Below are 144,179 nucleotides of genomic sequence, written 5' to 3' on the forward strand. Positions count from 1 at the left end.
TGACACAGCAGACGACAGTTGAGTTTCTCTCTTAAGATTTCCATGCGTACCTGTTGTCCCTGTGGAGGTAGGATGGTTGATCCATGTGTTTGTGCTAGAGATCTAAATGTCCTGTATCTTTTTGTGTGCTGTTACCACAGAGAGTGTTAGAGTCAGCATCAACCACATTGCTTATTTTTGGGCCCTTGTGAACAAATCATAATATACCTGCAATAATAATTGTCACTTAGATCACCTAATGAGTCAACAGGAAGGATGTCCTCACTTCATCACCAGCCACTAACCTGTATGACTAGCTTGCAGTAACTCATGCCCATGAGGACCTGATAATCTTCATGATGAGAATTCTACTTTCTATCGCTGTTGTTGAATAGTGCTCAAACTCTTGCACCCAAAGGGCCAAAAAGTGTTTTACAGCCCTGATCAAGTACATTCTTAATCAGTAAGTTGAAGTCAGCCAGGCACCTGTTTCTGGGTCTCAGGCCCCTACTGTGAATAGTCATGACACCAAATTGTAACAATACTCATAGCTACGCGATATTACCCATCTGTTGTGTTACGCACCATATTACCCAGATGTTGTATAATGCATGATAGTACCCAGTTGTATAACAATATTACCCAGCTTTTGTCGTCCTCCATATTACCTAGTATCTGTACTTCTGGATGAAACGACACAACAAATTCACAATATTATACAGATCAGGATAAATGGTTCTGATACGATGTATGCATATTGAATTCAAATCACATGGAAACTTCTTGAAAATGATAATTTCAGATCAGCTTCTGTAGAGAAGGGTACCAGAAAATATGTTCGTAGTGGTCAATTTTTGTAAATTAAACACCTATTACAGGCCATCTTTAGAGTCTCCATAAGTTCTTGCCTTTTAGGGCATGGTCAATCATTTGAAGGACCCGAAAGTCGACACAACCATTGTATGGTATGGATACACGCAAAAATTTATGTATGGTATTGTGGAATATATAAAATCATGTCGTTTCAAAAACCATTTCACTACTATCAACCTCAGTGCACTCCTGTGCTTGAGCTCCTGCTGACTTAGGCGTCAAGGCAGTGTTTCCGCACACACTTGTGTCTCTGATGCAGTTCTATTTCTTTATGAAAGTGTAGAAACTGCAACTCTATAGAATGTCGTACTTTGAAGTCATATCAGGTGATGTACAGAGACAGCTTGAAAGTTGCACTTTTCAGGTGACACCAATGATGTGTTTTCCTATTATAGTTTTGTGGTTTTGTTGTAAACGTCTAGAGTGGTTTTGGATTCAGCGACTGAGTCATGGTGACATTACACGCCCCAGCTGACATGACCTTGCATAACTAGGTCATAGTGACCTGACATGGGTGACCTTAAATGATCGAGTCATGATGACCTGTTGGCAGGAGTTTGAACTACTGGGTCATAGTGAGCTGACACGACTGTGTTTTGTTCCAGGAATGTGTGTCAGCAGCTAAACGTTGTGTTGATGTTGTCATTGATTCATTCCAACATGTAGGTAGGTGGACTCTAGCACAGTGATGTTGTCAACTTGCTGCTGTCATTGTAACAGTACATGATGATGTAGATGTTGTTGTTGGTGTGGCTACTGTGCCTTCTCTGTCTGGCCTTATTGTCATGTGTCTCTGAAGTCCATGCTTTGCTTGGTGCTGTATCAAAATTCAACCAATCAGAAGCCTCAGTTGCAGTGCCAACCAATCAGATAATACCAGCAGCTGATAAGCAGTGACATTTCAACGATCTTCATACCAACTGAATTATAAGCATGGGAATATTGGCTGTTAGGTATGTCATAATTCAATACAGAATGTCAAATACTGATTCATGGAAACAGTTTTTATGACAAGTTTCAGGATTATTTTTGATCACAGTGACCAAGACAATTGGGTTGTGAAAGTATTGAGGGTGACCTGACTTGACCTGATCTGAGTGGGTCTGACCTGACACAAGTGCATCGGTTCATTTGACTGGATTGATCAGAGTGACATAAAATGACTTAGTCATGGTGACCTGATACAGCAGGGTCAGGGAGACCTTGCATGACTGGGTTATCCTGACCCAAACAATCGGGTCGGGATGATCTGACTATACTGGGTTAGGTTAACCTGATACATCTAGGTCAAGGAGACCTAACAGGTTACATTGAATCCTAGAGTGAGATATATGGGTCAAATATTGTACAATGACCTTTCACAGTTAAAATACTAATTTATTGTTTTCAGAGACCTTTGTAGAATGATCAGCAACAATACTGATATTACGAATTTCATAGTAGACTTTGAAGTATAAACAGCCACAATATCAACTTTACTGTAATATTTTCATAGTAGCACTGTTCCATTTGCAGTTCTTAACTCTAAAGTATCGTCACTTTTCACCTATTTACTTCAATGACGAACACTTTGTTGCCATGGATACTTAAGTGTTACTTAGCAGCTATTTCTTGTTGACCTTATGTCAGCTTCTCTCTGTGATGTTGATGTAGCACAGTGTTATCTTGAAACTTTTTCAGTTGTTGGTACATTTTCAAATTTTATGATTGGTTGCGCATTGGTAGAGATCCTAGCCTCAGGTGTTGTTCCTGATCTCACACTGTCCATACCAAAAAGGTTGTTGGATTCTGGAGGTTATCAACTTACAGGGTGTGTCATGGCAGAGCATGTTCTTGACAGCCCACTTTATGCTTTCTTGATTTGATGATTTTTTTTTTACTTAATCTTTTTCTTTTCGATATTTTGTTTTAATTTTTTCATTTTTAGAATAGGCACCCAATTGGATGGGTTTATTCAGTATCATGTGCTAGCCGTCAGTGTGGATTTGTATTCCTTATGTTTAGAAACTAAGCATGCCATTTGTTAATTATTTTGGTTTGCGTTGTGTCAATAATGTCTTGAAATTGTTGTCTGGATCACTTAAGATGCAAACATTACAAAAGTAATGGATAAGATGGTCAAAAGTCACTTTCACAAAATTAATCTTTTATTGAAATCTAAAGAAATGAGGCAATGATTGTCTTTTTTCCCCATCTTTTGATTATGAATTTTGTGATTCATGTCTAATATCGATAGATCTGTTTATATCATATACCATAAGTCAGCACAAATTTGCTTTGAAAGTGGGGGTTTTTTTTCATATATTATTCGTCTAGAAGTCATTTGTGTGATCATAAGTCTTTAGGACTTTAAACCTTTGTACATTTCTGTGCTCATAGTATGAGTTAGAAAACCTTCATTTTTCATGCCATGAAAGATTCCACAGAAGTCATCTCTATGAGGAAATTGAATATCATCAGTTGCAACAGAATCAAATAATTCTACTCACTCTCAGCTGCTGATGCTGGGGAGTTGTACTTTCCACAATCAGAACATCAACTGTTATTTACAATTGTGTTTGAAAAATGACTTTGGGCTAAAAGCAGACTCTTACCCTGGTGTTTTAATGTGAACTGTGTCACATTTCATGTAAAAGCCGATGTAACAGCTTCTGGCAGGTGGCAGTGTTTGCAGCTGTTTTCTTCTAAATTTGAAATAATTCATATCAAACATACTCAGTGAGATTCTGTTTCCCCATTCTGATTTGAGCTACAAATCACAAATTTTGCAGTACCCACCGGGACCTGTCTAATTCCTTGTAGACAACGTGGTCAGGTCTTTCTTGATGCTCGTTTGATTGGTGTGCAGAGCTTGCAATATGTTATTTTGCCAGTTGGCCATCAGGGCTACTCAAGGATTTTAAAATTTACAGGCCCATTTTCTTAAAGTCAGACCAGTTAAAACAAATTAGACTACACTGAGCACAGTTTCACACTGTTTCTACATCAGTTAGCAAGGCCTATGGTCCAAAGAAAAGACTTTATTTGTTAAAAACTGGTGTTGACATTCCTTTGAAATTCTGCTGAAATACCAGGATGTAAAATTGTAGGTTATCGTAACATGATGAATCATGGATCTTTCCCAAAAATAAATAAAAAAAACTGGAATTATTCCTGCTGAAAAAACCCAGATAATTTACTGAAGGCCACATGGGCCTGCTGGTATTTGGAAGTGCTAGCTCGATACAGTAATGACCAGCACTGGACCTGCAGGCACTATTTGAGTGCCAGCACATGTAGGAATTGGTTAAAATGCAACATTTTTAATGTAGTTGACTGTGCATACCATTGTAAGGAAACTTCAAAAGATTTTAAGTTCATTTGGCACGGGCTTAGCAGATATTTTCTAGGCTTGTGATATTTGTAGAAAACTTGCCACAGCAGATAACTGAGATCCCTTCATGCAAATATTGATAACTGAATCCTTTGTACCAAACCACAGCCTCAGGAACAGGCAGCAAGTCACTCAGATGACGTCAGTAGCATGATGTGGGTTGTAACTGTAATTTAGAAATCTACGATATGGCTTGTTTACATTTAACCAACACAGCATGGCTTGCAGATACATTCAGGAGTCATATGATGGTACTTGTTTACTTGGTAACTTTTAACCACATTTGATAAAATCCCAGTTTCTTGTTTCTATAGATTTGTCCGATTTTACGACTGGCATATTACAAGGTGGTTTTAGCTCTGCAGCCTGTCTGTGAGTGGCGCAGTGATGTGGATGTGTTAGATTCTCCACCGGCTGTTTGATGCATGCCCAGCATGTGTTAGACATGTCTTGTGTTACCTGTTGTACGTGGGTCACACTCAACCTAGACCTGGGTGGCTGTGACCGAAAACAGCTTTGTCAGGGTAAACTCAAAGTGGCTATGTCAGGATGACATGACAGCTGGGTCAGGGTGACCTAACCACCTGTGGCACTGGGCCATGGTGACCTAATTACGTGATCATGGTGACATGACAGCAGGGTGAATAACCCAACACATTAGGTTGACCCATTTAATTAGGTTATGCTAATCTGTCAAAACTGGGTTACAATGACCTGCCAGGTTAATGACCATTTTGTGACCTTGACCTACAAAAAGAGACATTTGGGAAAATTAACAAAACTGTGTCAGGGTGGATCAACCAAAGAGCACTGGGTCACGATAATCACCTTGTTACAGGTGACCTTCACCTACCATGACTGTGTCACAGTGACCTTACAGAAGTTGATATCTTGTAATATGGTCTAGATTGAGTGAGACTACTTATTTTTATCTGTTACTGGCTTGCAGAGTTTTATCCTATACACACACACATATATATATATATATGACAGTGTTTATACATCTGTGTACAGCTTAGCATTGTTACTATACATTTATATTCACTAGTATCATCTGTGTGTAAATGATACAGTGTATATACCTCTTGTACAGCCTAGCTATGTGACTATATATCTATATGCACTGCTATCATCATGGGTGTATGATACAGTGTATATACATCTGTACAGCTTAGCTCAGTGACCTTTCTCTGTTTGCTTGTAATCATCCTTGTGTATATTCCCAGCTATTTTTCTACTCACTGTAAATATCCCAACATGTAATCTACATGAGAAAATCTACTGCAATAAATGCTTATAATAGACTGGTGTATTTAGTTTGTGTTGACTAGAGAGTGTGGGTGTGAGAGGAGGTATAAGCCTCAAGGAGCGATTCAGAAGGTGGTGCAGTGGAGTTGCTCCTTGGGAGTTTTTAATCCTAACCTTTGGACTTCATGATTTAAGTGCAGCTACCCACCCATTCCCCATCCTCTTCTCCAAAGAACTGGACCTGGATCTCTTCCTGAGCCAGTGTGATGTGTGGTGGACAGCTGCATGGATGTCTTCAGACTTAAAAACAGCATTTGCATGATGCAGCATCACCTTTCATAGAGATACAGTGGAAGCTGTCAAAACCAATATGTGTCTAATCCAGCAAGTTGTCAGCTCTGGCATATAATGTCAGGCCCATCCATGCTTGCCATGGCTTGTACATTTATCATCATTTAAAAGAAAGCTCTGCAATCTGGCAGCTGTCAGTTCCAGATGTCGACATAAAATGAGCTGCCCGAATGTGACTTTACAGAATATTACCTCTGTCTAATTTGGCATGACAAGGAGTCAGCAGATGTGTATTGTCTCCAATTAATGCTTTGTTGAAACTATATGGTTGCAAACAAGATAAGTTAGTCTTAGTTCAGTATTGGTATACTTGTACATCTCATCAGTCAGATGCAGTAACAAACCCACTTTGTTGTCGAATGCTTTGCCCCACTCTGCTTTGGACCACAAAATCAGGTGAATGAGTGATTGATTTTAGCTTCATGTCACTTTAAGCATTATTCCAGCAATATCAATGGGATTGACATACTGCACCCATTTGCGGGATCAAACCAGAATCTTTGCTATGATGAGCAAAGACCTTTACTACTATGCTACCCCATAAAAACAAGTATTTGAGACCATTCCATCTAAATTACATGCAATCAACCCAAACAACACTGGCCATCCATAAGCTGCTTAGGTCAAGACAGTCTTGTTAAGTTAACTATGTTCCAAGATTCTGTTCAGTCCATGCTATCAATAATATTTCAAGCTGTCATGTCCAGAAGAGTAGGTCTTCAAGATGTTGATTTGACAACAACAAACACAGATTTGCAAGCATTTACTTTCATCACAGCAGCTGTCCTTGTATTTGTACAACTGTCTCTATTTACAGTGTAGATCTACAGATAGATATATACAAACATACTTACACACAGCCATACAATACACACTTAGGCTGATACAGTCAAGATACTTCACTGACATTATTCTTCACAGTTTATCTTAGTCATAATCATTGTGCTTATCAATAAATTAAATTTGACATCAGTAATCATTTTTCAAAGACTTTGAATTTAAAAAAAACAAAAACAAATGACATCAGCTAAAATTGACGAACTATATGAAGGTTCTACATTAAAACACTAAGTACAAAATTGACTCGTAAGATTACTGAATGTGAAGTGTATGGACGGAGTTGTGGAAAAAGTTGGCGAGGCCACATCATGACAACGACTACGTTTATGTAATGACAAAACAATTGGGTCTGGTCCGCATCAGTTTCAACAGCAATAGTTCATAATGAATAATACTGGAAACTTGGAGCTTAAACCATCAGTCCAAGGTTAGGAAAATCTTCAAAACAAATAATAGCTTGGACAAACAGAAATCTGAAACGCCTGATAAATCAGCAGAAAAATAACTTCAGTTTAATTATGAAATTGTCTTCGAAATACTGTGTATTTCTGGGCCACGCACATGTTTACTGGGAAAATGAGACAAATAATTATTACCTTTATCTCGTGATTGAAAAAATACATGAACATTTGCAAAAGAGACGTGAAGAGTGCACACTAGATGACCTTGATGACACTCTGTCAGTTGTGTTCATATGGACAAATGGCATGTTTGGGTAACTATCGTGCACTCTGATCCCAGGCGGTCTCGTCGAAGGGGTCAATCTGCCTCTGTCTGTAAGCGTTGCGGAACTCAGGGCCAAGCATCTCTAGGTCCTGACTGTCACGAATTACACCCTGCAACACAAGCACCACTTGTACAGGGGCAAACTCAGCAGTAATATATACATTGGCATTTCTAGATCCCTTTAGCTGCTCTTTGCTACTGACCTTCGCTCCTTTAAGATCTGCTGATCTCTGGCAGGTTACCAAAATGCATGCTAGTGTGACCCCTTCTACTCCTGACCTTGAACTCTCGCTGACCTTTGTTATGTTGGGTAGATATCCCAGCTACCTTACTATGTTATCCTGTGATTTTGACCCTGACCCACAAGCTGCCCTTCTCTACCGACCTCAAACAAGTATCCCAGCAGCCTGCCTGTATGATCCCTTTGCTACTGACCTTGACCCCGGCTACTTAAGCAAACAGATATACCAGCAGCCTGCTTACGTGAACCTATGATTCTGACGTTGAACCAAAGCTGCCCTTTGCTACTGACCTCAGGCAGGTACAAATATAACTGCCTGTGTGACCTTTCCATTTTGACCTTGACATCCTTGCAGCCCTACTTCACCTTTATGGCTGCCTGTGTGACAACGACCTTGCTACTGACCTTAGGGAGGTATCCCAGCAGCCTGCCTGCATGCTCCTTCAGCAGCCTCTGCCTCTCCTCTTCGATGATCTGTCGCCGGAAGTTCTCCATCCTGACTTCCTCCTCCCGAGCCTCCACCTCCCGCTGTCTCTCCATGGCATACTGCGCCCGCCTTTCTTCCAGTAGTGTCTCCACCGCACGCTTGTGTTCCAACTGCTTCATACGCCGCCGCTGGGCGTTCATCTGCTCAATACGATCATCCTCCGCAAACTTCGCCAACATCTGCACACACAACAGTTGGGATTCAGATGTGAAGGAAGGACGTTGTATGATATCAATGAACATGGAGAACATTCTGGGTTACATCTCGATGTTCATCATAACACGTTCTAAAATGTCAATCAAGCATTTTGTTCATGTGAAATTGTTCACTCAAATCAGCAGCAATTTGACATATTTTATTTTTTTAACCTAAATGTGGATGTGTTATACCTGTTGTCTGAAGACCTCTTCCTCCTCCTTCTCAGCCTGGATTCGGAGAGCCTTGAAATGCATCTGCTTGGAGTGGGTTTCCTGCAGATCGATCCTCTGTCGCAACTTGCGCTCCATCTCAGCCTAAATACACAAGTTGGTACAGTTATGAATATACTACATATCCATTCTCAACTCCCTGAGGAGTGTATAATGACAGCAGCTTGCACTCCATCTCTGCCTAAATACACAAGTTGGTACAGTTATGAATATACTACATATCCATTCTCAACTCCCTGAGGAGTGTATAATGACAGCAGCTTGCACTCCATCTCTGCCTGAATATTCACATTGTTCTAGTTATTAATGTGCCACATATTCATTCTTAACTCCCTGAGGAGTAACCAATATCAGCAGCATGTTAATCCACAATCTCAGCCTAACAGGTACTTATCCATGGCTGGGTAAGAGAGGCATAATTCAAACAATCGTATGCCTAGGGTGGCACCACATTTGGCACGCACATTAACCAAATTCCTGAAACAAGGAGTTTGGCTGTAACGCATCAAACTTCTCCATATACAGGGCACGTGCCACCACGGTTCAAACCGTCAATACCTTCTCCAGCATATCAACTCTATATCTCAAATCCTCTCAGCTAAAACATCAGTCAACAAAAACAATTTACGAAAAAACTGACACGTTTCTGAGTTTGATCCCACAGATCCCTGCAGTGAAGATACTGACCCGCTCCTGCCTTCGAGCCTTCTCCTCTTGTTCCTCCAGATACAGCTCAGTCCGGACCCTTTCCATCTCCTCACGTTCTGCATCTTTCCTGGCTATCTGCTCCGACAACTACAACACCAAAAGACACCATCAGCCATCGTTTGCCTTTGTGGCAATAATTATAGCATCAGTTTCACATTGCATTCCCCTCATCATCAACCATGTTAATCTCACAATACATTTATACAGCCATGCTTATGACAAAGAAAACAGAATTGTTTACTACACATGCTCAGCGTGTGATTTAATTTCAAATTTGATTGCAAATTAAACTAATCAAATTTCATTATTCATAACAAATGGTGAGTGAGTTTAGTTTGACACTGCTATTAGCAGCAATATTGCATCTGCATATTAAACAGATAAACACAGAAAGACTTCAGTCAGTTAGTGGTACAGTTGTAGACAGATCTGTTTCCGTCTACAACTGTTTGTGATGTAAGCCTCACTTCTTTCTGCATTCGTTCCATAGCCTGTTCCTTCTCCATCTTCTGTTGGCGGAACTCATCCTCACGTTCTTTCTGGACGTTGGCGAACTGCATGATACGCATGTTCTCCTCCTCCATACGTCGTCGCTCCAACTCCTTCCACTCTTCCCGCGCCTTCTTGAACTCGGAGATGTATGCCTGTGTCGCCTTCCGCTTCTGGAGGTTTCTTTCTGCATCCCTGCAACACAATCACACACACATGTACACACACACATGTACACACACATGTGCAGACACATGTACACACATGTACAGACACATATGTACACACATATGCACACACATGTACACACACGTGCAGACACATGTACAGACACATATGTACACACATGTACACACATGTACACACACATGCAGACACATGTATACACACATGTACACACACATATGTACAGACACATATGTACACACATGTACACACACATGTACACACATGTACACACACATGTACAGACACATACGTACACACATGTACAGACACATATGTACACACACATGTACAGACACATATGTACACACACACATGTACAGACACATATGTACACACATGTACACACACACACATGTACAGACACATATGCACACTCATGTACACACACACACATGCACACACACACACATGTACACACACACAGATGGAACATTAAACAAATGACTCAGCTATCTTCTAGTGTTTCATCAGCAACATTACAGCTCTCCCAAGGCAGGGACACGAAACATGGGCTTCACACACTGTACCCATGTTGGGATTCTAACCTGGAATTGGTGTGAAGAGCAAATGCTTTCACCTTTCCGGGAACGTTAAGTATCCATTTCACTAACTTAAATATAATGGAAATGATTTCATAAAAATCACTCAACCTGTACTGACAGTACAACACTAGTCCTATACTATCAGTACAACTTACAGCAACCAATGTATTTTTCATCATGCAAGCGAATTTAATACATTTTTTCCATACGCATATGTTTCAAACCTTTTGCGTATCTAACATGCACAGTTGTTATGCAACAATTGCTTTACATTGTGTAATTGGATAAAATGCGTAATTGTGTATTTTAACGGGTACGCAGCTTATTTGGGCCTCTGCATCTGAAAATGAGGCTATGTAATAGTAACTGAAATGTTTTGTCACAGGCAGATAGTAGTCTGTACCTCTGGTCCTCCTCGTATATCTTGCGCACAATTTCATCTATCATGAGCTTCTCCTTCAGGAACTCCTCGTATGCCTGTTGGCGGCGGACTTCCTGTTCCTCCAGCTGTCTCTCCAGCTCCTGTTGGTACCGGACCTGCTCCTTGTAGCGCTCCATCTGACGCGCCTGTTCTGCCTCCGCAGCCCGGTCATGCTGTTCCTTCATCTCACGGGCAATCTGGCTGTCTCGCTTCTACAACACACATACCCAGTATGCCATGAATACATTGATATACGTGTGTCAGTTGTATGCCACTTTTAGCAATATCCCAGCAATATTCCAGCAATATCACAGTGGGGGACACCAAAAGTCGGCTTCACCCATTCAAACCATGTGGAGAATCAAATCTGGGTCTTTGGCGTGATGAGTCAATGCTTTAGTGAGTAAGCTTTAGTTTTATGCCACTATCAGCAATATTCCAGCTATATGGCACCGGCCTGTAAATAATTTAGTCTGGACCAGACAATCCAGTGACCCATAACATGTGCAATTGGGAACACATGACATGTGTCAACCACGTCAGCGAGCCTGACCACCTGATCCCGTTAGTCGCCTCTTACGACAAGCAGAGTCGCCTTTAATGGCAAGCATGGTTTTCTGAAGGCCTATTCTACCCGGACGTTCATAGATCAGTCAATGCTTTAACCACTAGGCTACAACACATGTGGAAAGAGGCAAATATGTGATTGTTGTTTGAATTTATAATCTTGATGGAAATGTGCCAGTTTCTTGGCAATATTCAATACTGTTTGAATGATATGTCTAAACAGTCAGTCCCTGTCAATCCCACCTGGCCATAAGGAGACACCACACATGTGACGTGTTAACTGTGGGCATCTTCACGTGTAAAATGATACATTAAATTTTTCAAATTTGTCAGCCACGCTCAATCCCCCTTCAACACAAAGTCTGTTTGGATATTTCTCATGTTTCTGTAGCAGCTATGTCATATACTTCATATTGGGAAAGTGAGTGAGCCAGTATGGTTTTTAATTACAACATTCAGGCAATATCACAGCAGGGGGCACCAGAAATGGGCTTCACACATTGTACCCATGTGGGGAATCGAACCCTGGTCTTTGGCATGACGAGCAAACACTTTAGCCACTATGCCCTGCACAGAGGGGAGTGCTACCCACCATCTGGTCAAACTTGAGAGCATCTTTCTCTGCAAGCTGTGCTGCTCTTTCCTTGTTCATGTAGGCGGCCTTCAACTTGGCCTCCAGTTCTCGGAGCTCCAGGCTGAGGAGGAACAAGACATACAGAGTAATGAACAAGCTGCCAAAGCTACAGACAATCTTATCAGAGGAACACATAATGTAAGAACTGTCCAACTGAAGGGTGCTCTCATTACATATTATTAGATATGGCTTAACTTTCCAGAATAACAAAATGTTAGGTTTTTGTTTGCTCTCAGGTCTTATTTTCTATGAGCAAGACTTCTTTCCAGGTTTTACTTTTTGAAAGCAGGACCTCTTCTCAGGTTTTGCTTCATCCTAACTCCACCGTAACGTCAACACTCAAATTCATAATATGTGTGTATTTTAAATCAATTGAAAAATATCATGAAAGATCAATTTCAATGTCCTAGTGTTTTCCCTAGAAGGACTGGAAATGCACATCAGGTTGTTAAGCCAATGCTCTACCTCTCGGGTAACAAAGATGCAGTTATCTATTAATAATTAATGTCATTAAAATTGATTTTACTAGCGTTTCAGCTATTGTTATGTAGCTTCATTACATGATCATCAAATTAGGAGATAAAGGCATTCTGTTTTCATTTTTGCGGTCCTTTATCTGTTGATTTAAGACCGGTAAATGTTTCATTTAAAGCCTCACGCGTTAAAGGGACCGCAAAAGTGAAAACAGAATCTCTTTATCTCCATTCTAGCACGACTGACACGCGTTTGAAATCCGGACACTTTTGCGCGCAATAGCACAGAGTTGTGATGGGGCGTTTTTCCAGGAATCGATATTCAATCGTCCAGCTCAAGAACAGGATGTGCAATGATTTAGACAAAACATTTGCAAAGTACAAGAACTTTATTTTGGATGCTCAAACAACTTGTTTGTGTCTCTTACATATGGATACAATGCTGTCAGTTACATAGTGTAGAACCCCTAAACAATTTTATATAATTATATGCAACCAAAAAATCACCTCACCCCTAGAGTACATTACTATAGACTCGCCCATGACCTACAAGTAGGACGTCTGTAAAGTGTTGACGCTTCAAACTTTCAAACTTACTCACGGAAGTAATTATTAATCACCACGCTGCTGTTGCCAATTTGGAATAGACCAGACATGCCAGTTTTAATACTGGACACGTTTATAGTAGATGTGGATGGTGCAACAACTGACGATGCAGCGGGGACCAAAGGCATCAGGTTAGGGATAGGCCGAGTGTTTTCATTGCAGCTGTGAAGGATTGCTGAGTAATGGCGTTTCTGTGCTGCCGATGAATCGGTGTTGTAGGATGATAAACTTTGATGTTTTTTGTGACCTGTTATTTTGACAATTTCTCTAGCCTCAACACCTGCATGTGATAAGAGTGTTACAGTGGTGGACCGAACACAATGGTTTGTGTACTGCTTACTAAGATCACATTTAACAGAGATTTGTTTATAATAATAAATTTCATTTTCATTTTAATTCATACTGTTTTGTGCTGTTTCCGTTTTGTGCAGTACAGTCTTGTACGACTGTTTTGTAGAGCGGTGTCGGGTATTACCGAACAAGCGGTCGTCACTGAACAAAATTCCATCCCCGCATATATATTGTGAGGTTCCTTTTGTGTATTTATTTGTGTTACAAGTGATGAAACACCGGGGGAATTACTAACTTAGGCGTGATGTGATGTTAGCAGTTATGTAATACCCAGCACCGCTCTGTGTGGAATCTAGCGTTAATTCAGTGACACTCAATGTGTGCCGAAATTCTGTTGTTGAAGAATTTCATTTGTACCGCTTGATTCCAGTAGGTCGTCATCGAACCATACCGGTTTTAGATGAAATTTCTCTTCTCCAAATATCTCGTAGAAGGTACAAAGGTGAAAATCACCTATGTCTAATTCAAACGACATGTTTGTTTACAAACAAAAAGGTCAGCGAGTGCTATGTATTCATACGCAGGTGAAGCGGTCGATGTGTAATTAGCGGTCCTTTGATTTAGGTTTAAGGAAGGTCACACGCAGCAGTCAACCAATCAGAATCGAGTATCTCAAAATGTCGTGCTAGAATTATTTATTATTGATGGTAATATGTATAATAAAGCACTCCCCGGTTTTGGTTGGCAAAGTCAGCCCTCAGCCACTGGGTGGAGAGAAGATAAACTGAGAAAGTGTAGCTCTGGTCTCAGGTCTTGCTTTCCAGACCAGAAACTAAGTCTTGCTTATACTACACATAATGTTTATCTGACATAGAATATGGACACAGAGAGTCTAGTATCTGAGTCTAAGTCATTAAAACTTGAAACATGAGAGCTGTTGGAGATTGAGGACACAGAGAGTCTTATATCTGAGTCTATCTGAGTCTAAGTCAAAGTCAAGTCAGTCGTGAAACATGAGAGGTGTTGGAGATTTGAGGACACAGAGAGTCTTGTATCTGAGTCTATCTGAGTCTAAGTCAAAGTCAAGTCAGTCGTGAAACATGAGAGGTGTTGGAGATTTGAGGACACAGAGAGTCTAGTATCTGAGTCTATCTGAGTCTAAGTCAAAGTCAAGTCAGTCGTGAAACATGAGAGGTGTTGGAGATTTGAGGACACAGAGAGTCTTGTATCTGAGTCTATCTGAGTCTAAGTCAAAGTCAAGTCGGTCGTGAAACATGAGACGTGTTGGAGATTTGAGGACACAGAGAGTCTAGTATCTGAGTCTATCTGAGTCTAAGTCAAAGTCAAGTCAGTCGTGAAACATGAGAGGTGTTGGAGATTTGAGGACACAGAGAGTCTTGTATCTGAGTCTATCTGAGTCTAAGTCAAAGTCAAGTCAGTCGTGAAACATGAGAGGTGTTGGAGATTTGAGGACACAGAGAGTCTTGTATCTGAGTCTATCTGAGTCTAAGTCAAAGTCAAGTCAGTCGTGAAACATGAGAGGTGTTGGAGATTTGACCCAGGAAACCTATAACAATAAAAATAATCAGAGTTTTACTGTAAAAACTAGAAGGGCTTGACATGCAAGAACCTGCCATCAAGGTATATATTGTCTCTAATGAGTCTGAACGGTATATGAAAGGAAAGGGGTAACAAAGTGAACGTACAAAGTTTGTTCCACGACAAATTCAGTTACCTTCTCTGTAAATAAACCTCATCCTCCATAATCCACAGGGAATATGTTCTGATAAATCTCCACTATACCCTGGATGCATCTATGACACAATAACTGTATTACCTCCCTTTGCTGGATTTTTATCCAATCCCGTGTCCACACGAGATTTCTATCATACTAAGATTTCTATCATGCCTTTCTTCCGGTTCTACAGGAGACAGTAATGGTGGCGGAAACAGTTAAACCAGGCATTCCAAGTTTTGTGTGCACTGAAAGATGTAGCATGGGTCCTTGCATTTATTTTTTAAGGTTTGAGAACTGAAATCTGCATCACACTGTGTACTAGTGTAGCAGCCATAAAATTACTGAGTCCTCTGCTGGGATTCGAAGCAGAGACCTTCTGAAGTGAAGTTGGATGCTTTATCCATGTGACAAAAGAGATTAACCCCGTTCACAAGCTGACAATGTAAGGATGTCATCTGTGAGCTGACTCCATGATACTGACAGTCTTGATACTGGCAAACTGGGTTGAAATGGCTATCTGCTTGGCTACCATGAGTAGTCAGAGCCAGCAAAGGGAGATAATACAATCATCATGCTGAGCAGTAGATGCACGTGGGGTATAGCGGAGATTTAGCAGAACCTGTATCCTGGGGATAATCAAAGATGAGGTTTATTTACAGAGGATAACTGAATTTGTCGCAGACCAAACTTTGTGTGTTCATTTTGTTACACCCCCTTTCCTTTCATAGAGTGTTAAGACCCATAAATAAAATTAAACACCTCAAGCAAACAGATATAGACATAAAATGAAACACAGATTACAAAAATCAAAGCCATTCTTTTGGAGCTAGAGCCCTTGAAAGCTTGTGAGGCCAAATCCCAGCTCAGACGCTATACCGCCAATGTGTCATACTTCTTTCTTACTGCATCTTGTACACAAATTAGCGGTCCTTTGATTTAGGTTTAAGGACGGTCACATGCAGCAGTCAACCAATCAGAATCGAGTATCTCAAAATGTCGTGCTAGAATTATTTATTATTGATGGTAATATGTATAATAAAGCACTCCCCGGTTTTGGTTGGCAAAGTCAGCCCTCAGCCATTGGGTGGAGAGAAGATAAACTGAGAAAGTGTAGCTCTGGTCTCAGGTCTTGCTTTCCAGACCAGAAACTAAGTCTTGCTTATACTACACATAATGTTTATCTGACATAGAATATGGACACAGAGAGTCTAGTATCTGAGTCTAAGTCATTAAAACTTGAAACATGAGAGCTGTTGGAGATTGAGGACACAGAGAGTCTTATATCTGAGTCTATCTGAGTCTAAGTCAAAGTCAAGTCAGTCGTGAAACATGAGAGGTGTTGGAGATTTGAGGACACAGAGAGTCTTGTATCTGAGTCTATCTGAGTCTAAGTCAAAGTCAAGTCAGTCGTGAAACATGAGAGGTGTTGGAGATTTGAGGACACAGAGAGTCTAGTATCTGAGTCTATCTGAGTCTAAGTCAAAGTCAAGTCAGTCGTGAAACATGAGAGGTGTTGGAGATTTGAGGACACAGAGAGTCTTGTATCTGAGTCTATCTGAGTCTAAGTCAAAGTCAAGTCGGTCGTGAAACATGAGACGTGTTGGAGATTTGAGGACACAGAGAGTCTAGTATCTGAGTCTATCTGAGTCTAAGTCAAAGTCAAGTCAGTCGTGAAACATGAGAGGTGTTGGAGATTTGAGGACACAGAGAGTCTTGTATCTGAGTCTATCTGAGTCTAAGTCAAAGTCAAGTCAGTCGTGAAACATGAGAGGTGTTGGAGATTTGACCCAGGAAACCTATAACAATAAAAATAATCAGAGTTTTACTGTAAAAACTAGAAGGGCTTGACATGCAAGAACCTGCCATCAAGGTATATATTGTCTCTAATGAGTCTGAACGGTATATGAAAGGAAAGGGGTAACAAAGTGAACGTACAAAGTTTGTTCCACGACAAATTCAGTTACCTTCTCTGTAAATAAACCTCATCCTCCATAATCCACAGGGAATATGTTCTGATAAATCTCCACTATACCCTGGATGCATCTATGACACAATAACTGTATTACCTCCCTTTGCTGGATTTTTATCCAATCCCATGTCCACACGAGATTTCTATCATACTAAGATTTCTATCATGCCTTTCTTCCGGTTCTACAGGAGACAGTAATGGTGGCGGAAACAGTTAAACCAGGCATTCCAAGTTTTGTGTGCACTGAAAGATGTAGCATGGGTCCTTGCATTTATTTTTTAAGGTTTGAGAACTGAAATCTGCATCACACTGTGTACTAGTGTAGCAGCCATAAAATTACTGAGTCCTCTGCTGGGATTCGAAGCAGAGACCTTCTGAAGTGAAGTTGGATGCTTTATCCATGTGACAAAAGAGATTAACCCCGTTCACAAGCTGACAATGTAAGGATGTCATCTGTGAGCTGACTCCATGATACTGACAGTCTTGATACTGGCAAACTGGGTTGAAATGGCTATCTGCTTGGCTACCATGAGTAGTCAGAGCCAGCAAAGGGAGATAATACAATCATCATGCTGAGCAGTAGATGCACGTGGGGTATAGCGGAGATTTAGCAGAACCTGTATCCTGGGGATAATCAAAGATGAGGTTTATTTACAGAGGATAACTGAATTTGTCGCAGACCAAACTTTGTGTGTTCATTTTGTTACACCCCCTTTCCTTTCATAGAGTGTTAAGACCCATAAATAAAATTAAACACCTCAAGCAAACAGATATAGACATAAAATGAAACACAGATTACAAAAATCAAAGCCATTCTTTTGGAGCTAGAGCCCTTGAAAGCTTGTAAGGCCAAATCCCAGCTCAGACGCTATACCGCCAATGTGTCATACTTCTTTCTTACTGCATCTTGTACACAAATATGCACCAAAACATGCTAAATCAATGCCACCTAACTTTCATTGTTTCCAAGACTCATGACTGTGGAAATGAGTTAAGGTACATTTATTCATTGCAAACGAACCTGTGTCATGCAAGTTTGCCATTAACAACCTTGGCCTCAGTCTACCCATCTGAAAAGAGCCTCAGATCTGAAAGGACATACTTTATTTTTAGCCAATCAGATCCAGAAACCTCTGGATAACTGCCATAATCTGATTCAACTCGATAACAACATACTTTGTCTGCAAGAAACAGGCCAGGAGTGTTTATCTTCCACCTTGATCTATGTGCGGTTATAACAAAAGTGTGTAAGAGTTACCTAGTTTCTCGGATCTGTTGCCTCATCTTCTCATCTTTTATCTTCTCCTTGCTCATCTTCTCCAGCTGTTGAGCAAGCTGTTCCTCCTGCTCACGCTGTTGCTCCTTCAACAGCCTGTCCCGCTCTGACTACAACAGCAACATCGTACATCAACCGCCTGTTCCGCTCTGACTACAACAGCAACATCGTACATCAACAGCCTGTCCCGCTCTGACTACAACAGCAACATCGTACATCAACAGCCTCTCCCGCTCTGACTACAACAGCAACATCGTACATCAACAGCCTGTCCCGCTCTGACTACAACAGCAACATCGTACATCAACAGCCTGTCCCGCTCTGACTACAACAGCAACATCTGACATCAACAGCCTGTCCCGCTCTGACTATGACAGCAACATCGTACATCAACAGCCTGTCCCGATCTGACTACAACAGCAACATCGTACATCAACAGCCTGTCCCGATCTGACTACAACAGCAACATCGTACATCAACAGCATGTTAAAACAACATATCTCCACTGTACTGACAAACTGTATGACATCTCATCTTACTGACAAATTGTATGACATCTCACCCAACTGACAGTGTGTGACATTTCACCCCATTGATATTGGATGACACCTCATATAACTGACAGGGTATAACATCTCACCCAACTGACAGTATATTGTAAACCAAAAGTTACTGTGTTATGTAATCTGATTGGTTGAAAAACATGATCAAATGGTATTAGATTCCTGGAAAGTGCAAGACTATTCACTGCATATTGACACATAAACAATTGTTTTGTTGTGTCATCAACAGTGGTGACGTCATTCAGATCATATTGTGACGTAAAATTAGAATGACGTCACAAATGAGCAACTGCAGATGCTACCATGGGAACCAGCTGAAACGGTCTGCTGATGACAATTCACTGCTGTACCCATACTCGATGTAAACGAGTGCAGACAGTAAAACCCCCTTGGCTTACTTTTTTGTTTACAATGTCGATAAACATGTGTTGGCCAATTTCCGGGTGTTAATGAGTATTTGAAGCGCAGGAATACATTTGGAACCGCCAGCATCAGCCGGAGGTACACTGTGTGTCATCTCGCCCTACTGGCACACTGAATGACATCTCACCCTAATAACACTATGTATGACATCTCACCCTATTGACAATATGTGACATGTCACCCTTCCAACATACTGTATGATATCTCACCTAAGTGACACTGACATCTCACTCTACTGACAGTGTGTGACATCTTACCATGCTGACATTGTATGGCATCTCACCCTACTAACAGTGCATGACATTTCACCCTCCTGAGACAGTGTAGATATCTCTCCCTACCAACAATGTATGACATCTCACCCAACTGACTCACCCTTAGTATTGACTCTTCCATTTCCCGCTCCTTATTCTCTAACTGTTGACGACGCAAGAAGCGTCTGTCCTCGATCCTCTCCCCGCTGCGCATGTTGGCGTCCAGCATCCTCTCTGTCGCGAGTCGTTTCAGTGTATCTTCCCTCATCTCCTCCTGTCTGCGAGTCTGCTCCAGCATGTGGCCGCGCATGTTGCTGCGGATATTTGTCTGCAGTACAAACATCATCACTTGCAGTTTACACCAAAAGAGTACTTCAAAGATTGTTCTTTTGTCATGTTTCACTTGTCTGTTTCTCGGGGATGTGGTTATCCAGGCTTAAAACATACTTAAACAAGGGAACAACTTGCTTGATAACATTAGTGGTGTGACAGTTCATTGCTGCATCAATCCAGTGAGTCGATACAATGAATCAGTACAAAGTTTTACATTGTCGTGAATGCTGATGATACTTCTAATGTTTATTTTTGAATATTGTCGAATAGCAAAGAAAAAAGACAAACTTTCGTTTGAGGATTAAAACATATGTTCCCTTCATAAATAAATGTTTTCTAGGAAATTATGCGTCAAGAAAGGTTTAAAATATAGTGCTTGTATACTGTTAATGTCTGTGTATAAACTTAATTATCTCCTTTCCGAATGAACATTGGAAACACAAACAGAATTTGATATAATACTTTAAAATTTGTTTTGTTTAGATCTTCACATCTTTAATACTTGGCGTTAGAATTAAAGATTTTAGTATCATGATATGCATCATATCGCCATCCTTATATCAGGATTCATACCACATCACAGCTCCAGTGCACAATACTTTGTCAACATATATATTTGTGGCTAAAAGTTTAGTATCATGATGTATCATATCACAGGTTATATGGCTATAACAGCAGTAATAACATTAACAGAACAGTATTAGAAGATACACGTTAGTTCATTAATATATCAGGGTTTTATTTCAGCTGACAACATATGGTCCTAGGGATCCCTAATTATTAATTTTAACACATCTGGTAGGCATTACGAGGGTGCTGAAAAGTAACAGTGTAGAGAACACTATGTCTGGTCATTTTTTCAGAGCCTGGAATGAATCATTGATCGAGTGGACTGATGGGTGAAATGATTCACTGTTCTCCAAGAAACAACCAAACATGTAGCAAAGTCACAGATGTGTTGTAGGTTCAATGAATAATATCGTAAGACCCTATGGATGCAGTGATATTTTTTCTGCATTTTTAGTGTACATTTGTGTGTACTGGACACACTTATGCACACCACATAAAATTCTGACATGCTATTATCCTTCCAGAAGTATTACCTGAAATTAAAATTTGTATAACCTGGGCACAACATGACAATACTACCAGGAATTAGGTCTCTGTTGAAAAAATGAAGCATCAAAGACTGAGTGAGTTTAGTTTTACGCCCCACTCAGCAATATTCCACCTATATGGCTCCAGTCATATTATACACTCATCAGTCATATTGTTTAGTGTCACTGCAGCCTAATGTAACAATAGTCTTTTTGTGACTTTACATCTCAAAAACCCAAGACTCCTCAAACCAGGTTCACATCTGGGATTGGTAATAGGGATCGGATACAGGGAAAGTATAAACATGTCAAAGTAAACTACAACATAACATTTCCATTATATTTTCACGTTCAGCTATACTGAATCATAAACAGACCAGAGGGGTGACTTTCCTGACTCTTTTGAGCCTCGTTCCTTGCCGATTAAGACAAGCAATCCGAATTGAAACGATCACTAAACAATGTCAATATAAAATGTTTGGTGCTGTCCCGAAATTAGGGGACACAGTGTCTTCAGCGATATATCAACGTCGATAACACATTCATCATGCTATACTATGCCATTTAATTGTGGTGTGTACTATAAACAGGCTACACAATGATATAGAACACTGAATGCTTACCATCATCTTGCTATTTTTGCAAGTTCCAATCGATTAGTAACAGATTTATCTTCCCTCCTTTTTTCAGTGTTACTCTGATTATGGCTGTTTCGGTGTTATTGTATCGGGGAGAGTCCACGAGCGTTGCTAGGGGAAACAGGAAACAAGTTGCATCCTGGAAGGAGCTGTGCTCGGGTATTTTTCCAATATTGTTAACCAAATTTTGTACAAACATATTTTCATTTACAGATACATTGAAAAGAACCCTGATGTGTCAAATACTAGACATCTTTTCTACAGAATTAGGGTCATTATACTTGTCAACCCCTTTCCAGGAATAATAGACTCGACCATACAGTAGATACGGGCAAAACTACATAGTTTATTTGCCATTGCGAGTAAATAAACATTTTAACCCATTTGAGAAAATTATTCCCTTAAAGTAGTGTGCCGTGTACTGTTTTGATTTAAGGGATATCTGCTAGTTTTACTGGAATAAAATTATATTATTACCATTTATCCTGAATCGTTTAAATTCACTGCGGTGGGTTTTCGTCGTTGCCATTTTTAACGCGTCAGCAGAAGAAGGGATAATATCAAGTGAAACAAAATCAGAGACATCAGAATTCAGTGTTTATTGCAGAAGGTGTGTAAGTTTGTGTATTTGCGTTTGGATACGTTACACCGATGATTTCCTACCTCGATTATGAATTACATTCTTAAAATCGAAAATAGGTCAGCCGGTTTGTGGAATCCTAAAAATTTCTTGGGTGTCGTACCATCAAATCGGCCAGCAAAAGCTTTACATTGAAATAATTATAAATAGGTGTGATTGAGGTTCTCCCATTAATATCGTATCCACAGCGAGTAACAGTTAAAGGACTGGAAGTAGCAGATCAAAGGAAAGTACACATATTGATAGGGACAGTCATAAAAGAAAATAAACACAGTAACGATCTTGTTTTTTTTGTGATTGTGGAAGCCCGAATCATAGCATTCTCTGTCGTTATGGTGCGATACAGGGCTTGGAATATTGGTTAGTAAGACAAAATGGTACTTTAATCATCGACGACTACAGTGAGTGTGAATGATAACCTTGACAATGGGCCATTTTACGGATTGTTACTAATGTTACTATTTTCTGAATTCAGAATAGGCCAATGCTTTTCTATTAATAGTAAACTTCAAAATTGTAATGCACAGTTTTTCCATGTCCAAAATGGCCTATGGCCTCTGCCGTTCCCAGTCCCTGCAACTAAGAGTTTTAACGAACTGAAGTAGGGATTCTTGCAATCGTGCACCATCATTAACGTCTTTGATAATGTTAATGATATGTAAGATTAGAGAATTACTCTGATTACATTAGGTTATATTTCCTGAAAAGAAAATGGTACAATGTATTTATTGTGTATATAAGTCAGTACTGAAGTCATATTTTGGAGCTTTTGCGTTATATGAAACCCTGATATACTTACATCAGAATAAACATGATAAGGTATGATTCTCATGCACCGATCTTGAAATCATTGTGTCTACACCATAAGCGTTAAGCCTTAACCCCCTGGATGCCGAGTTTTTTTTCAAGCGCACATTTTCGTAAGGTTTGAAAAGTGAACGTTGTGCGAGATTTGCGCTCGCGTGGTACTGGATCTGCGTACGGCTATAAAATTGCACAGAAATGTAGAATATTTAATTTCCCATCAGTTGGTATAAATATATATGCGGCTACCTCAGGGGTCTGAGAAATAGACACTGCTAAAAGTTGTCCAAAACTTTTCTGTGTGTTGAAAAACAGTAAATTTCTCCGTTTTTTATCGTGCACCAATAAAAGCACTCTGCTACGGTTTTTTTAATTTGGCATCTTAGCGGAAAGTGTGAGCGAAGAAAATACAGCTTGATATCTGAACGACATAAGTGTATATGAAATGGATGTATGTACTAATGCATAACGTCATAATCACAAAATTAAAAATGACCTGCAATAAATGTCAAAAATCGATTTTTTACCATGACGTCAAACGTCGACACAGTATTCATGCACGTATAAAGATAAGGGGGCATAACTCAGCTATGGTTTACATTAGGTCAATGTAACTCCGATCACATGGAGAGAATTTGCTGTGGATACCGACAGTATATTTTCGTGATGTTTTGTTCACAGTGAACCAAACTATTCCAACACAAATTTCCCCAATGTGAGAGGATACCGTTTGGTAGTTTCACAATTTGTAAGAAAAGATGCAAGTGTACTACATCAAAAATCAGGCAATAGCGATTTGGATGTCCCTATCCGATACATATTTTAGTTCTTAGATTCCCATATTCTCCTGTTTGTGTATATGTATTTTTATTAATTTTCCATCATTATTAATGGAGTAACAGCAACATTTTCAAACGTAATGAAATAACTGAAAATAATGCGACATTTTAGTTGACGTCACAGCATGTTTTGTGCATTTTGTGACGTCGGAAAAAGACTACTCTGGTTGCTGATTAGTATATATCTAACCTAATTTCCACTCAATGTGTAAAAGATTTCGGCTTCTGTGTCAGAATTCAACACTTTTCAGCCAAAATATAAAATGAATGGTATTATCACTGAAATAGTGTCCTGAATATATCAACAATTACACGGTTTTACTACATATCTTATTGTGAGCAACACGCGCACCTGCCTAGCATCAATTTAGCATAAATAAAAATTTCACAACACCTGAATATTCATTGAGTATTCATTTAGGAAAAAGACTTTTCTTCTCATGATTATGAAATTAATTCCCTTCATAAGTATGCAATGAAAGGTACAAAGAGATCGATGTTTCAGTAAAGAAGTATTAGAAAATGGACGTAATCCTTGTCCAAATTAAGACTTGACCTGATGTATATATTTTTAACAATTTCCGTATAAATATTGTTTGAGTTAGACATTCTGCCATCAGATATATTTTAATAGCATTTGAATTGACTTTATTATCGAAAAACAATGATAATGAATCATGAAACGTTTTGACAAACTCGCACCTGGTCAATTAATATTGATAATAGTTTTGTCTATAAAAACGACACGAACCAATACAATGAACAAGACAATTCCTTTAAATAGTAGTATGTGTGCCCCTACATTTGATAAAATGTACAAATCATTTTCATTAATATTATCCGTTTTACTTATAAGTTGGAATGAAATCGTTGTTTATTAACCTGTTCATATGAAACTGCAATATTTGTCCCAACGTACTGAATATTGCACATCACGGGAACTAAAGCACATGTTGCAGTAATGGCTACGTGTGATCTTCCAACACTTGTGTAGAGGCTTAAAATGTGGTATAATACACTTACTTAGACAGTTTCCCATGTAAATATTATTCAAACAATCAAAAGCTTTCAAAGAATAAAAACGGATACCTTATATCGACACATGACACATGTGTTGAACATGGATATACGTAGATACTGAAATCAGTTTCATGAAAAAATATCTGAACGATGCGCAAAATATACATCACAATACTAAAAGTGCAATCGGAATGGTATGGGCATTGTGTTTACTCTTGTTCAACCGACCTTCACCTCAAAGAAATTGCCTAATATGTGCAACAATGTTGACGTATGACATCACTACCGATGACCGATTTCTTTCAAAATGGCGGCTTCGCTGAGAAGGGTACACAGGATTTTGCGACGACATTTTTCTTGATTCAGGGATCTTTTGTATACAAATGTGAGATGTAAGAATTTAGAATTATTCTGACTATCTGTGTATTGTGATATGTTCTTATCGTTTACATTGTAAATGACGGAAGAAGCCAGAAATGCCGATAAGTACCGTTGTCGTTCTGCGTGATTTTGCGTCAGTCATGGCGTCACGCTGCACTAAAAGTTTGACAGTTTCTTATGAATTACCAAATTATTTCATTGTATCTATTTTCAATTTGCTATTTTTTGCCACGATACTCTTCCCCTGAATATACTAAGCGTTTTGAGCTATTGTAAGCAATGATTAGAGGGCTGGATGTTAGGAAATTTCCGAAAATGCTACGCAGTGTAAAATTGGATTTTTTCTTTGTTTACATTTCAGTCAAGCGCTGTCTTTCGAGCACAGCGTTCGTTTTCATACAAAGTATATTTCGTTTCGTTTTGTCTAGACAGTTGGTATTGGTGACAAAGACCATTTGTAATTTGATTCTAAGATATATGGGGAATTCAATGATGCATTTGTCACAGCTAACTATGAAGTATACATGATGTAATAGGCTTCTCAATACCGGCCTTCTCGAAACGTGATTTAGTAAACACTATCCAATATGGCGGAAAGCGCACTTCGGCGTTCGTGTAAGTGTATTTTCGAAAACATCCCAACCGATTCTGGGTACATCGGTGACGTTTCAGAATTATCATTCCGGGTTACATGAAAACTTGATATCAGTGATCATTAATATGCTATTTTTGAAATGCATTACTCCCAGTAATTATCCGATTTTCACATTTCAAAACATACTGCAAATAACGCTGTGAATCTCGATTTTGTACAGTTTGAAAAATGGCGACATTTACGAAGAAGCCTATTTTGAAAGGCGATTTTAAGCACTTTCGCTTGGTCTGAGATAATAGTGGATGGTATCAAGAAACTGGGAATTTTCCGCAGAATTCAAAACTGTGAAGTATTTATATATGCGTGGTATATTTAGAATTTTATTCGACTTCAAAGTGAGGGGTGAAGAGGAGGGACATATATGTCCCTGTGGCATCCAGGGGGTTAAAGGGCCACTGATGCAGAGCAATTTCTGTGGACTGGTTGAACTTTTATTTTTTTCTTCTGTGAGTACCCTGATGATATCCCAGAATTTGTGACTGGTTCGTGACCTCTAATGCGCAGTCGATATGCGCAGTTGAGAGATTAATTATAGACAGATGAAATAAGGTGAAGTCATTTTTACTTCATTACAAATGTATTATGAAAACAAATAAAACACTTTGGAGGATAATCATCTGCCAGTGGTAGAAATGGTAAAAAACTATGAGGACGGAAAAATAACGAAGCCAATGTACGTCTCTATGTTTTGTCTCGTAACCTAATTAGTTTACTGTCATATTTGCATGATTTTGAAAATTAATAAAAGAACAAACGGTCTCCTTATATTCATACTAGTCATAGTACATTTCTAACATGACAGTAACATTTAAACATGGTATAGACTGCCAATGTGGATCCTTTATCACACACATACTCGATTTGTTGTGTGTTTTCTGGCATATAGATTCTGCTGAATGCTAATAAGTAAATTAACAAAATGCAAATAACAAATGTTAAACATACTAATTTTATAGCAACAATATCGGGCGACTACCTTGTTAAGGAATGTATCCATCAATATCCACCTAAATGAATGATATTCCATTTATCTGAATCTAGTAAACAATCTTCTATGTTGTGTTTCTTACAGTGGTCTAATTTGCGAAAAGGTAAAACATGGTTTCACGTCTTTCAAATTGGTGAAAACCTGATAAACTTCTCATTGGCCACCCAAGGTAACACACCTGGCAACTAATTGTATGATGTCCGCCATTGTAAGTAAATTAGTTGGGATATTTTGTTACAATCAGACAAGGAATACCATGGATATTTTTAGATAATGGCATATGATCATCATGATGGGCCTCCGGCCTCCTGACGGTTTAGGTGAAGAAAATCTGCTAATGAGGACCGGACCCCAGTCCCTTTGTCTGCATGGTCGAGTTAGCAGGCACTGACCAATTTGCAGTTTGGTTTCGTAATTAAACTGTTTGCGACAAACATTATTGGCTCCGCATCAGTACCCTTTAAGTATCAAGAGACCACTTTATTTCTTAGCTTCTATTGTTCTTATGGCAAAAGACTTGCTTTTCTTAGCCTTGCTATATTTATGATTTGATGGTGCATGTAATAAGGTTCTGGGTTTTTTTATTGCAGTAGTAGACAAGATGACGTCACAAGTCCCAGCAAAGATTGTTCTGAAAAGCACCACAAAGATGTCTCTAAATGATCGGTGAGAAAACCCCAAGTGTTGCCACGACTTCAGTCCATGGCTTCTGTTGTGACCAGCACGGAAATGCTTGTGTCCAGCGTGTGTTCTCAGAGACAAAGTGGGAAGTGTTCTGAACTGCAAAAGGCTAATATCTCGTGGATATTTCCTAGATAGGACTCGAAACCCCTTGTGCTGTCACTTCGGCAAAGATTAAGCATGTTTACACCAAAAGTGGCCAAATCCCATGCCAGAAGGAAATATGAAATCCTAATGGCACAACCTTTATCAAGCCCAGCTTCATTTAAATCCTCACCTTTCTGTAAAATTATTTGGACGAGGAAGAACAAATTTGATGCAAAAAAAATCAAATGAGGATGGAAGTTCGAAACAGGTCACTGCTGCCATGCCAGTCAGAGAGTCACAAGTGCACTCAATGACTGTTATGTTTATTAACCCATGCTAGCTAATCCCCAAGGGTGAAAATGGTGTGAGATTTCCTGAATTCAGGAACCGTAAGTAAACAACACCAAGGTAAAACCCACAACAAACCAACTATCCCTCAACACATGTTACTAATATTGGTTTAAATTTGAACTTCATGCTTTTTATGTTTAAATGTATGATGAAGATGTTCACAGCATGTCCAAATTTGCTAAAGCTGCAGTTTGAGCTGAGGTGTTTGGCTGTAATTTGATGTGATGGAGGGATAGGTGTGGTCCTGGAGAGCTTCTGTACAGTCACACAGTGACTCACAGCATGCCATCAAATAACGCTCTGCTCAGGCTGGCGTAAACTATGCACCATGGTCAGAAAATATACTTGCTCTTGTGGGTCAAGACTCATGAAGTTTCACATTTCACAAATAAGTGTTTCACATTTCGGAACCATAAAACATACTTTGGTCATTCATCTTAGCTTCGTTTTCAATAGAGTTAAGCATTATATCATGTACATGGATGTATAGGTTGGCCTCTCAGGACAAATAGCCTTAAGCTTGACCGAGGCTTCAGTTACATACTTGAGTTTATTGTCACATTGCATATTGAGATGATCTGGTTGAACATGGACGAATAGCTTTTAGCTTGACACAGGCTTCAGATATGTACCAGTGGTTATTGTCACATAGCATATTGAGATGATCTGGTTGAACATGGACGAATAGCTTTTAGCTTGACACAGGCTTCAGATATGTACTGGTGGTTATTGTCACATTGCATATTGAGATGATCTGGTTGAACATGGACGAATAGCTTTTAGCTTGACACAGGCTTCAGATATGTACCAGTGGTTATTGTCACATAGCATATTGAGATGATCTGGTTGAACATGGACGAATAGCTTTTAGCTTGACACAGGCTTCAGATATGTACCGGTGGTTATTGTCACATTGCATATTGAGATGATCTGGTTGAACATGGACGAATAGCTTTTAGCTTGACACAGGCTTCAGATATGTACCAGTGGTTATTGTCACATAGCATATTGAGATGATCTGGTTGAACATGGACGAATAGCTTTTAGCTTGACACAGGCTTCAGATATGTACCAGTGGTTATTGTCTTATAGCATATTGAGATGATCTGGTTGAACATGGACGAATAGCTTTTAGCTTGACACAGGCTTCAGATATGTACCAGTGGTTATTGTCACATAGCATATTGAGATGATCTGGTTGAACATGGACGAATAGCTTTTAGCTTGACACAGGCTTCAGATATGTACCGGTGGTTATTGTCACATTGCATATTGAGATGATCTGGTTGAACATGGACGAATAGCTTTTAGCTTGACACAGGCTTCAGATATGTACCAGTGGTTATTGTCACATAGCATATTGAGATGATCTGGTTGAACATGGACGAATAGCTTTTAGCTTGACACAGGCTTCAGATATGTACCAGTGGTTATTGTCTTATAGCATATTGAGATGATCTGGTTGAACATGGACGAATAGCTTTTAGCTTGACACAGGCTTCAGATATGTACCAGTGGTTATTGTCACATTGCATATTGAGATGATCTGGTTGAACATGGACGAATAGCTTTTAGCTTGACACAGGCTTCAGATATGTACCGGTGGTTATTGTCACATTGCATATTGAGATGATCTGGTTGAAAATTGTGGATTGTTGTCTGTTTCACTGGGTTAGATGTTGAAGTACATTATGCTTGGAATCACTGGAACTGTAAAGGGAAATGTACAATATAATTACAAATTGGAAATGAACCCACCATTTTTCACATGTTCATGAATCATGTATGGGAGGCATTTGTTTACAGTAATCTCTCCAGAGATAAGAAGTTAATTCTAGACTTGCTATGAGCATTTCTTCATGTGGTAATTGGTATCTGAAAAATTGGTATGTCATGTTTTCCAACATTCATAAGTGGATGTTTCGTTGCAATGAAGGTGGTGGTAATCTTTGAATGACTTGTTGAAACTCAATGATGATGTAGAGGACCGCCATGAAATACATCACATTAGCCTGTCATTTGTTTGATATTGTTCTGTAGTTTACACCATTTCTGTCCCTGAATTCTGAATGTTCGAAAGGAGATGTTGGTAAATTGAAGTGGAAACTTTGTTGCCATGGTTATTATCTAATATGTTCGTTTTAGATCTGTGGTAAAAGCATTCAGGGATATGTTGATTATATATGTCTAAGTCGTGGTTATTGACCCTTGTGCAATCATCTCTAGTTCCTGAAAATGTCTTTTCTGCCGTGATCTTGAAGTATTTAAAGTTTGTGGTAGATTTAACCCCCACAAAACCATGTGCATTAGTTACAAAGTACAAAGCTCAGAGAAGGGACCACACAGCTAAATAAGCATGGTAGAGGCATGGGGCAGGGGCTGATGTGGTGCAGGATGATGCTGCTGTCGCCGCCGTCACTGCACCTGTGTAAGTATGTTGTACTGCCCACTATAACACCAGTGTTCTCTGCCTGTCCGTGAAGCTTCACCAACATACAGAAGACGCGCCCCCAGACTGTCGTGCCCAACATCCGTGCTAACATGGTGGCCCAACAACAGGCATCGGCCAAGAACAGGAGATTGGCCCAGCAGTTGGCCAACCGGCCAGGAGTTGGACCAATGATCAACCAACCACAAATCAGCATGCCAGGAAGTGGTGTTGCCGTGGCGATGAGGCTCAAGAAGGTAATGTGACAGGTGGTCACCTGAAGCCCACTATTTTTATTGGGGAAGTTAGCATTAATTAAGCAGTGGATCGATCATGTTGTGGAATATATACGTAACTCCGGGAATTGTCTGTTGGAAGAAATAGCCCATTAGATATGTCAGGATCATTGTTCACAAGGTGTTATCCATACTCAGTTATTAGCAGGTATTTATCAAATGTCAAGTAATACTGAATGAAGAGTGGTGTTCTGATGTTCGAAAATGATGAAAAATTGAAAGGTTTAAAAACGATTCTTGATCATAAACACATTTTCGATTAATTCTGTTGTTTTAGTACAACATGCTTGAGCGAAGTAATTTAACTATTAAATTTGATGAATATTGATGAACAAGCACTCTCAACAATTTTAAGCTGTGCACATTGTAAAATTGCTAACGACTTTTATTGTTTTATTACAATTCCATTGTATTTCGTGCATTTCATTACATGACAGTATCAGTTATGAAAAAAACCCATCAGACAAAAACTGAGGCAAAACCCTTAACTTTGATGATTACATTAAAAATAAAATGTTTAATTTTTCCTTGTCCTGACTCGTGCGTTATTTCGTAACTTATGTTCATTCCAAACGGTTGGTGGAAACTTGAATTCCTTCAAATTCCCTAGAAGCGAACGTACAATCTCTCTCCTCGAGCCAGCTCTCTTTTCACGCCCAAAGCACCCACGTGACCACGCACTTGCCAAACCTCACTCACTCTCTCCTTAATCACCTGAGCAGAAGGCTGGGCGGTGTTTCTTGGCTCAGTTTGAGGCTTATCTTCATTTATAATCGGATATTGACCCCAATCTCTGCCCTGAAGTCTTTGTAGATGTGATGGCAGTAGAAAAGAAACTCAATATCCCCACAGGCAGCGTTGCCGATAGAGAGTTTTCTCGCAGTAGTCTGCAGGGTATTGATATTAGTCTTGTACTGCATTATCAACAACCAACGTTGAAGATATGCATCTGGTGTCATCGTTTGTAGAAGACCACGATGTTAAAGATGACACATATATGTACGCTGATGCTGAAGTCTGATCATGGGTCGCTGACGGCTCCCAATATCATCCATGACGAAGACATCAGATCTGGCCGAGACAAGCTGCATGAAGGGAGACTCCCACATCCAATCGTTCCTGTAGAACCATCAGTTGTGGGCGGACATCTGGCTCAGTACTGGATAGGGATGTTACAATACATTTACATATTCGGTGAATCAAATTCAAACCATAGCCTTCATGAATACAATTTGTTAATTGTGAGCACCAGAACCAAATATGAATGAATATTTATCAGAACTAGAACTATCTGTGTGCAACACACTAGGGCTGTCACGATTCACTGGCATCTTCAGTGAATCAAGGCGTAGCCCTACATGAACAGTGAATTTTTATGAATTTTTTGTTTTATTTTATTTTTTATTTTTATTTATTTTATTTTTTTTATTTATTTTATTTTATTTTATTTTTTTATTTTTTTAGTATTTATGGAGTGTGTTTTGCTTGAACCCTTATGTCCTTTTCCAACGTGAGATACGCAAGAATACCCCTGCAGTAGCACAAGCGTTGGGGCAACTTAACATTGTTATAATGGATGTTCCATGTTGTACATTAATCTCTTAACTATCATGTTGTATATGTGAATAATTATTCGAATTCATTAACCAGAATTCATGATGCATATCATATTTGCCACGCAGTGTATTCATTGCAGGTCTACTAACAACCTAATTTGAGTGTCATGTTAGATCGCTAGATCACAATGACAAATTAAGTCAACAGCATCAATCACTTCAGCACAATATTACATTCATGAATAATTATTTGTATTTGTTGCCCAATATTCCATCACCCACAGATTGCATGCTTCATGTAGAAACTTTCCAGTGGATAACAGGAACAGTCTGCCATCCTCTCGTCAATCTGTGCGCAGCCCGATTCAACAATCAGGTGACAATGTTCATCTCGCCAGTGCCTGTTCCACTAGCATGGGCTGTTGACGCCCAAGCGGTATCCTGGGAGGGCTTGAATGCTTATCCATTTCCTCCTCTGATCTTGTTGCCAGAAGTACTATGCAACATCAAACAGACGATGTGCCTGCAATTGATTTTGGTCACACATTACTGGTCGGCAAGATCCTGGTTTCCAGACGTAGAGAAACACGGTGAATCCATGTTGCCTCCCAGATTGGCCAAAACTCCTCATCCTTCCTCACAGCAGGCAAAAGCACGAATAACCAGGAGTGTTCCGTTTTCACGTATGGAACATACTACATCGTGTTTTTACAGAGAAGATCTACACACAACCAGTATGACAACAAGTGGAGAAACTTCAAACAATAGGACACTCGTAAGGGGTTGACAACCAGAAGAGTGACTTGCCCACATGTAGCTGACTACTTTTGTCAATTGAGGTCTTCCAGATGCTTGAAAGGATTTACACTGTCAACTCACTTAGCAGCTATCAGCTCAGTGATTACTATAAAGACAGAAGTGAAGTTGATGAAGGTTCCAGAATTAGTGGCCTTATTGAGATCCTTTACGTTAGAGGATCAACAGCATATGAATGTAGTATTGCGGCATCTCATCAGTGAAGATTATGAGCCTCTGATGCAGATCTCTTTTGAGTTGCTCACTCAGAAAACAATATTTCTGATCGCCTTAGCAACTGCAGCCAGAATGTCCGAAATCCACACCCTATATATTTCAGCCATACAAGAGTCGGAACAGGCAAACCACGCTGCTGTCACCCAGCACTTTGCTGGGACTTGACCGTAAAAAATCAGTTGCGAGGACATCCAGATTGTCAGTTTTATGTTCCGGCTCAATCGAATATCCTGGGTTCAGATGGTGCACAAGACTTGTGTCCATGTGTCCAGTAAGAGTCCTGAAGATCTACTTAGAAAGAAGTGCTGAGAGAAGAAGGCAGTCCAAGCGTCTGTTCATCGCTTTGTCTCTTCTAGAAGTCTCACAGATGACAATCTCCTTTTGGATCAGACCAGTGATCCAAAGAGCATCTAAAGCAACTGGGTTGGACCTCCTAAGAGCTTTCAACCCTCAAGAAGTAACACATGGGACCTGATCAATCTCATCAGTTATGGAAGGCTGTTTTTGGAGATCAGATACAGTCTTGGCGATGCACTATCTATGAGATACAACTACGCAAGATGTATACGGTATACATCAGTTTTGGCCTCTAGTGGTAGCGCAGCAACTAAAAATGGCAAATAGGCGTTAAAGAAAATCTCACCTTGTCATGCAGATGCGTGGACGCCAGGGAGCTGATCCATTGCCACTGTCAGAGAGTCCATGTTCCCCTGTCTAACAAGATACTCAGTTTGGGTAATAGTCCTTACCTTAACATATGTATGGGATGTTCCAGATATCTGGACAACGACGCGTCTAGCATGTCTAAATCCGCATATCTATAAAGATTACTCCTCATACCAGGTATAAGAAAGTGGTCCCCTGTCAGATGTCACTCGGCAATCCAGTTTGCAGCCCCGAGAAGAACTACTATAAGCAAACACAAGGGAATACGATCTAACTCGGAATCCTGAAGGTGGCTGACGTGCCACCTTTTATGTCGGATTCAGCAATAAAACGTGAGCCAGGATAAGGAAAAATATGCAATTTTTATGTTAAAATTGGCGTTTTATTCTTATCCTGACTCACGAGATGAAGCCCTCCCAACCATCCCCTCACACCACTCGGGGTTTCCTGTAGAACTGTGTGGAGGCATATGTATCAGAGAGAGAGGCTTGGCTTGTGTGTGGGCGGAAAAAAGGAACTGGCTCAGGGTGAGTGATTGTACGTTCGCTTCTTGGGAATTTGAAGGGCTTCAAGTTTCCCTTAACCATTTGGAAGGAGCTGCAGATAAGCAATACAGCATGAGTCAGGATAATTATAAAATATCAATTTTATCACAAAACTTGCGTTATTTTGAATATAATCAATAATTGTTCCCCTCAAGTACTCCGATAATCAAGAGTGGATTTGGCTTCCTGTTCCCGACACTATGAATGAGGCTTTTGGCAAGAAACAGACGAAACATTTAGGAAGATGATGACTCGAGTTATTAAAATTGTGTTGGTATTGGTATGTTCACCTATTATTAGTAAGTTCTCACAAGGACTGATAGTTTACAACTTGAAAAGCATGTAAGATTCTCTATACCGACTTCATGTGTGGGATGTCATGGCCTCATGTTTATCACAGATGGACTTTTTTTAGAAAACATTTAGATCTTTGCTGACAAATCTTTCACATAGAAGTGATATATTTCTCAAAACTGTTAAATATTTTCCTACAGCGTAGTCTTCAGCAACGTTTAGGTCGGAGCAATGTGAAGGCCAGACTGAACCTGTCTGCGGTTGGGAGGGGTCAACCACGTGGAGGCCAGAGAGGTAATCGCCGTGGTGCCCGCGGGATGAGGCGTGGTCGAGGAGGTCCAATTGCTGGCCAGATGAGCAGACAGCAGTCACAGGCATCCCTTACTGGAGACGGCAGTGGTGGCTTCAACCAAGGCTTCAGTCCACGTGAGTTTATTCACGCTGTGGAAGCAATTCTGGAGCATTGGTGACCTCAATTGCAAAGAAAAACTTTCGTATTTTATTTAATGTCCACAACCCCTGCTTGTTTTAAGGCCAGACACTGCACCTCACATATGACAAAATGCTTATGAAGTATTTCTTAGGGTTAATTAGTTTCAACTTAGAGGTATACATTTTAACAATTGAAAAAGAGTCTTTTCCAGGTGATGATGCCACTGGTTGCCATGGAAACATCCAAGATGGCCGCCGAAAGCCTGAAAAATGATGCAATTTAGTGAAAGTTTTTCTCTAAAACTAGTAAAGATATCTAAATAATTTCAACTTTACATCGTAGCTTGGGGTGTGTAGGGTGCAATGACAGAGAGAAAATATTTAAAAAAGACTGTTATGTTATTTAAAATTTTGTTTTAAAAACATCACTTTTTGGAGTTGATTTTTCACTCATATTTTATTTTTTAAAAAGAAATCGGGGGAAAAAATTTTAAAAGTCTCTCTGTTATTGCATAAAGTAATCAACTGCCTATATGTAAACAAAATTTCATTCAAATTGGGTGATTAACAACCGAGAACTATGTGCACTAAGATCGCTAATGACGTATATGGAGAAAATGAGGAAATAAGTTTGGTCATGTGTTTTTTCTACTTTGACACTAGACAAACACATTCTGAATCTCACTTTACTAAAGGGATGTATTCCAAATACATGAAACAATTCATATACAAAAAAGATAATTAAAAAAAAATTAAAATCCAGTTCACATTACAACAATTACTTAGTTGCCTCAACACAAACTCAGTCCCTACGCACCCATTGGTATGATCAATCAGTTTGGCATACATTGTCACAGAAATGAGATTGAAGGTTTTCAAAAGATTTAAATTTTGAAAGTTTTATGCGTGAATATCCACTCTTACCTTCAAAGGCTCCAGTGGGAATGTTTTCCTCAAAGGCGTGGTCCCTAACATGTTTCCGTCGCATCGAAAATGTCAAAGCTGTCAGAATCTAACACAAGCTTGATCGCGCTGTCAACACTTGTCGCACCACTGACACTGTATTTGAAGCATGTCTGCCGCAAATGTGCCTCGTATTCTTCACGTAGCCGTGCTTTGACTTTGTTAATCTCATTTTACAGAATACAACAACCGTTAGTCAAGAATATCTCAAATACAACGTTTCTCGGTCAATATTTTCGCTAAGCAGACACCATTTTGAATGCTACTGGGAAAGGGCGATGTTGTGTTGATTTGCCGAATGGTGCATTGTGGGATACGTTTTGCCATATAAGGAAGTAACGAAGATTGCCGAATGGTGCATTGTGGGACATTTCGCCTTGCCGAATGATGCACTGTGGGATACTTCGCCTCATAAGGATGTTTTCGTACAGAATACCTATCGCGGGAAAGTGAAGATATCCGCACATGGAATATCTATTTTTAGAATGTTTTTGACCAGCAACATGGCGGAAACGATCAGCTTTCTAGCGAAGTATAACATGAATGGGTTCGTTTACGCTAGAGGGGCGTGGTTACGGGTGAAAGATCAGTGTTTTGAGAGTTTGATTACACACATATTTAACTATTTCCACAGATATGATGACGTTTTTAGGGGTTTATATCAAATTTAAAGACATTATATCGAAATTAGCATGTTGTATCGCGAAGTACGTGTGTTAAATAAATGAAAAAAATCAAAATCCCGATTTTGATAGATTGAAGCAAAAATGTCAATTTAAGGTGCCGTGTCTGGCCTTAAGACAAATGGGATCAGGTGGTCAGGCTCACTGACATGGATTTTTATTAATGTGTGCTAATTTCATATATTCATGCTCATGATGTCAACCACTGGATGGGTTTTCCATTGAGGATGGTGTTTGCAGACTGTCAGCTAGGTTGAATATTACTCAGTGAAGTATTAATCGAAAAGCAAACTAGACACCAAAAGGGAACAAGAAGCTAACCCAACGTTTGGTATTTACTAACTGAGTAAGATACGTTGATATCCATGAGGGACATCCATGAGCTTGTAGTTCCCCTTGTTTAGTGTCCTTTTTCTGCTAGGGAGTGGGTCAGGTGCATTGTAGTTGCTCACATTGTCAATCTCTGGCTGACATGATGTTTCCACAGGCAGAAATAAAGAATACTCATTGCAGACAGTGTTGCAGTGTTAGTAATACTACTGGGATAGTGTGTTTTGTAATGATACACTGTATCTGTCTATCAGGTCGAGGTGGGCGTGGCATGAGGAGGGGTGGCTTCCAGGCTAGAGGTGGGCGTGGCAGTCCCAGTGGTTTCAGGTAAGTTAGCATGAACACTGATGACAGGTGTTTGGTGATCTGTGGAACCCATAGAGACCCTTCCAGTTAATGTCTTGTTACAGCGATAGCATAATGATCATAATATTGGCAAAATAATTCTGAAAGGTATTATGTAATTATGCTTGAATTATACAGAAAGCAATTTAGTTGTGCATATGTTGACGAGGGACTTTACAGGGTGTCTGTGACATGCTTACAGTACAGTGTGGAGATATTAACAACTCTGTGGCACAAGGTCTTTGAAAGGACTTATTGAAACACAACAAGACTAGTTTTGAAACACTACAGACAGATTATTATGATCACACGCTGAATTTTAGAATGACCACATTTGACTAAATTGAAACCTAGTAAAAATGTCAAGGTGTGCACCTGCACATGAGATACTCTCGAGAGGTTGATACACAGTCTGAAGCCCATTCTGGTGTAAAACCCGACGTTGCTGGAATATTGCTAAAAGCGGCATAGAACAAAACTCTTGCTGGTTCTGTGGATATAGCAATTCTTGACAAGTTAACCTGTCTGTCTTTACACTAGTGGGCAGTGGGCTTGAAGCCTACTAGTTAAAGCTTTCACTCCTCACACTGAAGACACTGGTTTGATTTCCCACATGGGTACAATGTGTGAAGCCCATTTCTGGTGTCCCCTGCCTGGATATTTTACTGTATTATAAACACTCATTCTTATAGTGGACTGAGATTATTCCAAAGCTTTGCATCTGAGAAATTACATTATTTATATAGACTGGGCGTTTATATCACCACTCATCTCCACATTTTATTCACATATTGTTGTGAAGCCAAAGGTCTTTGGCCCTTATGGCTTAACCTACCTCAAGATGAGAGGCAAACTATCACAGTTACGAAGCATCGAATGTCAGTGAACAGTGAGTGTGTGCTCATGTCCTACAGTACATGAAGTGCTTCTTGGCTCATGTGCTCATGACTGCCCAGAATGTGTCACATGTCCACGAGAGTTTATTGTGAATATACAGGTTCTTGTTAGCTGAACTTTATGAAAATAATTTTAACAAAATCCAGGTACAAGGGGAGGTAAAAAGTTTGTATGACTCACCACCTCAAGTTGTAAAACATCCATGCCTATAGTATTTTTGCATACTTTGATCATTCATGTGGTACCTGTGGAAGTTTTAACACCATGCAACAAACAGTATTACTATTGTGATACCCTAGTGACGTGAGAAGTTAAAACAATTTGACCTCCCTTCATAGCATAGAGTTCTTACAGGCAAATTGCTTTCACACAAGGAACAGAGCTCCAGATAAAGCGCTTATTCGCATATTTTACGCAATAGAAATCACATTTACTCCATTAATTACAAATCAGGGAGTACAAAAACGCGTAAGAATCACTTAAAACCTAAATGGTCTATAAAACTTTGCATACTTTACTCATATGACGCAACTGGCATGCGTATGATTTGTTGTGGCACACAAACTCTAAAACAGCATTAGCTGATGGTAAGCGATGCTTATATAAGCATATACTATTATACTGTATTATAGACACTCATTCTTGTAGTGGACAAATAGATGATCAGGGCGCCGCAAAGGCAAACTTTTTTTTTTTTAAATGTCAATAACAAATTTTTACATACACAAATAAAAGTGACGCACAGCTGCCCGAGAAATGTTCACATGTTTTTATTTAGCCTAATACTGTTTGTTGTTAGTTGTTGAAACATTGAAGCATTGCTATTTTGCAACTTTAGGTAATGAGTTCTACGACATTCCCTTTTATCAGATTTGTGGCAGGTATCTCTTTTTTTCTTTTTTCTTTTAAAAGTTAAAGTGTCTGTTCAAAAGCTGTAGCTTGTATATCCAGAACTATCCCCTAGACATGCATGTGACAAATATGCGTGTGGTTGTACTGAATGAGACTAGTGTAACACTGGACATCTACGTGTTGATTGTTAGCCATGTTGTGTCCCAAAAGGCCCAATGTGTACACTGTCAGCCGTGTTCTGTTTGGTGTATAGGGGGCGTGGTGGTGATGATGGGCGGCCATATTACCGAGGTGGGAGCCGTCGTGGCCGGGGTTTCCAGTCACGTGGCTACGAGTTCGCCCAGTAAGCTGTTGCTAGGTGTTGGCATGCTGGCTTCTCACCTCTCTTTCTATCTGCCAGCCCTCCTTCAGCTTACCAAGTGCATACATATCCATTCTTAAGTAGGACAGGCAGTTAATTGTTTTGTTTTGTGCAATGTTGCAGCCATCACTGTTCTGTGAATTATAATGGGAGATCATTATCCTGGTATTAAAAGCTTCATTTCTACAACAAATATGCGAAAAGATTCACAAATTAGAAAGAATAATTCAAGATGTATTGGTATTTTTCCTTGCCAAGCTATATTTCACTTTTCGTTGAAGAGAAAATGGCTTTCCATATTGTTTCTTCTGTCTTTTGTTACATTTTCTGTTAAGTATTTAATGTCATTAAGTCTGAGGAAACAGCTTATCTAAATCTCTGTTTCTTCTTTTGTGACCAGTTTGACTGGTTTATTATTGTCACATTTTCTGTATAGGCCCTGCTGGCTGTAACATTGTATCATAAAGACGTGTGAAGTCATCAGGCATTGCCTACCTCTGTTTGTGTATTGACTTTAATGTCATCATTCAAATCCTGTGGTTACCCGTTGTTTGTTGGTGTGGGATGCTTGTTTGTATTTTTTTTTTCCCTTCCCACCACTCCCATCGAGGATGAGACAGATAACATGATCCGTTTCCACCATTTGTACACCATAAAGTTCGAATATTAGTCCCATCATCGACAATCTCCAGGGTATATGTTACGATAAATCTCCACCATACTTTGGATGCATCTGTGGCTCAGTCTGAATTTCATTACCTCCCTTGTTTGACTTCTCTTCAATCAGGTATCTACACTGGGAATTTGAACAATACAACTCACTTTCATTTCTTCACTTATCTAACCAATTAAATTTGGCAACAAATGATGCAGAGGTACTCTGAAAGAGTAAGGAGTTCTTGCATATATCTATATATTTTGCTGTAGATGCATCCAGGGTGCTAGTGGATTTGTACCGTAACATACTCCCTGGAGATTATCGAGGATGACATTAGTCAAACATACATGACTTCTGTGGTATGTAAGCTTGTCAACTGGTAGAAAATGTATGCACTTGTGAGGCTTGCTCCCCACTACTCTCACTAGTGACTGACTGGGTGTGGTGTTGTTCTCTTACAGGTCAGGTGGGGGTCAGGGGTAGAGTTCCACAGTTCTTAGTGTAGGTGGGTGAGGTCGCTAGGGGGTATCCAGTGTTCACGAATAGCGTCTGACCCTCTGACAAATCCAGCAGGTTCACCAATGGCCTGATAAATCCCTAACCCACCGACCCCAGTGTCTAACTGAATATTTCCCAGTGACTTACTTGTGGCATTAGACACTTTTTTGCTGCTTGTAAATCTTATGTTTGTTATACAATGTTAAGAATTTCAGTGACAGCTATAAGATATGATAAATCTGAAATATGGGTCTAATTTTATTCTTTGGGTCCTGTGGATTTCAGTGGGTTAGACAGAAATCTGAAACTTACAGGTCCCAATGTCCTGTTACTTTGAAACACCATTCATGAACACTGGGTGTCTATCATGGTAATGTTGGGGTATGGTCATGTATGTATCACAGGGTAGGGTGTAGTCATACAAGTGTTGAAATAACTTTAAAATTGTTAATGTCATATGACAGTGTTGGGTAGAGGTGGTGGGGCAGCCTAGTGTTTAAATTGATGAGTGCAGCATAAAACTCCACTCACTCACTTACCTAGTGGTTAAAATGTCTATTCATCACTCCGAAGACCCAGGTTTGATTCTTCACATGGTAACAATGTGTGAAGCCCATTTCTGGTGTCCCCAGCTGTGATAATGCGTGAATATTGCTGAAAGTGGCGTAAAACCATACTCACTCCAAGCTAGATGTGCAGGGGGAATTTCCTGGCGTAAAACTGTTTAGTCAGTCAGCGATGAGGTTTCTGATTCAAGATGATCACTCACTTGTTAGAGTTGTCTGTCTGCCTTGTTGGTTGGTGGCTTTTCCAGGGGTGTTAATGTCTGTTACGTAGAGAGAACTAATGCAGACTTTGTTTCCTAACAGCATTTAGTATATCATTGTGTACACTGTACATTGTGGTAACACTAAGGACTTGTGTCACTCCATGTTGCTTGCCATTTTGATGTGACTGTTGATGCTCTTCCTTTTTAAGGTTTCGGAGAGATTTACAGAGAAAGATTTAGTTAGAGATAGTCCCTTACTCATCGATGATGTTAACTTGATCCTCTGTTGAAGACCATCGCATCAAAAGTTGTCATGGTGTGAAGTTAGTACTGGTGTATTGTCGCTGATCTCCAGTTAATGCTTAGCCTTGCTAAAGATAATTCAGCTTTGAGTATTTACAAGTGCAGAAAAAGTTTTAAATGAAATCCATACTGTATGAAATAATTCATCTAAATAACAAGACAATAACCTTTCAGGTATTACCTTCATTTCTTTGTAGTATTGTATGATGCACCATTATGTGGTATCTGGTGCCATGCATGGAGGAATATCCTATCCAGTGCCATGCATGGTGGAATATCCTATCTGGTGCCATGCATGGTGGAACATCATATCCGGTGCCATGCATGGAGGAATATCCTATCCAGTGCCATGCATGGTGGAATATCCTATCCGGTGCCATGCATGGAGGATTATCCTATCCGGTGCCATGCATGGAGGAATATCCTATCCGGTGCCATGCATGGAGGAATATCCTATCCGGTGCCATGCATGGAGGATTATCCTATCCGGTGCCATGCATGGAGGAATATCCTATCCGGTGCCATGCATGGAGGAATATCCTATCCGGTGCCATGCATGGAGGAATATCCTATCTGGTGCCATGCATGGAGGAATATCATATCCGGTGCCATGCATGGAGGACTATCATATCCGGTGCCATGCATGGAGGAATATGTCAGCATTTCCAATATCTGAACTGAAATAAAACTTGATCATGAATCAGTTCGTGCCCCCATGTAATAATATGACTATTTTTATGGCACATCTATGCCCTGGATGTGGTCTTTTGTACATTTTAGATAGTTGCAGGATTTATAGAAAATACATCATTCAAATCTTGATGACATCTGGTCAGTGTCTGCAGGACTCTGTCTCTAGTGTCATAAAAGTAAAAGCTTGGGTTCTATAAACTGGTAGGTGAAGTCAGTGAGGTTATAGAGGTTACAGAGGTTACAGTGATGCGTGTTGTGTTCTTTGTAGTCCAGGAAGCTTTGTTCCAAGCATGTTTATGTTCTCTAGAATGTGATTTGTAGATCACTGCTCTTTGCTGCTTGTTCTCTGGAGGTGTTTTGTAACTAATTTCACCCTTGAAGTTTTGAGAAGACATGTATCTCAAGCTAAAATGTTAGTGTTAAAAAACAACTATTGCCAGCAGGTGTTTAAACAACAACCATTGTTAACTGGTGGGGTTTAAACAACAGATATTACCTACTGGCAGTAGAACCCTGAACATTTGTCAGCTGGGTTAAAGAACAGACGTTGCAGGGATTGGGAAAGACAGGGGCCATGGGTCATTTTGCACATTCAAATAAAAATGGCGTATTAAAATTTTGAAGTTTACTATTGATTCAAGGGCAGTGGTCCATTCTTAATTCAGAAAATATCTAACAATACTGAAAAAGGCCCATTGTCAAAGTTCTCTTTCCCAATCCCTGTGTTGCCATCTGGGGTTAAACCGGATATTGCCATTTGGGGTTTAAACAAAAGGGATTGCCAGCTGGTCTGATGACAATTATTGACAACTGGTAAAACGACATATTACAAGTTGGTGCTTGAACTTCAAGTTCCCCCTCACCTTTATGAGGCTATTTCAATATTGTACCTGAAACAAGGTTCACTCTTTCTACTGTCAAACTATTTTGTCAGTCAGATTTTGTTGGGTTTTTGGTGTTTTTTGTTTGTTTTTTATCAGTAGACATTTTGTTCTTTTACTTATCATGTCAAGAACCCTGGAAGCATTAAAGTTTTTAGTTGCACCTAGGTGTGACAGGAAATGACTATTGAATTTAAAAGCTATTTATAATGGCCCTGCCCTGCCTGAATTCGGTGGCCAAAAGATTGAGGTTGTCCATCTGTTTTGATGAGCAGTGGTTGTAGTTACCTCAGAGAGTGTTGGTGTTGTGTTAACATTGTCGCACTGTCAGCACAGTAGTACTAATTGTGTGACAGCCAAGTGAGAACCTGGATGCAACTCCCTCAGTTGGCTTCTCAAATGTTGCTTCAACATCCTCCGCAATTTGCAGGTTTGCTTCCTCAAGTTTGGTTTGCTTTTTTGTGATGATAGAAATAAATAATTGACATTTGTTTTACTTCATTTACTGTTGCTGATTTTGTAATAATATTTTCTAAATGTAAGTTGAGACTAGATGTGTAGACATTGAGTGTAAATGTTCTGTCTGCTCAAAGAATTGTCTGAATGTTCAGGTTTGCTTAATTGAAAATCATCCATGTCTCAGAGAACCTACTTTTGTTGTTTCTGTTGCTAGGTCATAGCTACAATATTTTTGTTACCATAGTTACAGATTTTTGTCAACTTCCAGGGGTCGAGGAGGGAGGGGAGTGAATCGCGGTCGTGGAAGAGGACGTTTCCAGCGTGGTGGCAGGTTCCAGGGCCGTGGGGGTGGTCGTGGCAGGGGTCAAGGCCGAGGCAGTGGCCGTGGAGCCGGTCAGACCCCAATGTCCCGAGAAGAGTTGGACAACCAGCTGGAGGAGTACATGTCCAAGACCAAGACTCACCTGGACACCGAGCTGGACGCCTACATGGCCGAGGCCAGCTGAGATGGACAGTGTGACCTCCAGATTAGTCACTTACATTAACTTGGGTGGTTTGGGAGAACTGGAAACTGCACAGAAGATGTCCATGTTGATACACCATCACATATCTCAACTGCCATGAATGTTTCTTCTTCTGGGACTCTGTGCAGTTTGCATTGTGTGGGCACAGGATGTGAATGGCGGCTTAGCCACAAGTAGAGTCTTTGCAAGTAGCTATGATCTTAATTTCCATTGAGTTGCTGGTAGTTTTCTCTGTGTGTAATCCCCTGTGTCCCTGTGGTGATCGAGAGAGGTCACAGGCTGGAAGAAGAGAAACAAAACAGTTCATGAAAGACACCATTTGCCACTGACTTTAAGTGTTTATTTCCATTATGAAATTACCAGGTGTGTTTGTTCACATGCTGTATGGTTCCTCTGCAGGGCCTAGACAATCAGGTTCAAGGTTAAAACTCAGATTGTAATAGCCACTTCATTAGTTTCATCCCATTTTAAGAGAAACAGTCGAAACATTTATGTAGATATGTTAGGTATTACAACCATCAAATGTGCTAAAACAATGCTGTATTATCCTGCAGATGTATTACATGCTGTCGATACTGACTACCAGTATGACCGTCATCATTTTATAATACTTATGCTTTCATGAAATAAAAGCACAGTGAGTGTTCATACCTGATTCAGTGGATGTTAATAGAGTAAACATTTAACAAAATGTTCTCTAGTAAACACATTTGAAGTACAGCAGTGTTATAAGACCCCAGTGTGGTGAATCAGTCATGTTGTATCACACCTTTGTATCTTGTTTCCCCTGTAATTGTTTCCTGGTGTTGTCATTTGTATCTATAATCCATCATGTATTTATTTCCATTGGATTTTATGTTCTGTAGTTTGTGAAACCATGTGTCTCAAGGAAGTACTGTTTTTAGAACACTTCCAACCGAAACTTTGTTTCACTTAACGTGTCAGTAATAGTTTTACAGTAGTTGAAATTATTTTCTTTTTGGTGGTGTGATAGTCAGGAGTGAAGTGTCCTACAAACTACACTTGGGGCTATTCTTTCATCTAACACAAACTGTTTCTAAAGAGGTATGTCCTCAAATTTCTCCGCTTGACTTCAACTGGTGGCTGTTGAACAGTGAATATTGAGTTTTATGCTGTTTTAGATGTAATATGTACTTGCTTTGACAATTACCAGAATCACCATCTGAGCTCGTGAACATTAGTTTTCTTATTTTTGAACATAAGTTTGTGTTAGTGTGCAATCCAGCCAGATGTAGTGACTGTTTCTTGACACATCTCAACTAGACTGATAAGCTGAGAGACAACTTCAACATCCATAGTTACCTGTAGTGGTTTTGAGCTGACTGAACAAACCCAGCACAGTCCACCAGGTGACAGACCCCAGTCAGGTTGTGAGCTGGAGGACGAATCCATGTGTTTTGTGTACTTACATCAATTACCATGTTTTACACACATACTCTTCTTGTTTGTAGATATGTACAGAAAACTTCATTTTATAAAATAAAGAAAAACATACCTATATGACATGTCAGCGCTGTTGGTTTATTTTCAGTCTCAACTTCGACTGGTTGAAGAACTAGAGGATGTTCTTTGTTAAATACAGTGTCCTGTCTTCCTGATGTTCTTTTATGTTGATACGACATCATGAGGAAATACAGTGATATGAGATCATGAGGAAATACAGAAGGTTTATTGAATGGTCATTGAGAAGGATCAAAATGAAGCGTGTACAACCCTCATTTTTTAAAAAAGCTTTATCCGCCTCTGGAATGCGTTGCATGCTGCTTACCTCCAGCCAAAGCAAAGCGTCCAAGCTATGGTGTGCCTGCTGAAAAATAACCACGTCACTTGAAAAACCGTATAAAAATGATCATGTTTCTACCACTTTTCAAAACAAAATGGATCGGGTTGGTGAATTGTTTTTACATTTCTTCCTAGATTCCTGTGGAAATATGCAATTCTCTTTCAATAGAAAATCAAAACAGAAGTGTGGAGATTCATGCACATCTTGAGATTCAAAGTTGCATTTTCTATAGACAAAGATATGCCCAGAAAATCTTAAGTCGGGTCGAAATTTAGGGTCAGGTGGTAACGGGAAACAAGTTAATCCAGTATTGTGTTCAATGGAGACTAGTGATTAATATGGATAAAACTAACACTGTCGTGTGTAGGAAAGACGGAATAGTTTGCAACGAATGAATCCTGGATATTGTTCGGGAAATCTCTAAAGATTTGGTTATAGAAATATTAAGCGGTTTTACAATTCTACTCCCGAAATGTGCACGGACGCACGCGTACGGAATACATTTTAAGACGTCCCACCCCGACCCCACTCCCACGCATAAAATGAGGGAAAGAGGTATGTTCGGAAATTAAGTGCAACGATGAAATCTCCTTATATCGTGCTTGTTCAAGGTGCATCAACGCGACGTTTAACCCCAGTCTCATTACCTCATCTTGTGGAGGTTCATCATTCGCTCGTCACGACAAAACCCGGGCTGGATGTCCTTAGACACAAGGTGTGAAGCCCATTTATGGTGTCCCTGCGCCGTGATATTGCTGGAATATTTGCTATTCTATTCTATCACTGTTCTATCAGCTCTGTTTGGACCTTTCTGAGGAAGTATAAGTGACACGAAAACAGTTTCTTCGGCGCTTTTAGTAAGAAATGTACGTTAACATTTCGGACATGGAAAGTCCAGGAATTACACAGATGAGCTATTTGATCTTCAGTACTGAGATTAGAATTCAATATACACACCTGGGTTTTTTACTGAATTAGACAGAATTGATAACGGACTTGCTATCTGCGACTAGTAATTTTACATGATTGTAATTTTGACGAGGAAGCCAAAACTAAGGTAATTGCTTCTGTGTTTTTAACCGTTGACCTTCTTTAAATCAGAATTCATTGAGACTTTGACATTGCCTATACACGATTCCGTGGGAGTTTAATCGACAAGCTGATTTTCTAATCAAACTTTGAAGTGTTTTATTGGCTAGAAATGGTGATCGACTTCCAGATGTGTAATGAGATAACCTTGGGTGCATCCTAAACAGAATAGGTCCCAATACCGACCTTGGCGGACTCCATGCTTCAGGATGAGGCTTTCCGATAAGACGATCTTGTGTTTATTCTTTTTCAAATCGATCTAAAATTTCAATGTTTAACCCCCAAAGTCACAACACATACCACTGATGCTGAGATGAGGTGCGGTGGAATGGGGTTTGACGTCCAACTTAAAGAACAACTAAACTCAATTTATTGGTACTCTTTTTATTACTGCATATGAAAGACTTTTGGTTAGTCATAAACGAAACACCATTTTCTTAAAAAAAAACAACTTGTGGTTAATTAATACAAAGCGCTTAAAAGTTGCTAAAAAGCCGTCTGCTTCTCTCTCGCCCGCAAACGAAACCGCAGACAGGTTACGTAACTGTCGTAAGGGCCCTACAGTGACGTCATAGAAGGAACGATTTCCCGTTGAATGTATAGACAATGTGTAGGAAGCTGGTCATTTTGCTGATTTCTCGACCTCACCAAAGACATTCCGAATTGTTGTGTTGCCGTCAGTTATTCCTTGGGGTCAGGTGATGGTGTCACTATCCACAGATTTCCACCAGACTCCGTAGTTTGTGCTTAAATTGGTTGTTAGTGTGTGCGAAGTGAGCTTTGTGGAAGCCTGTGGTGTGCACGAAATCGGATGCTTCGCCCCCAACCACGCTTCCAGGATAGAAAATGGAGGTCAAGTTTCATCGAGTTTATAAAATCAAGACTGCTTACTACACATTGCTGACCAAAAGGATTTTGCACGGATATATCGCTTTCTTCCTCGGAAACGAGGTTGTGGTCGAAGTGACAATATTATCGTAATATTATATTGACCCCTTATATTGACCGATTCCAAGACTGAAATTGTTATGTTATAAGCAATGTCATGTAAAATCCTAATGTCCATCAATAAAATACATATTATACTACCAGTAGAAAGTAATTTTGATTTTGTAAATCGGTGAACACAAACTTAAATAGCATTCATCCTCAGACAGGGCGCCGCCATTTTTGAAAATCGTGAAGTCACGGACTAAAGTCCGTTGGAATTATTGAGATAATGATTTGTTCTCATCAAGTTAGAAAATAAAAACTACTTTTTACTGGTAGTTAAATATGCATTTGAATCATGGCCAAAAGGATTTTGCATGACACAACTTTTAACATAAGGATTTCTTCCAAAGTAGTAAGGTGGGGGTCGAAGTGACATTTATATTGCAAGCAGTGTTATATTGACCTCCACCTCACTTCCAAGAGTGAAATTGTTATGTTATGAGCAATGTCATGCAAAATCCTATTGTCCATCAATAAAATACATATTTTACTACCAGTAGAAAGTAATTGTCCCTTTGTAAGTCGGTGAAAACAAACTGAAACAGTATTCGTCTCAAGACAGGGCGCCGCCATTTTTGAAAATCGTGAAGTCAAATCCATTTGAATTAATGAGATTATGTATGGTTTGTTCTCATCAAGTTAGAAAATCAAAACTACATAAATATGTATTTGAATCATTACCAAAAGGAGTTTGCATGACACAACCTGTAACATAACTTAAGCGAAGTCGGGGTCGAAGTGAAAATGTCTTTACTTGCTAAATTTACTTGGTTTGTAACATTCACTCTCCAGTATGTGGACACTTGTCAATATACGTCTTTATACTTGGTCTCATAATCCTAATTACTTTATAATCATACTTGCATGCATTTTGAAACTTAATAAAAAGACGCGATCTGCGAATGTATAACAGGAATGTTATATGTAGACATTTTCATAGTTTTCCTATATGAATCATAATTCGCACGCACGCCCTAGTGTATGTCGTCTGCATCATTAAACTTAACGACGAAAACAATGATTCTGTTGAAAGCTACGACAACGTATTAAAAACAAAAATGCAAATATTAAAATTAAAGTTATAGGAGCAATGTCAGGCTGTTACCTTCTTCGAGGAATGTATCCATCAATATCCACAAAAACAAGTGATATATAATTCATCTGCAGATATCCCAAGTGATGTGTCCAGTAACAGTCTAATATACGAAAACGTGATGTATCGTTTCAGGTTTTTCACATTGCTGTATAGTTTCATTTGTTACCCAAGATAGCACACCTGGCAACTAATTGCATAATGTGCGTCATTCTTTATAAAAAGTTATTTACTTAGCCAATAATGAGCAATCAATCAATGTATTGGCGGTTAATCCTTTGAAAGAAGGGTGTTGTTTTTACATAGACACAGACACGACAAAGTGTGTTCAGTATAGATTAGTAAATGTACATACATAAACACTACCTTTTGACAAATCCCCCACTTAAATCCCCATAAAACTAATCAATCAATCAGCGTGTTATCGGTTAATCCTTTGATCGATCCAGACAAAAGAAATGCCAAATGGGGACCTTTGTCGGGTAATCTAAGTGGTGGTACCACTAATTATACCTGTTATAAATTCATTAACTGATCATCAAGTGAATAATGACAAATAACGTGTAGGTTTATACCACCTAACACGGATTACAACCTAGCAACACCAACTGATTTTGACAGAATCGTCTATGAAAACAAGGTTTGTAACTCGAAAACTAGGCAAAACAGGAGACAAAACTAAATGAGAGTAGATTGTGAGAACATATAGCTTTCATTATTTTTTTTCTCAACAACTTTCGCGATTTCAGGTTTGTACAAACCTGTAAACGAAATAGTTTATACCCCTGAAATGTAGATGAATACTGCACAGACCCTCATTTCTATACCCACTATTACGTCACGGAGACGCGCCGCTCTGATGGGTTGAAATTTCGTTTGCGGTTGAGAATTGTGCACTGTTAACAAAAAGGTCGATTTAAGGTAATTAAAGATCGAAATGAGCAGTTTTAATGATGGGGTTTCATTTATAACGATGTCAGCAAATGGTTTTGCATTTGTACCCTATTAGAGTATATGTGACCTTTAAGAATATTTCGCTCATATGACGACATACATGCATGTGCATGTGTGGCTGCTTGTAGTAGCCAAGATTTAAGCTTGCTATATAGTGCTAGCTCACTGAGATGTCACGCCGCAGTAAAGCACGAAAAGCCAACTGAGACATAATACTGACTCCGAGCCCACTAGTCATGCTGTACCTGTTAATGCCGAGCGCCAGACAGGGACCAGCAAGTACCACATTATAACGTCTTTTGGTATGACGCGGCCGGGAATTGAACCCGCGACCTTCCACTCTCCTGACGGACAGTCCAACCACAACAAAACGGAGACGGTCTCCATTGATGGTACTCCGCCATGACACTCAGAAACGACCAACAATGACATGATGTGTTTATCGTCTACATACAGAGTGCCGACATGCCGCACTCTCCATTACACGTGAGGATGGAAATCTGAGAGCACAACCCTGTGAGGAAATGGCTGTCTACCTTTGATGATGGTAATATATTATTTTGACATTAAAATATTTTTCTAATCGAAGCGTAGGAAGTACGTTGCCAGCCTTTGTTCGTTTCACTCGCTTATAAATAGGAAGACCAATAGTTTTTTTATCAATCCTACTTGTTGCCTTTGGGTCGATGTAGCAGTTTGCTGTAAGACTGCCTTGAACCATCACAGGCTCTGACCTTTACGTGTAGGATATGGCTCCCCACACCGGGACGCTATTCCTTCACATAATCTGTCTGATGGTTTGGTCAGAAAACTTTTGAAGACTAGGCACCTTCCCTACAGTATCCGTTGCTATAGCAAATTAGTGACGGATGTGAAATGCCTGGATGAATCGGTCCTTAGCAGGAGTGTTCATTCTCGGTCTTTCTCTTCCGGGATGATCTTGGGTGGAAGTGATGCGGGTATATCGATGCCATATTCGAGACATGGTGATGTGGGGGACGGTGAAGTGTCTTCGGACGGCAGACTGGGACTACCTACCTTCCAAGCGTCCAGTGGCGATATTTCGGCCAGTAGTATTCAGTCTTGGCAGAAATGTGAAGTCTCACTTGCGTGGAAGGCAATTTGACAATGATGAACTCTAGACTAGGAGGGGAGGTAAGAATATTTTGAGAACTTATCGTATCACTAGGGTGGGTAGGTCTCTTCCAGATATTACAATATTAATACTGTTTTTGCGAGCTATTGTCATAAGTATCACGTGAATGGTCAATGTATGCAATACTACTAGCAGCAGCTCCCAACGTGTGTGTACGTGCGTGTTGACCGGTATGTACGTGAAATAGTGCCGAGTGCAACAAACCAGACAAGCAGCATCCGTTGTTGCCATGGAGACTCGTTCAGTCACGTACCTTTATATATTTACACCAGGTGATAGATTATATGTTCAATACAGTTGATTACATTGCCACAGCTGCTGGCGATCTGACACACGGGAATGGGGAGGGGGAGGGGGAGGGGGTTGATGATGTTGGTATATATCGGGACCCCAGTCACCTGTGATTGTCTGGCGACAGGATGAGCCTCTCTGACCTCATGGGTTGTCCTCATTATCGACAGCGTGCATCGTTGGTTATGACGTTAATGAAAGTGACAGCCCCATGCTGAAACGACCGCTGAGGTAGTGGACACCGCTGTGCAGTCTGATGATGTCGGGCTGCCAGGTATACTTGCTCCATTATTGAAATGTTTGAAGTTATTATTGGTATTTTGTCTGGCGAAGGGGACAAATCAATAACGCAGCTATGTACACCTGACCTTGATATGTTAGTACCATAATACCCGTGGACATATCTGACAGAGAGACAGAGAGAGAGACAGAGAGAGAGGGGGAGGGAAAGGGAGAGAGAGAGAGGGAGGGAGAGGGGGAGAGGAGGGTAGCTAGATGGGAGAGGAATGAACGAGAGTTAGAGAGTGTGAATGGGAGACAGAGGGAAGGGAGGGAGAGAGAAAGGAGACCGATGATGATGATGGTGATGATGATGAGGAGGAGGAGGAGGACTGTGACGATTACACTGATTTGACACCACGGATGTATATGTGTATCCTCCCCGACAGTAGTGAACATCTTACAGGCACCGTTAGTATCCAGGCAACCGTGAAGTAAATGGCATTAGATAGCCTACAGTTTACCTGTACTTGGAATCAATGCGCAGACAGCTGGCGCTAAATCAGCAGATGTATCTACAGCGTAATCAACAACGCTCGGAACACCTAGGCCTTCTTCCTGCTAATGCACGTCATCATGTATCGACATTTGGCAACGCAATTCACATACATGTATAATAATTAGTACCTGTAACGTCATCTTTCTCCAAACAAAACCCTCTTCTGCACTGCCTTTTGTCTGGAACAATTACGTTTTAACAACCTATAGTCCATTTGGCTCAAAGGCTTACCGATGGATTGCAGTCTTGCTCGGAAACTAATAAACATAACATACTCAAAGAAACGCTGATCATAATCAGAACATCATACCAACTCTGTGAGGTCTTTGCAGAATACATTTCCTTAAAATAAAAAAAAGTTCTATAACAGACTATCATTACAAAATTATTGACACAGTTCCCTATTTGTTGTGTGTGAAATGAGTGGAGTGCAGAGAAATGAACAGCCAGGTGTGCGAGGAAGCATGGAGACAGCACCGCACAGGTTATTGAATATTTAACTTTCTCGGCACTTGTGTACGTGCTTCTCGAACATCGTATAGTTATGTTAAAACAGAATATATCATGCTGAAGCAAAATAGGTCTTTGGGTGGCATTTGGAAGCGATACACATAAGTAAGAGTGTGTTTATGGATGTCAACTTCTTTGCTATGAGGATTAGAACGTTTCGGAGTTTTTTACCTACCAGGGCGAACATATCGGGGTTCATATTTTTCATAAGATGCCGTAGGGCAAAATGTCACTTTGTCATGGTAACGTGACGTCATGAACAATGCCATGACGTCACGGTTCCTCTGTGACGCTGCGTTTTACATGCGACGACGGCGGGTAGCCAGCCCGGGTTTGAAATTAGATTTGGGTTTATTTTCCACAATTTAACGACTTCGGTAATAAACAGATTATTGTTTTCGTGTCCATAGCATGCTATGTTTACGACACGAGTGCATAAATATCGGTATATCCCTCGATCTCCCTAGGGAAATACCAACTTTTAGTGTCATGAACATAGTATAGCATGGGCAATCCACACTCCTTCATCAGGTGAATGAATAGGATGAATGAGAGAGCTTAATTTCTGAAACAAATATATGAGCATTACGTCACAGTGAAACACATTAATGAAAACATAGTTGATGAGAAATGTTGTGTTTGACTGACTAAAGTGAAATGGAAAGAAGCACAAGGAGCGTACTGCTCCCAATGCCCGACGTTGTTATATAAACAAACAAAGGAATTATATCTTTTGTCAAAATGTTGTTGCATACTTTATACATAGTTTGTTTATCCCATGATATCCCATTGATATTAATCGATATGGCGATGTAATTTACCTTTTGACGTCATCAGGAGATAATGTCAGGCAAAGTCAATATTCCATAGCCCGGTCTATGATATTGTTATCCGTACATCCTGCTCGCGCGAGATATGACGTAATACGAGGTCAAATGTTGGTTTTTGTGTTTGTCATCTATAATGATTTTAAAAGCGGTGCCTTCGACCTTTCCGAAGATGATAAGAATAATATTGTATAGATCTGCATTGTGCTTGTTTATCCTTGTCGAACTTATAGATTTTTCTCTTGCGTCTGTTGTGATACGCATAGTTTTCTTATTCCTGTTGTTATTTACTTATCCTTATTGACAACTGTTTGGCTTATTCCTGTTGTTATTTACTTGTCCTTATTGACAACTGTTTGGCTTATTCCTGTTGTTATTTACTTATCCTTATTGACAACTGTTTGGCGTATTCCTGTTGTTATTCATTTATTCTTATTGAGAACTGTTTGGTTTATTGAACTTAAATGGTCCTTAAAGGAATGAGTGGTCCTCATTGTGCGTTTAGTTCCTGAATAACGTTTGGTTAATCTTTTAGGTTGTTGTCCGATGCTGTGATAGTTGATCTTTCCTGAGTTTATTGTTCCCTATTATGCTTGTTGATCCTGCTTGATATGACGTAATTGTTCTGTGCTGTACTTATTAATCCTTCTTGAACTAACTGTCTCATATCGTGCTTGTTGATCCTGCTTGATATGACGTAATTGTTCTGTGCTGTACTTATTAATCCTTCTTGAGCTAACTGTCTCATATCGTGGTTGTTGATCCTGCTTGATATGATGTAATTGTTCTGTGCTGTACTTATTAATCCTTCTTGAGCTAACTGTCTCATATCGTGCTTGTTGATCCTGCTTGATATGACGTATTTGTTCTGTGCTGTACTTATTAATCCTTCTTGAGCTAACTGTCTCATATCGTGGTTGTTGATCCTGCTTGATATGATGTAATTGTTCTGTGCTGTACTTATTAATCCTTCTTGAGCTAACTGTCTCATATCGTGCTTGTTGATCCTGCTTGATATGACGTAATTGTTCTGTGCTGTACTTATTAATCCTTCTTGAACTAACTGTCTCATATCGTGCTTGTTGATCCTGCTTGATATGACGTAATTGTTCTGTGCTGTACTTATTAATCCTTCTTGAGCTAACTGTCTCATATCGTGGTTGTTGATCCTGCTTGATATGACGTAATTGTTCTGTGCTGTACTTATTAATCCTTCTTGAGCTAACTGTCTCATATCGTGGTTGTTGATCCTGCTTGATATGACGTAATTGTTCTGTGCTGTACTTATTAATCCTTCTTGAGCTAGCTGTCTCATATCGTGCTTGTTGATCCTGCTTGATATGACGTAATTGTTCTGTGCTGTACTTATTAATCCTTCTTGAGCTAACTGTCTCATATCGTGCTTGTTGATCCTGCTTGATATGACGTAATTGTTCTGTGCTGTACTTATTAATCCTTCTTGAGCTAACTGTCTCATATCGTGCTTGTTGATCCTGCTTGATATGACGTAATTGTTCTGTGCTGTACTTATTAATCCTTCTTGAGCTAGCTGTCTCTTATCGTGGTTGTTGATCCTGCTTGATATGACGTAATTGTTCTATGCTGTACTTATTAATCCTTCTTGAGCTAACTGTCTCATATCGTGGTTGTTGATCCTGCTTGATATGACGTAATTGTTCTGTGCTGTACTTATTAATCCTTCTTGAGCTAACTGTCTCATATCGTGCTTGTTGATCCTGCTTGATATGACGTAATTGTTCTATGCTGTACTTATTAATCCTTCTTGAGCTAACTGTCTCATATCGTGGTTGTTGATCCTTCTTGAGATTGTTACATAATGTACCTGTTAACCCTTCTTCAGGTTATGGTTACGTATCGTGCTTGTTGATCCTTTTCGAAATTATTGTTCCATTTTGTGCTTGTTGATCCTTCTTGATATGACGTAATTGTGATATAGTGTGCTTGTTAATCACTCTGTTGACATTATTGTTTATTATTGTGCTCTTGGATCCTTTTTGCTATGACATAATTGTTCAATAATGTGCTTGTTAATTCTTTTTGAGATTATTGTTTGTTACTGTGCTCTTTGATCGGTTTTGTGTACTGTGCTTGTCGGTCCTTCATAAGATACCATAATTGTTTCATACTGTGCTTGTTGATCCTTCTTGCTATGATATAATTGTTCCATACTGTGGTTGTTGGTCCTTCTTGAGATACCATAATTGTTCCATGCTGTGCTTGTTGGTCCTTCTTGAGATACCATAATTGTTCCATGCTGTGCTTGTTGATCCTTCTTGAGATACCATAATTGTTCCATGCTGTGCTTGTTGGTCCTTCTTGAGATACCATAATTGTTCCATGCTGTGCTTGTTGGTCCTTCTTGAGATACCATAATTGTTCCATGCTGTGCTTGTTGATCCTTCTTCAGATAACATAATTGCTCCATACTGTGCTTGTAGATCCTTCTTGAGATACCATAATTGTTCCATACTGTGCTTGTTGGTCCTTCTTGAGATAACATAATTGTTCCATACTGTGCTTGTTGGTCCTTCTTGAGATACCATAATTGTTCCATGCTGTGCTTGTTGGTCCGTCTTGAGATAGCATAATTGTTCCATACTGTGCTTGTTGATCCTTCTTGAGATACCATAATTGTTCCATGCTGTGCTTGTTGATCCTTCTTGAGATACCATAATTGTTCCATGCTGTACTTGTTGATCCTTCTTGAGATACCATAATTGTTCCATGCTGTGCTTGTTGGTCCTTCTTGAGATACCATAATTGTTCCATGCTGTGCTTGTTGGTCCTTCTTGGGATAACATAATTGTTCCATACTGTGCTTGTTGGTCCTTCTTGGGATAACATAATTGTTCCATGCTGTGACTTGTTGGTCCTTCTTGGGATAACATAATTGTTCCATACTGTGCTTGTTGGTCCTTCTTGAGATAATAACCGGGGCATGATGTAATCAACAGGCTTTCAACCCGCCACTGACCTATGACCATTGTCCACTGAAGGACAGATGTAGTATTTGCCTCCAGTGGATTATCTCCATTGAGCCGATTGGTGGTTGACAGCAAGAGCATCGGAAAGATCGCAGACAACCAGTAACATCACGAATCGTAACAGTGACTTATCCCTCACGATCAGCATGCGGACGTGGATGCCAGACGCCAAAGACGTGAACCAAAGTAATGCTCTATGACACAATCCGGTGATCACCTGCGGCAGATGTTGGACAGTAACAGTACATTATTATCAGAGCTGCTGCCCACACTCACCAACAGCAGCACAATTACCCCTTACCCCTGAAGATCCGGGTTACAATTGATCTTCATCAACCCATGCTAGTCGGGATCAGGTGGTCAGACTCGCTACCTGGCTTCACACGTCACCGTATCCTGATTGCGTAGACCGATGCTCATCATTTTGGTCACTGGATTATCTGATCCAGACCCATTTACAGATAGCCATGCCGCTCGAATATTGCTGAATGCGACGTCAAATAACAAACAACCAATCGTACAATGTTAACATCAGGTATACACATGGCTAGCTCCAGAACATGTGAACATTCGTGGTGTGAGGGCCTAGCGGGCAGATGAAGGCCCACCTGCGTCACTGGGAGGAGACTTTAGACAGTTTATCATAGTTGCGGAGTAATTAATAGATATTACCACAAATCGATACTTCATTGGCCTAATTGCTCTAATTAGTTGCTACTCCGCACAAGTAAGGCAGCGGCTTTCGCGATCAATATAAAATACTGTACCCTTGGTAACAAGCGCTAGACCAACCCGTCTCCTAGAAACAGCACCGACCGACCAGAGTAGCGTCGACAATCCATTTCCGGCTAAAATATCTAACAGAGTGCCGATCACTCTCTTCGAGTCAGCCAACGCGTTCAGACCTGCGCTCGTGACCGGCACGCGAAAATGGAGCAGACGACAACTCGATGGGAGCAGGCGATGAATGGACAGCAGACGAGAATGAATTCTAACAGTGGTGTAAAAAGTGGTTCGTCTTCTGATAGTGCCTGTCAGAGTGATGCCTCGGAGAAACAGACTCTACCATCGGAATCTACTTCACGTGTACCCACAGGCGAAGACTCCCCGCCCTGGAGACTCATGGGTCCGTATTCAGAATTAAAAACTGTGAAGTGTCGCCGGGTTCACGCTAAGCTCGGATCGAGTAAGGATTTGGTATTGTTTCACGAAGAGGGGAAGCTCTATGCAATGGGAGCATGGTGCAGCCATATGGGTAAGCTAAACATTTGTTGTGTTATAAAAAGCGTATGATTTGAAAGATCCAACTCTGTTCACAATGATAAGGCCACGAGGTCAAGAGTAGTCTAGTGGTTAAAGCGTTCTCTCGTCCCCGAAAATCCGTGTTTGGCTCCCCATGGGTACAATGCCAAGGCCATTGTGGTGTTCTACGTTGTGGTATTGCTGGAATATTGCTAAAAGCTGTGTAAAGCTAAACTCAATTATTCACAAACGCTGGCTGTGTGACGGACCAGGTTCATGTTGTCAATCTCTTGCGTTCTGTTAGCCCTTATGTATTTAGTTCGTGTGCCCTACCCTGTTGTGTTGATGCTCATAACTTCAATCACCCGTTTGTCTGCTTCGAGCCATGACATAATTCTTTCACTGATTCGCACAGATACACGTATATTTACGTGCTCAAATACAGATGCACACGCGCAAAGTCATACACAGAAACACACACATACACACGTGTACCACGTTTACAAACACATGTACACAGACCTACAAACACCTAAAAAGACATGCGGACATACACACGGTCATAACCCTCGTGCAGATTCAGGCGCCTCTCCTTGCGAATGTTTGATTGTCATACTTAATCAAGGTTAGAGCACGCACGACGGAAATTAGTGGCCGGTTACCCGGTTGTGCAAGGTATGTGTACTTGCCTGTCATCGTAACGGACAACTTGTCTTGTAGCTGGTCATCAAGTATGGCGTCATCGATTCACGGATAGGTGCTCGAATCTCGCCAGTGTTGGTACTTGTGCTTTTGTGTAGATTTGTGTGGGGGCAACTCCAACACTGTGTCTGGTAAAGAACTTATTTAGATTAATGCTTCGGCAAGTGTCGACCAGTGAAGATCCTGGTTAGAACTGATCTTCAGTAACCCGGGTGACTAACGGGATCGGCTGGTCAGGCTCGCTGACGTTGTTGACACATCTCATCATGTCTCAAATGCTTAGACCGATGCTCAGTCTGTTGATCACTAGATTGTCTGGTCCAGGTTCAATAGTTTACCGACCGCAAGGATATAGCGTAAAACTAAACGCACTCACCCATGACACATGTGCTCCAGTTCTTTCCATTAACAGACGTACTTCCACAGACATAACCAAGCTGAGTCATGTCCTCTTTACTCCTCGGGGAACACTGTCGGTGTTGTTATCATTCTACAATTCACTACCGTCACTGTCGGTGTTATTGTTGTACAATACACTACCATCACTGTCGGTGTTGTTGCCAAAGTACAGTACACTACTCTCACTGTCGGTGTTGTTATTGTTATCATTGCACAATACACTGCCATCATTGTTGTTACCAATGTACAGTACACTCCGTCACTGTTGGTGTTGTTACCTTTGTACAATACGCTGCCGTCACTGTCTGTGTTGTTACCGACGTACAACACACTACCATCACTGTCGGTCCTGTTACCAATGTACAGTACACTGCCGTCACTGTCAGTGTTGTTACCGATGTACAACACACTACCATCACTGTCGGTCCTGTTACCAATGTACAGTACACTCCGTCACTGTTGGTGTTGTTACCTTTGTACAATACGCTGCCGTCACTGTCTGTGTTGTTACCGACGTACAACACACTACCATCACTGTCGGTCCTGTTACCAATGTACAGTACACTGCCGTCACTGTCAGTGTTGTTACCGATGTACAACACACTACCATCACTGTCGGTCCTGTTACCAATGTACAGTACACTGCCGTCACTGTCACTGTTGTTACCGATGTACAACACACTACCATCACTGTCGGTCCTGTTACCAATGTACAGTACACTGCCGTCACTGTCACTGTTGTTACCGATGTACAACACACTACCATCACTGTCGGTCCTGTTACCAATGTACAGTACACTCCGTCACTGTTGGTGTTGTTACCTTTGTACAATACGCTGCCGTCACTGTCTGTGTTGTTACCGACGTACAACACACTACCATCACTGTCGGTCCTGTTACCAATGTACAGTACACTGCCGTCACTGTCAGTGTTGTTACCGATGTACAACACACTACCATCACTGTCGGTCCTGTTACCAATGTACAGTACACTGCCGTCACTGTCAGTGTTGTTACCGATGTACAACACACTACCATCACTGTCGGTCCTGTTACCAATGTACAGTACACTGCCGTCACTGTCACTGTTGTTACCGATGTACAACACGCTACCATCACTGTCGGTCCTGTTACCAATGTACAGTACACTGCCGTCACTGTCAGTGTTGTTACCGATGTACAACACACTACCATCACTGTCGGTCCTGTTACCAATGTACAGTACACTGCCGTCACTGTCACTGTTGTTACCGATGTACAACACACTACCATCACTGTCGGTCCTGTTACCAATGTACAGTACACTCCGTCACTGTTGGTGTTGTTACCTTTGTACAATACGCTGCCGTCACTGTCTGTGTTGTTACCGACGTACAACACACTACCATCACTGTCGGTCCTGTTACCAATGTACAGTACACTGCCGTCACTGTCAGTGTTGTTACCGATGTACAACACACTACCATCACTGTCGGTCCTGTTACCAATGTACAGTACACTGCCGTCACTGTCAGTGTTGTTACCGATGTACAACACACTACCATCACTGTCGGTCCTGTTACCAATGTACAGTACACTGCCGTCACTGTCACTGTTGTTACCGATGTACAACACACTACCATCACTGTCGGTCCTGTTACCAATGTACAGTACACTGCCGTCACTGTCAGTGTTGTTACCGATGTACAACACGCTACCATCACTGTCGGTCCTGTTACCAATGTACAGTACACTGCCGTCACTGTCAGTGTTGTTACCGATGTACAACACACTACCATCACTGTCGGTCCTGTTACCAATGTACAGTACACTGCCGTCACTGTCAGTGTTGTTACCGATGTACAACACACTACCATCACTGTCGGTCCTGTTACCAATGTACAGTACACTGCCGTCACTGTCAGTGTTGTTACCGATGTACAACACACTACCATCACTGTCGGTCCTGTTACCAATGTACAGTACACTGCCGTCACTGTCAGTGTTGTTACCGATGTAGCTGTACCAATCAGGACATTCTCCTAATATCCGACGGAAGAGATTGCACAAATGGAACTGTCTCTCAATAGTGGACTTAAGAGATTCTACCCTTTGGACTGTCTGTCTGGGGGATCTAAGGGATTCTACACTAAGGACTGTCTCTTGGTAGTATACTTAAGGCATTGTACACTTAGGACTGCCAGTAGTCGACCTAAGGGATTGCACACTAAGGACTGTCTCTTAATAGTGGACGAAAGAGATTGCACACTAAGGACTGTCTCTTAATAGTCGACTTGGGGCTGCCTCTCAATACCTGACCTAATGGATTGTATACTTAAGACTGTCTCTCAACAGTCGACCTAAGGGATTTTACACTTAGGGGTGTCTCTTAACAGTCGACCTAAGGAATTTCGAGATTCCGAAACTCCCAGAGTACTGTTTCCATTTCTGCGTTCTATGTCTCATTTGGTGGGTCAATGTATTGGCTTGAAATGTCTGCATACTTAAAATGGGATAGATACAGTGGTCATTGTTGAACGAACTTTGTATGTTGGTCACGTTACATCGCTTTCTTCTTTCATATGTTGCTAAGACAGTGATAGTAAAAACTTTGAAGGCAGTTTGTAGGGGCACAAGCCCCTGTGGTTCTGGTGAGCTATTAACACAAACAATTGTGACAATAATCCCCTCTCAAATCTCAGTCTCTCCAGCGTCAGACTCAATCATCACCTGCTGCTTCCATTAATCCGATAACCCATTAGGCGTCTCACTGCATTTCGCTGGATAATCCACAGATCGACGTGAGTCATCCGCAGTTTCAATATTACATTACCGTCGACAGTGTACACTAGACGGTTCTCAGTCATCAACTGGCTTGTCTTATTGACCCCTATATGATTAACGACACAACTTCAGATCTCATAATCTTTCGAGTGTAGCTTGTACAACACCCTTGAAGATACGGGTTAGAATTGGTCTTCAGCAATCCATGCTTGTCGTAAGAGCAAACTAACGGAATCGGGTGGTCAGACTCGCTTACTCTGTTGTCACATGTCATCATATCTCACTTGAATAGATCGATGCGGGTGCAGTTGATCACTAGAGTGCCTGGTCGATTATTTATAGACCGCCGTCATAACTGAAAATCGTGTGGCGGCGTTAAACAACAAGGAAACCTGCCGGAGTGTTACAGGAATGTTACAGGAATGTTACAGGAATATACACTGTATTGCGGGAGAGAGCTCCTGTAAACGTCTCGCGCCCAACCACAGTAACAACACACAATGTTTTTCATGAACAACAACATCATGTACAACGACATCTGCCTGTCTGGCCTTCATAGTTTTCAACAAATGTTAATGATCAATAACTGACAAAGAATGATCATTACTGATACACGCAATCAATAACTACGTCTGTTTTGATGGTTTGGAACGAAATAAGACACACACACGCACGTACACACACACAGAAAGCACCCAACAAATCACACATACAAAAAAAAGAGAAAAAACATACATTAGGCGTTGAATCTGTGTCACAGTCCCTTGTTGGTCGTCAACAATCTGAAAGGACATACGGGAACACATTTGGTCTCTGTTGCACTAAGCAATGTTAGGACTAAGACTGCCTTAAGTAGATGTTAAAGGATGGGCACCATGGTGACCTCAGTGCTATGATCCCTTAGTACAGCAGCTCAATGGCCCTTTTCGTGTACAATCTTCTCACGGCAGAAATCAGTAAAAACAATAAAACAATACTTTTAGTTATTGAACACTTTCTTGTCTCAAGTCCTTTGAAGATTTTGTGTGATGTGTTTTGCTCTCATGTATCGTAATTGTGGTTATTTTTAACCAACAACCTAAGATTGATGTTTCCTTTTTGCATAAACACTATCTACTTCCCGCGATGTCGGGCTGGTCAGGGCAAACATGGCGGTTATTCTCGTCTTGTCAATACAATATCAGTGTTAATTGCTGGGTAAACATCTTCATGGGAAGGGTGCTGCTGTTGCATGTAGTCAATGATGGCGTCGAAAAACTGGATGTTGTGCACTACGAAACACTGGTCTCCAACCGAGTCGTCAATTGGAGGGAAAGGAGGGCGCTGATTGATTTCGATCTACTCCAAATGCAGCTGACAAATAACGGACATTATACAAATAACTTGATTATTGGTAAGAGAGATTTTCAGCAGTGATTTTAGGAGGTGCAAAGCCAATGAAAATAGAACAAAAACCTACTTCATAGAGATAAGAGAGTTGTAATATCTCTGTGGGCTTGGTGCCTGCAAGAGTTGTATGACCGATTTCCAATTCGACGTCTGTAGCGTTCCGCCATACTTCGCTTGATGCTCGAGGGTGGTGTACGGACCTTGTCATGTAAACATATCTAACGTCTGTCAGTTAAAATGCAAAGCACATCGACAGAATTTCTGATGCATTGACAAGTACAAGATCTAATGTAATAATTTCTGCCTCACCTGCAAATACAAGCTTTAATGTTGTAACACCATGAAATGTATACTGGACACAATAAGTTCGGGACATTGATATTTTTATAATTGATATCACAATGTCAGTGAATAAATACATCATTATTCATAATTTTAAAATTTACAAATATTCCTAACTATTTCTATCCAGTACTTATAACCTATCGCACAAGACGGTCCAGATTTCCATCGGACGGTCTAAATTTACAGCCAGACAGACTTTCTGGTCTTTCCATATCTTGAAATCTATTTTTTTTAAAACCTGAGCTTTATATTTACACATTAGCTGGCAATTACTGTTTGAATATTCTTTTTGTATCACATATATACACAATAGTGACATGCACAAGATGAATGCTGATGCTAGTTGATACATACTAGTTGATACATACTAGTTGATACATACTAGTTGATACATACACTGTCGCATGACTATTCCAAACCATTGTTTCGTTAATAATAAGAATAGAGGACGGTATGGAGGACTGTCGAGCTCTGTTTTCAGGGAAGGTAACCGAAAGTGTCGTTCAGATGGACGTACATATGGGAACTATCCTAATTTTTGTAGCCTTTTGACAATCTGGCGCTCACCCCATACTGTGTTCGATTTCAAGTTGAAAATGTCATTGATATCGAGATACCTGATGTTAGTCATCACTCACTCACTCACTCATCCCCACTCACTCACTCACTCACTCACTCACTCACACACTCACTCACTTTAAACCTATGAAGTTTTCCCGCACTCTGTCGTGTTGATTTAACATTGCACAGATATGGAAGAGCATATTTACTGTATGCGGCCTGTCACAGAAATCGTTACACCACTTGTGCCGGCGACATGGACGCGGTGCTCAATGATGTTTGTTCATTATCCTAGAATGGAAACTGATTCATTTAGTTTTGAATTTCAAAGGTCACCTTGTACGGCTTCGCTTGGTGATGTCTGTCATCAAACACACTTTACAAAAAACACCATTTACTAGTTTTTCGATACAATAAAAAAAGCCTTGTTTCCATGGTAACTTGAAACAATGCAGCTCGATGCATTTAGAGGTAACCTCTGCTTGTGACTGTAGATTAAGTGACACTTAGCAGACAATCAGACGGATGGACAGACAAACGACGAACGATCACATACAAACAGATTGATAGACTGACTGACTGACAGACAGAAAACAGACATACTGTTGGACAGACAAACAGACGGACGGATAGACGCAGACAGACGGAGTTAGGAACGAACAAGACGGTAGCTGCCACTGCCCTCTCACGAAATATCACGAATAATGAATATATAGATATCTGTACGTGTGCACCACGTATTAAGTAAAATGAAGCCATTCTGTCAATAAGGAATAGATGTTGAGAGTTAAGACAAAAACAGAGAGAACCTAACGTCAGTGAAGGGAGTAGAACCAACCCCTGTGTAACTAACTACATGAAAATCCCCTGTCAGATTTCAATCGTAAATGGTTTTTGGTGTTGTGTAGATGAAAATGAGATATGTAAATATCAACAAACTGTTCTTGGGTTAGTTTCATACACTATTTATATATGTAATCTTATCACCGGTAGAACAAAGCAGCTGGGTCGAAATCGTATCGTATCCCGGTTTCACAACCACGCCAACAATTTTCACTTTTGTTATAGATATATGAAAACAAAGCACATAGTACACAAGGACTGAAGGGTATCTTCGAAAAGAATAACCTCAGAAATTAATTCGGGTCATAAGATTGATGAAATACAAGCTTCATGTGACTCAAGTTGATCTGTAATGAGAAACACTCTACGACTGTGGGTGCAAAACCCAACACTAAGCCCTGCGCAATGCAAGAAACGTCTCTTCAAAGTAAGTGTAATGCTTAAATAGCATTGTCAATATGGATTTTTATGTGGCTTAATCACAGATGCCCGCCAGTAGAACTGATAATGAGAGTATCCTTGGCACATTGTACTTTTTGCACAGAATATCAACACTGTGGGGATATTTGTCACGTTTATCCTGATAACGTTAGCTGATAGGAGTGATCGATCCTAACACATGACGGAGTTAGATCTGTGTAGGTCACATGTATACGATGACCACAGGTCAACAGAAAATGGCCAGAGAAGTAATGGCATCGGATTTGGCAAAGTATACCTGTGTCATGGCACATGTGTTAGGTTGTGTTCTTCTAACAACACTATTAGTATATAACACCAGCACAGTTTGTTTAAAAATACAACTCAAACTGTGTTAAGAATGTTGATGACAAATGTTAAGATCAATGTGCCGATATAATTATTAAGGACAATGCGACATTACGACACGATTAAGATATGATCCGATCTGTCAAACTGTCTGGGATCGATTTCTAAGGCTAAATAAAAAAGTGAAATGTTTTTCGGGTATCGGCGCGTCACTTTTATTTCTGCGCGTATTGTTTTTATTGGTATTCTAAAAAGTATTTTTGACTTTGCAGCGTGCCCAACATCGATTTGTCCATTATAAGAATTAGTGTCTGTAGGAACAAGAGTGCCTGAATGTACAACTCATTACCACGTGGTAAACTTCCCAAGCTGTATTTCTGTGCTAAAAAAATATATAAAATGCGTTCCTCCTTCTTCACTTTGGAAATAAATGTGAAACATTTAATTTTTGTTTAACCTTAGAATGACAGTTTGGACAAATTGTTATGGATAACAACTTTTTTATTTTTTTAATTGCGTGAGTGCGACGTTTAGAAACAGATTCTTGTAGCGTCGTCCAGCAGGAGTGATGCCACGCAAACACGTCAGCCTTAGATGGGTCGACCGAAAGAGGTTGTCTTGCTGACTTGACGTCTAATTTCATGAAAAGTGCTTTAAGTGCTTTAAGGCCAAGTAACCGACTGCATGCTTAAAGGAAAACAGTCGTTAGAAAAGGGTATTAATACATGTGTCGATACATGAAATATAATCATCGTTAGTGAATGAAGTGTGGTGTACAACACACCTGACAGCCGATCGTGACACGTGCTCGCGGAAGACGGAAAATAACAGCAAGCTCTAACGAGATTCCTGGAGGTGGGTAATTCACTCAGAGAGAGGAAAGGGGGTCGGAGAGAGAGAGAGAGATGGAGAGAGAGAGAGAGACGTGATAGTCAACAGCTAACTATTTTATCATGTACATTCCACTGATAAAATATCAATATATCAGCGACGCAATACCAGCTACTAATACAAAACTAATACAACACCACATTTCTGTACTTGATAATCGATAGTACCTCATTATCAGAGTCATGTAGATGGGTTTGTATTTTGCTGATTCTGACAACATGTGATTACTTGGCGCTGGGTGTTGCAATGAGTGTGACCGTTGTTGTGCTAATGGTTGTTTCCATTAAAAATTGTCTTACCTGCAACATGATTTCTGTTAATAATCGGTTTGCTTTGGATGTTTTCCCTTTGTATGTTCAAGGCCACACCCAAAAATACGCAGTCCGTACATACTAGTAACCGAGTATAAGATTCTAGTGATTGATATCATGAGCATAGATCTGCGCCAGTATGATGACTTGCACCAAGGCAGTGGTCCTAACCGCCCGATCCAGTCATGTATTATGATAGTCGTGTCAGGTTCTTATTTTATCATTGTGCGGAGTTGTCGCCCTTTGGCGTAACACCATCAGGACTGAGGTCGAATCCCGGGGTGTTCTGACTATGCCTATGTCGGCACAATACTTGGGGTTTGTGGTTTTCACAAAAGTGGTAATATCTTAGAGTTGTACCACATAATTATCACTGTGGGCTTGTACTGTATCAAACTGAGACATTCCGAGAGTGAGTGAGCTTAGTTTCACGCCGCTTTTAGCAATTGGAGACATTCCGAAGAAAGGGTTAAACAATGCGCAGTCATGCACAAATAAGATCCCCACTCACTCACTCACTCACTCACTCACTCACTCACTCACTCACTCACTCACTCACTCACTCACTCACTCACTCACTCACTCACTCACTCACTCACTCACCTCGTATCTCAAGTACCATGAAAGATCCAGGTTAGAATTAATCTTTAGCAATCCGGGCTTGTCGTTAGAGGCGACTAACGAGATCGGACAGTCAGGCACGCTGACCTGCTTGACACGTGGTTGACACGTGCCATCGTATCCCAATAGCTTAGAGCGTTGCTTATGCTGTTAAGCACTGGAGTGGCTGGCCCAGACAAGATTATTTACTCTCTGCCGCCATGTGGCCGGAATATTGCTGAGTGCGGCGTTAAAAAAAGCCAAACAACCAATTGTATCACAAATGAACACCCCCAAAACGATACCAGGAATTTGCACATTCATGAGTACAAAACAAATTTATCAGAATTAATATGATATTAAATAGCTACAATTGAGCTTTTAAAGACTTATGGCACGCGTGAAGTTCCCGGGGTTGAAAAGGCCTTCAGCAACCCATGCTTGCCATAAAAGACGACTATGCTTGTCGCAAGAGGCGACTGGTGGGATCGGGTGGTCAGGCTCCCTGACTTGGTTGACAAATGTCATCGGTTCCCAATTGCGCAGATCGATGCTCATGTTGTTGGTTACTGGATTGTCAAGTCCAGTCTCGATTATTTACAGACGGCCGCCATATAGCTGGACTATTGCTGAGCGCGGCGTAAAACTAATCTCACTCACTCACTCACTCACTTAACGACTTATGGCACCTGGGCCCCGTTTCACAAAGCTCTCGTAAGCCTAAGATCTCGTAACTTTTCTCGTAGCATCCGCAGCTCCTGTGTTACAGTATAGGAGGTACATTGGCTACGAGAAAACTTACGAGATCTTAGGCTACGAGAGTTTTGTGAAACGGGCCCCTGTTGTGTTTAATGTACAGTGACGCGAGATCATTTACCTGCGTATCTACTATACTATCCGTTATTGCATTTCCAAGCTGTGCTGATCGCTGTCGGTATTACTTGCTGAAACTAACAATTTGCTGTTGTTAACTGTATGATGGTATCCATGGCAACCAATTATCCCTCCAATCTATCCCTCACTTGTTATATTGATTTGAGGAAGATAATAATCTCATTAGTCTGTGGTTGGGGATCGTGCCCATCTTCCTGCACGCTCAGAGAGGACACTTGTTTCGTCCACTGCGTATTCACCACCTGAGATGTGGAAACAGATTGCATTTATAAAAAAAACTTTCATCGAAATTCGAGATTTCTTGTAATAAACATGTTTGCTTGTTGTTAATGTCGCACTAAACATGGTAGACAGACAACCCAGTGATCAATATTATGAGCATCAGTGTTCGAAATTAGGACACAATAACATATGTCAACCAAGTCAGCAAGCCGCGCCACCCGATGCTGTCAATCGCCTCATGGGTTGCCGAACGCTAATTCTTACCCGGGTATTTGAGGGTCCTAATGATAAACAGGATACGAGAGAATACTGAAAGTTTAACACCAAAATATCCAATTGTTCCCTTTCCTTTTGACTTGTACAGAAATCAGATATATCACCACGAGGTGATCAAGTATTAAATGTCTTTGACTCAAGGTTCATTAACCTGTTATAGCGTCTAATTCAGAACAGGTATCCTCCAAATATTTCTAAAGACCATAAAGCATGTTGCCAAGTCATACTAGACGCAATAGTTATTTATTTAATCTGCATTCTTAATTCCTTTTATTACCGCTGTGTACACTTGTCTTGTAAGCCACCCTGTACCATACTGCCACTGGCATTAATGAATGTATACGGTATTTATGGCATTAAATGGTACACCCACCCACCCACCTGATCCTCACCCCATCCTCACCCCACACACCATTTTATTTCTTTTCAAAATCTCAATCACGCGGGCAAGACGTCATTTAGAGGTATACTATCACGATATATACCTCTGATTTTACACAGTGTTTGTTATTTTTAAGCGATAATAACATTGTTATGGAAGGATGGAGATAAACATACTGTGTTGGAAAATCACAGGTATATAACGAAGTCATAATAGCTCTCATTTTTTTATTTGAATCACACGGTACGCGTTCGTACGGAAGCGTATTATGGCCACGGTGAAAATTGTTTTTAGCCTCATTATCTCCCACGTAGGAGATACTAAATCCTTTGTAGAAGATAGCATGTCCTACGTAGGAGATAGTGACACCAAAAACGTTTTCACCGTGGCCCTAATGCGCTTCCGTACGTTCGGTCTTAAATCAAATTTAGGGCTATTACGATTTCGCAACATACATTTGATTTTCCAATGCAGTGTGTTTATCTAATTTACTCAGTCACTCAATTTACGATACGGTAATATTCTTCAACGTTATCTAGAAGTGTTTTGAGAGATGCTCACCAGTTTCAGTAGGAGAGGGATTGCAGTCCAAGAAAACTTAGTTTCAGTATTATTCGTTACACTCCTACACTCAGTACAGAATAATACCGAGACTAAATTTACTTACACGGAGAGGAATTGGCGACGTAATTTTATTGTAGCGTCACAGTGACGATGACGTCACAATGATCTATAAATGATTATGACAAGGATCAAAGAGCCGACAGTACTTCATCAGACGCAAGCATCCTCGTGCTTTTACTACGTGTATAATAGTTCAGGGCTTACCTCAGCTTTATTACACCACAAATGAGACCGCGCAATGTTATTTCTTGAATCGATTTATCTCAAACTAGCGTTTCCTCTGAGTTTGGATGATAAATAGGTAGTGTCCCGTGTCTGGTAAGTCATTTTATGACGCAAACGGGGAAAAAATGAGCAATCAATATCTTTTAAATCCTAGAAGGTTTGTCTATAAAATATATTGATCTATGCATTAATCCGATACGTAGCTGTTCAAAAACCTTTCCACAGAGTTCCAGACTCTTCAAAGATAGTTCATGGTTTGTGAGTGGTACTTTATAGAAGAGGTTTAATGGTTGCGCATGAATTGGTACGATATTCAACAAAGACATTACATGTATTGCACTTGCACGTCCTGAAATTCGAAATCAATAAGGGAGATTGAGATGAAGGGACATCGTGTTTAATGCCACTTGATTGATTTTCCTCTAGTATATTGTCCGACTCATCTAATGTTCGCTATTTGTATACTAGTATTTACAATTCTCACTCACTCACTCACTCAAACCACCAAAATACACGATTAATATTTGATATGTAGAATTTTCACTCGCTCACCGAAACATACTCGATCAATGCTTTCTATATTTGATATTTAGAATTAACACATACTCACTATCTCACACATCCAAACACACGCAACCAATGCTCTCTACGTTTGATATTTAAAATTAACCCTCACTATCTCACACAAACAAACACAGACAGACTAATACTCTCTATTTAGAAATCTCACTCACTCACTCACTCACTCACTCACTCACTCACCGAAACTGATACTCTCTATATTTATATTTGAAATTAATACTCACTCACTCATCCCAAACGATACGATAAACACATTTGATATTTAGAATACTCACTCACTCAATCAATCACTCACTCACTCACTCAGTTTGTTTCCTCTACAGGGGGTCCGCTGTTTCAAGGTCAGATCGAGGACTACAAGGGGACATGTCACGTAATGTGCCCTTGGCACGCATACATGTTTGATCTGAAGACCGGCAAGAACGAACTGGGATTACAGGTAAGAGGACATCTTGTACTTTACGAGGATAGGCTTTTAATGGCCTACTTAAAACTCATTAGAAAGAAGTCTACTGAAGCAGGGACGGTAGGTACACAAGATGCAAAACTAGACTTTCCCTAACTATGTACCGTACACGTAAAAATATTATTTTCTTCGTGTGATCGTTGTCATGGTGACATCGTGAAAACAATTTCTTCTGCAACGTGCGGAGAGGTGACCTTTTCAAGAATTACGTATAATTACGTGTGCGCGTGCGTGTGCGTGTGAGTGCATGCGTGTGCGTGAGTTCAGTAAACTATCAACAGTGTCAACATATAACACTAATGCTAGAAATGCAGATAAGACAAACATTTGACAAAGAAAATACAACTGTCCTCCATCAAACTATGGTCAAACAAGATCAAAAGTTAAGAATTGAATTGTGATCCAAAAGCCACCGTTCTCTGTAAAATGGTTTGGTTGAAAAATTATGATCGAATGATGTTCGATTCCCGGAAACTGCAAGACTATTCGCTGCGTACTGACACGTATAAATATCGCACACATTTGTACATGGTTGCCTCAAATTCAAATTCAAATCATATTGTGACGTAAAGTCGGAATGACGACACAAAATGAGCAGGTCCAGATGCTACCATGGAACAAGCTGAAGCGGCCAGCTGATGACACTTTACTGCTGTAACCATACTTTATGTAATACGACGTCAAATGAATTCCCGTGATTGAAATACTCAGTAACACCCTGAAATTGGCCAACACATGATATTTATCTCCTAAATTGACAAAAATTGAAAACGTTGAATATGACCCATCTTTGACTTTGGTCTTAGGTAAAACGTTGTATTCGCTCCGGTATTCTGGGTTTGAACTGACCCCCGCAACTCAGAGGAGACACAACAGCTGACCTGGTAGGTCGTTGGCTGGTCACATTTACGGGTTGACAATGGTTATCATATCAGTTACTATACTATCTGGCCCAGACTCGACTATTTACAACCAGCTTAATTCTTTCATATTTCTCAGATATGGAAAAAAAATATTGGGGTACTACGGTGGATTGTGTCCTATGTAAGAACAGCGTATATAAGTCTACCTATGGTGATCTATAGCTGTTTCTTGACCTCATCAGTGACGTCATTTCCATTATCACGTGACATGTAGCTGCCGAGACAGACCGCCTTGCACGGGCATCTTGTGCGCGTAGCTGTCACTCACATGTCTAATTATTTCGTTACTGACGTCACATCACAATAGGCGATTGGCGATATGCCAATCTTTGAAACCACAACGCACTTGAAAATGTGTAAACGAATACTAAAGTCAGCATATTGATATGCATCTTAAGTTACTTAGCACAAACTATTAATTATTCTGACACGTTAAAATAGTTAGATCTCAAGTATCACCGTTCAATGATTATTCAGAATAAGATCCGACAATACATATTGATCACAAAGCTGACGCAGCGTAGTGTCTGCCAGGAACCAGTCCATCCGTCGCGCCCATTACATAATCGAAACCGGACGGTATCTCTCAACCAAGATAGATTAACTGAAATGACTGCCATTAAGGTAAGTAGGGGGCATTGGTTTAAGAACTTGATCGAAACCTTGTCTGCTCGGTTAAGAGGTCTGTTGCAAAACTTCACCGGCACGCCGCATCGTAACAGAATAAAACTGTTGCAACCATTGAAAGCATCTCGCCTTGTCGTAATGGGATGACAGGGGATACTAAACGACCTTCTGTGTAAGACAATTTTATTAAACGAGTTTAATAAAAATGGTATTTTACGAAAGCGAGTTTAGTATTCTGTTTACTACTCACCAACATAAACGGACAGAAACTGCGGCGCAATTGCCTACAGTGTGCGGACTCTCAGCTTTCCGCGAGTCAAGCAGGGTCTAGTACCATTGCTAGAGCGGCATTAGCATTGTGACGTCACGACTTTGAACCATTTTGACGTCATACGTCAAGCTGTATTATCTTACCTCACACATGAATGTCGCTTTCTGATTGGCTAAGCGCTATTCTATTATTTTCAATCTACCCCGCCTACAGGCGATGTAGTATTTTCAATGTACACCCCTGGGAATTACGAACTCTTCTGGTGCTTCATGGTAGTATCTCTTTATCTCGAATAAGATTGAATCACGCATCAAGCACGGAAATTACAGATGTTTTGCGATTGAAAGGGTGTACGGGACCCTTTCAAAACGGTGTAACTATTAGTTTCCCTGTGACAGCCCGGTTGTATCCCGACTGCATCCCAGCTGTAATCCGGTGGTTTTCCTGTTTTATTGCTGTTGTATTCCTGTGGTTGTTCTGTTGTACTCCTGTGGTTGTTTTGTTGTACTCCTGATTACTCCTGTGGTCTGTACTGTCCTGCTGTACCAATATGGTTGTCATGTTGTATTCCTTTGGTTGTCTGTTGTAACTTGTGGCTGTTCTGTTGTACTCCTGTGGATATCCTGTTGTATACTAGCTCAAACCGACGTTTACCCTATTGTATCGCCGGGGTATTGAGGTTGTATGGTGACTCAATCATTAAGATTTCACATTAATCACTCACTCACTCACTCACCCAGGACTAATACTCCCTATATTTGAAAGTTAGAATTCATTCACCACCTCACTCACTTATTTATTTTTGTTTTGTTTTCACACATTGAACTGTGATTGTGATAAAACACCGCACTTTAATTAGTTAATTTAGTTTAGCGGCCTCTGCAGGCGGTATAGTAGCCGTGCAAATTCTTGTAATCAACTGGCACATAGCCGCCGTCCAACACTGTCCACACCTTCTCACATTTCAGTTTCCAAAACAAATAGACCTTAAGAGAAACTGACATTATATCTTAAATTTATTGAGCTAATTATAATGTTTCAAACAATTGTTTAAAATACCCAGAAATGCTTTTGATTCCATAATCAGTCACTCATAGTCCCATGGATTTTGTGGACTATGGTACACAGAGACCAGAGTCCGGATCCACAAAGCGTTCATAACGTTACGATCTGTCGTAACTCTATACTTTATTACAAACTTACGAATGACGAAGCGCTACGGACGCTTTGTGGATAAGTGCCCAGGAAATGGCATTGTGAATTCAAATGTAAATTCTACAAAGCTACAATGACAGATACAATTAGGAGTGTTATTTCAACACAGATTCATTCCTAAGAAAAAGAGGTCAATTGAGGTCTGGCGTGTGGCGAGGCAATATTCTCCACACACATGCAGTTTTGGAGACCTTCAGCAAACCCATGCTTGCCATAAAAGGCGATTGTGTTTGTCGTAAGAGGCGACTAACGGGATCGGGTGGTCTGGCTAGCTGACTTGGTTGACACATGTCATCGGTTCCCAATTGCGCAGATCGATGCTCATGTTGTTGATCACTGGATTGTCTGGTCCAGACTCGATTATTTACAGACCGCCGCCATATAGCTGGAATATTGTTGAGTGCTGCGTAAAACTAAACTCACTCACTCACTATTACAAAAGCATGCGAGGTAGACTACCAAGGGTCTTTCAATCATTTTGTGGCAGTTTTCTAAAGACAGTTTATAAGTGGTTTTGTTAGGAGAACTTGGTTTCCTTTCACGAGGCAACCTTTGCTAAGGTTCAGCTAAACTCCCAAAATTTAACATTTCACTAAGGTAACCTTAGTGACGTACGATCACCTTAGTTTTTCGTTAAGGGACTTCCTGGACAAATATTATCTGGTTGGAGTCATCCAGTACTGGAGGCTGATTGTCAGAGGCCATGGTGCCCAATCAGATGTGTCTTCATCGGCACAGACAGGAACGTACACAGACGCCAAGAAAACCGCAACTTGGGGAAGGGCGTTGGGTTCACTGGGCTGATGAAAGTGGCTATTTTCGACTCGTTGCTGAAGGCAGCAGTTGTTGACGTCGTAATGAAGCACATTGTCCAGGAGGTCATCCATGCAGCCAAGCCCTTTGATGGGGTCGTGGTCAGCGTGTATATGTCTTTATCTGGAACCCGTGAAGAACCGGGTCACAGATGATCTTCAGTAACTCATACCTGTCATAAGAGGCGACTAACGGGATCGAGTGGTGGGGTTAGCTGACTCATGTCAGTTGCGTACATTGTGTCTCCTGCTGCCAATTAATGAACTGTCTGGTCCCGACTCGATTATATACAGAGTGCGGCGTAAAAACTAAACTCACTCACACAGAGTATGTAAAATGACATGTAGTTCTTTTAGCTTAGTGTGTACAGAACAAATACACCAAAAGCGGCCATGTTGTGACAACATACCATGGGTTGTCCGAGATATCAATTATTGCGAATGGGTTTCGTGACACAGCCAAATCAGCCTAATGTCTCGCAAGGCCATGAGGTACACGACTGTGTGATGAGTTAATACTGTCAGTAAATGTATACACTTCGTTTGTTCTGTTTGCAGCAGGACGTATTCCCTGTTAAAGTGGAGGCAGGCAATGTTTACATCCAGCACAAGTCGGAGCTGTCGCTCAACCCGTTCCTATAGCAACCAGGCAATTACAACGAAGCATTCGGCACAAATCGGCAGTGTAGAAAGCCCGAGATGGTATAAAGGTCACAATGCAATACACGAGTATCAACCTACATCATGACCACCACTGTGGACGACATGTGCGCTGGTTGATGGTGGTGGTGTGCAAGAAAACTGTTTCCCTGCACTCGTACTGAGTCAGAAAATGATACTGGGCTTTTAACATGAGATTCAGTTGCAACTTTGAAACGATTTCCAAATTGCATTAAATTCCCATGGACATTGTGTATTTAGGGAACCAATAAAGTTGTATAACGGGGTGCGTCTCCGTTATACCACCGCTACCGTTATAGAGAGGCATTGCTTAGTCAGCATGTTTCAAGTTCTCCATATAACCCCCGTTATACCAAACAGTCCCGTTATAGGTAACCATTGTTGAACCAGAATGCAGTTTATTTTTGTAAAATACAACCTTCATTAAACTATAACCTCCATTACACGAGAACCCCGTTAAAACAGATCGCATCATTTTTTAAGAAACTTCGTTGAACCAGACATCCGCGACTACAGTGAACGCTTTAAATGCACGCTGGGTGTATTCATATCTGATTCAAACTGACGATCTCAAGCAAGGCACGGTTTATCATTCTCGTTACTGCATGATATCATCATTCGTCATGTTTAACGCTTTGGACTAACTTTGACCATAGCTTCAACATTTCCCTCCGTCTTTTCCCGCCCTTGTGTGTTTACACAAGTAAGCTCGCGTGTTAGGAATTTCTTATGATATATCTGTCAATATATATGATAGCAACTGAAACCTCTATCATTCCACAAATACTAAATTAGGTTTTCCGGTATCTAGGTGTTTGTTAAAATCAACATGGCTGTTTGTTTTTTGTATGAATTCTATGAACATTTGAGAGTTCCACTCAGGCTTTGTATTCGCACAATTTCCATTGTTAACATATGATATTTACGTCGCTGAAACTCAGCTAATCTCTGTGTCGCCTGTATGTAGCATGAATGTTTAAGGCACAGTATCACGCCACACTTCTCTAAAATCAGGATTGCATTTCTCTCATTCATACTATTAGCCCCCAACAAAGCAACCTCATAATTTATTCTGAAAAATGCATCTTAAGTTTACAATATGAAATTAAAAGTTCGCATTAAATCGACTCTTGTGCCCTCTACCGACCGAACTGTATTTCAAGCTCATCGATCAATTTTAGAAGTGTTTTGGGGTCTGGGTTAGTTATCCTGGTGAGTAAAGTGTCACCGTTTTCTCGTCCACGCGTAGAAGAGATCGGGGACTTAGTGTTTTGAGCGAAAACCTCTGCAACGTGGACGGCGAGGATAAGTCGTATTATACGTTGTTGTATGTGTAGATGAGGCTGTGGTATTAATGACGCCGGTGGGGTGTATGAGCGTTGTCAGTGTGGCGGTGTGCACGTAACTTAGCTTAGCCTAATGGCAGACAAACTGATTTTCTGGATGGGCAACGGATTTCAGTAAAAACAATTGACTGTCCCAAAACTAAATGAAAAGACATTCCCTCAGTGTTTTGCACTAGCATTTATACGTTATTTATTTGTTTATTTAAGGTACATTGCAACTTTATCTATTTAAAATACAATCTTAATTATTTACTTACTGATATATTTCTTGATTTATCAGTTGATTGAGTGATTTATCCATAAATATATATCTAGCACACAAAATCCCCCCCGAGCCTATCCCACCCCACCCAGCCCCACAGATGGTCGATCTCAATTGTGATGTGACCGGCTTCTTCTCCAATGATGCATCGAACCGCTATGCCCAGTGACCGGAAGTCTTCCTCGTCCGCTGCCAGTATTTGTGCGTGTTCGTGTCGTTCATGACACGCTGTACAGGTATTTTATGTAAGAACAGTCTCGTCACTCTAGGGGAGTTACAACTAAGTAGAGATGTCCAGGAAAACCTTATCAAGACTTGCAGTATAATAAAATGAGTTGTCAGAAACGTATTTAGCAGCTTTTGAACACCGGGCCTCTTTTCATTGCGAGGACTAAAGACCCTCAGCTAAACGATCTTGATACAAAATGGAGGACGATAGCAAGGACGATAAGTCCGCATAAGAGGGTGTGTGGTCAAAGCAAGCCTTCTCATTGGTCAGCGCTTGCTATCGTCCTCCATCTGTGTCAAGATCGTGTAGCTGAGAGTCGGCTTTTAATAGACTTATAGAAATAACAATATACAGCTGGTAGGTATCATGAGTGGTGACCGATAGGCCAATCTCGCTTGATTATGTATAGAAAGCAAAGCAGGCGGTTGGGTACACCGAATTATCCGGCCTTGTCTAGATATACTGAATGTTGAAGCGATTCAAGTCTGGGGTCATCTCAAAATGTTGTATATATTGAAAAAAGATCATTAATCCTCGCAATGAGACGAGGGACTGTTTTTTATTTGAGTGAGTGAGTTTAGTTTTACGCTGTTTTTAACAATATTCCAGCAATATGTGCAGAGGAAACCAGACTTCGACGTCACATACATTATATTGGATTATACCCATGCGAGGAATCGAACGCAGGTTTTCGGCGTGACGAGCGAACACTCTAACTACTAGACTACTCCACCACTCCTAATAGCTTTAGTATCACCTTCTCAAAGACATTACGGAAAATACCAATGTGTTTCTGCTCTCTCGAACACAGGCTCAGCCATATACTATCATTTAAATTCTGTTTTCAAAATTCTTAGTTCTCATGTAGGGCGGTGGGGTAGCCGATGCGGAAGACCCGGGTTCGATTTCCCACATGGGCACAATGTGTGAAGCAGATTTCTGGTGTCCCCTGCCGTGAACTGACTTGAGTTGAGTTGAGGTGAGGTGAGTTGAGGTGAGGTGAGGCGAGGTGACGTGAGGTGAGTTGACGTGAGTTGACGTGAGTTGAGGTGAGGTGAGTTGAGTTGGGAATATTTCGCTAAAATGACGACGTGCAAGCAAGGCTGCTTGTACCGGCCCAGATGTAAGCTGGTCTTACAGTGCAAGTTCACTGAGATACCTGGGGATTCTCCTGGACTATTGTTGAAAGCGACGTAAAACTACAACCTTTCGCTCGCTCAGTTCTCATGTGGAAGTTGTGTACTGTTGCAGTAGTCGTGTGTGTAGTCGCCGTCGGTGTTGTTACACTAGTAGTACACGTGTACTGCACCACGAAGTTTTTGTTGTTGTTGCATATGTCAGTGCGTAAATGTCTTGGAATGAACAAATGGAAAGGCGTGTCAGTATGTGTGGGAAGGGACATTCTGAAGTGTGATCCCCTGATAGTCTGGGTTCATGTTCTAGCCTTCACCTTGCCCTGGCCGACGTCTACTCCATGTATCACCTCGGAACGTTGTCCGTCCAGCGAAGCTCATGCTTATTGTTGGAGCAGGAACTGCATCAAAGCAAATCTGGGATGTGAACAAAAAATCAGAGCATCCTGTCACTACAAAGGTAGGCAACGCGATAAAGCCACATGTTTCAGTCAAGAAAATAATAACAAGGCCCCAGATTTCCGCTTGGATGGCCATAAGGCAATGTATGATTATCTTAACGCTAAGAGAGCTTCCAAAATCTGGGCCCTGCCATACATAGTGTAAAACAGTCTTAACTCTATGTTCATGGTAAATTCATGTTAAAATCTTACACTAAGACCGCTTGGCACAGCTGCACCCATAGCTTGCTTTTACAGACGATGGTAACTTAAAGAGTGACACAAACCTATATTTTGCCACTAACAGGGGCAGATAAAATCGCTTTGTGAAGACGAAGTTGGTGTCCCCAAAATAATGCCTTTACCACTAGTGTAGTATGTTTGATACCGTCCGTAGTTTTGTTGCGGCTTCCTTCCTTGATTGCTTGGATAGGATGTTGTAAGGGAGGTAATTGTAATAGCGTTGTAATGAACTGTTCGCATTGTCACACAAACATAGAACATCATACGAGTGCATGTGGATGTTGCTTCTCTGCTCCCATGACATCTTCGAGCTCAGTACAAATCATCCAAACGCACGGGTATGACTTTCTATATTTATCATTTATCACCCAAACCTGAGTTCCACAGGAGATATCGCTTGTGTGAGATCAGACAATATCTCCTTGGAGATATCGCTCTGACAGTAGATTCTGCTCAATGCCCTGACAATGCTATGACGTCAATAAACTTGATGACGTCCCAATGCTATGACATCGTTGCACTGCAAAACAAATGACAGTGCTGTGTTCAGGGGTGTACATTTTTCATTCAAAACTAATGAAGAATAATTTTGGATGATAAACAGAATCTCACCCTCGTGTCTACTGACATACCTTTATGAACGAGCGTTGATATATCTGATATCAGTAGACACTTGGGTGAGATTCTCAATTTCCCCCCATACTTTGCATTAATCTGTTTTAATGAGAGAAAGACGTTTGGAGAAAGTAGACCGTCAGGGGTTCAACATGGAATCTTAACTGCTATATGGAATTTTACGTCATTTGTGTTGCACGCCTGTATTACTATCCTAAGTTTCGTCCAAGATGATATCAAATTGATATCATCCAAACGATAATGCCCGTGGAAGGCATTTTAGAAGATTATTCACAATAACTACCAGAATGTAAACAGACAATATTACCCTTATCCGACTGTATATTTTAAACAAAAAATGTTTTCTTTAATTTTTCATAAGACCACAGCATTCTCTGAGTCACAGAAACGAAAAGAAAATCACGAGGTAATACTGACAAAATGTCCGGAGAAACTCATCGCCAGTTAGTTTTGAAATACCTCGAGTGTTATGTGAACATTGTCTGAAATTACACCACCATACTATATGAACACAGGCCATTCCATTTACTTTATATGATCCCCATGAAAACATTTTCATTTTTTGTCGTCTGTTTTTCATGCTTGATTTATAGTACAGATGCACTCACCAAACACATTCAGTAAAACTTCTTCAACCAGAGTTTTATTTCATGGTTCCATTGCCCCAGTGACACACGAAGGTCAAATATGGACACTTGCTGGTCTCGAAATGCCCATACACAAATATATTTTCTGTGGTCCTCGTAACTCCATGTTGAAGATGTTTCACAGCATCGTGTAGCCACTGGTCAGTAGGAACCACTTGGCGTGACCATGTGACCGATGTCCATTGTGACACGTGCTGACCAGCGGGTCTCAATCACTGTATGTTATATTGTGTATTTTGTAAATAAAATTATCAACCTGGGTCATGTTTGTGGATTTAATGCGTATTCAAGTGTTTTCAACGGCCCGCCGACACCTTTGGGCCAGATCTGAACCTCTTCATCGAGTGACGAGTTGGAGCTTTATCATTACACTAATTGTGCGTTGAGAAACGACGCGAGTTGAGGAATCGCTTCCGTTCAGTTCAGAGGGCTGGTGAATGAGTATTTGTTACGAGTTTCAGCAATATTCCAACAATAACACGGAGGGGGTTGTTTCGACGTCATGGCTCTACTTTACAGAAGGTACATCTGGTCGCAGTGGTTTCAGTTTGATGATGAGTGAGCGAATTTAGTTTTACGCCGTTTCGAAGCAATGTTCTAACAATGTCACGGTGGCTCAAACATTGTACCCATGTGGGATTTCGAACCGCTCCGGCATGATGATGATGATAATGATGATGATGATGATGAAGATGATGATGATGATGATGGTGACCACAACCTCGGCCAACGGATCAGTATCTATTTGTCTCCCCTACTAAACTCCACGAGGAGAATACAATCCTAGGTGCCTGTGCGGTTCTCAAAGGTCATCATCCATCATCACTATTTGGCGAACAGCGTCTAAGTTCGATTGAGTGACAGCAGGATGAAGAAAGCCCACATGTGCGAACTGTGCTGAAGGTATAACACGACGAAGTCCTAGACATCACTCCCGAGCTGAGCTGCAGGGTTACCCGCCCAACGATAAGCCGCGCCCAGCTCAACTCCACTGTCACGTGACCAACGCGCTTTTTCACGTAAAATGTATATGAAGCCTGTAAACTTTTGACCCTTTACTGGAAGACATCAAGATCAACGTCGTTAACGAACTTGACATCTGTGGCCACGCTAACGAAGGCACGCTACGGCTTTGATCCCGACAATAAACCTAGATGATCTCGTTGAACAACCAGCTGATATGAACAAATCTTGAACAAATGGCAAAACAATTTAATTAAAGTCAGGCTTTTGTTCCCGCTAGTGCTAATCAAATACCTGACGACATGCCATTAAAGGTTGCGACAGAAGAACCTTTGACTTCACAGTTGAAAGACAACCGAGAAGATGACATTTTCCAATGAACTAGCTGTATTTTTCACAAATTTATGGTTTCAGTTAAAACTAGCGACTTATGGTTAGCTTTAGAAATGTATATTTGGACAAATTCTTGATTCATACTTTGAAAAAGAAAGAGTATGGTGAGTGATTGCCAGATTTAATCATAGGCTGCATGTCATTCGGAAACCTCGTAAAATTCCACATCAAATGACTTTAAAACAAGAATAAAGGGGAAACTTTAGCACTCTTTAAAAACGATGACTGCCATTCATGTACATAATTTACTCTTAGTCTAAAATTTTACATTCTAATATGAATTGTTCAAAATTACGTGAATTTTGCTTCTGTTCCAAAGTAAAGCCGAATATAAAAAAGTAAAGAACACTCTGAAATTGTTAATGCAAAGTTTTGAATTTTTGATGCCCTGTTTGTTTTATCATTTACAGATTCTAGACGCAAAATATTATAATATTTCTTTTGCAAATCTAGAGTCGATCATTTTACGTATTTTACAAACATATTTAACAACTTGTTTTATAAATACATTGGATAACGGTCACATTGTCCTCGATCTACATGGTACGAAGTCGACTGTTTGACATTTGAAAACCGTTTTGCAGCAAAGCGTATGTAACACTTCTTTCGGCTCCATATAACAGAACAAGACTAAAGAAATAACACAAGGAAGTGGATTAAACGTACAGCCAGATTTTGGGGACGCCATATGTAATTTTCTTAGCTTGCAAAGCAGCATTATTCACATGGGGAGACCAAGATTGTGATCGTGCAAATAAATACCTAAATATTTAGTAAGACGAAACAGTTTTCAAACGAATTCCACTGAAATGCCATTTTTCATATATGGATAATTGACAGCCATCTTTGATCACAATGTTTTTCGAGTTATAGTTAATTGATGACCGTAAACCAAATACAGGGTGTGCAAAAGTAAAACCAACCAAAGGGTAATAGAGACATTTGTACAACATCAGGGTGAAGCTGTATAGCATTGCAACATGTGGGTTCAGTTTCCAAAGCTAATTCAATGATAAAGAATGGGAACAACAGCGGGCGTAATACACACCTTTGTCGTAAACCCTATGTGCAATTAAACAATTGAGAAAGGGAAATATCACGCACCCGTCCCTCAACGCACATAAATATAGAAGTTAGGGCTTTAAGCATCCTAGGTGAAACGCCTCTGTATCCAAGAATGGCCTATATTTTATGGTTCTTAACAAAAGACTTTTTGAAACCGACAAATACAGTATGGTACTTTCCCTTTTTTTTTTTTTGGATAACTCTGGTTAACAGAACATAAAATAAAAATATTATCAGTTGTACTGTAAACTTCAATAAATCCTGCTTGTCATTCCTCAACCTTTTCGTATTCATTTGTCCAAAACGTTAATCTGTTCTTAAAAAGGTCACATGCAACGTAAAATACAACTTTGCAGATTCTGGTACCTTTCGGTATGCACTTACCGAAACAAATCATCAAAAATGCCAATTCAACCTATAAAGTTGAAAAAAACGCGATGAAAAAAAAGCCCGCGAAATCGGAGTTCAAACGTTTCACTAAATTCCCCCCAGCGCTGGGGGGAAAACTGGTTTCAACAGCTGTGCTGCGCTGCGCTGCGTCCATAACGCATGCGCAGTGAATAGGTTCGCGGAGCTTGAAACAGTATGCATGCTCAGCGTCTGAGGTCGTGAGGTCGGTTGTGTACACAAACAAGTAAATAATCTACTCGTTACGTAAAAAATCTTGTTGATTGTGGTAAGCAGTCTCTGTCACAGAGAAAGCTCAGTGTCTGATTTATTCACACCTATATGTCTGCCTGCCTGTCTGCTAAAGACAACATGCAGTACACAGCTTCAATCATTGACCACGTGCAATTTGAACTTAACACCTATCAGATTATACGACATAAAGAAAATGAGTTGATTTATGACTCGTGCACCCGAGCCCCGTCTCTGCCACATTATGTAATTAGGCACGTGTGATACACATGACATGTTTTTATGTCTGTGGGTTGCAAGCAAACTACATTCACTTTTTTTCGGATGACTGGATCTGACGGAAACTGGTGCAAACTCTTGTCAGTTTCAAGTCCTGCTTTGCACTTGGACGAATGACAGATTCCAGCCACGCAGTAGTTTACCATCTTTACTGACATGATTTTTGATTGGATCGAGCGGAAATTCAGAGAACATGTATTTTCAAAATCCAGCATCTCTATATACATTCTTTCTGGATAACGACTTCTTTTAGTGTGTATGATTTTGTTTGACAACAGTATATGAATCCATACTGAAACGACGCATCAAGTACACAAAAAGAAGTTGTTATCCATAAAGAATCTTACTTTCATGTGACTGACCATACTTCTAAAATGCCCATCAAACAGATCACCTTTCTGTACACACAATGAACCCTCAGCATATCAGCAAATGAAACAGCCAATCAGGGGCCGTCGTTACACTTGAGTGCACATCCATCCGCTATGACTGGGTTCGGTCTCCCGAGGGCTTCGTTTCGGGGGAAGTAAGCCCAAGTACAAAATATTGCACTTTTGAATCGCGATTGTACGCTTATAATTTTGTTTATTTGTTTTTTAAAAGAAGCAATGTATATTATACGTCATGAATAAGTGATAAATGTGTTTTAATTATGTTTGATTTTTTGGTTGCATGTGACCTTTAAGTACAGATGGGTATAATTTAATGAGGGTACTAAGAAGGGATATTCCCCTGTAATTGTATGGCTCATTACGTTCATCCTTCTTAAACAAGGTACAATAACTGCTGTGCTCCAACTTGAGCTACAGTTTCATATATGGCAACAAAATATACACTGAATGCTTAAGACATTCCCGCAATAAATTATCTTCACCTGGGGATTTTGAAGATTTACACTTAAAAATAGCATCAGAAATGTAGTCCCTAGTAATGGATGAATCTAAGGTAGTACATGTTATTTCATCGACGTCATAATCAAAATCACATTCTTTAAACTGCAAAACCATACATCTATATCAACATTTTTCATTTTAGCTCTGGAGGCTGTGTGTTTTGAGCGTATTTCATAATATTTTCGCATTGTAGATACTCTGTAAATAACTTGTCCTTTGACTCATCATAGAGTCTTTTCTCGGTAATGGATATCACCAGGTCGGTGTTGTTGCGTCAGAGTGAAGGGAGCGTTTACATTAACGAGAGAGAAGACGCGCACGTTGGTGTGGCTAGGCTGGGCTATTTTACCAACGCTTCGGTCGAGTTCCGTGGACGCAGGCGTCAAACGTCGTCAGCTGTAGTAGACTCTGCACACCGAGTAATTGTGATTTCAAATTGTGCATCTTCTATCACCAAAAAGCTATAACATTCATTTCGCGAAATGTTTGTTTCTTGTTAAAAGCCGCACTCAGCAAATGTCCAGTGGTCTGTAAATAGTCTAGTCTGGACTAGACAATCCAATGATCAACATAATCGCTCAACGCAGTATACTGTATAGTTCAGTAAAACAGTGAGTTTAGCTTTACTCCGCACTCAAATGTATTCCAGCTACACGACCTCCGATTCCGTTAGTCGCCTCTTGAAAAACAATCGATACACACTATTGTTCGACTGCTGGACTGCTCCAAACATCAAACAGACACTGTTGATCAACTAATCCAACCAATAGATAAATATGCAGTCTGTTGATCAACTGATACAATCAATCGATATACACTGCAGAGAAGCCAACCATGAATTATGTGAAAGCGGAGTCATCGAGCCCCGAGGGTGTGAGCTGGGGGTGAGCGTCAGAGGGAGATAGGGACCATTTTGATGGTGGGTGTCTGTGGGGGCCTCCCCTACAAAAATAGATTTAGTCTGGGAAAGATTTCCGCCCATAACACCCATTTTAATTAATCATTATATAATAAATAACAAATGTTTATTGTAATGGAATCTAAGTAAATACAGTAAAAGTATCCAAAACATGTTAACATTGTCCATCACGCATGTCACCTATTTTCGCTATATCATGATCTACCTGCAAATGTCCATTCACATTTTTTTAACCTTAAAGTAAATAATAAGATGGCAACATCATAGACAGTTACCTGGTTCTGAAGTTCACTTACTTGTGTCACTTTAAGGGGGCATGTCTACTGTTGACATCTATGTTTTATCTAGCACTGAACGTTCCCGGTAGCAGCACTTGTCAGGCATGACCTAATTACCACTGCGTGTTACTACGCTATTTATATTCATGCAGGATTTTACTACTGGTGTTTCATCCTTCACAGTTATTGTACAGGCTTATGTATTTAGTGTATCTAACTGGTATTTTATTCTATGTCTGGAATCATTGTGCATTGTGGATGATAGCAACAATGTTTGTCAGGGACTATTTCTTGTGTCGACTCCTGCTCCCTGGTTATTTATAGAAAGTAAGTCTGACCGGTGACCCATGTAAACAATGACCTATTACACTGGTTAATGGCGATTTTCTGATAACTTCCTTGTTCAGAAGTGTTTTTAAGTGTTTTCCATGATGGATACTGATATAAATTACGCTTGATTGCTGTGAATAATGAATTTGATCAATTTGACATTTCTCAGGTTACGGTGACCTGTCAACGTTTTACGTTAGGTTGAGTGACGGTTTATAAACTGAATGTCCGTTTTTATATCAAAAGCCACATAATCATTATCTGGTATTTTCCTGGAATCTGTGATAGAAATGCATTGTTTTAAGACAGAGAGGACAACATATAATCTCCTGTATTTCCTACATTTGTACCTCAAACATGACAGTCATTCCATGTTTTGACATTTCTAGCCGACAATCATTCATGGCACTGTTTGACATTCTGTTGTCCGTTTTCTCCGTTTTGCTTTTACCAAATATCTTAGCAATCTCGTTAGTGTCCGAATTATTAAAGGACACGTAGGACAACATAAATTCCTGGAAACAGGGCACATTTACGTTACATTGACACCAAGTTGTCAATAGACGTAGCATGCATTTGACGTCTGTCAAAATGTCGTCCTAGTCACTTGGTGTAACTATATCGTTGCCCTTATTCTTGTTATATCAAATGTCACCACAAAACACTGATGTCCATTGTGTTTAATCTTTTCGGACACTTTTTATCACATGAGGACAACACCAAATGATAAAGAAACTGAATATTTTGTACATTTCACCTGTCATTTGAGCTGACCACCAACCAAGATGGCGGCCGCTGACGCTACGTTGACAGAAAGATATTGTCCGTTTAATTATAACAAATTGTCTTGATGTCCTAATTATTTCTACTGTGTCCTAATCAATTTCGGACAAACAGGACAACAACAGGACAATTAGTGATCACTTACTTGTGTTAGAAACAATACTGCCTATGCAGTGCTTTGTGTAGGAAAGCCATCAAACCTGTGTTCTGATTGGCTGAGAAAGGTCACATGACCTCCTGATGATGCCTATAAATACGATCACTGGTCAAGGCCCAAGGACAACTACAATTACTCACAACTGACACATTCACTCGATCCTCATCCATTCATTACTTGTTCTAAGGTTAAGATTCCGATTGTAGAAGTCATTTGAACTGACCTTCACCTGGCATCCCTACCAACTTGCATTTATTATCCTGACTATCACTAGGTATATATTTTAAGTCAAATTTGCAATCAGTTGGTAACATTATATACAGAGTATCATTTCTGCAAGATACAATTTGAGTCAAAATATATGTAGCATAATAACCATTATTTTCCTTGGAGACTGAGCCTTGTCATTAAGCCAATCTATAGGCAAACTAGTGTCTTATCAGACCCGACTATATTTATTGGCATCATTTATTTTATCACTTTGTTAGCCAAAGTTGCATTGGCATTGTTGCCGTTACAACAAAATTAAACAGAAAGTTTGCATGCATCATTGCAAACTCTCCTACTCTGCTTCATCATCTCCTTGTGTTATTTGTCTTTCAACGTGCACCCCAAGGGTGTTACATTATTTATAAAATAATCCTTAACACTAACCACTACCCTAAGCCTATGACCCTAAAACCGCAAAATAATCCTAACACATAGGGTACATTTCAAGTGGAGGTTACGGGTGGAACTCTTACCTTAGCCTGCTAGAAATGTGCAATTTCTGGGCATATTTTACCAGTTAATACTTAACTCAAATGAACTTACTCAAATGACTATTTACTAAAATTCTTTCAAACATTCTAAATTTATAAACATACTTGTATTTTCTAAAAATCAGAGTTTTTTTACAGACAAATCGAAGAGTAGATTTTGTGTTTGGAAATCAGATTAACTCCTCCAAAATCGGAGCGGTTGGCATCTCTGACACTGCTGATCAACTGACTGCACCAACTAATACAAATTGCGGTCCAACTGATCCAACCAATCGATACATATTGTTGATCAGCTGTTTGAACCAACTACTGCACACTGTTGATCAAATGATCCAACCATTCGACACACATAACAGCTGTATTCAACACGTGAATATGATTGTAGCAAATCTATTTCAAATACAAATCTGAATGACCAGTTGAAAGACAACAGGAAAGAAGATATACAAAATGATTTTTATCACAGTTCATAATGTGCATTTTACAATACACTGCAGTATATACATTGACACATGTTTTATAATGGTGAAGGAAAAGACATGGGCTTTTAACATCATACCCATGTAGGGAATGGAACCCAAGCCTTTGGTGAATGAGTGAACGCTTTAACCATTTGGCCACCCCTAATCCTTTTGAAACAAGAATAACAAGATATTAAAGTACGCCTAGTAGTGAACTTGCTGCATGTACAGAACACCCCGATCCCAACGATTCTATCAGGGTGAATATGATGATGGAGAACCTGATCTATCCAACTGTTCTGGAGTTGTGTTCCCATTGTTCAGAGACGTCCTTACAAAGCAGGTTTCTGGATTGATGATGGCCACACTACGGAGGTTCAGTATACACCACTGATACAGTCTGTGCTTGAGATAGCATGTTCTATTGTAAATATATGACAGATACACACACCTACATACACTTCTACTTGGCATCACAAAATACATTCTTACTTACACCTGCAATAAGATCTGGGTTAGTACTGATCTTCAGTAACCCCTCATTGATGCCCATACTTTTCATCACTGGACTGTCTGGTCCAGATTTGATTATTTAAACACTGCCACCATATGGCTCTAATATTGCTAAGAGAGGCTTAAAACTAAACACAATAAATCCATCCTCCTACAAGGTGAATCTGCTTGCTTAAAAGTAGCTACACCCAATGCCTGTAAAGGACTTAATTAAAAATTTCATGTTCCGTATACTAATTCTGCCAAAATAAAATAACATATGAATGATATAGAAATGATCCTGTTATACTGAGCCGGGCAGACATATCCTGGTGTGAATAAATGAGTGAGTGAGTGAGTGGACTTATCACTCCCTGCAGTTTCCAGTGTCTTCTAACCTTGACCCCTCCACACAGTAATCAGAATGATTGTCACCAACCATGTTCTTCCACTAGTGAATTAGTGGTCGATATTCTGAAAGCACAGGACACCCTGTGGTAGTTATGGTAACTATCAAATTTCATTCATTTACAGGAAGCGTACTGGGTTGATTGTGTCTGTTGACAACACTTAAACAAGACAATGTCAGGTAAATAAATCTCACTACTCAACAAGGAAACAGTGCGTACAACAAGACTGGTATAAACAAACAACTCTATATATGACATACGTAATCAGCATGAAGGACGGAGTGAGAGAGTGACTTCAAAGCACAGGGAAATATTCCTAAATACGATTCATGCAACCTAACCCTTGACCTTACCCCACAAACATATCTTACCTTGCAGCAATTCAAGTATTAAGTTAAGAATCTGTTTATACTCAGATATATACTGGCATGCTGTGGTATAGAGCAGTCCACACAATATGGCCTTACTAAAGGTCAAAAACTGCCTCTATGTTTCCATACTGTACAAATAAACAGTAACACTCATGTGAAGAGTTTCTGAAAATTATTTGTTCAAAGCTGTTGGTGGCTTTATGAGATTGATGAGAATATAACAAACTGACTGAGAGACAGAAGGTCCTGGGTGGGGATTCAGTTTGGGATGAATCTACAAGAAGGACAACAGCAGCATTTCTACACTCACATGGAATCACATCGACCAATCAGGGATGAGGATGGATATGATTGAAAAAAAAAAACAATAGGAAGGAAAGGAAAGAAGGAAAACGAGTCAGGTGTGTTGGGGGCCAAAGGTCCCCATGACAGATCTAACAGCCTCACTGCAATCACATCTGAGGAACTCCAGGCATCGACCAAAAATTCTCATCCCTGCCCAATACAAACAACCTCACAAAGGTCAGACCCAAAAATACAGCTCTCAGGAATCAGGGATGAGGATGGATATGAGTAAACAGGAGTTCCTGTTTACTACTGAGTGATGAGGATGGATATGAGTGAACAGGAGTTCCTGTTTACTACTGAGTGATCATGATAATAATGGATAGTTTCTACAAGTTCCCAAAGCAACAGGTGTAGTTCAGAGTACATCCAACATGATCGGTCAACAGAAGTGGTGAATATGATGTATGATGAGCTGGGCTCCAGATAATTTGTCAACATCAGGAGTACGTACTCCTTACTGTTTCAGTACAGCTTAGAGTACTGAATGGAATTTAATGCAGTACCAGTAATATTGTGTTTAGTTTCATATATGGACCACAATCATGCTACTCTTGTGTAAACATGTCCATAAACAAAAATACTTTTAGAGACAAATACATCCGTACATGATTCTAAGACAGTACACCATTGCTGTGGTGTGTATCTGCTACATTTTCTAAATTATTTCCTACCATATAGTGCATATTTGTCCCTTATCTGGAGCCCTGACATGTGACAAGGAAAGTTCTTGACGTCACTGTCAATACATACGTACAGTCGACCTGGACAGGTTCAAAATAGAATACAAATGACTGCACGGCTGATTTGGAGTACCAGCAACAGAGAAACATTCACATCCATTTGTCAAATACTTTTCCGTTGTCCCCAGGTCATGTGACTGATGTAATATGCTGATACAGCACATTTTGCCCCACGGCTTTTAAACGAACCAGTGAATGTTTCAATGGTTGACATATTCCCATTCATGTCAACTGTGTCTTTGGTAGTCTCCCCTGGTGATTGATGTCACATGTGTCCCTAGTTGTCAGTCATCCATGAATCATTAACAGCCAGCCTTGTATCTATGTGTCCCCCGTCATGATGGCGATGAATTCCTCCTCATCAACTGCAAACACAAACATGTATGAATGCATGGACCAATGGCAGATTCAGAACAAATATCATGTAAGGTGCTGAGCAATCCTCCACGATACAAGATCTTTGATTTAGATAGAATACCTGGCAAAAGATTGTTTTTTCTGTATATATACAACTGGACTTTTCATTGTGAAACTTTTGTCTTTCCACGAAAAACAAAACTGATTCCCAGTGCATGTCAAAGGTAGTATAACCAGGACATAAATCTAACTACCAACAGTGAGAAAATATGCTAACATTGTACATAAACTGCCTTTGTGCAAAATGTTGTCAGTGAGGGTATGCATTTTTAATGGAATAGAAACAATAAGCTTGATCTTTCACAATTAGTTGATATTCCATATAAGTTCTTTAAGGTTGGCAGACTTTGGAGGGAACTTGATAATATTTTCACCAATTGTCCTGGAAACTAGAATGTTTTCTTCTCACAGGATGTACAGACTATACTGCAACGCAACCCATTGATCCTGTGTCAGTAAGGGGAGACTACTTACTCTCTCCATCTCCATTGCGGTCAAACTCATCTATCATTGCTCTCAGCTCCTCATCTGTCATGTTCTCCCCAAGCTCCCTGTAACAAAAACACACGTTACATGGACATGTAACATTACTAACAACCCACGTTACACAGACATGTAACAACAACATATGTTAGACAGACATGTAACAACAACACACGTTACACAAGCATGTAACAATACAGGTTACACAAGCATGTAACACATTACACAAGCATGTAACAATACAGGTTACACAAGCATGTAACAAAACAAGTTACACAGGCATGCAACAACACAGGTTACACGGACATGTAACAACACAGGTTACAGAAGATGTGATTACAAACTGAAACAACAGTTGTCTTGTGATTTTACTTCAGTGTAACAGTAGTAAAAGGTTTTCAGGGAAACTTTGATCATATATTTCTGCTGTTCAGAACGACTGGTTCTTCAATGAAACTTGATGATCATGAAGCAAGAAACAGGCAATCTACCCCCTACTGTAACATATGTCCAGTTTGACCACTTTCCTAATGGCACTGTGTATTCATCCCCACAACTGTAGTAGATTCACACAGACAACAAAGATGTTTTTCAGTTGAATTTAGAAGTTGATACAGATACCAAGATATTTTATGGATAAATCTTGTGTTAAGAAGATTAAAGAAGATTAACCCATGAAACATAGATGATGTTCGTTGCCCGGTTGACTGGTTACTGAGTTTCTACTGTATGTTATGTATAGCGAACACCTGCTGTTGATCATCACTCACCTTGCCACTCGTCGGAGGTTTCGGAGGCTGATCTTGCCAGACGTGTCATCATCAAACAACTTGAAGGCTTTCAGTATCTCCTCCTGGGGGTCTCGCTCCAACATCATGTCTGTCACTGTCACATACGAAGAGATAACACGAGAAGATAACTTGAGATGATAACATACACAAAATGATCACTGCCAATGTCACTTGTCAAATGGACAAAGTAGATCTAGACTAACAGTTGTTTGACTTCCATTTTTGAGGAAGTGGAGACTGAGTGGGTTCGACAGCTGACTTTGTGTGTTGGCGATTTGGTCTGACTCGGAGAGAGTGGGTTAGACAGCTGACTTTGTGTGTTGGCAATTTGGTCTGACTCGGAGAGAGTGGGTTACACAGCTGACTTTGTGTGCTGGCAATGTGGTCTGACTCGGAGAGTGTGGGTTAGACAGCTGACTGTGTGCTGGCAATGTGGTCTGACTCGGAGAGAGTGGGTCAGACAGCTGACTTTGAGTGTTGGCGATTTGGTCTGACTGAGTCAACACAACAAAGTAACTACAATCGTTACTTTACTGAGAAAGTGTAATCCCCAACTATAACATGTCTTAAAGATGATCAAGTATGGGGTTCAACGTTGTACTTTAGAATACTTTGCTCCTTTGATGACATGAATGCGTAACTGAAGCTGCTCATGCAAGCAGCTAATCTGGATTTACAGTGGCAGCACACTGAGATACCAAACGGCAGTAAACCTGAATATCCCAATCAGACACATTATACCTACTCTCAGCCGACCAGTCCTTGCTGTGCTCATTAATTCCAAGCTCTAGACAGGGACCAACAAGTACCATGTTTCAACGTATTTTGGTATGACGGGGCTGAGAATCAAACCCACAAGCTTTCCCTCTCCAGACTGGCGCTCTAACCACTACACCATGTGGGCAGTCAATAAACACAGAAGGTAATTTGTAATCCAACATAAAATCCAGGAAAGGATAACAGCCTTTCACCAACATCAAGGAAACCCTCAGTTGAAATGCTGAGTATTGCAGCTCCTTATAGAAATATGATGGTTTGAAATGATCTCATCATACTCACAGGTGGTACGTCATTTCTTGAAATATTGTAACAATGAACATTTTGATCAGTGTTAATTATATACATGATGGGTCATTTCATGAAATGTAACAAACCATCTGTGAAATACTATCACATACTAAACACCCATTTCAAGAGTGATTGCCAAAGGCAAATGTCTTCATTTGTCTTGTCTTAAAGCTTCAACAAACAGAACAGTACTTATAATAAACAGAAATATTTCTTAATAATTCATTCTTTGTATTTCGTAAATGTTTGCACACCAGCTAACATCCTAAAAGTGATCAGGCTTGCTGAGTTGGCTTAGTTTGCACAGTATCGTAGTATCCCAGTTGTGAAGATCAATACTCATGCTGTTGATCACTGGACTGTCCATTATTTACATTAAAACCAACATTTGACTAAGCACAAAACAAACTTACAAACTTCATTGAAGTCGTCAAATGTTATTTTCCCAGTGCCCTCTCGGTCATAGTCTCTCAATATTTTCAGGACGTCTGCTTTCTTCACATCGAAGCCAAGCGCTCTCATGGCAACCTGCAGTATCAATATATAGTGATGCTAATAAATGGAATGGATGTGTCCATGGTTAAACAGTGCTTGGTGCAGTGAGAGTTTTTTAATATTTGTGGATGCAGTGTATTGTTGGTGGATCAGGTGTGCTATTGCAGTTTGTGGTGTATTAATCATAATGATAATAATTGTATTTATATACTGTATCATTCACTAGTAACTGCTCGGTGTGCTTAGGATGGAAATCGACGCTTGAAAAGATATGTCGTAAAAAATGTTAGTGATACGCTGGTTTGATTGACAGTGAATGACTTTTTGTCAAAGTTGTTTTGATAATATGTCAATAGCATTTGGTTTTGAGATCTAAAAACTGACTGTTGCCTGTTGTGTAGAGTTACCTTCAGTTCATGGTAGTCTATAGCTCGGTCCTTGTCAGTGTCAAACAGGTCAAACGCCTCCTTTATCTCCTGTTTCTGTTCCTCGGCCAGTTCTCGCTTCTTTTTCTTCTTGCTCTTGTCCAATGCAAACTCCGCTCTGCAACACACAGCATCACTGGTATAACTTGACTGTATGTTTTGTTTGGTTGTTGTTGAACAAGACACTCAGCAATATTCCATCTACATGAAAGCCAGACAACCCAGTGATTCAATATAACTGAAATGCAATGACAACTGTCAACAAAGTCAGCAAGCCTGACCACACAATCCGCTGGTCACCTCTTACAATAAGCATGGGCTGCTGGAGACCTGGACCGACTTGCACAAAACGATCTTAGAGCTACAATCATTGTAAGTACTTAAGATCGCGATCTTAGGCTTCGGTTACAATCACCATCCACTTGCACAAAGCCATTGTAGGCTAAGATCATTGTAAGTTACAATCAAAACTTACAATTGGTCGGAACCAATTGTAAGGAGCTAAGATCATTGTAGTCAGTAGCAAAATGGTGTTCAAGCTGGTGTCAGTTTCATGCAAATAATTAGCCTTACGTTTGGGTATTGCGTTTATATTGCATAAAACTGTATGATTCGCCTCGACACTTCAACAACACGGAGAATGCAACATCGATTTAACGTCTGAAATATCGTTATTTGTGATAGTGAACAAAATCATTATAGAGTCAATATCATAAAGTACATTTCTCACCTGATTCAGTGCTGGAAAAAGTATGAACACCATACCTTTTTGATAAACAACGAAAGGTTTCTCCATGTGATTAGCAGTGGCCATGACCTTTTCAATAACTCAAGGACAGCTAATCTTGGTTTTACATAAGATGGAAGTGGTCTCCCTTTGCATATTATACCGTTGGTGTAAAATCTGCCATGCCCCAATACAATGTATGTTATATTGTGACAGTGCAGATCTCCAGATATATTTCTTTTCGATCATAGACGTGTCAATAATCTACAGTTGGATAACGTACAAACTTATGTTCCTTTCTGACGAGAAAATAGAGTTTTAATCTATGCATTTTAAATATAATACAAGTATTCTTCAAACAGGAAAATAGACTTGCTGAGGCATGTGAAATTTGCGTAAAAAAGTTTTTTAACCAAAAAAAAAAATATTTATCAACAAAATAGCGTAAAGCAATTAACATACTGTAGATAAGTATTTAACAACACATACAAAACACACGAAATAATAACGTTTTCATATTTCCTTGTCATACATTTTCCACAACACTCCCACAGCCATGTCACACTTTCATATCTTTACACATCTAATGCTTGTGGGATATATTTTGGATTTTACTCCAAATAACACCGACCAGATGCCAAACTCAGATTCATTGACAGCCATTGACAAATCATAGTACATCTATGTGTTGTATCATAAGGAAATTTTGTTTATAATTTATGTTTTCTTTTAATTTTCATGAGTACTAGGTCAGTAACTCAAAACCCAAATTTGTTAATGTACCTGTTTGTATTTCAATATTTTATCATAAAACGTGATATTTCTGTGGTTGCAGTATGACGTTCTTAGTTCATAAATAATATTAGAATGTAGAAAAATTAGAGAATAACCCACGACGTACGAGTTACCATATATGTTATCTTCCACGTTATCATTACAAAGATTTGTGGGGTTTTCTTGCTTGTTTTTTGTTTTGTTTTGTTTTGTTGTTTTCTTCATGCAAAATCTGCAAGGTGCGATTAAGGAAGGAATGACAGTTGCGTGCACTAACCAGTTCCACGTTTTATTTGCGCTGCATGCTATGCGCACTTGAAGACAACTGTAGACAGGAGTCGAGTATAAGAAATTTCGACCTTCAACGTTGAAGAGTTTGATCTTAGTTAAGATCGCGATTTTAAATCCTTGCTGTCTTAAGATCGTCTTTGTGCAAGCGGATTAGCGCAATTGTATGGTGATTGTAAACTTGATTGTAGGGCTGTAGGGACCTAAGATTGATTGTAACTAAGATTGCTCTGTGCAAGCGGGCCCTGGGCTGCTGGAGACCAATTCTAACAAAATAAGTAACATTTATGTTCACTGGTTTCAACCAGATGTGTAAAACCATGCAGGTAAACTAATGATTAATCAAAGTGTAGTGACCATTTGATAAGGAAAACATGGAAACACTGAATTGCCTACGCTCGATTATTATTACAGACTGTCCCCATTGAGCTGGAACACAGCTGAGCGTGGTAAAAGTATCAAACAACAATAAGTTTGATTATCAGTTTAATCATTTATTTGATTTGATTAGTTAATGGATAGTGTAAGGTAACTGTGACAATGTAATCATTATTATGAATTAATCCAATAAATCTTGACTTATCCGAAATAAATCAAAATCAGGTTGTATGGAAAGAAATACTTCAGATTTTTATACATCAATCATGAATGGCACATTTTCCTAATCAATGAACTGTTGACAAATATTTTACAATGCACTATCCATGAACGGTCATTCCAACACTACCTTCACAAACTCTTTCTATAGCTACTTCACGGAGTGAAAAAACATCTTGAACATTTATTTCTTCACTAGATCTATAATATCTGATCATGTATTGGGTCTGAATACAGGAAAGCTTGCATAATATTACAGATTTTTTGTAGAGGACAGACAAACTTTATCATCAATGTTTATAGACTTCTTTTTTTTGTGTGTGTGTGTGTGTGTTCTGTACGGATTTTCGTACCGCTGCCATTCCTGCTTGACAGTGGTACAAGAATCTGTAGTGAAACATCACACTTGCAAAAGAAAGATGTTACCACTAAAGTTTGCTTAGAATTTTACACATTTTGAGCTCTCACATGTCAGTGACATCACTTAAGAACACTTCAGCATCCTGCTAATGATGTGTACATAGTTATCAGCTTGGACCTTTGATGTTAGGTGGGACTCACTGACTGTTTAGGTTTGAATGGATATTGGGTAAGACTACAGAAAACCAGATACCTTACGTCATTTTTCAAAGCAAGTGAGTGTGACAATATGGGCGGTAGGTATCCGGTATTCTGCAGGTGCACTAGATATTGATTTTTAATTAGAAAACATTCTGACTAGGATAACTGTGGCAATAACAGTTGTCAGAGACGCCAACCCCAAAGTGTTGCAAATAGTAGTGTCGACGTTCAAAATTAGTAGTTTGACAACAAAATTAGTAGTCAACTAAATAAACAAAATCATGATGGATTCTGAGAGAAAAATTAATATTATGGTCACGTGATTAAATTATTTGAGCCAGAACCAAACGAGTCAAATCACAAAGGTATTAAAATCAACTTGGTTAAAATTACATTTGTTACTTGCAATCACTGCTGTTTGTATATGTTCTTAAATTTGATGAATGGAAGGTATGTGAACTCCGAAAATGTATTTCATCATTGCAAATATATGTTTTTGTCAATATATCCAAATTTTAATGAATTTTATTCAAATGTCGTAGGATTTGTAGTGGAATCATATTGGTGTAGTTTGAAGTTAAAATTCGTAGCGACTACGATAAAATCATAGAGATTGGCATCTCTGTGCAGTAGTATCCCAAAGCGAGCTGAATTCGACGTTCTGGTGATTTCAACAATTGCATTGCTAGTGCTATATTGGGTAAGTGCACGAGATTGGAGTGCGAAAACAGTTTCCTCGGTAGGGCGGATGCTCAGTTCCTGTCATGAGACGTTTTATTGACAATTCAAATCCAGAAGTTAAGTTATGTAAAGTGCAAATACACATCAATATTATTTACTCAAGATCGCTAATACCACTTCTGATGCAAAATCAGCTGCCTGTTTAACCAAAAATGCCGAGGGAAATCCAGCAAGATCAGGCGCCTGCTGTTGATAGGTCATGTATTGAACAGGAAGCCACATGATCAAAACACTCCCTGGCTGAGCGGAGGTGAAAGGATTCATCGTCGAAAACACATACAAAATACCCGGATGTTGCAAGCGGCTACAAAATCACCGATACGATGTCATCAACTCTATTTTTGTAGGACTCACATGTTACTTTTATGTGAAATAGGTGAATATATCTGTATCAATCAAGGTTAGCAAAAACAAAACTGTAAATGATATTTAAGATAAAAATTACATACATTTGTCATACATTAATGAAGTCTGAACTGTTCGAGTCATAGGGGTAATTTTCTGATTAACTGTAACAACTGGGACTCCCAAATTATATGTTATCAAACACATTTGATTGAACAAGATCAACTCTAACCACACAATTCACCTGTCTCTTGATTTACATGGACTCTCCAATCATCCACACACACAACCAATACAAAATACTAAATATGAAAATATAATATGTAAGCAGTCGATGACATGATCGCACATGTCACAATTCAAATTACACACAAAGTTGCATTTTCCAGTTTTGACAGAATCGTGCTTTGGCAACATGCAGTTCACCAACAGCAGACAAATGCTACATTAGTTTGAAAATTAACGGAAATAACAGTGGGTTGTAAGGCAAAATATCAGAAACCCGTGATTACCTTAGAGACAGACTCATCCTAACTGATGTGTCTAAACTGCAGTTCAAGTTGATACTCGCGCGCCGCCAAATAACAGTTCATCTAGAGCCGCATCGCCGTACCCAGGGTAATTTCTGAAAGTTGGATTTGTGTGTGAATCGCGATTATCCATGGATTTTTGTAACTTTGCTCAGGAAACTAGATAACAAATCTGTATATTTTAAGTCAGTAGCAGTGTACATATTTGTATATTTAGAAAAGCCCCTGAAAGTGACGAATTTACGAAATTTAGTGAATTATTCATTACAACGTGTTAAATAAACCAGACAAAACAGCCTCTGGCATTGGATCAAAATAATGCACTAATTGATTTATACTCTGTCCTTCTACTTTTATGCAGATTTCGTTTTGTCTCCTTTGAAATATATGGAAATGATTCCCATGCTACGACAAAGCGGAAAAAGTACTTCCGGTAGACAGTTTTTACTACTAGACTGAATTTTCCTCCACAAAGCGTTTGCGCTCTTCGCCGTAAACATTTGCAGGCCAAGAGAAGGACACTGGTCTTGGTTGAACATTTTCGGTTTTAATTAACTTTTTAAGATTTACAAACACCCCACACATTTGACTTGTCTATTCATCTTTCACAAATTGTGATAAAAAGTAATATAAGATTATATGGCACAGTTAACTTTATATCACGATCGCTATTTCTGTCCCCAAAACTATCTGAATGCCCATGGTACGATGGAGCGGCTGTCACTATGTCTTCCGGGGTTGTGATGGAAATTCCATTTAAATTCCATTTTCGCTTTTGTAAGTAGCTTGAAATACTATGGTCAGTTATTTGACAGGAACTGAGATAAAATTACAAAGTAGTGTGAAATGCAGTCGGAGATGTCAGTTGATTTTTCACGTGTTAGTAAATAAAAAAAACAACAGCTCCATGATACGAAACTTTGGCTTCTTAAGATTCACTTCCGGTGCTCTTTGCTGTAAACAAATACATGCAGCAATGCTTTGCATAATCCGTGACAGTGGAAAAGTTATCACGACTGTTGCATAGTCCAACCACAGGCCCCCACTGGTCTGTCAATAGACGCGGAGGCCCCGACGCGGAAGCTAATTTACCCGACACGTTCTGATTCCGACGCGATGTAAACATCAGGAGTGACCTCTGGCTCTGAGCTCCGCTATCAGCAATCACGAGTGCCAAATGTTTCATTTGGTAGGTGCACATTTCTTACGGCTTATTCTCTAGACTGTAGAAAGTGTCGTGAGCAATAATTAACTAAGTCAATGCTCCCTGATAATGTCCTCCCAAATTCTGGTAACAAAGCAGTTTACTGTGTAACTCGCTAAACACATCCTAAAACTCAAGTGGCTCTCGCTTCGCTGCTCACGCGTTCCGGATGTATGCTACTGCCCACTGGTTGTTTGTATCAAGATGAGGCTACATCACTCAGTGCTGTCATTAGCATTGTTCCTTTTGTGATCAAACACTCTTTGGCTTTGTTTCGGGCTTAGTGCCCCCCGTTCAAATACCTTTTTTGCGATTCACTCGTACATTACTGCGTTTTCGTAGCGCAGACGGGTTCGTACACGATGATTTCGTAGACGTGTATAAGTAACTGAATAATCTTATTTTGCAGACATATTGATTTTGACAATCACTTGAATTGTGATACTTTGTTTTCAGTGATAGGAAATTAAGGACAGCTTTGGACAAGAAAAGTGTGACTGAAGAGTGAATGAATATTATGGCTTATGTCAGTAATAAGGCCTCAGGCCCATGTACATATTACATGCAAATATTTATAATAGGTGCAGCGTTTTCTAAATTTTAAAAATATGATGATCGTAGACTGACAGCATCCTTCATAGAATTTGCCAGGTTTTTTAACAGTAAGTCAGAAGGACAGTAGCATTCTCACAAGAGCCACCCTTTTACTGGTAGTGTAAATACAGAAAATATTTAAGACATATATTTTGAAGAACAAGACAAACAAGAATGAAATAAATTTCATTTTCAACAGCATTTAAACCACATAGTGGGCAAAAGCGGATTACAGCTTGAGACCACACCACTGTCTCTTGCTGACTCCTGTATGACTGTAGTCAAAGTGTTGACTGCAGATGCAGAACCTATGTCTATTACATGTTCATCACAAGGTAACTGGGAAATGGTCAGACTCCAGACATGTATGAACAGCAAAATCTAATAATATGTAAAGCAGTCCAGTTGGTCCAATCAACAGTACTGACCCCTTTATCAGCAAAACAGGTAAATGATCAATGTGACTTATCAGCGTCTACTGTGTGTATATATATCGAAGTGTTTTGTTACTTACTTTGTCAGTGACCCACCCACCTGCCTTATCTTTCTTCTCCACTGCTACTTCAGGGCCTGTCTCAATTCTGTTGTGAATACTAAATAGAAAGTAATGACTTCTTTTTATTGTGAAATACTGTGTGTACACTGAAGTGTGAAATACTGTGTGTACACTGAAGTGTGAAATACTGTGTGTACACTGAAGTGTGAAATACTGTGTGTACACTGAAGTGTGAAATACTGTGTGTACATTGAAGTGTGAAATACTGTGTGTACATTGAAGTGTGAAATACTGTGTGTATATTGAAGTGTGAAATACTGTGTGTATATTGAAGTGTGAAATACTGGGGGCAGGGGGGGTGGGGGGGTGGGGGGCGTTAGAAGGTTAATAGTCAGGTGACGTATCTCACCAGGTACCCATTTTCTGCTGGTTGAGCCGAGGCAGTTTTGAACAAACTCACTTTTTGAAGGTGAGACCTCATGTATCACATATGCTTCTTTGTGGGGCATGACGAAAGTGCTGGAAACCCTCAAGAGTTAAGCTGCCAAAGATGGTCACCCATCCAAGAACTGTTGACGCTGGACATTGCTTAATTTCAACTGATTTGTGACCTGAGCTCTACGCCCAAGCCCACACAACACTGACACTAGTCACAGTGCAAATAGTACATAGGTTTGACCATGTGTGGGTTGGATTGGTTGGTTTAATGCAACCAGCAATATTCCAGCTTTATAGCAGGTGTCTGTAAATAATAAAGTCTGGACCAGACTATCCAATGATCAAGATCATGAGCGTGGATCTACGCTACTGGGATATGATGACATGTGCCAGTTAAGCCAGTGAGCCTGATCTGATACTGTTGGTTGCCTCTTGTGAAGTATGGAGTGCTAAAGACAATTCTAACCCAGATCTTGTCGGGTTTATTCACAGCTAGTGGGGAAATAGTATACTGTTACCATGGTACAGTGTGTATTAAGGTACAAGGCCTTCGGTTCCATCTGTTTTAGCTCGATTTATGAGATATGATCATAATGCAGAAAATGGACAGCTGGAGAGAACCTTTTCATTGCGTAATAACAAGTTAAAAAATAATAACAAATGTTATTTTAAACAAACAAAATTAGTGTTTTATGTCTAAATAGAAATGGCAATACAAAACTGAAAATACTAAATTTTTAGATTGCATTACGGTATACCAAACCAAAGACAAAACACCACATTCCTACTGACACTGTAGTTTACCATTTGAACCCAAATCACGGCATATATATTTTCCTGATATACTTTGTTACCGCAAGGAGACGATTGCTTCTTGTGCTTGTTTTGCATGTTAAACTTCTTTTAAAATACCAGTGATGTAGCTATGAGATAACTTGTAGTGGCAAATTCGGCCAGAATTGATGCTATGAGTATACTCATTGTGGGAGTCAATGCTGAATTTGTTTATGAGTAATATTACTTGAATTTATTCTCTGATGTGATATTGTTACTTGTTTAATACTGTTGTAAGTCCGGACTCATGCAACCTGTTTCACTTCTTCCAGACTGCTGGTGAGATGCACATTTCCAGGAGACACTGTACTCCCGCGGATGAAGATGCTGGATGCTGGATGCTTGAGGCAGCTGCTGCTGCATCTCTTGTGTGTCTTATGGCGCCCTAGTATCACCATGGAGAGGCACTATTCTATAGCTGTTACACAAATTTCTTTAGATTCTTTATGACAAAATTTTTAGCTTTTAACATAAGGAAAATCGATCAACAATGGCTGAATCTGATCCAGCTGCTGTGTCTGTTAACCCTGCTATAGCACCGCCCGCTGGGCCACCCACAAACACACACGCTGCCTCGTCCTCCAGCACACATTCTGTCACCATGCCAAGAAACACTCATCCCATTGCCATGCCAACAAACACATCAGAATGTCAGCTGTGCAGATGTTTTCAAGATGAAGATTTTTGTAAAGCCAGACAGATGGTTAGAGAAAGGAATAAGAAAATATTTGATCCACACGAAAAAGCTGTTTACAACCTCATCCACTTCTACCAGACTTATCTCAATTCCAAGTCAGACGGTTTAGATATCCTGAAGTCTGATTTGTGGAAAATCCCCCTCATCAGTCAGTCTGAAATGAGGTTACAATTACTGGACATACTGAGACTGTTGCTAGAGGCTGGCCTTGACCCCAATGTCACAACAGGGTCAGAGACACCACTAATGGCAGCGGTGCGGACTCACGACGAGAGTCTGATACTAATTCTTCTTCAGCATGGTGCTGACCCCAACTTGTGTGATGGCCGTGAGGAAATGAACGCATTTGCCCTGTCAATCATTCTGAATGATGTGGCGACAGTCGAGCAGCTGTTACATTATGGGTCTAACGTTAATGACGTCTGCTGTGGGACCATGACACCACTGCAGCTGTCGATGAACAAGAGCGTGCACATCTCCAAGCTGCTGTTACAGAGTGGTGCAGATATTCAGCAGGTGCTGACTATGCCGTCTGCTCATGAGGTACAGATCATGGTGCCCCCTCTTGTACAGGCCGTCAGACGTGGGAACATCTATCTTGTGTCTGTCCTCCTTGAACATGGAGAAGACGTCAACCAGATGTACGGAGATCATGCAGAGACTCCACTCCACCTCGCTGTGAAGAATTCTGACTACAAAATGGCTGAGATACTCATCCAGTACGGAGCCTCCTTGAACAAAGTAAGTGGACGGGGTCACACAGCTCTTGGTTTGACTCTGACATCTGGCTCCACACAGAACAATAAGATAGCTTGGCTGTTGCTGAAGTCGGGCTGCAGTCGGAGGAGAGAGACAGTCATCTCCCTGTTCCAGAGATTCTATCCACCGATATTTGTTGCTTGTTTCATGGGAAATAAAGAAATTGTAGATTTGTTAATCGAAGAAGATGAAGCACTTTGTGATACCTCTAAGGCAGCGTGTGGAGTTCAGAACTTGACAGTGTCACGAGCTTCTATAAAGAAGCATTCTAGAGATGAGGAAGAGACTGACATTGAGAAAACCTTTGCTACAAAACATATACAAACAAAATCAAAAGTAAAACTGAATCCCAAATTCACCAGTGACCCAGGAACCATGTTGAACTGTATGGCCTCAGATGGCTGCTCTCCAATCATCATGACTGCCCTGGGAGGTCATCATGACCTTGTGAAGCATCTCCTTCATCTCGGGGCAGATCCTCATGTCATCTGCTGCCATGGCAACCTGGCACACGCTGCAGTGCTGAGTTCCTGTGCAGAGAGTATGGACCTACTGAAACTGGCATTGAGTCTGGGCTGCAACTTGAACCTGGTGAACGAGTATGGGAACACGCCTCTCCATCTCTCAGCCCGCATCAACCTCCCTGACGTCTGCCAGTACCTGGTGGAGCGGGGCGTGCTCCTCAATGTACGGGACAGGTTCGGAGAGACGGCACTGTCTGCTAGTGTCTACTTTGGCTGCGAGGACAACTCCCGCATCCTCATCCAGCAGGGCGCTGACCTGAACATCGCTGACTCCAGGTACTGTAATGCTTTGTGTTGTAACAGTTGTTTCCAAGAATTATCAAATCAAATTCTGTTACAAAGCTGATGTCATTTAAAATACTGATGCATTATAGTCTATTTAAATGATGTTTTATTCGTCTTAGAAAATTTTAGGTTTGAATGGTTTTATATTATCTTGCATATTTCACACTATCCCATATGTAATGGTATTTATAACTGTTGTGTGGAAGATAGGCTCCACAGTCAGATGAGGGACCAGCTAGCTGTTACAGGGTTTTTGATCTTGCCCATCTGTTATGAAAAAACTGACCCAGTTTGTGATATTTTGAACCTTCCAGTGTCGCTGTCATATTTTTTGTATTTTTTTATTATTTACAGATTTTGATGTTTGATTATTTACAGATTTTGATGTTTGATTATTTACAGATTTTGATGTTTGATTATTTACAGATTTTGAAGTTTGATTATCTAGAGATGGTGGTTATATTGCTGGATTATTGCTTTGTGTAGGTTGTGTTCATGGATACATCTGCGTGACAGACATCTGCAATGTCCTGTGCTTCTTGTTGTCCCCTTAGTTAGAAAGTATTTGTAAATGAAGTATATTTTCAAAGCAGTGTTAAATATAGTTTGTTGTGAACTAGATTTCAGATGCACTTGTTGAGGCTTTGTTGACTCAGAATTTGGTATTTGATTGTTCATGTTGTTGATCACTGGATCATCTGGTTCAGATCACTATCATATAGCAGGAATGTTGCTGGGTGTGGCATTAAGCAACAAACATTCGTAATAAAGGTTGCACTGATGGGTTTTACCAGGTGATATGTTTGCGGTGTGCAGAAGTTCTTTCCAGGCAACCTTAAAGGTCACATGCAACGTAAAACACAACTTTGCAGATTCTGGTACCTTTCAGTATGCATTTACCGAAACAAATCATAAAAAATGCCAATTCAACCTATAAAGTTGAAAAAAACGCGATGAAAAAAAAGCCTGCGAAATCGGGGTTCAAACGTTTCACTAAATTCCCCCCAGTGCTGGGGGGAAAACTGGTTTCAACAGCTGTGCTGCGCTGCGCCCGTGGCGCATGCGCGGTGAATAGGTTCGATGAGCTTAAAACAGTATGCATGCCCAGCGTCTGAGGTTGTGAACAGTAGTCTAATCTTGGTTGTGTACACAAACAAGTACATAATCTACTCGTTACGTAAAAAACCTTGTGGTAAGCAGTCTCTGTCACAGAGAAAGCTCAGTGTCTGGTTTATTCACACCTATGTGTCTGCCTGCCTGTCTGCTAAAGACAACATGCAATACACAGCTTCAATCATTGACCACGTGCAATTTGAACTTAACACCTATCAGACTGTACGACATAAAGAAAACAAGTTGATTTATGACTCGTGCACCCGAGTCCAGTGTCTGCCACATTATGTAATTAGGCACGTGTGATACACATGACATGTTTTTATGTCTGTGGGTTGCAAACATACCACATTCATTTTTTTCGGATGACTGGATCTGACGGAAACTGTTGCAAACTCTTGTTAGTTTGAAGTCCTGCTTTGTACTTGGACGAATGACAGATTACAGTCACGCAGTAGTTTACCATCTCTACTGACATGATTTTTGATTGGATCGAGCGCAAATTCAGAGAACATGTATTTTCCAAACCCAACATCTCTATATACATTCTTCATGGATAACGACTTCTTTTAGTGTATATGATTTTGTTTGACAACAGTATATGAATCCATACTGAAACGATGCATCAAGTACACAAAAAGAAGTTGTTATCCATAAAGAATCTTACTTGTCTTGTGACTGGCTATACTTCTAAAATGCTCATCAAACAGATCATCTTTCTGTACACACAATGAACCCTCAGCATATCAGCAAATGAAACAGCCAATCGGAAGCCGTCGTCACACTTGAGTGCATATCCACCTGCTATGACTGGGTTCGGTCTCCCGAGGGCTTCGTTTCGTGGGAAGTAAGCCCAAGTACAAAATATTGCACTTTTGAATTGCGATTGTACGCTTATAATTTTGTTTTTTTGTTTTTTTAAAAGCAGCAATGTATATCATATGTCATGAATAAGTGATAAATGTGTTTTAATTATGTTTGATTTTTTTCTTGCATGTGACCTTTAAGATAGTTCAGTCGCTGAAAATCTCATAATTGATGATTGGTTCACTACAGCCAAACAATCATCGAGAAAAAATGGTTAACATATTTCAGATTTCCCTATTCAGGCTTTTATTGCAAATACGTTTAACATGATGCAGCTTGTCACTTTAAAGTGATGACAAACAAATCATGAAAATAACCATCCTGGAGTCTTCAAGAAATATTTTCAGTCATGACTTTTTAGTTATTGAAGTAAGTTTTCCAACAATTAAATACATTCTCAGGCTCTGACAACTTGAAAGATATGCTGGATTGTCAAGTGTTTCAAAGACTAAAGCAGTTGTTCCGAAATCATTTGTGTTTCAATGGACCAATTTTATTTCTTGTTTTACGGATCCACTGGCCATATTCGAAAAAAAGGGAAAAATAAAAACTAATTTTACTAACTAACTAATGAAACAAAATATACAACCCTAATGTTTTCATTGGCCAAAGACGTAAACTTAAAGGAAAATGTTTGCCAGATTGCTTCTCCCCCCCATTTACACTTCATAAAGATGCCAAAAGTAAAATAATTTTACTAAATTTAACAGCCATATTACTGGTAATTTTGAATTTTTTTGCCCCTGTGGTTTTCTGATGACAAATATCTTCAAAGAAAAGAAGTAAATTTTGTTTGGCCTTATGAGAAAATGTGATTGACTGCTTGCTGGTTTTTCACTATGTCCGATTTTCTATTATTTCAATTTATTTACTGTTTATCAGGACACCACTACTGTTTACATCAGTATTTTGTACCCTGTTTGTGTTGCAGCGGTACAACGGCTCTGTACTGGTCCATCTTCAACTGTCGGGAACCAACACTGCGCCTGCTTCTCTGTGCCGGAGCGACCTTCACCCCAGAGCAGTTCAACAAGTACCCCCGGAACCTCAAGGTCATGCGGAACCAGCAGCTGGTGACCTTCATCCAAGAGACAGTGTGTCAGCCAAGGTCACTTGCTGCCCTAGCTGTCTTCCAAGTCCGTAAGGTCATCTCTGGGGTCGTTGGAGGTCGTAGTGTCAAGGACAGTGTCTCACAACTGCCTGTGCCAGATAAGGTCAAGGACAGTCTGTTGCTTCTCAACAGTGTGTGACCTGCAATAGAATGACCTTATGTGTCAAAAGCATGTCTCTCAAACAACCTCAGGCGGTTTATTGTTCATTTTCTTACAAAAGAAATGAATCTTGGTTGTCCAGACACTGGTTTTATTTCATATATATAGATATTATTTTTTTTTGTCAGTATTAACATATTATTGTTCTTTTTTTCATAATCATCATATAATTTTGTCATAAACACCTGATGTCAAATGCTATGTGATTGGCACAGTCTTGCCTTTAGTGCCTGTATAGTCAGACAGAGAGTTGTCAGGTATTGACAATATTATTAGGTTATTGAAGCACACTGGAAGTATGTAGTTTGTTCTAAGGTCCATGTGGGTGTTCTGATGACTCGATATTAACCAGAATTAAGCATTTCATATTGATATTGACTGACATTCCCTGATAGGGAGTTGAGGGGGATGCTGATAGCTTGAGGTTATGTATATTTATGTATTTAAATTCTCCTTTATGTATGAATGATCACTAGAGAAGATTAAATTTGATTGATGTTTCATCTTTGGAAAGGTGATTTGTGTTGAGTTAATGTCATGACGTTAAGAAAAGAGTTTTCAATCAACACATAACCTTACATGTCTTTGCTTTGATTGAAGTGTCAGTTTGCTTTTGTGTGTGTGGCTATGAAAGTAAATGATTTCTCCATATTGGATAAAAGTTTGTTTTTCCAAGTATGCTTGCCATGTATTAAGTCCTTGTATACAGATTTGTATTCACAACTTGGTTGTAAATTGATTGTAAATGATTTTGAAGTGATTGCAAAATGATTGCAGAATGATTTTAAAATGATTGTAAAGTGACTGTAAATGATTTTAAAGTGATTGCAAAACGATTGTGAAAATGATTTTAAAATGATTGTAAATTTTTTGTGAAATGATTGTAAATGATTGTACATTGTTAGTCACAGTATGGGAGACAATCAGAGATATGCTGTGTTACACTCACAGTTTGCATTAATACACAACCAGTCTGCTGTTGAAGAAAACAAATAAATGCCATGCCATACATGTTGACTTGTTTGTGACTGGCAGACATTCGTTCTGTCACTTTCAGTGTATCCCATCAACTTGTAAAGGTACATTTCTCATGATCACCACTTGAATTGCTAAACTTTGGTATGGCATTGACTTCAAAGAACTACAATTTTGTGGCTTGAATTAATTTTTGTTAACAAAGATACTGTTATGTGGATGATGACACAATTTTCCAAGTGAATGATATTGGATCAATGTTATGCTGTGTGCTGTGAGTGGTATTCTCATCAAACACTGAAGTCAAGCGTAATAATAGTAACACCTGATAGATAATGACTTTTTATTACTCACCCGTGGAAGATACTGCATTGTAATATTTTTACGGCAATATTACAACTGTGCAATACTAGTACCTCAAAACGTATGACGTCATTGTGGTTTATAGTTATGACATCACAATTCTAATACCTCTGTCACAGTTGTGATAGACCTTGCGTGACTCACTGAAAGCCGCCACTCTAAGAAGTTAATGAAAACAAGTAGCAGAACACAGTGTAATAATGTAACAAAATTACAACTAGATGTTACATGCAATATAGCTCTCTACAGCTTTACAGAGAGAAACTTGGATCAAAGTGAGGAGGGCGACTATGCTTGTCGTAAGAGGCGACTAACGGGATCGGGTGGTCAGGCTTGCTGACTTGGTTGACACATGTCATCGGTTCCCAATTGCGCAGATCGATGGTCATGTTGTTGATCACTGGATAGTCTGGTCCAGACTCGATTATTTACAGACCGCCGCCATGTAGAGGGATTCTTCTTCACCAGGACAATGCGCCAGTCCACACCAGTCGAGCTGCAATGGAAACTGCGCGCGAGTGCGGGTACGAAATGTTACCCCACCTTCCCTATTCACCAGACCTAGCCCGTAGCGACTTTCACCTCTTTCCTCGACTGAAAAAACACATCAAGGGCCAGACATTTCAGGATGATAATGAGCTTATAACATTTAATACTTTATTGATGTGTACTGATTAAAAATGTTCACGTCATATTTCACTTCTGTTCTGTAAAAGGTGTTTTGGAGCGGCGTTAATATAAGCCAGATGGCTTGGTCGCCAATCCACATTTCATTTTGGAAATAAAAATATGTTTAAACTAGCTTATCGCTACTGTGGAGGGTTTTTAGGGGACTAAGATGTGGAGTTCTTCAGATCAGGAAGCAGCAAATGGCAAACCAGATGGGAGAAGTGTGTAAAGTTGTGTGTAGTGTGTAAAGTTGTGTGTAGTGTGTAAAGTTGTGTGTAGTGTGTAAAGTGTGTAAAGTTGTGTGTAGTGTGTAAAGTGTGTAAAGTTGTGTGTAGTGTGTAAAGTTGTGTGTAGTGTGTAAAGTGTGTAAAGATGTGTGTAGTGTGTAAAGTGTGTAAAGACGGGGACAAAGCAGTATGAATTCCAAAATCTTGCTTTTTCAGGGCGAGACTCACAACTTTTTGATATCCCCTCGTAGCTGCGTTTGCAAAACCATGGTAAATAATCGCTTAGTTTGGTTTTTGGAAACCAACAATCTGATTACTGATATACAATATGGTTTCCGTAAAAACTGAAGCACAACTGATCACTTGGTTCGTTTGGCATCATTTGTTAACAATTCTTTCATTAAAAAACAACATGCAGTATCAGTCTTTTTTGATCATGAAAAAGCATATGATACTACTTGGAAGCATGGTATTTTAAAAGACTTACATTCTTTCGGGTTGAGAGGTCGCTTGCCTCAATTTATATCTAATTTAAATGACAGACAGTTTCAAGTGCTCGTGGGATCAACCCTCTCAGACTACTTTCATCAAGATCAGGGTGCTCCACAAGGCAGTATTTTGTCTGTGACTTTATTTAGTATTAAAATCAATAGTCTTTAGTAGATGGATCACTAGTTGTGGATGATTTTAATGTTTCTTGTAGAGAAACTTGAAAACGGGTTTAAATTTTCTATAACAAACACAAACTGCTTGCATTTCTGCTTAAAGTATAAACCGCATAAAGGTCCAGAATTATTTTTAAACGGCACCCCGATCAAAGTAGTAAAGGAGGCAAAGTTCTTGGGTCTTATTTTCGACTCACATCTAACTTTTCTACCCCACATTAAATCCCTTAAGGCTAAATGCCTAAAGGCACTAGATCTGCTGAAAGTTGTTTCCAATTCTAAGTTTGGAGAAGACCAAGCTCCACTTGTACAGATCTCGCATCCGTTCGAAACGTGATTACGGCTCCATCGTTTATGGTTGAGCTTGTAAATGCAAAGTCAAAATACTTGATTCTATCCACCATCAAGGTCTGAGACTTTGTCTTGGGTCATTTGGAACTTCTCGGATTGACAGTCTTTACGTCTAGGCCGATGAGCCATCTCTTACTCAACGACATATAAAACTCTCCTTACAGGATGTAACAAAACTATATTCTAATGAGGTCAGTCCTGCATTTAACTGTTTTTATTTCTCTTTATGAATATCTATACAATAAAAAGTCCTCTCTTGTTCCGCCTCTGGGACTTAAAGTGAAACTTTTTCTTTCTGCTGGTGGCATTGAGCTAGCCAGATATGTTTCATGACACTTATCTGGAGATCAACAGCTTCGCCGACACTGACTAAACTGGTCCTTCATCAGTGCCAATTCATTAGAGTCACTCCATTTAATTTAATCCCTTTGAACTGTTTTAAGCTTATCTGGCCTATGCAGCAAATGTTGTTTTTAGGAAAGAACGGAAGAACTTCACTGAATGGTGTTCAAGATTAGCGGCAAACTTTAATATGTGATTGGATTTACTTCAAATAAAACTTTCAGATGCAAGAAAGCTTTGAAACTATCAAACTAAACTATATTTTGAGAATTAGGTAAATCGCAAAAATATCGTGACGCAAAAACGTCTGTTTGTCGCCACTCGCAAAAATATCACGACGCAAATATTTCGTGATTTACAGTATCTCCTTCCCGTCTACTTTCGTCTCCACCTTGGCAGTTAGTTAGACCCGAAGTTGACCTAACACTGACGAGGTTTAAAAATTCAGAACCAAATGAATTACAATATAAACAAGAATATAATCAATTAAAAAGTAACTATAATACATACAAATCTTTATTTACAGATGGGTCCAAGGACGGTGGCGCAGTAGCTTGTGCCACTGTCATTGGATCCAGAACAATATCTTTCAGATTATCGGATAATAGTTCTATTTTCACTGCTGAAGCAAACGCTATATTAACGGGTCTTAAATATATTGAAAGACATCCTAGACATAAACAGTATATTATCTATTCTGATTCTCTTTCTTGCCTCCAGGCAATTAAAAACCTGTCATGTAAACATCCACTTTTAAAATAAATAATTGAATTGTATACTGATCTTGCTAATGGCCAATACGATATCGTCTTTTGTTGGTTACCCAGCCGTGTGGTCATTTCTGATAACACAATGGCTGATCTTGCTGCCAAGGCAGCACTCAACAAATCTGTTACAGCGCTTCTTATTCCATAGTCTGATTATAAAGCTACAATTAGATCGCATATCCGTGATTTGATGCAAAGGAAGTGGGACACCCAAGTGGGTGTAAATAAATTACATGCAGTAAAACCTTATATTGGTTATACCCACTTGGGTTGTCAGTCCAGATTTGAGGTAATTTTGCGGCGATGTCGCATTGGCCGTACGAGATATACTTATGAATACCTTTTGACAGGTGAGGATCCTCCGTTCCAAAGAATCACAGTCAAGCATTTTGTTTGACTGTGTTGAGTATTCCATCACAAGGAATGCCCAATAACCAATATTTTAATTCACGAACTATGAAGGATCTCTTTAACAATATTAGTCCTCATTTAATTATTGCATTTTTAAAGGAATTAGATTAACTGAATTGTAAATATATATAAATTTTATAATTGGAAGATTAAATTAGTAACTTAAATCGTTAGTGGCTGTATTCACAAAGTTGGTTGAAGTACTGTAAAATAATTGTCTTCCTGAGAGGGTACTTAAGTCCCAAAACATTTGAAGTAAATTTCAGTTTTCCAGGTTTTTAATAGTAGAATAAGTGTTCTTTTACTTTATGGCTAGATTTGTCTAAATTGCTAACAGCTGAAGAAATGATGTAAATCCCACTAGGGTCAATGCAGGAAGCAAATGTACTGTAAGTCCCCATGGTCCTTAGTATGGTAATCTACTTTCATTTGTTGGCAACCTATAGCTCATCTTTATATTGTACTGTCCTCTACAGATACATTGTTTTAGGTATATTCACTAGTTTTACCTTCCAACCTGTGATATTCTAGTTAGTTTTACTGCCCTTCGTTGACAGGGTTTTACAATGTATGTGCTTATTCATTTGTATTTTATAATTAATCGTTCTCGTCACTACTACTACTACTACTACTACTACTACTACTACTACTACTACTACTACTACTACTACTACTACTGATGCCCTTACTACAACTACTTCTACTCGTTTCCTCTTTATACTGACAGTCGCATTGAAAGTGTCGGTTGTGAATAAGGATATTGTTGAACAACTCAAACTTTTATCTTACATCTTACGGAAAACATGTATTGTTGCCTCATTATATGTGAGTAGTATATCCCTCAAAAGATAACAGATTGTGTCGCGATACAATTTCAAAGAGCTCCGCGAAGAGATACTATAGGACTATCTTGTATATATATATACTCGTTGACTTGGTTGACACATGTCATCGGTTCCCAATTGCGCAGATCAATGCTCCTGTTGTTGATCACTGCATTGTCTGGTTCAGACTCGATTATTTATAGACCGCCGCCATATGGCTGGAATATTGCTGAGTGCGGCGTAAAACTAAACTCACTCTCTTGTTAAACTAAGAACATAGTCGGTTTGTTAATTACCAAAACAAACCCTGGCATATTTGCCTCGCGGTTGTGTTTGGTTGGAATATTGCTGAGTGCGGCGTAAAACTAAACTCACTCACTCACTCACTCACTCACTATATTTTAAAAAATGCATATTAACTTTCAGGAAAATGAAAGCAGAACATGACTGTACAAAATATCGTGATGCAGTGCAGGATATAGGTTAAAGGAGAAAGTTCAAGCAAAACCCACCAAAATAATTTCCTGAAAATATTTTTGGACGAATTCATCATCAGGTTTCAGTGTTTAACCTCGTCCCTAGATGCAGTCCGACATTCTGGTTTGTTGGAGACAGCTGAGCACGCACGCCTCATCAAGACCATCTGGGCGTTTCTTCTCGAGAGGTAGGTTTTCCCAATTTTCCGACTACGAATATAGTTGATACTACTACTGAAACGTTGATCTCTATGTAAACTTCCTCTTAACCATTGGTCTTTATGTAGGCATAATATTTTACTATGGCGCATTTTTTATCAAAATAGACGCGTGCAGATCCGGATTATTATAACCATGCACATAGCACATACTGGAGTTCTCGCACCCCGTGAAGGTCCCGGGGTAGAACAGGCCTACTGGAACCCATGCTTGCCATAAAAGGCGACTCTCATTGTCGTAAGGGGCGACTAACGGGATCGGGTGGTCAGGCTCGCTGACTTGGTTGACACATGTCATCGTATTCCAGTTCCGTAAACAGATGCTTATGTTATTGATCACCGGATCGTTTTTTCGGGACTTGATTATGTACGGACTACAGCCATACAGCTTGAACATTGCTTAATGCGGCGTTAAACAAGAAACCAAACAATCAATCAGATCATGCCGATATTAAGTCAAAATGGACACCTCTGGAAATCCACTCGTTTAACGCTGTTATAATGAGGTGTACATCAGACGGCATTACCCTCGAGAGAAACATATGTTGACACTTCATTTGAACAGTTTGAAATAACAATCAAACAAGTTTGTTTGATCAACAGTTTTTACTTTAAAATCTTACAGATGCTCATATACTCGGCTTATATGAGCGGATTTCACTGGTCAGCTTTTTACTGTATCATTTATTAACTGATTCAGCAGAAAATAGATTTGGCCCGTAGTTTCTTTTTTTTTTGTCTACTGGTCCGAATGGTCTGTCGGAAGGGTTAGCTTCTATCACTGCTGTAATGTAAACATTTTCTTGAAAAATTACGTTTATTACCTTTTATGTAAAAGTTTTCTTCCGTCACCAGTGCAATTTGTTTAAGAAGGACACAAGAACATGAATGTTAGTTAATAATTAGCAACCTATACAGCGTCGTACAGTCTGCTCTGTCGTACAGAGATCTCTGTCAAACGGAAACCTGGAAATAGTGGAAATCTTAAAACTAGACTCTGCCGATAGAAAAGTGTGGCGGTCTGGTCCGGGACTAATATTACAGTAACGTCATTGAACGTTACAGTACTACACTGAATAAGCGCAAAAAACCCACCCCACGTTTTACCAATGAGCGAGATGCATTATGAATCATTTTACGACCTCATTAAACAGGGGCAGTCTGTGATTCCTTAGTTAGGGTATGCTGTCTGAATCTCGACATGAAGTACAGAAAGTTTAAAATAAAAATTCATTTGTAAATACCATTTCCTTATGAAACAAAGAATTGGAATTCAATTTAACCAGAGCTGTTTGTGCTGTCTATTTTCACATTCACACGAGAAAATTCGGATGGGCTGAAAAGTAGGTCATTGTCTGACTAGGTTGATGAGACTTATGTTTCGGTATGGAGCGAGCTAAATCTGGGCTTAATGTGGATCAGATCTGTTGCTTCTTATATCTTCGTAGAATGTAGATATTTGTGTTGATAAAAAAGCCGGTTTGCATGTCAAGCATGTATTACATTATTATTAGACATTGAAAGGGTCTGTGGGACTGTAAGACCCTCGTAAATTCCGTGTTTTCTCACGCGCAGCCTGTACAGTCTCGTACACCATTTCAAAACACCGCATGCCAAATTAAAAACCCTAAAGATCTATTTATTTAGCTTATCCTTTAAGACCAACTTTCAATCTTTGGCAGAATAGGACGCAAAACGTTTCGCCATGATTTTTTTCCGGTAACGGTCATAAAGGGAGATAACTCATGTTCAAATATTGTCATTCACACAAACAACTAAAAACTTATGGCGACAATTTTATTACTCTGCTTTCACTCATAACAATATACTCAACTCTAAAATTTCGAAGCCCTGAAAATCCGCCATTTTGTTTTGATTTCGACACGTGTGTGTGACCTTTGCGTGACCTAATCTGTTTGGAGTTTTGAAAGCCCCTTTGTAGATGAATTTCCTTCCTGCCCAGATGTGTGTCCTTGGAGTTGACCTCTGTGGTCAGTGACAGTAATATCTGCTGCTTTTGCTTGATCACATGATCACACAAATGTGTGATCAAATTAATACCCGACTTCATTTCTAGGTGTGGGAAGTGAGGAACCATGACTCCACCAAGCCAGTATTCGTGGTCCATTCGCAAATCATGTTTTCAATTCTGGATTATCTATTCAATTCTTTTATGAGAGGCATTAATTTCCGACTGGAGAGTTCACACAGCAAAATCCTTTATTGAATCTTATAGAATCAATATAACAATGTTAGTATTAGGGATAATTAGCTGCTGTGCATTAGGTCAAAAGCTGTGAAATATCAGAGTGCATTTTGTTAAATCAAAGGGCGAGTATCACTAGGTTGTTTAAAATAGATTTTTTATCACTCGTTATTCGGTACATGGGACAACATTAAAGTTCTGAGTATATATTTTCCATATTTGTGACCAATAAACGACTGTTACCGTCAGAAAACCCATGCCTTAATGGAGTGCATGAATGGGTGGCTGTCTATGCACTTCTGCTACTAAAAGCAGAAATCGTTGTCTCATCGAGCCTGACAGTAATGAACAAATATGTGACAATTGTGATGGGATGGAATAATGTGAAATATTTATGTTTCTTAAACGCACCTCCACCCAGCCATCCAAATTGACCACAATTTTGAGAATTTAATACTGTGATGTTTATCGCAGTGACTTGAATTTTACAGATATGTTCGAGAAGGTTATATTAGGTGCGGGTCTGGGGTTTATGTGTGTAGCTTCAGGTGTGTAGCTTCCTGGCTGGCTGGTTAAAGTTGACCTGAAATTGAATTATTGTAGTTTCAGTATCAGACTTTACCCATGCACATGAAATGTCTGTAGATAACTGTGAACGTGATGGCGGACAGCCTGCAGTGAATGTTGTCAGCTTCCGTGAGAGAATTGTCTGACAGGAAGTGGAGCACTTGAGGGCTGGTGGTCACTGAAGATCTTAATTAGGGTGAAGAGTCAAATGGTTGTACACGTAGCTGGACAGTGATCAAATGGTTTAGTATTTGTCATATATGTTGTAATTGTATTACTGAATAAGAAAACAAACTTACATTTCTTCTCCTGTACAACTTTCCAGTATTTTTGCTCAAAATGTTAAAATTGAACTTTCATTGCTCTCAAACTATAAAATTAACATAAAACAAACATTATATTTCTATTTCCTTGAATACACACACACACACACACACACACACACACACACACACACACACACACACACACACACACACACACACACACACACACACACACACACATATATATATATATATATATATATATATACACACTATAACTTATTTGACGTCACGTGATACGTATGTTGTTAACTCATTTTTGGTGGCTATGATTTTCACAGATGTTTGAACTCAATGACTGACAGAATATAGAGGCCTCTTGTAGCAGAATTCCAGAAATAACACCAGATCTGGGCTTCACCCATGTACGGAATCGAACCCTTGTCTTTGCTGCTTTGGAAGTGAATAAAATCAAATTCAAAAGTTTATTCTAATACATACAATTCTATACATCATTCAGTTTGTTTGACAAAGATAAAACTCGAACTCGATTAGGTCATACAAAGGTCACCCATGTGACGTCATAAACACAGTGGATTTTCCGTTACCCCACTCCGCCTCTCCCACAGCAACATACCCTTAAACTATCTCATTATGTTTCCTGATTGAGCTGTCTTGTACACGCACAGATGAATAGCGTTTTTGGGATTACGAAACGAACGTGGTGCTGTTAATTCCACGTTCAGCACCTGCCAACGATCATGCCGTCAACCACTGTTGGATTTAACATCGAGTGGATACATTGACTGCAGTTTTAATTTTCCTCTTTTCCATTACATTTATGAATAGTATTCCTTTATATAAATATATAGTCGTAGCTCAACCTCTGGTACGTTCACCACTACTATAGTGTATGGGAAATGTTGTCAGAAGTACATCGTAATATTTTGTGACAACTGCATTCTTAGTTTGCGTATTTATATGTGTCTTTGAGTTTGTTAAATTATTCCACAATGTACTGACAGTTTCGATGATCGGGGAATGTACTGACAGTTTCGATGATCGGAGAATGTTCCCTGGAAGGAGTAAAATCTTCAGCATATCCGTTTCTAAACATGTCACTACCAGTCACATATCAGTGTCTATTCTTATGCAGGGCAGATTACTAAATGGCAATTATACCCATGGGGTTTAGAACTGTATTTATGGATTGTACGGGCATAAATGACAACTTCAAAAGAAAACAGATATTTCGCTTTCTTAAAAGGGAAAAAGCGTCCATCTATTGCTTACAAGACGTACATCTTATCAAGGGAAAGAAGCAATTGAAAAAACATCAATTTTTCTTTAACAATAATTTTGAATTTAATGTTAAAAGGAGTATTTTGAACATACTGGTAATTACAAAGCATTAGATTAGGAAACAGATAAGCATTGTCATTCACTTATAAATATTTATGGTCCAATTGTTCTCAAACCACATTTTTCTGAAGAACTTGCTAAAGTTATGGAGGAATCTGAAGCAGATTATTTCATTCTCTGTGGGGATTGGAACTTAATCTTAAATCCCTTACTCAATCAGTACAACTATATAAATGTAAACAACCCCAAAGCTAGAGAGTGAATACCGGACTGAATTGAATATTATGATTTGAAAGATCCGTGGAGGTTATGTAACGCTGAAGAAAGAAGATATACATGGCGCCAGCCACCCCCTCACTCACTCTAAATTAATTAATATTCAATTAAATGGAATTCAAAAAGGAAAAAGTTTCTGGAAACTTAACAATTCTCTTTAAAGTGACATTTATGTAACATTAGTTAAAACACAACAACAGAAACATTAGAACAATGTAAAACACTGCGTATACAATTTCAGATCAACTATAATGGGAAATATCGCTCTGCAAAACAATTATGTTAAGAACTACTAAATGCTCTGAAGAGTATGAAAAATGAAAAAAAATCCCCGGAGCTAACGGATTCACTGCTGATATTTTCAAATTCTTTTGCCGCGACATCAGTAAAATCAATTAGCTATATGGTTACAGAAATGACTCTCGGTCAGTTATCAAGTATCAAGGTCTACCTAGAGAATATAAACCTAAAATCGCAATTATGAATACTCTCACCCTTTTTCGATAGGTTCTCGGGATTCAAACTTAATATCGATAAGAAAAAAACTGATTTGGATTGGCTAAAACGACGTAGTAGACAGAAAATATACAAAATTTCAAAGCGGTTTGGACGGAATCCTTTAAACTGCTAGGTAATCACTTCGATGTATCTTCAGAAAATATAATAACTGATAATTATCATGACAAATTTAAAGACAAAGATAACTTAATGAGATTATGGAAGTGTAGAACTTTAACACCTGTGGGAAGAAATACTATAATAACATCCCTTTTGATACCAAAACTTAGTCATCTTTTTGCATCGGTACCAACGCCAGCAAATGCAATTATTAATAACTTTCAGGCACAATGATTCCAATTTATATGGAATGATAAACAAGACAAGGTTAAAGGGATAGAAATATTTGCAGTATTCCAGTATTAAAGTTTCCAGTATAATAGATTATATATATGTTCAAAAACATTCTTGAGTCAAAGACTTTTAACTTTCCAAAATAGTTATGTTACTTCACTCTATGAGTGAAATGTCATACCCAGTAGCAGTGTATATTAAAGATTATGTGTTATCAAAAATTAGTAATATTTTTTTTGATAGACATGCTTCTTGCGTGGAGTGTGTACCTTGGTAAAGTTGGGAAAACCCGATCAGATATTTATTCACAGTATATATGACACATGATAACGTAAAAATAAACAATAATAACAAATTCTTTAGGAAATGGTATGAAGCGGGAATAAAGTTGATAAAGTACTACAGATAGTACTCATGTACGGCGGCCCCAGTACAGATAGTACTCATGTACGGCGGCCCCAGTACAGATAGTACTCATGTACGGCGGCCCCACTACAGATAGTACTCATGTACGGCGGCCCCAGTACAGATAGTACTCATGTACGGCGGCCCCAGTACAGATAGTACTCATGTACGGCGGCCCCAGTACAGATAGTACTCATGTACGGCGGCCCCAGTACAGATAGTACTCATGTACGGCGGCCCCAGTACAGATAGTACTCATGTACGGCGGCCCCACTACAGATAGTACTCATGTACGGCGGCCCCACTACAGATAGTACTCATGTACGGCGGCCCCACTACAGATAGTACTCATGTACGGCGGCCCCAGTACAGATAGTACTCATGTACGGCGGCCCCAGTACAGATAGTACTCATGTACGGCGGCCCCAGTACACTTGTTTTGGCATTGGAAACATGTCAAGTTATGGACTGATATTCAACATTGGATAAACAATGTCGCAGAAACTAGAATTTCTTTCAAGAAATAAGTGTTATTTTGGGATTTCCTGCTAAAAACAATGACCCTTTTTAATGATATAACTCTGACGATAAAAGAGCATTTTAAATCATACTTCATACAAAGACAATTGAGTCTTGAAGTTGTCCAACAAGAGTTGACAAACCACTATAATATGACTAAAGCAATATCATGTTCAACTTGTGTTAAGTTTACTATTTTTGGGTCCAGTTGTCACAGACCAGGAATCGCCAAAGGTGTCAATATCCCAGCAACATCACGATAGGGGACACAAGGAATTGCCTTCATGCATGTAGGGAATCAAACTCGAGTCTTCAAGTGAGTGAGTTAGTGAGTTTAGTTTTACCCCACACTCAGCAATATTCCAGCTATATGGTGGCGGTCTGTTGATAATCGAGTCTGGACCAGACAATCCAGTGATCAACATCATGAGTATCTATCTGCGCAATGGGGAACCGATGACATGTGTCAACCAAGTCAGCTAGCCTGACCACCCGATCCCGTTAGTCGCCTCTTACGACAAGCATAGTCGCCTTTAATGGCAAGCATGGGTTGCTGAAGGCATATTCTATCCCGGGACCTTCCTTCACGGGCCCGTGAAGAACCAAAGCTGTCACCACTAGACTACTTCAGCCCCAAACTCCCACTAGAAGACTGAAAATTGTGTTGTTTACAGTTTTGCATACTTGACTCTTTGCACGTAGATGGGTTTTTTTTTAAAATGCTGAACATTTCTTCAGGAAATGTGTATTATTTATGCGATAATCACACAGCTGTGAGGTTTCATGTTCCTTGTCAGGAGAAAACAAAAAACCTTGAAATAACAATGTTGACCACACAAGCTGTGTACTGATTCTGCAAGACATCACAGTCAGATGTGACAAGACATTACAGTCAGATGTGACAAGACATCACAGTCAGATGTGACAAGACATCATAGTCAGATGTGACAAGGCATCATAGTCAGATGTGATACCGTTGTATTTACATACACTATATACTAAGTGGGAAAAAAGTGAATTGCTGTCGTTAAAACATTAAATTATTTTTAAGCATATGTATCCCATGAATTGTAGACACGACTGGATCTTGTAGGCAGGCTATCTGAGGTCTTGTAACCTGACGTTCAGGATATGTGTGTGTGTGTGTGTGTGTGTGTGAGAGAGAGAGAGAGAAAGAGAGAGATAGAGAGAGAGAGAGAGAGAGAGAGAGAGAGAGAGAGAGAGAGAGAGAGAGAGAGAGAGAGAGAGAGCGCTTTTATGTATGTTGTGCGTGCGTTTGTGTGTGTGTTTAGGAGTACTTGTGTTTGCGTGCGTTTGTATTTCTGTGTGTATGTGTGTTTGTAGTTTGTGTATGTGTTTTTAGTGTTACGGTTAAAAATAAATAAACAATGTGAGAAATCAACCTTGATCAAGCTAAACAGAACAAATACAAGTTTAAAATATTGTATTATTTAGCAAAGAGAGCAAGTTATAGGAAATCACAATTCAATTTCACAATATCGATTTCAAGTGGGACACAAGTCTAAGGCAATCGATCACAATATATACAGCAAAGTCTTAGTGCGAGAGAAAAAGTTATGCAGAATGTAACACAGCGAGAGGTCTAGCAGCAGTTAATGATCAGGTGTTGACGGATGCAGATGATATATCCTCCACTTAAACTCTGTATGTCCCATCCCAACACGACAACCAGCCTTATAATTATCACTTAATTAATAACAAAATATACAGAAAATACACACTCGTAACATTAGTTTGTGTATGAGTGTGTATGTGTGTGTGTGTGTGTGTGTGTGTGTGTGTGTATGTGTGTGTGTTTGTATGAGAGAGGGTGTGTTTGTATGTGTGCGTTTGTGCAAGTTTTCATACTAACATTTATATAGCGCAGATATCCAGCAGTAATTTCCCGAAGGTTCAAGCACTCACGGCCATCGCCAACACCGTAGAGAGATCTAGAATAAAGTCCCGGAAGTAAAAATAGAAACTCAAGGGCAGATAATTTCCGGAAAACTTGCTGTCAAAAATCCTAAAACTGTTGACTATCTATTATACGAAATGGGACCCATCATAATTAGTATTCAAAACACTAAACGTTGTGACCCAATAATAATTATCATATAATTAATAACAAAATATACAGAAAATACATACTCGTAACATTAATTTGTGTATGAGTGTGTGTGTGTGTGTGTGTGTGTGTGTCTCTGTGTGTGTGTGTGTGTGTGTGTGTGTGTGTGTGTCTGTGTGTGTTTATGGGAGAGGGTGTGTTTGTATATGTGCGTTTGTGTAAGTTTTCACACTAACATTTATATAGCGCAGATACCCACCTGAGTTGCTAAAAGTGATTTGTTTTTCCCTCGATCATTGCATGTCAACCTCAACGGTACGTCGTATTATCATTCTCAACTCCTTGGGGATCATACTCTTGCTGCCATTAGGCACACCGAATCAGTGTATCGTTCCCATCCATTCACAGCTGGGTGGACTGGGACTCATAACCACAGTACTTTGTCCAGGTCCACTGCACGTTGCTGTACCCGCAACTAGGTGCTATGACTAAACTCAATGAGACTTTGTCAACTCCGGGCTGATATTACCTTACATGTTCAATACGCAATGTCTTTTGCTTAAATATTACTCTCGTAGCTGAGTGTCCCTCTGCTTTTCAAGAACATGGGTAACGTGAACACTAAGCAAGTGATATTTGTGTTCTTTACTGACACCCTACGACAAATGTATCTTTGATACTGTATAGGGTGGTTCACGGTTATTCATTTCCTTCCAGGACAACCATGCAGGTGTTGCTGATTCTGTGGGCTGCATCTTTAGCTGCTTCTGCTGAAGGTAAAACACCAAAAGAGTTTCGAATTCACATAATACAGGCTGTCAGTTTATGCCACATAACACGCAATAACATCTCAACGTAGTGTGCCGTATTACAAGCAACGGTTAGATGATCAGGCAATTAATACATGTTGAATAATTAGCAGCATCCAGATTGCTTACTCGTCACAATGAAGAAAGCATGCCCTTTTCTGGTCATTTCAGGCGACCAGTGCAAGGACAACCAGCATTGTTCCCAGTGTGACAGAAGTGGATATTGCCTCACAGACTGTGACACTGGGTATTTTGATCGGAAATGTAGGTCGGTCTGCAGCAAGACATGCAGAAACCACTCATGTCGGTTGTCAGCCTCTGGCATAGGTGATTGTACTGACGGTTGTGTGCCAGGTTATCAGGGACCTGGGTGCAACATACCCTGTGCCAGTCCATATGGTAACTGTACGCCATGTCCAGGTGGTTGTGATGGAGGATATTGTCAGCTGGGCTCATCCTGTGTGTCTGGATGTGTAGACTCCTACTATGGGACTGGCTGTAAGTCATGTTCCAGTCGATGTAAGTCGTGCAACAGGACCACAGGATCGTGTAGAGATTGTCACCCTGGCTACTTTGGTCCAAACTGTGTGTATTCGTGTGATCACTGCCTGGGATCATGTGAACATGGATGTACAGAGGGATGTCTTCCTGGATTTTATGGCGTGTTCTGTGACACGACGTGCAGTGACAATTGTGGACCAGACCCCAACATCTCTACTGCAAAGCCTCTACTGACGCCAAACACTGGAGTTCTTGACTGTCACAGGTACAGTGGAGATTGTATCCATGGGTGTGACGAGGGATGGCATGGCCGACAGTGCTCTTTTCCGTGCAGTCCGAAGTGTAGCAATCTACGATGTAGCTCCACAGGTGACTGTGTCGATGGGTGTGTATCTGGATATTTCGACAGGGACTGTAAACCTTGCCCTGCCAACTGCCTCCATCACAAGTGTCAGTCAGACAACGGGTCGTGTACAGATGGGTGTGTAAATGGATTCTATGGTGACCTCTGTCATCTCACGTGTGAAGTCTGCTTCGATGGTGTCTGTGATCAGAAGACTGGCACGTGCACCAATGGCTGTCAGCTGACTGGTGGAAGATGTGACTCAACCTGCTCATCCAACTGTTCCATAGAGGAATGCCTGAGACTGGAACACTGTAACCATGGTAATTACAGCAAGTAATTATTCTTCAGTTCAGTGTAATGCCTAAGTATAGTGTAGAAAACACGAATCTGAGTATGTTCTTATGTTTTACAGAAGCCTTACGCCGTATACAAATAGCTACCCTGTCGACGTCCATACTGCTTGTGGTGGTTGGTGCTGTTCTGGTGGCCTGGATGTGTTGCCGTGGACCTGTGGGGATGATAAAGATGCCAAGGTGAATAGATATAACAGATGATCTGCTGATACCCGTTTAGTATCGGCTCTGAAACCGACAGTGATGCATGGGGTTGACAGAGCCGGAACGAGTACAGTTGCATCATGCATACCTGCAGCCAACAGCTACTGATAGTATAGTTTCCGGATTATGCAGAAACTGTATGTATTCATGACACTATAATTGCTGGTGACGTAGCTACTACCCTGCATATTTTTGACAACTTAGTTTCATTAGCATAATTTTATTAATGACGCTATAGTTGATGGTGAGGTGGCACAGACACTCGTAACAGTAAGTCAGTCTGTACTCACGGTCTACTTTTCTTCTTCAGAAAAAGTTCCCGGGAGGGAGAGCTGGACTATCCGCAGGAGATGGAGATGGACACACTGGGCACTGGTCAGACGTCAGACAAGATATACCATGAAATTAACGTGAAGGACATGGGTCCAGAGATAGTGTTTCTGTAGGACCGTGTACAGCATGACATAGATGTGAAGGACTTGGAACCAGGGATAGTGTTTCTGTAGGACTGTGTACAGTATGATATAGATGTGAAGGACTTGGAACCAGGGATAGTGTTTCTGTAGGACTGTGTACAGTATGACATAGATGTGAAGGACTTGGAACCAGAGATAGTGTTTCTGTGGGACCGTGTACAGTATGACATAGATGTGAATAACTTGGAACTAGGGATAGTGTTTCTGTAGGACCGTGTACAGCATGATATAGAGGTGAAGGACTTGGAACCAGAGATAGTGTTTCTGTAGGACCGTGTACAGTATGATATAGATCTGAAAGACTTGGAACCAGGGATAGTGTTTCTGTAGGACCGTGTACAGTATGATATAGAGGTGAAGGACTTGGAACCAGAGATAGTGTTTCCGTAGGACCGTGTACGGTATGATATAGATGTGAAGGACTTGGAACCAGGGATAGTGTTTCTGTAGGACCATGTACAGTATGATATTAAGGTGAAGGACTTGGAACCAGGAACCAGTGATAGTGTTTCTGTAGGACCGTGTACAGTATGATATAGAGGTGAAGGACTTGGATTCAGAGGTAGTGTTTCTGTAGGACCGTGTACAGTATGATATAGAGGTGAAGGACTTGGAACCAGAGATAGTGTTTCTGTAGGACCGTGTACTGTATGATATAGATGTGAATAACTTGGAACCAGGGATAGTGTTTCTGTAGGACCGCGTACAGTATGATATAGAGGTGACGGACTTGGATTCAGAGATAGTGTTTCTGTAGGACCGTGTACAGTATGATATGGAGGTGAAGGACTTGGAACCAGGAACCAGGGATAGTGTTTCTGTAGGACCGTGTACAGTATGATGTAGATGTGAAGGACTTGGAACCAGAGATAGTGTTTCCGTAGGACCGTGTACTGTATGATATAGATGTGAATAACTTGAAACCAGGGATAGTGTTTCTGTAGGACTGTGTACAGTATGATATTGAGGTGAAGGACTTGGATTCAGAGATGGTGTTTCTGTAGGACCGTGTACAGTATGATATTGAGGTGAATGACTTGGAACCAGGGATAGTGTTTCTGTAGGACCGTGTACAGTATGATATAGAGGTGAAGGACTTGGATTCAGAGATAGTGTTTCTGTAGGACCGTGTACAGTATGATATAGATGTGAAGGACTTGGGACCAGGGATAGTGTTTCTGTAGGACCGTGTACAGTATGATATAGATGTGAAGGACTTGGATTCAGAGATAGTTTTTCTGTAGGACCGTGTACAGTATGATATAGATGTGAAGGACTTGGAACCAGGGATAGTGTTTCTGTAGGACCGTGTACAGTATGATATAGAGGTGAAGGACTTGAATTCAGAGATAGTGTTTCTGTAGGACCGTGTACAGTATGATATAGAGGTGAAGGACTTGGATTCAGAGATAGTGTTTCTGTAGGACGGTGTACAGTATGATATAGAGGTGAAGGACTTGGGACAAGAGATAATGTTTCTGCAGGCAGTCTATGCAATCCTTGCTTTGGTTCTTAATACAACTGAACTTAATACATGCTGGAGTAAGTTTGGTTGGCTCATTGGCTCATGTCTGCTGAATGATATTCATCAACTTCCTTTATCTACACACCATTATATAAATGTACTTAGATGAGTTGCACCCTTTACAGTATCAGGATCCTGGTACCTTTTGTTCGAATCCCAGTCAGTTCCGTCAGATAATGTTTTTATTGATGTCACACCCGTGTTTGTGGATTCGTTCCGATCAAATAATATACACAGGTGAATGAAAGTCAACTGATCGCTTCCCACCTTGTAAATAGAACAACCTTTAGAAGAGTCCAGTGACATTATACCACCCATAGCTGGAATACTGATCAGTGCGGCAGAAAACAACAAACCATTATGTCCCCGCTTTAGTTAGTGAACTCAAGATTTCGGACCTGTACCTTATTTGCCATATCTCAAAACATTAGATACATATAATAATTCATAATAATAACAATAAACATTAGGCAATATAATTTAGAAAAAAGACTTTGTTTATTTTGATTTTCGGTGTTTTCGGTTTGAACATCTGTGATCTCGACCTAACATTGATTGTCACATAGATAATGTTAAACCAGCTGTGTATGAGTGAGTGAGTTTAACTTTACGCCACCTTCAGCAACATTTCAGCAACATCACTGCGGAGGACTCCGAAAATGGGCGTCACACATTGTACCAATATAGGGAATCGAATCGATCTTCGGCGTGGCGTGCAAACGCTTTATTCACTAAGCTACCCCACAGCTCTCCCTTATGGGTATTGTACTGGCACTATCGAGAATACACACATGATACACTACAATGGATGGCAGGGAAAACCTTTGTGTTTTTGTTCCATCAGATTTTGTCCATGGATCCTTTTTGCAGATCACATTGTAAATTGAAATGAACGTGACAGATTATTTAAGTCTGTTTCAGTATTTTAACACAGCTGTCAAATGTTGAACGAACTCGTGCAAAACAAGTTTCATTCACAGATGTTGGGTGGATATGGCCGTTTCCAAAGTCATAGTCAGGGTATGGAAGCAGGCCTTCAGCTCCCAGATTCCCGTCCTTTAACGGCACCGGGAAACCACGGAGGCGCAGAAGCACATGGGAATTTCTGCCTCTTCTATACCAGGGTTCCGTCTTACAAAGTGATGATCGTATCTCCCATATTTTAACATTTACATAGCCCTACAGCTAAAGGCGCTTTGTGTCTGTGGTCATATGTCCCAACGTGGTATTAGAACCTGTGATGATCGTAGCGCTGCAGCGATCCTGAGCCAGTTTTAAGTAAAGGAACCCAGATTAATGTGAATTTTTTCCTGGTTATAAGGAACCTGTGCCGGCGGTGTCTAATAGACACCGGGTGGTCAGACCCTATCATTTCATTACTTTGGGTCTTGAAAGATATCAGAGTTTGGCTTTTCTGCCTCGATTGTTTGCAAACCTTGTACGTGTATAAGCCTACCAAAAAAGCTTTCCCGCTGTGTAGAAAAAAGCACCAACATTAATCATAGAAATAACCTATACATATTACCTCGATAATGAAACAGTAAAAAAATCACTAAAATTGGAGAAAGAAAGCCCGCAACTTCAATTTAGCGCATGCGCACATGGAAGAGGATGTTTCGACTGCTTGTTGCCATTTTACAGTTTGAATAAAAGTTGCATTCTATTCAAAGTATCGTCATGTTTGTCTGCATACCTGATTAGTTTACTATCCATTCGTATGAAATGATTGACACTGGATATTTTGACATGTTCAATACATTTTCAACTCGATACGACGCGCGATTGCTCGGAAATTTGACAGCAGCACGGATGACAATATGCATGCGGAGTAGAGGTTAAAGTTCACTGACGTTAACATGTTGCAGTTTCGCAGTTTTTCGTTGCCGCATTTACTCTTTCACGAGCGAGGTAATATGTTTATTGTGCTTTTTTCCACGATTAATGTGGGCTTATCTGCGTTTTTCTGCTCAGTGGGGAAGCTTTCTTTGGAAGACCTTTTGCTCAGGTAGGCCACGGGTCATATAGACATCAGTCAGAACATCAACACGTAATGACAATCAGTTAATGAGTGAGTGAGTTTAGTTTAACGCCGCACTCAGCAGTACTCTAGCTATATGGCGGCAGTCTGTAAATATTCGAGCCTGGAAAATATACAGTGATCAACAGCATGAGCACCCATCTGCACAGTTGGGAACCGGTGCCCTAGGTCAACCAAGTCAGCGAACCTGATCACCCGATTCCGTTAGTCACCTCTGACGACATGCAGAGAGTTTTATGGAAAACATGGGTTGCCTATCTTACCTCGGACCTTCACAGGTCACAATCAGTTTGTATTTTTATGACCAAGAGATAAAATACTTAGATAATTAAATGTGTGCGTTAGTAACTAGCTACATGTTTAGCGGTTGTACATGGAACCTAGTGTTTGTTGGTTACCCTGCACTCAGCGGCTTGTTTATGTAAGGTATCTGTCTGTTGTTCAACGCTGCACACCGAGGTCTGTGCATGTGAAGTGTTTATTTGTTTGTTTGTTTGTTAGCGTTGCACACAGCAATATCCAAGTCTGTGCAGCTACCGAAACGTTCAATACCTTGCTTTCAGAACCAAATAGGTGAGGATAGATATCTGTCTTGGGATCGGGTATGCAGATATTGCTCTCTGTGGGAGTGCAGGGGAAAGGGTCAAATGTGCATATCATGTGCACAACAGCACATAAGGGAAAGGTATGTGAATGGGACAGCCTTTGATTTAAGAAAAGTTACACATTTTCATTACTGCAGGAGACAGACAGACAGACAGACAGACAGACAGACAGACAGACTGTCTTGAAGTACGTCTGTATGTATGAGTACTGACATGTTGCTCATACGGGGAGCTGTGAATTCATAGGTCACAGTGACCAGCATAGATATGAGAAACCGTTATTGATAGTCGAACTTTTGTTGTCGTGTTTATATCACCTGGCTGACTTGTGCATTGCTTGAACAGGTGTAAAGTAGAGGACAGAGGTAAAGTCAAGGTCAAAGTCCCTATCACGGAGTCCCTATCACGGAGAACGTTCTGGGATTAACGTGTTTGGATTTGTGTTTGGATGTGAGGAAGGCTACCTGCATTCGACTAATGATTTGACACAAAGCCAGGTAATTCTTTCTGATCTAACAGATGTGCTAGTGCAAATCCCGCGTGTCTATCTAAAATGTGTAATACTATATATATTTATTCCTCAAGAGTGAATGACATTGTTGGGGGTTGTATATAATAGACATTATCAGCAGTGGGTAGGAGTGCTTCTCTGTCGTAAATGACATAAATTAACACTTACTACCGGCTGTATGTTAGTCGCAAGTGACACACATTAACACTTATTACAGGCTGTATGTTAGTCGTAAGTGACACACATTAACACTTACTACCGGCTGTATGTTGGTCGTAAGTGTCACACATTAACACTTACTACAGGCTGTATGTTAGTCGTAAGTGACACACATTAACACTTACTACAGGCTGTATGTTGGTCGTAAGTGGAACACATTAACACTTATTACAGCCTGTATGTTAGTCGTAAGTGACACACATTAACACTTACTACCGGCTGTATGTTGGTCATAAGTGACACACATTAACACTTACTACCGGCTGTATGTTAGTCGCAAGTGACACACATCAACAATTACTACCGGCTGTATGTTAGTCGCAAGTGTCACACATTAACACTTACTACAGGCTGTATGTTAGTCGTAAGTGACACACATTAACACTTACTACAGGCTGTATGTTGGTCGTAAGTGGAACACATTAACACTTATTACAGCCTGTATGTTGGTCATAAGTGACACACATTAACACTTACTACCGGCTGTATGTTGGTCATAAGTGACACACATTAACACTTACTACCGGCTGTATGTTAGTCGCAAGTGTCACACATTAACACTTACTACAGGCTGTATGTTAGTCGTAAGTGACACACATTAACACTTACTACAGGCTGTATGTTGGTCGTAAGTGGAACACATTAACACTCATTACAGCCTGTATGTTAGTCGTAAGTGACACACATCAACACTTACTACCGGCTGTATGTTAGTCGTAAGTGACACACATTAACACTTACTACCGGCTGTATGTTAGTCGCAAGTGTCACACATTAACACTTACTACCGGCTGTATGTTAGTCGTAAGTGACACACATCAACACTTACTACCGGCTGTATGTTAGTCGCAAGTGACACACATTAACACTTACTACCGGCTGTATGTTAGTCGTAAGTGACACACATTAACACTTACTACCGGCTGTATGTTAGTCGCAAGTGACACACATCAACAATTACTACCGGCTGTATGTTAGTCGTAAGTGTCACACATTAACACTTACCACCGGCTGTATGTTGGTCGCACGTGTCACACATTAACACTTACTACCGGCTGTATGTTAGTCGTAAGTGACACATTAACACTTACTACCGGCTGTATGTTGGTCGTAAGTGTCACACATTAACACTTATTACAGGCTGTATGTTAGTCGCAAGTGTCACACATTAACACTTACTACCGGCTGTATGTTGGTCGTAAGTGACACACATCAACACTTATTACAGGCTGTATGTTAGTCGCAAGTGACACACATTAACACTTACTACAGGCTGTATGTTGGTCGTAAGTGTCACACATTAACACTTACTACCGGCTGTATGTTGGTCATAAGTGACACACATTAACACTTACTACCGGCTGTATGTTAGTCGTAAGTGACACACATTAACACTTACTACCGGCTGTATGTTAGTCGCAAGTGTCACACATTAACACTTACTACCGGCTGTATGTTAGTCGTAAGTGACACACATCAACACTTACTACCGGCTGTATGTTAGTCGCAAGTGACACACATTAGCACTTACTGCCGGCTGTATGTTAGTCGTAAGTGACACACATTAACACTTACTACAGGCTGTATGTTAGTCGCAAGTGACACACATCAACACTTACTACCGGCTGTATGTTAGTCGTAAGTGTCACACATTAACACTTACCACCGGCTGTATGTTGGTCGCACGTGTCACACATAACACTTACTACCGGCTGTATGTTAGTCGTAAGTGACACATTAACACTTACTACCGGCTGTATGTTGGTCGTAAGTGTCACACATTAACACTTATTACAGGCTGTATCTTAGTCGTAAGTGACACACATTAACACTTACTACCGGCTGTATGTTGGTCGTAAGTGACACACATCAACACTTATTACAGGCTGTATGTTAGTCGTAAGTGACACACATAAACACTTACTACAGGCTGTATGTTGGTCGTAAGTGTCACACATTAACACTTACTACCGGCTGTATGTTAGTCGCAAGTGACACACATTAACACTTACTACCGGCTGTATGTTGGTCGTAAGTGTCACACATTAACACTTACTACCGGCTGTATGTTGGTCGCAAGTGTCACACATTAACACTTACTACAGGCTGTATGTTAGTCGTAAGTGACACACATTAACACTTACTACCGGCTGTATGTTAGTCGCAAGTGTCACACATTAACACTTACTACCGGCTGTATGTTAGTCGTAAGTGTCACACATTAACACTTACCACCGGCTGTATGTTGGTCGCACGTGTCACACATTAACACTTACTACCGGCTGTATGTTAGTCGTAAGTGACACATTAACACTTACTACCGGCTGTATGTTGGTCGTAAGTGTCACACATTAACACTTATTACAGGCTGTATGTTAGTCGCAAGTGTCACACATTAACACTTACTACCGGCTGTATGTTGGTCGTAAGTGACACACATCAACACTTATTACAGGCTGTATGTTAGTCGCAAGTGACACACATTAACACTTACTACAGGCTGTATGTTGGTCGTAAGTGTCACACATTAACACTTACTACCGGCTGTATGTTGGTCATAAGTGACACACATTAACACTTACTACCGGCTGTATGTTAGTCGTAAGTGACACACATTAACACTTACTACCGGCTGTATGTTAGTCGCAAGTGTCACACATTAACACTTACTACCGGCTGTATGTTAGTCGTAAGTGACACACATCAACACTTACTACCGGCTGTATGTTAGTCGCAAGTGACACACATTAGCACTTACTGCCGGCTGTATGTTAGTCGTAAGTGACACACATTAACACTTACTACAGGCTGTATGTTAGTCGCAAGTGACACACATCAACACTTACTACCGGCTGTATGTTAGTCGTAAGTGTCACACATTAACACTTACCACCGGTTGTATGTTGGTCGCACGTGTCACACATAACACTTACTACCGGCTGTATGTTAGTCGTAAGTGACACATTAACACTTACTACCGGCTGTATGTTGGTCGTAAGTGTCACACATTAACACTTATTACAGGCTGTATCTTAGTCGTAAGTGACACACATTAACACTTACTACCGGCTGTATGTTGGTCGTAAGTGACACACATCAACACTTATTACAGGCTGTATGTTAGTCGTAAGTGACACACATAAACACTTACTACAGGCTGTATGTTGGTCGTAAGTGTCACACATTAACACTTACTACCGGCTGTATGTTAGTCGCAAGTGACACACATTAACACTTACTACCGGCTGTATGTTGGTCGTAAGTGTCACACATTAACACTTACTACCGGCTGTATGTTGGTCGCAAGTGTCACACATTAACACTTACTACAGGCTGTATGTTAGTCGTAAGTGACACACATTAACACTTACTACCGGCTGTATGTTAGTCGCAAGTGTCACACATTAACACTTACTACCGGCTGTATGTTAGTCGTAAGTGTCACACATTAACACTTACTACCAGCTGTATGTTAGTCGCAAGTGTCACACAACAACACTTACTACCGGCTGTATGTTGGTCGTAAGTGACATACATCAACACTTATTACAGGCTGTATGTTAGTCGCAAGTGACACACATCAACACTTACTACCGGCTGTATGTTAGTCGCAAGTGACACACATTAACACTTACTACCGGCTGTATGTTAGTCGTAAGTGACACACATTAACACTTACTACCGGCTGTATGTTAGTCGCAAGTGACACACATCAACAATTACTACCGGCTGTATGTTAGTCGTAAGTGTCACACATTAACACTTACCACCGGCTGTATGTTGGTCGCACGTGTCACACATTAACACTTACTACCGGCTGTATGTTAGTCGTAAGTGACACATTAACACTTACTACCGGCTGTATGTTGGTCGTAAGTGTCACACATTAACACTTATTACAGGCTGTATGTTAGTCGCAAGTGTCACACATTAACACTTACTACCGGCTGTATGTTGGTCGTAAGTGACACACATCAACACTTATTACAGGCTGTATGTTAGTCGCAAGTGACACACATTAACACTTACTACAGGCTGTATGTTGGTCGTAAGTGTCACACATTAACACTTACTACCGGCTGTATGTTGGTCATAAGTGACACACATTAACACTTACTACCGGCTGTATGTTAGTCGTAAGTGACACACATTAACACTTACTACCGGCTGTATGTTAGTCGCAAGTGTCACACATTAACACTTACTACCGGCTGTATGTTAGTCGTAAGTGACACACATCAACACTTACTACCGGCTGTATGTTAGTCGCAAGTGACACACATTAGCACTTACTGCCGGCTGTATGTTAGTCGTAAGTGACACACATTAACACTTACTACAGGCTGTATGTTAGTCGCAAGTGACACACATCAACACTTACTACCGGCTGTATGTTAGTCGTAAGTGTCACACATTAACACTTACCACCGGCTGTATGTTGGTCGCACGTGTCACACATAACACTTACTACCGGCTGTATGTTAGTCGTAAGTGACACATTAACACTTACTACCGGCTGTATGTTGGTCGTAAGTGTCACACATTAACACTTATTACAGGCTGTATCTTAGTCGTAAGTGACACACATTAACACTTACTACCGGCTGTATGTTGGTCGTAAGTGACACACATCAACACTTATTACAGGCTGTATGTTAGTCGTAAGTGACACACATAAACACTTACTACAGGCTGTATGTTGGTCGTAAGTGTCACACATTAACACTTACTACCGGCTGTATGTTAGTCGCAAGTGACACACATTAACACTTACTACCGGCTGTATGTTGGTCGTAAGTGTCACACATTAACACTTACTACCGGCTGTATGTTGGTCGCAAGTGTCACACATTAACACTTACTACAGGCTGTATGTTAGTCGTAAGTGACACACATTAACACTTACTACCGGCTGTATGTTAGTCGCAAGTGTCACACATTAACACTTACTACCGGCTGTATGTTAGTCGTAAGTGTCACACATTAACACTTACCACCGGCTGTATGTTGGTCGCACGTGTCACACATTAACACTTACTACCGGCTGTATGTTAGTCGTAAGTGACACATTAACACTTACTACCGGCTGTATGTTGGTCGTAAGTGTCACACATTAACACTTATTACAGGCTGTATGTTAGTCGCAAGTGTCACACATTAACACTTACTACCGGCTGTATGTTGGTCGTAAGTGACACACATCAACACTTATTACAGGCTGTATGTTAGTCGCAAGTGACACACATTAACACTTACTACAGGCTGTATGTTGGTCGTAAGTGTCACACATTAACACTTACTACCGGCTGTATGTTGGTCATAAGTGACACACATTAACACTTACTACCGGCTGTATGTTAGTCGTAAGTGACACACATTAACACTTACTACCGGCTGTATGTTAGTCGCAAGTGTCACACATTAACACTTACTACCGGCTGTATGTTAGTCGTAAGTGACACACATCAACACTTACTACCGGCTGTATGTTAGTCGCAAGTGACACACATTAGCACTTACTGCCGGCTGTATGTTAGTCGTAAGTGACACACATTAACACTTACTACAGGCTGTATGTTAGTCGCAAGTGACACACATCAACACTTACTACCGGCTGTATGTTAGTCGTAAGTGTCACACATTAACACTTACCACCGGTTGTATGTTGGTCGCACGTGTCACACATAACACTTACTACCGGCTGTATGTTAGTCGTAAGTGACACATTAACACTTACTACCGGCTGTATGTTGGTCGTAAGTGTCACACATTAACACTTATTACAGGCTGTATCTTAGTCGTAAGTGACACACATTAACACTTACTACCGGCTGTATGTTGGTCGTAAGTGACACACATCAACACTTATTACAGGCTGTATGTTAGTCGTAAGTGACACACATAAACACTTACTACAGGCTGTATGTTGGTCGTAAGTGTCACACATTAACACTTACTACCGGCTGTATGTTAGTCGCAAGTGACACACATTAACACTTACTACCGGCTGTATGTTGGTCGTAAGTGTCACACATTAACACTTACTACCGGCTGTATGTTGGTCGCAAGTGTCACACATTAACACTTACTACAGGCTGTATGTTAGTCGTAAGTGACACACATTAACACTTACTACCGGCTGTATGTTAGTCGCAAGTGTCACACATTAACACTTACTACCGGCTGTATGTTAGTCGTAAGTGTCACACATTAACACTTACTACCAGCTGTATGTTAGTCGCAAGTGTCACACAACAACACTTACTACCGGCTGTATGTTGGTCGTAAGTGACATACATCAACACTTATTACAGGCTGTATGTTAGTCGCAAGTGACACACATTAACACTTACTACAGGCTGTATGTTGGTCGTAAGTGTCACACATTAACACTTACTACCGGCTGTATGTTGGTCATAAGTGACACACATCAACACTTACTACAGGCTGTATGTTAGTCGTAAGTGACACACATTAACACTTACTACCGGCTGTATGTTAGTCGCAAGTGTCACACATTAACACTTACTACCGGCTGTATGTTAGTCGTAAGTGACACACATCAACACTTACTACCGGCTGTATGTTAGTCGCAAGTGACACACATTAACACTTACTACCGGCTGTATGTTAGTCGTAAGTGACACACATTAACACTTACTACAGGCTGTATGTTAGTCGCAAGTGACACACATTAACACTTACTACCGGCTGTATGTTAGTCGTAAGTGTCACACATTAACACTTACCACCGGCTGTATGTTGGTCGCACGTGTCACACATTAACACTTACTACCGGCTGTATGTTAGTCGTAAGTGACACACATTAACACTTACTACCGGCTGTATGTTGGTCGTAAGTGTCACACATTAACACTTATTACAGGCTGTATGTTAGTCGTAAGTGACACACATCAACACTTATTACAGGCTGTATGTTAGTCGTAAGTGACACACATAAACACTTACTACAGGCTGTATGTTGGTCGTAAGTGTCACACATTAACACTTACTACCGGCTGTATGTTAGTCGCAAGTGACACACATTAACACTTACTACCGGCTGTATGTTAGTCGCAAGTGTCACACATTAACACTTACTACCGGCTGTATGTTGGTCGTAAGTGTCACACATTAACACTTACTACCGGCTGTATGTTGGTCGCAAGTGTCACACATTAACACTTACTACAGGCTGTATGTTAGTCGTAAGTGACACACATTAACACTTACTACCGACTGTATGTTAGTCGTAAGTGACACACATTAACACTTACTACCGGCTGTATGTTAGTTGTAAGTGTCACACATTAACACTTACTACCGGCTGTATGTTAGTCGCAAGTGACACACATTAACACTTACTACCGGCTGTATGTTAGTCGTAAGTGACACACATTAACACTTACTACCGGCTGTATGTTGGTCGCAAGTGTCACACTTAAGCACTCACTACCGGCTGTATGTTAGTCGCAAGTGTCACACATTAACACTTACTACCGGCTGTATGTTAGTAGCAAGTGACACACATTAACACTTACTGCCGGCTGTATGTTAGTCGCAAGTGACACACATTAACACTTACTACAGGCTGTATGTTAGTCGCAAGTGTCACACATTAACACTTACTACCGGCTGTATGTTAGTCGCAAGTGACACACATTAACACTTACTACCGGCTGTATGTTAGTCGTAAGTGACACACATTAACACTTACTACAGGCTGTATGTTGGTCGCAAGTGACACACATTAACACTTACTACCGGCTGTATGTTAGTCGTAAGTGTCACACATGAACACTTACTACCGGCTGTATGTTGGTCGCAAGTGACACACATTAACTCTTTCTACCAGCTGTATGTTAGTCGCAAGTGACACACATTAACACTAACTACCGGCTGTATGTTAGTCGTAAGTGACACACATTAACACTTACTACCAGCTGTATGTTTGTCGTAAGTGACACACATTAACACTTACTACCGGCTGTATGTTAGTCGTAAGTGACACACATTAACACTTACTACCGGCTGTATGTTAGTCGTAAGTGACACACATTAACACTTACCACAGGCTGTATGTTGGTCGCAAGTGACACACATTAACACTTACCACCGGCTGTATGTTAGTCGTAAGTGTCACACATCAACACTTACTACCGGCTGTATGTTGGTCGCAAGTGACACACATTAACACTTTCTACCAGCTGTATGTTAGTCGCAAGTGACACACATTAACACTTACTACCGGCTGTATGTTAGTCGTATGTGTCACACATTAACACTTTCTACCAGCTGTATGTTGGTCGTAAGTGACACACATTAACACTTACTACCGGCTGTATGTTAGTCGTAAGTGACACACATTAACACTTACCACAGGCTGTATGTTAGTCGCAAGTGACGCACATTAACACTTACTACCGGCTGTATGTTAGTCGTAAGTGTCACACATTAACACTTACTACCGGCTGTATGTTGGTCGTAAGTGTCACACATTAACACTTACTACCGGCTGTATGTTAGTCGTAAGTGACACACATTAACACTTACTACTGGCTGTATGTTAGTCGTAAGTGACACACATTAACACTTACTACCGGCTGTATGTTAGTCGCAAGTGTCACACATTAACACTTACTACCGGCTGTATGTCAGTCGTATGTGACACACATCAACACTTACTACCGGCTGTATGTTAATCGCAAGTGACACACATTATCACTTACTACCGGCTGTATGTTAGTCGTAAGTGACACACATTAACACTTACTACAGGCTGTATGTTGGTCGCAAGTGACACACATTAACACTTACTGCCGGCTGTATGTTAGTCGTAAGTGTCACACATCAACACTTACTACCGGCAATATGTTGGTCGCAAGTGACACACATTAACACTTTCTACCAGCTGTATGTTAGTCGCAAGTGACACACATTAACACTTACTACCGGCTGTATGTTAGTCGCAAGTGACACACATTAACACTTTCTACCAGCTGTATGTTAGTCGCAAGTGACACACATTAACACTTACTACCGGCTGTATGTTAGTCGCAAGTGACACACATTAACACTTACTACCAGCTGTTTGTTAGTCGTAAGTGACACACATTAACACTTACTACAGGCTGTATGCTAGTCGTAAGTGACACACATTATCACTTACTACCGGCTGTATGTTAGTCGTAAGTGACACACATTAACACTTACCACAGGCTGTGTGTTGGTCGCAAGTGACACACATTAACACTTACTACCGGCTCTATGTTAGTCGTAAGTGTCACACATCAACACTTACTACCGGCTGTATGTTGGTCGCAAGTGACACACATTAACACTTACTACCGGCTGTATGTTAGTCGTAAGTGACACACATTAACACTTACTACCGGCTGTATGTTAGTCGTAAGTGACACACATTAACACTTACCACAGGCTGTATGTTAGTTGCAAGTGTCACACATTAACACTTACTACCGGCTGTATGTTAGTCGTAAGTGACACACATCAACACTTACTACCGGCTGTATGTTAGTCGCAAGTGACACACATTAACACTTACTACCGGCTGTATGTTTGTCGTAAGTGACACACATTAACACTTACTAGAGTCTGTATGTTAGTCGCAAGTGACACACATTAACACTTACTACCGGCTGTATGTTAGTCGTAAGTGTCACACATTAACACTTACTACCGGCTGTATGTTGGTCGCACGTGTCACACATTAACACTTACTACCGGCTGTATGTTAGTCGTAAGTGACACACATTAACACTTACTACCGGCTGGATGTTGGTCGAAAGTGTCACACATTAACACTTATTACAGGCTGTATGTTAGTCGTAAGTGACACACATTAACACTTACTACCGGCTGTATGTTGGTCGTAAGTGACACACATCAACACTTATTACAGGCTGTATGTTAGTCGTAAGTGACACACATTAACACTTACTACCGACTGTATGTTAGTCGTAAGTGACACACATTAACACTTACTACCGGCTGTATGTTGGTCGCAAGTGACACACATTAACACTTACTACCGGCTGTATGTTAGTAGTAAGTGACACACATTAACACTTACTACCGGCTGTATGTTGGTCGCAAGTGACACACATTAACACTTTCTACCAGCTGTATGTTAGTCGCAAGTGACACACATTAACACTTACTACCGGCTGTATGTTAGTCGTAAGTGTCACACATTAACACTTACTACCAGATGTATGTTAGTCGTAAGTGACACACATTAACACTTACTACCAGCTGTATGTTAGTCGCAAGTGACACACATTAACACTTACTACCGGTTGTATGTTAGTCGCAAGTGTCACACATTAACACTTACTACCGGCTGTATGTTAGTCGTAAGTGACACACATTAACACTTACTACTGGCTGTATGTTAGTCGTAAGTGACACACATTAACACTTACTACCGGCTGTATGTTAGTCGCAAGTGTCACACATTAACACTTACTACCGGCTGTATGTCAGTCGTATGTGACACACATCAACACTTACTACCGGCTGTATGTTAATCGCAAGTGACACACATTATCACTTACTACCGGCTGTATGTTAGTCGTAAGTGACACACATTAACACTTACTACAGGCTGTATGTTGGTCGCAAGTGACACACATTAACACTTACTGCCGGCTGTATGTTAGTCGTAAGTGTCACACATCAACACTTACTACCGGCTGTATGTTGGTCGCAAGTGACACACATTAACACTTTCTACCAGCTGTATGTTAGTCGCAAGTGACACACATTAACACTTACTACCGGCTGTATGTTAGTCGCAAGTGACACACATTAACACTTTCTACCAGCTGTATGTTAGTCGCAAGTGACACACATTAACACTTACCACCGGCTGTATGTTAGTCGTAAGTGACACACATTAACACTTACTACCAGCTGTTTGTTAGTCGTAAGTGACACACATTAACACTTACTACAGGCTGTATGCTAGTCGTAAGTGACACACATTATCACTTACTACCGGCTGTATGTTAGTCGTAAGTGACACACATTAACACTTACCACAGGCTGTATGTTGGTCGCAAGTGACACACATTAACACTTACTACCGGCTCTATGTTAGTCGTAAGTGTCACACATCAACACTTACTACCGGCTGTATGTTGGTCGCAAGTGACACACATTAACACTTACTACCGGCTGTATGTTAGTCGTAAGTGACACACATTAACACTTACTACCGGCTGTATGTTAGTCGTAAGTGACACACATTAACACTTACCACAGGCTGTATGTTAGTTGCAAGTGTCACACATTAACACTTACTACCGGCTGTATGTTAGTCGTAAGTGACACACATCAACACTTACTACCGGCTGTATGTTAGTCGCAAGTGACACACATTAACACTTACTACCGGCTGTATGTTTGTCGTAAGTGACACACATTAACACTTACTAGAGTCTGTATGTTAGTCGCAAGTGACACACATTAACACTTACTACCGGCTGTATGTTAGTCGTAAGTGTCACACATTAACACTTACTACCGGCTGTATGTTGGTCGCACGTGTCACACATTAACACTTACTACCGGCTGTATGTTAGTCGTAAGTGACACACATTAACACTTACTACCGGCTGGATGTTGGTCGAAAGTGTCACACATTAACACTTATTACAGGCTGTATGTTAGTCGTAAGTGACACACATTAACACTTACTACCGACTGTATGTTAGTCGTAAGTGACACACATTAACACTTACTACCGGCTGTATGTTGGTCGCAAGTGACACACATTAACACTTACTACCGGCTGTATGTTAGTAGTAAGTGACACACATTAACACTTACTACCGGCTGTATGTTGGTCGCAAGTGACACACATTAACACTTTCTACCAGCTGTATGTTAGTCGCAAGTGACACACATTAACACTTACTACCGGCTGTATGTTAGTCGTAAGTGTCACACATTAACACTTACTACCAGATGTATGTTAGTCGTAAGTGACACACATTAACACTTACTACCAGCTGTATGTTAGTCGCAAGTGACACACATTAACACTTACTACCGGCTGTATGTTAGTCGCAAGTGTCACACATTAACACTTACTACCGGCTGTATGTTAGTCGCAAGTGACACACATTAACACTTACTACCGGCTGTATGTTAGTCGTAAGTGACACACATTAACACTTTCTACCGGTTGTATGTTGGTCGCAAGTGTCACACATTAACACTTACTACCGGCTGTATGTTAGTCGCAAGTGTCACACATTAACACTTCCTACCGGCTGTATGTTAGTAGCAAGTGACACACATTAACACTTACTACCGGCTGTATGTTTGTCGCAAGTGACACACATTAACACTTACTACCGGCTGTATGTTAGTCGCAAGTGTCACACATTAACACTTACTACAGGCTGTATGTTAGTCGCAAGTGACACACATTAACACTTACTACCGGCTGTATGTTAGTCGTAAATGACACACATTAACACTTACTACCGGCTGTATGTTGGTCGCAAGTGTCACACATTAACACTTACTACCGGCTGTATGTTAGTCGCAAGTGTCACACATTAACACTTCCTACCGGCTGTACGTTAGTAGCAAGTGACACACATTAACACTTACTACCGGCTGTATGTTTGTCGCAAGTGACACACATTAACACTTACTACCGGCTGTATGTTGGTCGCAAGTGTCACACATTAACACTTACTACCGGCTGTATGTTAGTCGTAAGTGTCACACATCAACACTTACTACCGGCTGTATGTTGGTCGTAAGTGACATACATCAACACTTATTACAGGCTGTATGTTAGTCGCAAGTGACACACATTAACACTTACTACAGGCTGTATGTTGGTCGTAAGTGTCACACATTAACACTTACTACCGGCTGTATGTTGGTCATAAGTGACACACATCAACACTTACTGCAGGCTGTATGTTAGTCGTAAGTGACACACATTAACACTTACTACCGGCTGTATGTTAGTCGCAA

The 144,179-nt window shown here is 40.1% G+C and overlaps 6 protein-coding genes across 8 annotated transcripts; 4 read left to right on the forward strand and 2 right to left on the reverse strand.

The window, feature by feature from the left end:
* Nucleotides 1-6,572: 6,572 nt before the first annotated feature.
* LOC137260056 (meiosis-specific nuclear structural protein 1-like) lies at nucleotides 6,573-21,896 on the reverse strand. Its single transcript, XM_067797747.1, has 10 exons — nucleotides 21,782-21,896; nucleotides 19,850-20,056; nucleotides 18,471-18,598; nucleotides 12,094-12,196; nucleotides 10,917-11,146; nucleotides 9,722-9,938; nucleotides 9,234-9,341; nucleotides 8,508-8,630; nucleotides 8,037-8,297; nucleotides 6,573-7,500 (listed from the first exon to the last, which is right to left on the reverse strand). The coding sequence occupies exons 1-10, from the start codon at nucleotides 21,785-21,787 to the stop codon at nucleotides 7,384-7,386; spliced, it is 1,500 nt and encodes a 499-aa protein (XP_067653848.1). The 5' UTR covers nucleotides 21,788-21,896; the 3' UTR covers nucleotides 6,573-7,383.
* Nucleotides 21,897-22,145: 249 nt separating this feature from the next.
* On the forward strand, nucleotides 22,146-46,218 carry LOC137260500 (chromatin target of PRMT1 protein-like). Of its 2 annotated transcripts, XM_067798174.1 has the most exons (7): nucleotides 22,289-22,406; nucleotides 27,714-27,789; nucleotides 30,726-30,927; nucleotides 35,260-35,485; nucleotides 37,722-37,794; nucleotides 39,815-39,904; nucleotides 44,452-46,218. In XM_067798174.1, the coding sequence occupies exons 2-7, from the start codon at nucleotides 27,725-27,727 to the stop codon at nucleotides 44,687-44,689; spliced, it is 894 nt and encodes a 297-aa protein (XP_067654275.1). In that variant the 5' UTR covers nucleotides 22,289-22,406; nucleotides 27,714-27,724; the 3' UTR covers nucleotides 44,690-46,218. The 2 variants fall into 2 exon arrangements, with proteins under 2 accessions (XP_067654276.1, XP_067654275.1); XM_067798175.1 differs by lacking the exon at nucleotides 39,815-39,904 and having other exon boundaries at nucleotides 22,146-22,406.
* An 11,869-nt stretch (nucleotides 46,219-58,087) lies between these two features.
* On the forward strand, nucleotides 58,088-76,482 carry LOC137260162 (uncharacterized). The gene is made up of 3 exons (XM_067797856.1): nucleotides 58,088-58,462; nucleotides 71,550-71,665; nucleotides 76,099-76,482. Exons 1-3 carry the CDS (start codon nucleotides 58,138-58,140, stop codon nucleotides 76,180-76,182), a joined length of 525 nt encoding a protein of 174 aa, XP_067653957.1. The 5' UTR covers nucleotides 58,088-58,137; the 3' UTR covers nucleotides 76,183-76,482.
* A 12,577-nt stretch (nucleotides 76,483-89,059) lies between these two features.
* On the reverse strand, nucleotides 89,060-100,076 carry LOC137259830 (centrin-3). Its single transcript, XM_067797450.1, has 6 exons — nucleotides 99,664-100,076; nucleotides 95,101-95,236; nucleotides 94,612-94,726; nucleotides 93,110-93,224; nucleotides 92,331-92,407; nucleotides 89,060-91,804 (listed from the first exon to the last, which is right to left on the reverse strand). Exons 1-6 carry the CDS (start codon nucleotides 99,678-99,680, stop codon nucleotides 91,761-91,763), a joined length of 504 nt encoding a protein of 167 aa, XP_067653551.1. The 5' UTR covers nucleotides 99,681-100,076; the 3' UTR covers nucleotides 89,060-91,760.
* Nucleotides 100,077-100,453: 377 nt separating this feature from the next.
* LOC137259831 (ankyrin-3-like) lies at nucleotides 100,454-109,772 on the forward strand. Of its 2 annotated transcripts, XM_067797452.1 has the most exons (4): nucleotides 100,638-100,870; nucleotides 101,779-101,926; nucleotides 103,520-105,503; nucleotides 108,424-109,772. In XM_067797452.1, exons 3-4 carry the CDS (start codon nucleotides 103,738-103,740, stop codon nucleotides 108,740-108,742), a joined length of 2,085 nt encoding a protein of 694 aa, XP_067653553.1. In that variant the 5' UTR covers nucleotides 100,638-100,870; nucleotides 101,779-101,926; nucleotides 103,520-103,737; the 3' UTR covers nucleotides 108,743-109,772. The 2 variants fall into 2 exon arrangements, with proteins under 2 accessions (XP_067653552.1, XP_067653553.1); XM_067797451.1 differs by lacking the exon at nucleotides 101,779-101,926 and having other exon boundaries at nucleotides 100,454-100,870.
* Nucleotides 109,773-114,947: 5,175 nt separating this feature from the next.
* Nucleotides 114,948-128,276, forward strand: LOC137260166 (scavenger receptor class F member 1-like). Its single transcript, XM_067797860.1, has 5 exons — nucleotides 114,948-115,021; nucleotides 124,290-124,348; nucleotides 124,553-125,548; nucleotides 125,641-125,761; nucleotides 126,096-128,276. Exons 2-5 carry the CDS (start codon nucleotides 124,297-124,299, stop codon nucleotides 126,229-126,231), a joined length of 1,305 nt encoding a protein of 434 aa, XP_067653961.1. The 5' UTR covers nucleotides 114,948-115,021; nucleotides 124,290-124,296; the 3' UTR covers nucleotides 126,232-128,276.
* The last annotated feature ends 15,903 nt before the right edge of the window (nucleotides 128,277-144,179 follow it).

The sequence above is a fragment of the Haliotis asinina genome, chromosome 13 (assembly GCF_037392515.1).
Source record: "Haliotis asinina isolate JCU_RB_2024 chromosome 13, JCU_Hal_asi_v2, whole genome shotgun sequence".
Classification (NCBI taxonomy): domain Eukaryota; kingdom Metazoa; phylum Mollusca; class Gastropoda; order Lepetellida; family Haliotidae; genus Haliotis; species Haliotis asinina.

Bases quoted from the DNA above. Each gene is read 5' to 3' on its own strand.
- LOC137260056 (XM_067797747.1), bottom strand. The intron at 8,298-8,507 runs GTATAACACATC...TTGTGTGTGCAG, and splicing joins AAGAGGTCTTCAGACAACAG to ATGTTGGCGAAGTTTGCGGA. The intron at 7,501-8,036 runs GTCAGTAGCAAG...CTTGTGTTGCAG, and splicing joins TGCTGGGATACCTCCCTAAG to GGTGTAATTCGTGACAGTCA.
- LOC137260500 (XM_067798174.1), top strand. From the start codon at position 27,725: ATGACGTCACAAGTCCCAGCAAAGATTGTTCTGAAAAGCACCACAAAG. The intron at 27,790-30,725 runs GTGAGAAAACCC...CTGTCCGTGAAG, and splicing joins AAGATGTCTCTAAATGATCG to CTTCACCAACATACAGAAGA. The intron at 35,486-37,721 runs GTGAGTTTATTC...TCTGTCTATCAG, and splicing joins CAACCAAGGCTTCAGTCCAC to GTCGAGGTGGGCGTGGCATG.
- LOC137260162 (XM_067797856.1), top strand. From the start codon at position 58,138: ATGGAGCAGACGACAACTCGATGGGAGCAGGCGATGAATGGACAGCAG. The intron at 58,463-71,549 runs GTAAGCTAAACA...TTTCCTCTACAG, and splicing joins AGCATGGTGCAGCCATATGG to GGGGTCCGCTGTTTCAAGGT. The intron at 71,666-76,098 runs GTAAGAGGACAT...TTCTGTTTGCAG, and splicing joins AGAACGAACTGGGATTACAG to CAGGACGTATTCCCTGTTAA.
- LOC137259830 (XM_067797450.1), bottom strand. The intron at 93,225-94,611 runs GTAAGTTTGTTT...CGTATGTGACAG, and splicing joins TGACGACTTCAATGAAGTTT to TGACAGACATGATGTTGGAG. The intron at 92,408-93,109 runs GTGAGTGATGAT...TTTTTGTTACAG, and splicing joins AACCTCCGACGAGTGGCAAG to GGAGCTTGGGGAGAACATGA.
- LOC137259831 (XM_067797451.1), top strand. From the start codon at position 103,738: ATGGCTGAATCTGATCCAGCTGCTGTGTCTGTTAACCCTGCTATAGCA. The intron at 105,504-108,423 runs GTACTGTAATGC...TTTGTGTTGCAG, and splicing joins CTGAACATCGCTGACTCCAG to CGGTACAACGGCTCTGTACT.
- LOC137260166 (XM_067797860.1), top strand. From the start codon at position 124,297: ATGCAGGTGTTGCTGATTCTGTGGGCTGCATCTTTAGCTGCTTCTGCT. The intron at 124,349-124,552 runs GTAAAACACCAA...TGGTCATTTCAG, and splicing joins TTTAGCTGCTTCTGCTGAAG to GCGACCAGTGCAAGGACAAC. The intron at 125,762-126,095 runs GTGAATAGATAT...TTTCTTCTTCAG, and splicing joins GGGATGATAAAGATGCCAAG to AAAAAGTTCCCGGGAGGGAG.